Genomic DNA, 102333 nt, shown 5'->3' with positions numbered 1-102333 from the left:
GAGCTCAATAAAGTGGTATCTGTGTTTTATACAGCAGTGATTCCTATGTTGAACCCACTTATCTACAGCTTGAGAAACAAGGAGGTCAAAGATGCCATTAGCAGGACTGTCACCAAGAAGACGTTTTGCAAGGCCTAAATTCTTATCTAGGCGGAAACTAGGGAGAAAAATGTAAAAGGACAGAGTAATTGTGTGGCTCCCTAAGATTCCAAGACACTTGCGAGTGTTTGGGGGCTGTTTAGCATGCCTTTATCTATTCAACCATCCAATTATTCATTTATTTAGTCAATGCATGTGGATTTATTTAGCCCTATATGTAGTCTTTTTCCTATAACCTACTAATATTACAGTTCAAACCCATGGTTCATTTAATTTTACTTCTCTCAGACATCTTATCATCCAATTATTTTCAAAAAAGCTTTATTATTTATTTTTTGTTATTTTTAAATCACTCTGCTAATGTAATTTTTGATGACTCCTTGGCATTAGAATATAAAAATTCAGTGCTGTAAGTTTGGCACTCATGTCTAACTCCCATCAATAGGAATTTGAAAATAAAAAAAATGATGTGGGATTTTGGGGTTAGCCTCATGAGTGGAATGAAACTCTTGGCTGTAGTAATGAGTTAACAAATAAAGACCTTTATTTTTCTGTGCACAAATAAGAAAACCGTTAGAATTACTGTTTCGAGATCAAATGAAATGGGACATATCAAGGACTATGGAAAACAGTGTGGAATTCGTAAAGAACTAAAAGTGGATTTGCCATTTGATCCAGCAATCCTGCTACTAGGTATCCACCCAGAAGAAAATGCTTCATTATATGAAAAAGATATATGTTTGTAGCAGCACAATTTGCAATTGCAAAAACATGGACACAGTCCAAATACCCATTAATCAATGAGTGGATAAAGAAAATGTGGTGTCTATATAACATTAAATACTACTCAGACATGAAAAGGAACAAAATAATGGAATTTACGGCAACCTGGGTAGAATTGGAGACTATTATTCTGAGTGAAGTAACTCAGGAATGGAAAACCAAACGTTGTATGTTCTGACTCATAAGTGGGAGCTAAGCAACGAGGACACAAGGGCATAAGAATGATACAATGGACTTTGGGGACTCTGGGGAAAGAGTGGGAGGAGGTGAGGGATAAAAGACTACAAATTGGGTACAGTGTACACTGCTTGGGTGATAGATGCACCAAAATCTCAGAAGTCACCACTAAATAACTTATTCATGTAACCAAACACCACCTGTTCCCCCAAAAACCTATAAAAATAAAAAATAAATTTAAAAAATTGTTTAAGTTAATTTACTCAATAACTCTTCATTGGCATGTAACTCATATTTGTATCCTGCCCTTTATAACACATGCTGTCAGTTTGCAGAAAAATAAATGAGGTGTAGGACATGAAAACTCCTTACTCCATTGTATCTCGGATCAGAAGATGAAGATAAGAATACAGAATACTTAGTGAACAGCTGCATACTATTCCATGGTGTATATGTGCCACATTTTCTTTATCCAGTCTATCATTGATGGGGATTTGGGTTGGATCCAAGTGTTGGCTATTGTGAACAGTGCCACAATAAACATATGTGTGCATGTGTCTTTACAATAGAATGACTTAAAATCCTTTGGGTATATACCCAGTAATGGGATTGCTGGGTCAAATGGTATTTCTATTTCTAGATCCTTGAGGAATTACCACACTGTCTTCCACAATGGTTGAACTAATTTACACTCCCACCAACAGTGTAAAAGCATTCTGGAAACAATTGTCAGCAAACTGACACAAAACCAGAAAACCAAACACCGCATATTCTCACTCATAAGTGGGTGTTGAGCAATGAGAACACACGGACACAGGGAGGGGAATATCACACACTAGGGCCTGGGGTTTGGGGGGGTAGGAGAGGAATAGCAGGGGGTGGGGTATTGGGGAGGGATAACATTAGGAGAAATACCTGATGTAGATGACGGGCGATGGATGCAGCAAACCACTACCATGGCTCGTGTATACCTATGTAACAAACCTGCATAATCTGCACATGTATACTAGAAATTAAAGTATAATAAATAAATAAATAAATAAATACAATATCTCTTCTTGTATGTAAACTGAGGATACTATTTATCCTAGAATGTTGTTTTAAGAAGTTAATTTTTTTCTGGTGTTATGGGAAAGTGTTTAAAGGTAAGTTGCTTGATGAAAGATTCTTTTGAAGCAAAGAACATCATGCCACAATGAAAACACACTTGGGATGAGACTCTGTAAAATTTAACAAGGTAATGGGTCATTAAGCATGTTACACATCCTTTGGGATGTAATAAGCACTGAATACATGGGTCTATATTGCTATCATCATGGTCTCATGCTGAACTCACAGATTGCCATCCTAGACTACATTTGTATATATCATTTTCTTCTCTTTTGGTTCATGTTCATCATGAATGGTTTCCTGTGACTTTTTTACATACTCCAAATGGACTTTAGATGGAATGCAGTCAGCTAAATGAGGTGGTCAGTATTTACCTAACTGTTAAGGAGCCTGTGTCTACTAATACTAGAAACCAGCGAGCTGTGGGAAATATACTAACAAGTATGCAGGACTCCACTGCAGTCAGTGCTTTAGTTTGGGATTAGGTCCTCTTTAGTATATCTCAACCTTCCTTGTTCTTTGGCCGCTATGTGCCTGGGATGGAGGGAGAGAAAGATACCACAAAAACTGGAGGAGATTCCCAAAGTAGTCTGCCCTAGATAGTTCTTCCCCAATTATGTGAGTGACTGGTAGACAGAGAAAACAAATTCATAATAAAGCATTTTGGAGAAGACTGTGTCTTGTATGTTCTACCTTCCTTCCCCTTGGTGATTCAAAAAGAACTTTAGCATAAAAAGTGTTTCCAGAACTACAGCATTAAATAAACCTGTTTAAATGGATGGAGTCAGTGTTATTTGACAATGGAACCCTTTGTCTGAGTTATAGGCAGAAGTTCTGTCCCAGGATAACAATGTCATTTAGGGAAAAAAAGGACATGATAGGAATATGAATCTTTCTTGTCACTTGAAGTAAAATAAATTGAGCTTTGAGAAGTGATAGAGAGAAGTTTTGCCACTTAAAAAATGTGAACTGGCAACCAACAGAATGGGAAAAAAATTTTGCAATCTACCCATCTGACAAAGGGCTAATATCCAGAATTTATGAAGAACTAAAGCAGATTTATAAGAAAAAGACAAACAAACTCATTCAAAAGTGGGTGAAGGATATGAACAGATACTTTTCAAAAGAAAATATATATGAGGCCGACAAGTATATGAAAAAATACTCATCATTACATTACATACACATGTATGTTAATAGCAGCACTGTTTAAAATAGCAAAGACCTGGAACCAACCCAAATGCCCATCGATAATAGACTGGACAGGAAAAATGTGGCACATATACACCATGGAATACTATGCAGCCATAAAAAATGATGAGTTTCTGTCCTTTGTAGAGACATGGATGAACCTGGAAACCATCATTCTCAGCAAACTGACACAAGAGCAGAAAATCAAATACCGTGTGTTCTCACTCATAGGCGGGTGTTGAACAATGAGAACACATGGACACAGGAAGGGGAGCATCACACACTGGGGTCTGTCGGGGGGAAATAGGGGAGGAACAGCAGGGATAGGGGATGGGGAGTTGGGAAGAGATTGCATGGGGAGAAATGCCAGATATAGGTGATGGGGAGGAAGGCAGCAAATCACACTGCCACGTGTGTACCTATGCCACAATCTTGCCTGTTCTTCACATGTACCCCCAAACCTAAAATGCAATAAAAAAATGAAAAAAAAATTCAAATCACATATGTTTTACTTTATGCAAACTTGTATTCTTAGTTTTGTGAACAAAAATTTGAATGAAATACAATTTTTTAAAAATTCAAATCACATATGTTCTACTTCATGCAAACTTGAATTCTTAGTTTTGAGAACAAACATTTGAATGAAAAACAAAAATTTGAATGAAATGCAGTATAATGTACTTCCAGTGATATTATAAAATGTGGTTAGAATAATAGATTATTTTTTTCCATGAAAATCTCTGAGAAAGGACAAAATAAACACCTGAAAATATGTCAGAACATTCTTTTAAACTCCCCCACCAAGAAGAGAAGATACACAATTCACCTTCCTCCAAAGAGGAGGAAAAATTAGATGTAAAACAGGTGATGTGCAGTATGTTCTGTGCCTAATAGCTAATCTCTCATGGCAGCTTAGAACTGATTTCACAGCCATCTAAAAGGAATGATACCAACTTGAGCACAAACATTTCTCACAATAACTGACATGAATTAATGCCAATTTCAGCATAAACACATCTCACAATGAACCGACATGGACTGACACCAACTTCAGCATAAACATGTCTCACAATGAACTGATATCAACCACTTGAAGTTTTCAGTTTTCCAGAAAGGAAATGATGGGGGAATCATACAGTGAGTGCTATCTTAAGTCATGGCATCTGTATTAATATTTTCACAGAAGGGAATCACAGAAACCCAAAATCAATGGATGAGAGATATTTCACCAAAGTAAAGGTGTTTATCCTTTTAAAGTTCACAGCAGATTTGGGGTTACACCAAGTGCACTTTTTCATGTTTCTCACCATTTATGTCATAAAACTCTCAGACAACATCATTCTTATTTCTCTCATCTGTGCTGATTCTTGGCTCCACACACCCATGTATTTCTTCACTGGAAACCTATTGCTTCAGAATCTCTGCTATTTTTCTATGTCCCCCAATCCTGATGACCTGCATCTCTGATGACAAAATCATCTCCTTTGCTGGCTGCCTGGCTCAGTTCTTCTTTGCTGAGCTGGCCTATAGTGAGTGCTACCTGCTGGCTGCCACGGCTTATGACTACTGTGTGATAATCTCCAAGCCTCTGCATTATTCTCAGGCCATGTCCCAAACGTTATGTGCCAGTCTTGTCTTTTCATACCTTGGTAGCTTTGTAAACTCAACCGTCATCACCAGTGAGATATTCCTGAGCTTCTGTGGCAACAATATCATGTGATCTGCCCCTGCTTGTATAGTTGAAGTGTGATGTGAAGGAGAGATATCAGGCTTTGCTGCATTTTATACTTGCTTTTAATGTAATAACTTCTACTGTGCTTATTCTTGCATCCATCACTTCATCATTGCAGCCATCTCGAAGATTCCTTCCACTGAGGGCCGCCTCCAGGCCTTCTCCACTTGTGGGTCTCACCTCCCAGTTGTCACCTTGTATTATGGTACAATCTTCTTCATTTACTTCCGACCAAGCACTAGTTTTGACCTAGAAAGGGATAAAGTGGGATCAGTGTTCTATACTCTGGTGATTCCAATGCTAAACCCCTTGATCTATAACTTAAGAAATAAGGATGTCAAAGATGCCTCGAAGAAAATGTCAGTTAGTCTTAAGTTTCTTAAATAAAAATAGTTGGTAAATGATTTTTTAACGGAATATCTCCATGTCATTGTTTCTGGTTTATATTCTCAGAAATAAATGAAAGATAAAATCATTTTATAACTTGGAAACAGAAGTCTGCATTTGTGTTTTTAAGTTGGAACTAAGATATTTGAATGTATTTTTTAAATAAATGAGGCTGGGGCATTTGCAAAACCTACTATGCATGGTAGCGTGGAATGGACTCTATAAAATTGTTAGGAGTCTTAGAAGATTAAAAGAAAGGAGATTAAATATGTTTTTTAAAAAATTGACATTTCGTAAGTTGCCTATATCTATAGTATTTTAAACAATAAATGAGAATAATGTAGCTTGTTACATAATCATTATCAGGATTAAATAGATTAAATGATTTACCTGAAATCATAAAGTTCATTGGTGAGAAAACAGGATGTAAACTCAGAACTTAGAAAAAATAACAAGAAAAATAAAAAACAAAGGTATTTATCTCACTGTTAGATGAGAGAGTGAGTTAGGAAGTCACACACAAAAAGTATACGTTGTATGCCTTAGCTATTTTTCCTGATGTGCTCCCCTCTTGCCCTCACCCTACATGCCCCAGTGTGTTTTCTTCCTCTCCCTATGTCCATGTGTTTTCATTGTTCAGCTCCTACTTATAAGTGAGAACATGTGCTGTTTGGTTTTTTATTCCTGCATTAGTTTTCTGAGGATAATGACTTCCTGTTTCATCCATGTCCCTGCAAAGAATATGATCTTGTTCCTTTTCATGGCTGCATAGTATTCCATGATGTATTTGTATACCTAGGTGATGGGTTGATAGGTGCAGCAAACCATCATGGTACACATTTACCTATGTGACAAACCTGCAGTTCCTGCACATGTAGCCCGAACTTAAAATAAAATAAAATAAAATAAAAAGAGTACTGTAAAATTCCTCTAGAAACAAGTTTTTTTTTTCTTTCTGGTTTCCATTTTTTAGCTTGCCATTATAGAAGGATGACAGATTTCCTTAGCAATAAACAAAATAGACAACCAATATCAATACTTAGAATCACTGTGTACTTTCAATAAAAGAGTATTTTCCTCAACAGTGAAAGAATTAAGGGCAGAAGTGGAGCAGTCATATGAGATAGACAGAAAGGAAGATGTAGGTAGGGCACAGAAACAGATCGAGAAGTAGGGCCAGAGGGAGATTTCAGAAAACTTTACATGAAAGGGAAGATTTAGAGTGAAAATCTTTACCAGGAAAACTGACTGATAGCAGTCAAGGATATATTAATTTTTGTATGTTGTTTTTTAGTGTTATGTTATAAATTAATTAAAAATCAGAGATTAGATTTCCTAGTTTTAGTAGTCTTTTTACAAATAAAACATGAGGTTGTTCCAACATAAAAAGGCCCTCATTCTGAAAATTCAGTGCATTAGTTTGCAAGTGTTGCTATAACAAAATAGTGTAGCCTGGGTGGCTTACAAAACAGAAATTTATTCTCCCATAGTTCTGAGAGCTAAAAGTCCAAGTTGAAGGTGCTGGCAGGATTCTGAGATCTCTCTCCTTGGCTCTCAGGTGACACTCTTGCTGTGTTCACACGTGGTTTTCTTTCTGTGCACTTAAATCCCTGGTCTCTGTCTATGCTCAACTTTCCTTTTTTATAAAGACACCAGTTAGATTAGATTGAGCCTACTCTAACTTATTTTAACTCATTTTAACTTAATCACCTCTTTAAAGGGTCCATCTTCAAATACAGTCAGATTCTAAGGTACTGTAAGTTAGGGCTTCAACATATGAGTTTCCAGAAGACACAATTCAGACCATACCCCAGGGATAGGTAGTAGATTTGCAGTGGAGGAGATGAGGGTGGGTAGACTGGACAGAGAAAAGAGCATATGGCATGGAAAAAAATATAAGACCACATGATACTTTTTAGTACAATTTAGAAATTCAATTATAAGACACACTCAATATGACAGAATTATATTATGACTTAGATCCATTAAGAGAGTCAACTTTTAATGAAATATTTACTCATTTCATCATATCCTAATTTATTTAACATCCTTAAACTCCCAATGAACTCTAATTGAGTCTTTGGAGACAGAGGCACCTATTTCTGTGCTCCTGTGAGGGAGATGTCTCAAAGGTCTGTTGAGGAAATACATATATTGAGTGCAACAAAGGCACATCAAACACCACAGGAGAGGGAAAAGTGTCACTTCCAAGAGCTGGCCTTCCAAACCAACGGTAGGTACCTGGGATCAGGGGCAGCTAGGTAGTCTGGCCTCTCTGTGACCTCAGCTGCAAATCAGAAGGGGGATACAGAATCTGGCATGGCTCTCAAAGGATTACTGCTGTGCCACACATGCACACAGGTGTACAAACACGCAATGCAGACTCCCTAGTAAATCAAATTCCATTTAATGATACATCCTGCTCTCCCTTAGAATTTGAAACACAGTCTTGTATCTATGTTGAACCATTATATATTCACTTACAGAGTGAACAAATCAAGAGGATGAAAGAATGTGACTTGCTTTTTGACTCCAGTGACTGTACCACTCTAAACTGCTAATGTATGGCATTTTCACTTCTTGGTACTAATTTTCAGGTGCCAGAGGGGCACATTCCTTCCAAAGAATTTTTCTTGCCCCAGTGAAGGGAACGGAGACCTGGGCTGCAGCAGGGGAAGATGCGTCTTGATAAGCCACCCCACAGGAGATTCTTTAGCATGATCGACTTGGGCATTTTCTGTGCCTTTTCTTTTACATTCAGAGATATTTGGTAATTTGTTTCAAATTCAAGATGGACTTGAGGTCTTGGAAGTGAGTCTTCTCTTTTATTTACTCTTTCTTTTTATTATGATACAGCACACTGTGCTGGAAAAGTTTACTTGAGGATAAATCTTGATTTGAATATTTTGAAGCAGCTTAGAAATAGGCAGTACTTTGTTAAACTAGCTTCAAGCTATGAAGGCAATTAACCAATTATTCATTCTAGAAATATTTACTGAGTGCCCGTTTGTTACTAGGAACTGTTCTTTGTGCTGGGATACAGCAATGAACAGGACAGATAAATATTTTGCCCTGTTTTGGTGGGGAGAACCAGGCAGTCGATGCAGGCAATCGATTTAATAAGCAGGAGTTAGAGGATGACAATAGATGTGGGGATAACACAGCAGCATCGGAGTAGAGTAATAAGGATGACGATTGTTGGAGGGAAAGGGACATGGAATTTAAAAGATGTGGTTAGTCTGGACCTTTGTCAGAAAGTGACACTTGAAAGGAACTTAAAGAAGATGGATGGGTGAGCCAGGCAAACATCTGGAGAACAGTGTTTCAGGCAGAGGGAACAGATAGTCAGAAATCTTTGATGCTGGGACAGAGATGACACATTTGAGAAAAAGTAAGAAGGCCATCAAGGCAGAAGGAAGGAGGTGGTGAGTGTTGGGAGGTAAGGTTCTTTAGGCAAGAGAGGTACAGAAAATGGGTTTTAACTTTGAATAAACGGGGAGCCTTTACAGGGTTTTAAATACAGAAGCAATTTATTTATTTATTTATTTAACGGCCCATGATGGCTGTTGTACTGAAAATATACCATAGGGAACAAGGGTGTAGGTGAGTTAGAAGGCAATGGCAATATTCTTGGCAATAGATCGTGGAGGTTTGAACAAGGGTGGAAGCAGTGGAGGTGGGGAGAAGTGGTCAGGTTTGGGATACATTTTGAAGGTAGGAAAATCAAAATTTTCTGAAAGATTGAAAAGTAGATAGGAAAGAAAGAGAGTATTAATTCCAAATTTTTGACTTCAGACACCGAAAGAGTAGAATTTTATTAATTAATAATGAAAAATCAATTTTTGGAACTTAACATTTGGGGTTCAACTTTAAACATGGTTATTTTTAAATACCTATTACTTTTCTCTTATTACAGAATATTAGCACAGGATAGAAACTTAGTCATCTTCCAGTGGTAGAATTTTTTTTTTTTTTTTTTGAGACGGAGTTTCACTCTTGTTACCCAGGCTGGAGTGCAATGGCGCGATCTCGGCTCACCGCAACCTCCACCTCCTGGGTTCAGGCAATTCTCCTGCCTCAGCCTCCTGAGTAGCTGGGATTACAGGCACGCGCCACCATGCCCAGCTAATTTTTTGTATTTTTAGTAGAGACGGGGTTTCAGCATGTTGACCAGGATGGTCTCGATCTCTCGACCTTGTGATCCACCCGCCTCGGCCTCCCAAAGTGCTGGGATTACAGGCTTGAGCCACCGCACCCGGCCAGAATTTTTAAATATGAAATCATAACTTGCAAATTAATAGATTTTTGGGAGTTTGTGAACTCATTGAAATTTTGGTGTTTTTACATATGTACATATAAATATTTGAGAATTATCATTGCTAATTTTATCAAGTTCTCAAAGATTTTCATGAGTTCAGAAATGTAAGAGCCATTACTTATTTGCAGATAAAGAAATTAAGAAATGCAATGGTTAGAAAATGTGCAAATCATAGAATTAAATTTTAAGGAAACAAGAATGTGTATCCAAATCATGAGATGAAAAGAATGATGCAATTGTTTGCAGCAAATTTCATTTCTCACTCCAACCAAGACAGTGGTAAAGTCCTGTGTATCCAAAGATATACATGTGTATAATGACTGTGAATCTGCTCTGCTACATTGTATTGCAACAAGTGACACTATGTACTGTTTCATGAAAGTTTTCCTTTTTCTTTCTTTCTTTCTTTTTTTTTTTTTTTGAGACAGAGCATCTCTCTGTCACGCATGCTAGAGTGCAATGGTGTGATCTCAGCTCGCTGTAACCTCTGCCTCCTGGGTTCAAGCAATTCTTGTGCCTCAGTCTTCTGAGCAGCTGGGATTACAGGCATGTGCTACCCCGCCTGGCTAACTTTTAGTAGAGACAGGATTTTGCTATGCTGGCCAGGCTGGTCCTGAACTCCTGGCTTCAAGTGATCCACCTGCCTCAGCCTCCCAAAGTGCTGGGATTACAGGCATGGAGAATGCCTGGCCCATGACAATTTCTACGAGATATTTTAACAAATTGGAATCATAGAAATTTGGTGCTTGGAATAGTAGCAACCAAAATTTTCAGATGGGCGAATTGTGTTCCTGAGATGAGAAATTACTTTCCTAAGTCAGACAGGTGATTAGTGTCATGGATATGTACCAACTATTGGACCCCACGATCCTAAACCCTATAACGCCTTTGTGAAATTACACGGGAGTAGTTTACAAAAACATTAAATTCTAGGATCTTAGCAAGATACGGAATGATACCACCATTCTGGCTTAAATTGCTTATTTATAGAAACTCAGCCTTATTTATTTATTTATGTTTTACGAGCTCTGACTTTATAAATAAGTCACATAATTATCCTCTCAGAATAATGATAGTTACAACTGTATACATTGATTTTCTATCAAGAAAATGGGCTTTTTTCTTAACATGGATATTCTCTTACTGTTTTGGAGGTAAATACACGTATGTTGGGGATTGTTAAGATACTTTCCCAAGATTACAGAACTAAAAAGTGAGATCTGGTTTTAAACTCAGATTTCATATCACTTGGGAAATACTGCCTATGCCAAGCCTGTCTTTTCTCAGCTGGGCTTGCTCATACGTCTGTGGGTAACTCTTAGCTCCACTGTAGGCTGAATCATATAGAAGGGCCCCACCCACATGTTTGTGGGACTGCTTGCAGTCAGCTAGGGTGACAAAGAGAGCACAGCCAGATGTCTCATCCAGCAAACTAACCCAGGCTTTTTTACATGGTGATTATAGAATTCTAAAAGTGAGAAGAGAAGCATAAAAAGCCTCTTGAAATCCAGGCTTTGAATCCACATGGAGCTGCCTATCTGTCAGTCTATTGGCCAAAGCAAATCACCAAGCCATCCAAGTCTCAAGGGGTTAAGTATAAGAGTTAGAATAGTATCTGGTACATTGTTAGTAATGTATTTATATTTGTACTAATAGCAGCAGAGATAGTTCAGTATGCTGGCATTTGTATACCTACCACCAAAATACTTGACACATAAGAAGTTTTCAATAACTTATGGAAACACAGTGAAATTTTTTGAGTGCCCACTAATGCACCCAGTATTGGGTTTGGCTATTTTTAGGTATGTTTTCTTTATTCAACCAGACAGTCTGTCAAGAGGTTATTAGTTGCTGGGCACGGTGGCTCACCCCTGTAATCCCAGCACTTTGGGAGGCTGAGGCGGGTGGATCACCTGAGGTCAGGAGTTTGAAACTAGCCTGGCCAAGATGGTGAAACCCTGTCTCTATTAAAAATACAAAAATAAGCCAGGTGTGGTGGTGGGCAACTGTAATCCCCACTACTCAGGAGGCTGAGGCAGGAGAATTGCTTGAACCCAGGAGGCAGGTTGCAGTGAGTGGAGATCACACCATTGCACTCCAGCCTAGGTGGCAGAGCAAGGCTCCATCTAAAAAAAAAAAAAAAAAAAAAAAAGGAAGAAGTTATTAGTTATTAGTCGTCATTTTGAGCTTCATTTTTCTCAAGATTTGTGAGAATATGGGACTTGCCCTGTAATAAATAGTTAATATGTAACATTCCTAATTTTCAAATTATTTCTGACTTCAATTCCAGTAATTTTTCCAAGTCATGGACTGAAGTCCTATAATTCTAGATAGTAAGGAAGAAAAATCCACAAGCTTCTCAGTAATTGTTGATTTAATTGATACCCTTGTTAACTTATGCCAATAGAAAAATCACTAAATGATACTTCTCCCTTCTCATGAAAGTCAGGCTTTCACCTCTGTGGACATGGAAGTAGGAAATCGCACCGTCCTGACCGAATTCATCTTGATGGGTTTCTCAGCAGACCCCCAGCGGCAGCTGATTCTGTTTGGAGTGTTTCTGATGCTCTATTTGGTAACCTTGTCAGGAAACATGACCTTGGTTATCTTAATCCAAATCGATCCCCGTTTGCATACGCCTATGTACTTTTTCATTGGCAACCTGTCTTTTTTGGATTTCTGGTATACGTCTGTGTATATTCCCAAAATCCTGGCTAGTTGTGTCTCAAAAGATAAGCGCATTTCCTTGGCTGGATGTGGGGCTCAGCTGTTTTTTTCCTGCGTTGTAGCCTACACTGAATGCTATCTCCTGGCAGCCATGGCTTACGACCGCCATGCAGCAATTTGTAACCCATTGCTTTATTCAGGTACCATGTCCACTGCCCTCCGTACTGGGCTTGTTGCTGGCTCCTATGTAGGAGGATTTTTGAATGCCATAGCCCATACTGCCAATACCTTTCACCTGCATTTTTGTGGTAAAAATATCATTGACCACTTTTTCTGTGATGTAACACCATTGGTAAAAATGTCCTGTACAGACACGAGGACATATGAGAAAGTCCTCCTTGGTGTGGTGGGCTTCACAGTCCTCTCCAGCATTCTTGCTATCCTGATTTCCTATGTCAACATCCTCCTGGCTATCCTGAGAATCCACTCAGCTTCAGGAAGACGCAAGGCGTTCTCCACCTGTGCTTCCCACCTCATCTCTGTAACTCTCTTCTATGGATCTCTGTTGTTTATGTATTCAAGGCCTAGTTCCACCTACTCCCTAGAGAGGGACAAAGTTGCTGCCCTGTTCTACACTGTAATCAACCCACTGCTTAACCCACTCGTCTATAGCCTGAGAAACAAAGATGTCAAAGAGGCCTTCAGGAAAGCAATACAGACTACACGACCACAAACATGAAGGTTGTTCTTTTTGCAAATGCTGTTATTGAATTTTTCAGATTATTGGTTTATAAATGTGTTCATATGCATTTCTATAGTTCAATCAAATCCAATAAGTCACATTTAAAACATTAAAAAGATTGAGCAAATGACTCTTTAATTGTTATTAGTTTGTTGTGATGTAAACAAAACAAACTAATCTTTAAAACTTATAGTATTGGGTTGTTTGACATTCTGCAATATGGTATTTTGTCTCAGCAGTATTAGAGTTTTCATAGATTTCATTGTGTTTGCTATCTTTGGGAGATCTTGGGAACAAAACAAATTTTGTGGTTTAATGAATATATTTTGACTTTGAAGCTCAGTAAGCAATCTTTACTAGGTGAGAAGAATATCTGAAATGGTGACACTTCTCGAAATATGCTCAAGATTTTACAAATATTTAAAAAATAATTTCCTCAAAATTTTTTCAGAAAGCTCTAATTGAAAATATAGGACATATCTTTGTAAAAACCTCATGCTTTATATATAAAGAAAATATTAGGAAAATGTTTAAGAGTTGTTTAGATTACAAACAACAATGACAATAAAACTATTTCTAGATTTATGAATAAATATGTGTCTTTAGAATTGCATGCCATCTTAAAAGAGTGTTCTCTTACATGGAGTAAGTACTCCGCAGTACTCTCTCAGACCACACAGCGATGTAACAACACCAAAATGAAACATATGAACAACAACAGTTACCACTGTTCCCTAGTTCGCTTTCTTTTTCCTTTGTCTTGACCAATAAACATAAGTTGGATGTTTTTCCCTGCCCTCGACAAAGCCTGGGCCTTGAACATTCCTAAGAACTGATAAACTTGTTTAGGTTAATGTCTGAAAATCTGAAAATCAAACATGTTGCTAACCACATGGAAACTAGCTCTGGCTGTGAGCCCAATTCCTTAAACCCTTATGCAAACTCCATAACTGAACCCCCTCGTGATGGCAGGTTGGGTTGATGTTTCATTTAGTAGCCTTTAAAAGACTGCAAGTTAAGGACTATTGGTATCATTTTTCAAATCAGAAGCTTGCAGCTCAGAGGTTAGCACTTGCTTAATGAAAGGTTATAACGTTTGCTTTAATGAGCATATTTACAAAATTAATTAAAATTTAAAAATTTATGACAAATCGTTGTAGCTATTTCATCTGTCTTTGCTTTGACATTTCTCATCTTTCCGTTCAGCTGCATTTATTTTCTAACACGTCCTACCTCTTTGCATCAAAATAATCTTAACATTCCTTATGCCTCTATCACAAAGGAAGCTTTTTGAGTACTTGACTAGAAGGATTTGGGGTGTATTCCCCAAATATCAATGATCCATATTATGTTTTCTTTTAATCTCCATAAGACTCACTATGTAGGAAAAACATTAGGGGAAAAAACAAAGTAAAATATAATTTTACTTTAGGATGCCGGAAGTATTACTCTTTCATTTTGCATTAATCAAAGATACTGATTTTTAAAAACTGTATCAATATTGAATGGAATCTAAAATTCTGTAGTATATATTATAGTCTAATCTCAAAATCACAAAAGCAAAAAATGCAAAGAAAGAAAATTTTTCCTGTTGAATTTTGTTCAATGGTAAAAAAGATACAAAAATCCAGTTCTGCAACCTCTCTGAGTGGTTTGTCATCATCCAGCACTGATTTGAGAACTTTATGTCAATTCAGACTTTGGATTATGCTGACTTGTAGAATTTTTTCAGAGCTTCTTTCACATCTTTATTTCTCAGACTGTAGATCAAGGGGTTCAACATGGGGAACAGCACAGTATAAAAGGTAGAAACTATTTTGTCCCTCTCGAGGGAGTAGCTGGAACTTGGCCTAGAGTAGATGTAAAGAATGGAGCCATAGTATAAAGTAACAGAGATCAGGTGGGAGGAGCATGTGGAGAAGGCTTTGAGGCAGCCCTGGGTGGAGCGTATCCTCAGGATGGTGGCGATGATGGAGAGGTAAGAGGTCAGGATGAACCCTGTAGGGGAGATGACATTGGAGGCCAGCAGGAAGCACAGCACAGCCTGGTAGCTCTCTCCCACATTGCATGCCAGCTTCACCAGGGGTGGGACATCACAGAAAAAGTCATCAATAACATTGTCACCACAAAAATCCAATGTGAATGTATTGCTGGTTAATAGTATTGCATTGACAAAACCACCAGCATAGGAATATAAAACCAAACAGATGCACAATCTACTTGGCATGGCCTGAGCATAAAGCAGGGGCTTGGAGATGGCCACGTAGCGGTCATAAGCCATGGCGGCCAGCAGGTAGCACTCACTATAGGCAAACCCAGCAGAGAAGAAAAACTGACACAGGCAGCCAGCAAAGGAGATGCTTTTGTCTTCAGAGATGCAGGTCACTAGGATCTTTGGGGTGTAGACAGAGGAGTACCAGAGATCCAGAAACGACAGATTGCCAATGAAAAAATACATGGGTGTGTGGAGGCGGGAGTCATTACAGATCAACACCATGAGGGTGATATTTCCTACCACAGTCAGAGAGTACACGCCCAGGAACACCACAAACAGTCCCAGCTGCATCCCTGTGTCTGTGGTGAAGCCCAGCAGGATGAACTCAGTCACTGTGTGATTGCTCCTCTCCATGGCTTATGGATACTGCACCTACAAATAGAGTAGAAAAGAGTTTAATTGCCTCAACCAATACCAAATGACGGCATTTCCTATGCTAAGCACCTGACATGTAATCAACACTAAGGAAGAATTTTGGCTGCTTTGGGCAGGTGGTGGGAGTTTTCTGAGCTTCACTATATTTCTTGTGATAAAATGCATTTAATAACAGGAAAGCCTTAATGCTATTAATATGGTCATTAATTTTACTTGAAAAACAAAATTTTTATTGAGTCCCATGTGCTGTTCCAGACAGTGGGATATAGCAGTGAAGATGACAGGGCTGACTCCTATGCTACTGAGCTTTTATTCTAGAAGAGATAGATATGTAAAAACCAAATAAGTACAATGTCAATTAATGTTCAATGCTAGTAAGAAAATAAAACTAGATGATGGGATAAAAACAAACTAGGAAGAGTTCATCAAATTTAGACCTTGGGAGAAAAAAAAATCGTTTTCTTATTCCCAGCTGTGGATGGACAAATTGTTCAGTGCCTATGAGATCTGGGAAGGTCCCTGTGGTTTAGAAGATGGTAACAATGTATTTTTCCACAATCACAGAAAAAATTACCCTCTCAGTTACTCTGCAGGAGTCTTTGGAACATTTATCTTAAATCTCAGGGAAGGAATCAGATTGAGAATCAAGGTGAAGCTTGGGTAAAGATCAATGAATTTATTTGTTTCTGCCAAGTAAAAAATGTGTGATGTCTCTATGGTCTTTGGGGTACAAAATGCTGAGACTCAGCATATTTCTCGGTCTCTATAAGTAGTCATGACATAAAATGTGGCACATATACACCATGGAATACTATACAGCCATAAAAAATGATGAGTTTTTGTACTTTGTAGGGACATGGATGAACTTGGAAACCATAATTCTCAGCAAGCTGACACAAGAATAGAAAATCAAACACCGCATGTTCTCACTCATAAGTGGGTGTTGAACAATGAGAACACATAGACACAGGGAGGGGAGCATCACATGCTGAGGTCTGTGAGGGGCAACTAGGGGAGGGACAGTGGGGGCTGGGGAGTTGGGGAGGGATAACATGGGGAGAAATGCCAGATATAGGTGATGGGGAGGAAGGCAGTAAACCACATTGCCATGTATGTACCTATGCAGCAATCCTGCATGTTCTTCACATGTACCCCCAAACCTAAAATGCAATAAAAAAAGTTATTCCAAGTTGATATTATCTATAGAAATAGTTCTGAATGTTATTAAATTGGAAAAATCTTCTTGTAAGACAAATATTTAGAAATGCTTCCTTTAGAATCTTGAAATAATATGTATAGTTAATATAACCTAAGTATAAACATATGTATGTATGTATATGTAAACTATCCTAAGTCTAATGTAAAAGAGATATAAAAGAAAAATAATTCATAATACAATTATTACATGTAATAATTATAATATAGGATTCATTATAAAATAATTTGAATTTCCATATATAAATGCTGGATCACTTGGTGAGATACAGAGAGTAAAATCAACACATATAGAATCATCACAAATGTGTTGTTGACTCAAATATCAGGAGTCACATTTACATTGATGATATTTTTCTGACAAGTTGATCAAGTCTTGACAAAGTTCCAAACAAAATATATGACAATCTTTCTTTGGTTTTATTAAATTATTGTATAGAAGAACCTTGCAAAATATAAGTTTTCTTTATAGAGTGGATTTCAAACTCATGTGATTATAACAATCTTTCTAATGTACAAATATGAATTGGGAGTCTGGATGTAAGAAATGGAACATTTTTATAAAGGCAGGATGCATTCATACTTGTCTACTACATATCAAATATCCAGCAGTCCTCTGATCTTTGTGATCATAAAACATGCAACCACATACTTAAATGCCCATCAATGATAGACTGGATAAATAAAATGTGCCACATATGCACCATGGAATACTACACAGCCATAAAAAAGAATGAGTTCATGTCCTTTTCAGGGACATTGATGAAACTGGAAGCCATCATTCTCAGCAAACTAACACATGAACAGAAAACCAAACACCGCATGTTCTCACTCATAAGTGCGAGTTGAATAATGAGAACACATGGACACAGCGAGGGGAACATCACACACTGGGGCCTGTTGGGAGGTGGGGGGCCAAGAGGAAGGAGATCATTAGGACAAATGCATGTGGGTTTTAAACCTAGATGACGAGTTGATAAATGCAGCAAACCACCATGGCACATGTATACCTATAGACAAACCTGCACCTTCTGCACATGTATCCCAGAACTCAAACTAAAAGAACAATAAAAATAAAGAAAAGTAAAAAACCAGCAGCCATGAGCACACAAGATGCACAAGTTTTGGTAACTAAATACCATTTTTCCACTAAAAGGACCAAAAACTCCTTGAAGAAATGGCTAACCCAGGTTTGGATTAAGGAATGGAGAAGATGAGTCTGGGACATCTCGTGGCAGAAACTAATATTCAAAAATTATAGGGACATATTGAAAAGACCCTGAAGCTAGGTTGAAGAACCTTCCATTAGATGCATTTTAGACAATTTTATATCAAAAAGTATAATGACAATAATTGAATAAAACATTGAATACAAAATAAAAAAGAACACTCTTTAAAGGATATTATCATCTATGGAGACTCCATTCCAAAACTTTGCATTTTACTTTGTGAATCTTTATAGATTTTTCTAGGAATTATGTAAAGAAATACAAAATAACAAAAACATTCCAAAGTGGTCAAATTACCTGGGGCAACACAGCTGTCAACTTGCTTTTTTTCACTGGGTTACTGTGGTGAAGTAGAGATAGAAGCCCGCAGGATAAACTCTGTGAGAGCACAGATTTTTGTTTCCTTTGCATGTTACATATCATACCCCTACTGCCTAGAATAGTACCTGGCATATAATAGACATACAATAAATATTTATGAAATAAACAAATGGGTAACCCTGACTCAGAAGAGAAACAAGTCAAGAGAATTGATTTTCTGGTTGTCCTCTAATGATGTCATTACACCCTAAAACCATTAAATAATTGCTTGATATTCCACATGCATTTTGTGGCACAAGCAATCTCAGGTCATCTGTGTTTTTTGAAGACAGGTGCAGGGACAAAGAAATCAGTCCACAATATAGTCAGCCTAACCAAATATTTGCTTTCCCAAATGGTGTGTCTGTGAAGAAAGTGTTTTTCATCTGAGCAACAGATTGCATGTCATATGTCATGATGTTTAGGAAGCATGTCTAAGACATCAGAGCTAACTGCTCACACTAGAGACAGATGGGATATCCTAGAAAAAGCATTTGTCTTTCAATGATTGAGAAGAATTCAAGTTCTCCATCACTAGTCAACAATGTAAATTTCTTCACTTATAAGATAAGGATAATTTATCTCTTTTTAGGGTTGTTATAAAGGAGTTTACTCAAGTAAGGACTATGTACGATACCTAGCATGTGATAAACACTAAAGTAACAAGTGGTTCTCAAATTTTTTGCACCTCAGAATGCCCCAGTGTTTTTAACTCAGCAGGCTGCAGGTGAGCCCCGAGGAATCTGCTTTCATTAAAGCAATCCAAGTGCTTGTAATGATTGCCTGTAGATTATGTTGAGAAATGCTAAAATGAATATCAGTTGTATTTATAAAAGTTGTCAGAATCAAAATGAAGTCACTCATGTTGAAAAAAAAAGTGACAAATATGGCTGGGCATGGTGGCTCATTCCTTTAATCCCAGCACTTTGGGAGGCTGAGGTGGGAGGGTCTCTTGAGCCCAGGCGTTCATAAACAGTGTGGGCAACACAGTGTGACTATGTCTCTATAATACATACATACACAAAACATAATTTAAAAAGTGACAAAAAGAGCCAGAGAAGGAAATTAAGAAGGTTTCTCATGCTTGTATGTCTGATAAAACTATCATGAAAGACTGCAAAAACCACATCCTTGCACAAAGGTCATCACAACCTTACACAAAAAGAATTTCTGCAAGGACATCTGCCCAGAAACTGCCTGTCCAACTGGGTATCTACCAGGCCATGTACCCCATCTGCTACTGCTGGGTGCTGGAGAACCTGGTAAAAGCACATTGTGAAGCAGATGAGGATTCTGCATGTTAATGGGTTTAATGGAGAGGATGCTGAAGAGGACCTGCAAGCTGCAAGGAGCAACAGTGATGAAACATATTTTCTCTAGATGAGGGCTACAGTTTCTCATCTTCCTGGGTATGTCCTGTCTCAATTCACATGCTGGAATTGCTTGGTCTTAGGAACTTTTAATAAGAATACTATTCTGTTCCAGGTTTTTGCTATTGTAAACAGTGCTGCGATGAACGTTCGTGTGCATGTGTCCTTATTAGAACGATTTATAATCCTTTGGATATATACCCAGTAATGGGATTGCTGGGTCAAATGGAATTTCTATTTCTAGGTACTTGAGGAATTGCCACACTGTCTTCCACAATGGTTGAACTAATTTACACTCCCACCAACAGTGTAAAATTGTTCCCATTTCTTCACATCCTCTTCAGCATCTGTTGTCTCCAGATTTTTTAATGATCGCCATTCTAACAGGCATAAGATGGTATCTCAATGTAGTTTTGATTTGCATTTCTCTGATGACCATTGATGATGAGTATTTTTTCATGTTTGTTGGCCTCCTGTATGTCTTCTTTTGTAAAGTATCTGTTCATATCCTTTGCCCATTTTTGAATGGGCTTGTTTGTTTTTTTCTTGTGCCCATCAATGATAGACTGGACAGGGAAAATGTGGTACATATACACCAAGGAATATTATGCAGCCATCAAAAACGATGAGTTCCTTTCCTTTGTAGGGACATGGATGAACCTGGAAGCCATCATTCTCAGCAAACTGACACAAGAGCAGAAAATCAAACACCTCATGTTCTTACTCATAGGTGGGTGTTGAACAATGAGAACACATGGACACAGGGAGGGGAGCACTATACACTGGGGTCTGTTGAAGGGAAATAAGGGAGGTACAGTGGGGAGTGGGGAGTTGGGGAGGGATAACATGGGGAGAAATGCCAGATATAGGTGATGGGGAGGAAGGCAGCAAATCACACTGCCACGTGTGTATCCATGCAACAATCTTGCATGTTCTTCACATGTACCCCCAAAGCTAAAATGCAATAAAATAAAATAAAATTTAAAAAATTATCAATGTAAAATATTTTGGTTCACTGAGGAAAATACACTTTTTAAAATTTTTAATTGTTGGTACCTAGCAGCTATACATGTTTGTAGGGTATATGAGATATTTTGATACAAAAAAGCAATGTGTAATAATAACATCTGGATAAATGTGATAAAAACAGAGATATGATTAGAAAATGGAGCGAGAAAATGAGCAACGAAATATACCCAAAAGGATATCTGAGGGCGGTCATTGATATTTTTTGTGGGAATACTGTAATGTTTGTAATCTGAGAGGAACCATGCAGAAAAAAGGGAAAACGTGCTAAATCAAAAGAGGGAGGATAATCTGAAAAAATTGAGTTCTCCAAAAGATAAAAATGGAATGTTACCATTAACTTAAGTAGAGAAAAATGGCCTTTCTTAGAATGAGGTGTACTTTCTTCATTTTAAGAGAAGAAAAGGAAAATATTACGGAAAATTCAGGACAGCTCTCCAAGTGGCCTTGGGCCAGCCCAGCTCTTTGCCTTCTCTCACTTATGGTGCTCAAGAGTGACTGTAGAATGAGCTGGGAATGCAGCGTCCTGTGATAAGGCTCAGCCTCTGTTACTGTGTCTCAGAACAACACTTCCTTCAGTGCTTTAGCCCAGTGTACCATGCGATGCCCAGGTTATAAAACAGTGGGCAGGCTTCTTTCAGGGTTCCCTCAGCTGAGGTACAAATAGGGCACAAGAAAATAAGACTTCAGTGGGGACCGAAACACCAAAAGCATTGGCAACAAAAGCCAAAATAGACAAATGGGACCTAATCAAACTCCACAGCTTCTGCACAACAAAAGAAACAGTGATTAGAGTGAATCGGCAACCAACAGAATGGGAAAAAAAATTTGCAGTTTACCCATCTGATAAAGGGCTGATATCCAGAATTTACAAAGAACTAAAACAGATTTACAAGAAAAAAACAAAGAAGCCCATTCAAAAGTGGGCAAAGGATATGAACAGATACTTTACAAAAGAAGATATACAGGAGGCCAATAAACATATGAAAAAATGCTCATCATCATTAGATGAAACACAAATCAAAGCTACATTGAGATACAATCTCATGCCAGTTAGAATGGCAATCATTAAAAAATCTGGAGACAACAGATGCTGGAGAGAATGTGGAGAAATAGGAACACTTTTACACTGTTGGTGGGAGTGTAAATTAGTTCAACCATTGTGGAAGACACTGTGGTGATTACTCAAGGACCTAGCAATAGAAGTTCCACTTGACCCAGCAATCCCATTACTGGGTATATATCCAAAGGATTATAAATAGTTCTGCTATAAGGACACATGCACACAAATGTTCATTGCAGCACTGTTTACAATAGCAAAGACCTGGAACCAACCCAAATGCCCATCGATGATAGACTGGACAGGGAAAATGTGGCACATATACACCATGGAATATTATGCAGCCATCAAAAACGATGAGTTTGTGTGCTTTGTAGGGACATGGATGAACCTGGAAACCATCATTCTCAGCAAACTGACACAGGAGCAGAAAATCAAACACCACATGTTCTCACTCATAGCTGGGTGTTGAACAATGAGAACACATGGACACAGGGAGGGGAGCATCACACACTGGGGTCTGTTGGAGGGAAATAGGGGAAGGACAGTGGGGGGTGGGAATTTGGAGGGGGATGGCATGGAGAGAAATGCCAGATATTGGTGAGGGGGAGGAAGGTAGCAAACCACACTGCCAAGTGTGTACCTATGCAACAATCTTGCATGTTCTTCACATGTACCCCAAAACCTAAAATGCAATAAAAAAAAAGAAATAAGGCTTCACCCACCCTAGGAAAATTGAGTCTCGGGAGGCGGGCTCCTTATGAATCCCAGGTTTCCGTGTCTTTTGATGCCTGTCTGTAAGCAATAAACCTGCTTCGTGTAAAAAAAAAAAAAAAAAGGAATACTATTCTGTTGTCTGGCGGGGGAGGGGGCAGTGGGTATCTACTACCTGACCTTGAACTATGATTAAAAAAAAAAAAAAAAGAACTGAAATTTTTAATTGGTAAAAGTGTTTTATGACAACGTTCCAAAAAGACATCTGTATAAGAAATGGCTAATTGACAATCTACTGTACCAAAATTTGGCATTTTAGCAAAATATGACAAGTCCTTAGTGAGCAACCTACTGTGTACTAGATGTTGTGCTAAGCCCTTGAATCCTACTAATACCTTGCCTGCATAGATCTCTGTGACTCTGTTCTGCAAGTGAATATAAGTATTAACATTTGTGATAAATAAAAATTCTCTGCATGTTTTAGCAAAACAAATAAACAAAACAAAACAACAGTAAAAAAACCCAGCATCACCCTTGTCATCCATCTTTGTAGCCAAGGATTATTATTTCAAAATAATCACGTAATTTCCACTAAAAAAAATTAAACACTGTTTTTTTCCCATTACCTCCTGAATATGCTTGTAGTTTACTGTGGCATTTGTATTCCCATGGCAACACTCTATCCTCAAATAAATATACTTTTCTTTTAGATAGCCACTCTGTGTTTGTTATTTATTCTGAAACCATATATTTGACATATATGGTTGCAGAAATAGAACCTGAAAAAGATAATGATTGAACAAAATTGGTGATTCTTGAACAGATGTGCAGTGGTCACTCGATCCTTTTGCACTTTCCTTTACTTCCTTGGCACACTTTTCTGCCCTAATGAGTATTCTCTTAGGCTGAGGCTGCCTCTTTCAATAAAGGCTTTTTGATATCAGTCAGGATCTGTTTTTTATGTAGTTACCTTAATAAGGGACCATGCATCCCTCCTGGGGTGATAAAAGACCTTTTGTCTTTTGTGGTAAATGTTTTTTGTTAAAAATACGTGTCTTTCTGTATTGAGTATTCCGGTTCTACAGAATTTGCATTCTATCTCAGAGACATGTCTTTTCTGGTGAATTCACTTTTAGTCTCTGTGCCTAGTTTAATATTTTGTTTGATTTGTATGCTGAGTTGGAAATTTTTATGAACACTCTTATCTTGGTTTCTTTTGATTTGGTTTGATTCTTTTCCCTTGTCTTTTTCTAAAATTATTCTGAAAGCAAAAATGCATTCTAAATGGTAGGTGCAGAAAGGCCAATTAAAAGCCATGAGTGCAATTGTTACCATGTTAAACACTGGTCTAAACGTCTGACATTTCCTGATAGTAATAGTAGGAATTTCTTTGCTCTCAAGAGATGGGTAAGAAACAGAATGGGTTTTTTAAACATAAAGGCATGACAGGTTTTTGGGACTCCAGCTAGCCAAATTTTATGGCCCATACTTACGCATACTTTAAAATTGATAAGCAATGCTACATCAAAAAAAATTCAGAGCCCAAGTGTTCATTATTTAAACTGTTTTTAAAGACCTGCAACTGTCATGCTAATATTTAGAGCCTTCTAAGTTCTCTCTCTCTCTCTCTCTCTCTCTCTCTCTTTCTTACTACCTACTTTGAATTTGCTGACTTTTCTCCTGGCATTGACATAAAACTCACTGCTTATGGCATTCTAGTCAAGATTTTTTAAAAAGTCTTAAAGGGGTTTTAAATTAATAGATTCACAAATTGTAAGAGCTCCATGGTTACCAACAACCTAGGCATCATTAGAAAATGTAAATTTAGGTTTACCTGACTAAGATTTGTTTATGGTGAAGAAATAATTTACTGAAAAATTAGTAATCTATAAAAAGAACTATATATATGCACATATATATATGTGTGTGTGTGTGTGTATATATACATATATTAATGTTAGGCTCTCAGGTCTAACCAGGTCACTCAGAACAATACAAGGCATCTCTGCCTGGCATAGGCAGAAAATCACACTGCCATGTGTGTACCTATGTAACAATCTTGCATGTCCTTCACATGTACCCCAAAACCTAAAATGCAATAAAAAAATTAAAAAAAAGAAAAAAAAGAAAAAAAAATTAACCACAAACATAAAAAAAAAATTGCTTTTTCTGCCACACAAAGACCAATCCCCCAGTCCCTGCCAAAAACCTGACAAATCCTGCTAAAATTCTTTCTTGCCTGCTTTGCTAATTAGGCAAAACAGACATGCCAAAAAAAAAAAAAAAAAGAAAAAAAGAAAAAAAAAAGGATAGATTTGTTACTAGTTCAATACTGTTTGGAGATTTTGTTTTTCTAATACAATTCAACCAGTCCTGGCTAAAATTTAAACAATGGAAAATTTAACCCTAAACTCATTTGAGACTAAATAAAGTAGAAATGTTAAAGAGACTAAGAAAAACAAACAAATAAACAAGAAAAAAGCCAAAACTACTATAAAAATTGCATTACCCAAAATTTTGGTTTGCAGCCTTCATTAGATTACCTATTGATTAAAGCTATCACATCTTCATTCATGTGTTCAAATATGTGTTTAGGTGTATTTATGTGTATAAACACATATTATGTTGCATGTTGTTTCTACATGGTAATATCTGGCATACTTGGCAAAAAATTTCTTAAATTCTATTCACATTAGCTTACATAAATTAACATTTACATACAGTGTATAATAATCCACTTTTTAGTTCACATGACTTAAGTAAATCTATAATAAATAAGCTGGTTTGAAAAGTATCAATAAAATGAAACTGTAAATATCTTCAAAATTGTCCACATATGGTTTTGTACTGGTCAAAGTTTTATATTTGTCTTTGCTAGATGTTTTAGGGTATTGGGGTTGACACAAAGATTATAAAACTATAAACCCAGACAAAAATAGAATAATCTTTGTGCATCTCTTTGTAATTAAGACTAGTTTAATAATGTTTGTTTGGCAAAAATAGCTGTATCTTCTAAGTTATAAGTTAAATATTCATATTTTTATGTTTAAGATTTCTACTTAGGTGAATAGCTGATATTCATAAGCTTTAAAAATAGGAAAATAACTAGAAATTATGATTAGCTTTATTTCATATCTCATTCATTACGAATCTCTGTAAACTGTAAAAAATTGAATAAATTAGATAATAGAAATGAAGTAAATGTAAGTACAGTTTTCATGTAATTTGAAATCTTAAAGTTATGTTATATTGAATGAAAAGATAGACATTCATTAAATGTGTAGCCATTTCCAAATAAGAACATAAGATTAAACAAAATTCTGACCATAATGTAAGTTTCTTTTCCTGGATTTTTAAATGATATTAAAAGGCTAAATAGACTTGATTCTACTAATATACATACAATTATGTTGCGGAAAAATATCTTTCTAAAATTATAAAAGTTTTTCTGTATAAAATACTGATATGACAGATAATTGAAGATTTCTGGCTTCCTAGGTTTTCACTAAAATTTAAGGTTATTAAATTAAAAATACTAATTAATATGTATGAACTATAATATAAAATCTCTCAAAAAAGTAAGATGTGTTTTAGTGAAAAATTGTAAGAAAGTCATAAAAGTATATTCTTTATCAAGAAAAAAGAATAATTTGTCCAATTTAGGGGTTATTTAAAGGTTGTTTTGCAAAATATAAATTTAAGAAGTATAAAAGGATAGGACAGAATGCAATGGAAAAGAACCAGTAATAGGAGAGAGACAAGGCTAGAAAAAAAGTTATGAGTATGAAAATATATTTTTGCCAAAAAAAGTTAAAAAGATATATGTATATATATACATCTCCTGACAAATAGAGCTGGGGAAAGCATGAAGAGAAGGCTGAGCTCAGGAGTTCAAGACCAGACTGGGCAACATGATGAAACCTTGTTTCTACAAAAAATAATAATAATAAATTGGCAGATGTGGTGGGGTGTGCCTATAGTCCATGTTACTCCAGAGGCTGAGGTGGGAAGATTGCTTGAGCTTGGGAGACTGAGGCTGCAGTGAGGCATGATAGCACCACCATTGCACTCCAGCCTGGGCAACAGAGTGAGATCCTGTCTCAAGGAAAAAAATAGCTTTCATTAGCACTTTTTCTTTCTTTCTTTTTTTTTTTTTTTTTGAGACGGAGTTTCACTCTTGTTACCCAGGCTGGAGTGTAATGGCGCGATCTCGGCTCACCGCAACCTCCGCCTCCTGGGTTCAGGCAACTCTCCTGCCTCAGCCTCCTGAGTAGAGCTGGGATTACAGGCACATGCCACCATGCCCAGCTAATTTTTTGTATTTTTAGTAGAGACGGGGTTTCACCATGTTGACCAGGATCGTCTCGATCTCTTGTCCTCGTGATCCACCCGCCTCGGCCTCCCAAAGTGCTGGGATTACAGGCTTGAGCCACCGCGCCCGGCTTAGCACTTATTACATATTACTATGTAAATGGTTATTGGACTGGTTGTGAGGAAGTAGCACAATTTTCCATCTATATTTAACATTTGAATTAAGCAACTTACCTAAAATTCTCAACAACACCATCATCTCAACAGAATTTAAGTTTGTCTTTCCCAGAATCTTTTATGTCAGAATATGAATTCCCAGGGTTACAGATTCCTGAAACCTCTCAGGATTTCACAGTTTGGACAATAGCTAACAAGGCAATTAAGCAAAATTGTGTGTTGACAAATCAGGGTTTATTACTAAGAAAGGAGGAAAAATTCTGGAGACTATGATTCCCTGGTGAAAAATGTAATTCATTGTAATTTTTATTCTCATTCTCCCTTGAGTTGATAAAAGCTTAACTATAATATGTATACACATATATTATGTGTGTTGTAAATATTCATATGTATATATCACCTATTAAAGCACATATGGACTTTCTTACTAATATTTCTACTGTATGTTGGATATTATCTCATTTGTCCCACCAAATCCATTCTCCATCCTTCTAAACTCCTTTTTTTGCTCCAAGATCTTCACCTGTATTAATTGCATCAGTGGGATCTTTGCTTTCTATTTAATAGGTTTACCCAATGGTTATCAATGGCCGGGAGGAGAGTGAAGGCAGAGGGCTTCCCCCAGGCTCCTTATCTCCAGAGATGGCACAGCTGGTGTATCCATGGCCTCAGACCATAGCTCCTAACAGGTGACCCTTGTTCAAAACTCTTTCTTCAGTGCCCACAACCTCTCTCTCTTCTTGTACCATTAAGTATAGAGGTGGCAACAGCTCTCAGAAGTTATTAGTTCTAGGGTATATTAGTAAGGGTTCTCCAGAGAGACAGAACCAATAGGCAATAGACAGATAGATAAATAGACAGACAGACATAGAGTTTGACAAGAGGAGGTTTATTAGTGTCAGCAGATTACACATGTGGCATCAGTTATACTATATCTATCTTCATGTACTTTCAGACATCATCTTCAATAGTTCAAGTTGATTAAACATTTTTACTGTAAACTCTTTTGGTTTAATATTCAGTTAAACAGCTGAGAAAATTATTGCCATTATTCCAGGAACTCAAGCTATCACATTAAATCTCAAATCCTTATTGAATATGCCCAAGTCAATAAACTTGGCTATATGAAACTTAATATTTTTTTCTCTTTGGTCCCATAAGAATCCATTTCTACACCTGTTCCCCAGATACTTGCCAATAGAATTTGATAAGGCCCTGTAAATATTACCAGATCAGATTTTTTTTTTTGAGATGGGGTCTCACTCTGTTGCCCACACTGGAGTGTAGTGGCACAGTCTCAGTTCACTGCAACCTCTGCCTCCTGAGTTCAAGCAATTCTCCTGCCTCAGTCTCCTGAGTAGCTGGGATTAGGTGCCTCCCACCTAATATATAATCTCAATTATATAGCTCCATCATATAGTTCCATTATAATCTTATGGGGCCTCCATTGTATATGCAGTTCATCATTGACTGGAATGTCATTCAGAAGGGCATGACTGTACTTACATCTTTTTCCAAGCATTTTTGTGAATAATTTTCAGGCATTTACCAGAGTAATCCTACATTCTGCAAAACACATCCCAGACTTTTTGGCTTTGATATAGGCTTTGAACTGACACTAATGTCTAGAGGTGGAAAAATAGCAGTGAGGTACATTCTCACCAGTGTGGTGAGAAAGATTGTTTTGGCCTGGGTGCATCTCTAGGTGGGTTCAATGGCACCAAGCATATAGTTCATACCCAAAATTATACTGGGTATAGATACACAGAAAGTAGCAGAATCTTCATTTTAGTTTTCTTTCTCTGACACTTGAAATGAAAATTATCATTGTTGAAAGGTTCACATGCAAATAAAGTTCTTGAAATTGCTCCCTGTAAGACACTCTCTGCTATAATAGTAAACAAAATTCAACACATTCTTGAGAGAAGTGCTTTTTGATGGAATCCCCAAGGATTCATGTCTGAGTTCTGGAAATAAAGGGATGAGAAAACACTGTGTCAAGCAAAATACTGTATCTTTGAATGTTTGAAAACCTGCAAGTCACCTCTTTATTGTGCCATGGGAATAGTGTATCACCATTGCAAGTGGATTTGAAGAAAAATTCCTCCACCCAACTCACCCAGTGTTGATTCATGCAAGCCCACTCTTGAAGTTCAGAATGGAGAAAGGACTGATGGAAGACAAGGGACAGAGATCATCACAAAGCACCCTAGATTTGTGAGGGACCACACATGCAGTGTAGCAGACAGAGCTGCTCAGGGAAAGCTTATCCTGGGGCAGGGGCCAGAAATCATTTTGGGGAAAGATAGAAAGACCAATGATTGCATATATCTAACATATGGGCGACTCTTCTGTGATTAAGGAGATCTCCTTAAACAGACTGGAAAGATGAGATCTGGGTAGTTTCTACCTCTGTAGGTAGAAATTGAATCAGAGGCTACATGGTTCTGATGTATTTCCTGCTGGCCTCCAACATCATCTCCCTGCCCTGCTCATCCTGGCCTCTTACCTCTTTATCATCGCCACTGTCTTGAGGATCTCCTCCTCCCAGGGTCGTCTCAAAGCCTTCTCCACATGCTCTTCTCACCTGACCTCTGTCACTTTATACTATGGCTCCATTCTCTACATCTATGCTTTCCCCCGGGGATCTAGATATTCTTTAGATACGGACAAAATAGTTTCTACATTTTACACTGTGGTATTCCCCATGTTGAATCCCATGATCTATAGCCTAAGGAATAAGGATGTGAAAGAGGCTCTGAATAAACTCCTCCCATAAATCAAGATTCTCTCCACCAGAGGAGAAACAAAGATGATTTGAGATTGAGTCATTTGCTTTTTTTGTTTTTGTTTTTGTATTTCAAGCAGAGTTACCATTGTGCTCCATCATGACCAGTCCCACCCATGATACGTGACAGTTACAGACATGCAATATAAGAAAATTAGGAAAATTTAGAAGAAAAATTCTGAATATATAAGAATTTGAGGTGAATGTCTTGTCTTTCTAAATTAAAAGCAAACATAAAAATCTCCTGGTTATCCAGGGTGATGGAGGCAATATTGATAGATGAAGTCACACAAAAGTTTCTTCCCTTCCTGCCTGCTGCATTGCTCTGCCCGCAGATACCATAATGTACTGCAGATACTGAAATTGATAGACTTCATATAGGAGGTTGTGCGCCAGCTGTGGTGGTAGCAGTGGGATTTGTGATTGACTTATGTTACCCAGAGGAGGTACTCTGGTGTTTCAAGCAATGAACATGGCCATAGAGCTCTCAAAAGTCTCTGTTCTTTGTGTTCAGCTAAGAGGTTGGTTAGGGGGTAAAGCTAGATGAGGGCTGGGTCAGGCAAGTCTGCACTCTGGCTGCCCATATGTGGGCACATGCAGCTACCCCAATGAGGATTGGATGGCAGTTCCATGGCCACTAGGTTGACGTTTCAGTGAGGAGTATAGCTGCCTCTGCTGAACAGAAGAGTCCACAGTGGAGCGAGGAGTAGCAGGCCACAGTAAGCCCCACCCAGCTGCCACACATGTGGCAAGACAGGTCTCACACCTGCAGTATTACACCTTGATTGTCAGGCAGCCTGCACTCAGAACTCAAATAGACCCCAGGCCACTGACCTTCCTAAGGGAGACACACCACGGCTTTCAGAAGATGGCTCTCCCATTCATCCCATGAAGCAATGACACCCAACTTCCACGCGTATAAGGCTTTAGCAAACTTTCTACCTGTGCCTCAGTTCTGGACAATGGGTTTCATCCCCATTCAGGATTATATCACAGATCTCAGTTGGGAGCTTCTCTTACTGCCCCACCTATGTTAGCTGGCTGACTTCTGCAAAGTCCTCTGTGAGGTAGGATTAGGAATGGCTTCCCTCTGTCCCCACTGATGACTGGGAGTGCAAACAAAGCATGTCCTAATGCTGCTCCTTCTCATTTACTCCCCACTGCTCAGTAGCTCAACTCCAGTGCTGGGTAGCATTAAGGCCTTCCTCCGTGGCCTGGATTGCCAGGTTCCCCAGTGAGTGTGTATACCCTGATGTAGTTCCTTCCTATCTCATGCTCTGGAAACTCACAGTTTTCCACCTGGCATGGTGAGGGCTGCAGCCACAACTTCTTTCAAAGGGTCTGTGGTTTCTTTCAGTTTTCCTGTTAAGTTCCTGTGTTGCTTCTTGGAAAAATCCCCACAGCACGTCTTTGCACTATTTAGTCTGTCCAAGTGTGAGATACACACTAACCAAACCTCCAATCTACCATCTTGAAAAACTACTAACAAGTCAATCTTAAATAAGCAAACCAATCAGTTAATGGCCAAAATAGAAAAAAGAAGAAAAAGAATAGACGTCCCTAAGCAAGAGGGACTTCTCGGGCACTCACTCTGCTGTTGGACTTAACCTGCACCATTGACTCTCCTGAGTCTCTAAGCTGCCAGCTGGAAGTGCACCCACAGCTCTCCTTGGTCTCAAGTCTCCTATGCCACACTGCTCAAAATTAACATGTGTATATTGTAAATACAATATGCAAATTGAATACACACACACATATGCACACATTCTATTGGTTCTGCTTTTCTGAAGAATCCAGACTAATACAACCACTAGGAGTTGTGCATTTATCAAAGGACATTAAGTTTAAGAAAATTTTTATGAGGAACAGACCACTCATATGCTTTTGAACTTCAAAAAATGTTTTATTTATGAAAACATATATAAGAAAAATCTTACAAACCACTTTATCTCAAGAATTTAAACTTTGTGACCTCAGTAATCAAATTCCCTTAGGAATTTATATTTTAATTTCAAATTAATATAAAATATTTTTCTGAATACTTTGAATCCATAATTTTCAGATGAAACATTTCCAAAAGTGAGTGAAAAACTTACTGCTAATTTTATACTTAAACAGATTTCTAAACTATTTGATAAAACATCTGGCCACATGCTTCATTATATTTTATGTTCTTCTTTATTTTTATATCTTCCTAACATTATTATTAGCTGTACTTTACCTTTTCACTAAGATATCTGTAATATTACTTAGACATGATTCCAGAGCTAACTTCCAAGCATAAAACAATATAAATATGTACATAGACCAGCCATATTTACAATATATGGGCATATTCTTATTTGAAGAATAAATTTTGGTAGCCTCTCCTAAAAATATTAGAAAAGAAGCCCTCAAGTAGTTTGAGGACTCTCCTCTGTAGTTACCTGTCAGGGTTTATGACACCATGGTGTTTTAAGAATAGTTATGTCACATCAGTTTTATTTTCTGTAATTGATGCTTCCCTCTGAAATGATGTATTTTCTAGTTACAGTCAAGCAACATAAAGTAATTGATTTACTGCCACTGTAATATACTAATTGAGTCTGTTAACATTAAGAAATATATTTTATAGGAATTTTAATATCATTAGTGGGAAATAGAACAAGTATTTTAGACAACCAAAGACTGGGTTGGCGTAAATAGTGTTCCTTTTTAGAACATTGCCTAAATTGAGCGTCTTAGAATTACACTGTTGGACTCTGTTTCAGCTGTGTTACTGAGTGTTACAACTTGTATTGATTTTATTTCTTGCACCCACTTACCGTGTTAATGTCCATGATTGCCAATGTGGATTTACTCTTTCGCTCTGTGTGACTCTCTTACATTTTCTGGATTTACCTGCCTGATTCAGTTTCTAGTATTTTCTTTCTGTACTGCTTATGCCACTTCAAACAAGGAAGTATGTATGTTTATAAACAAATTACATTAGTTCTGTCTTACACTGAAGAACTAATCAAAATTAAATGCCACTTATCATATTCATCTTTTTGTTTTTAAATTTTTTTATTGATAAATCATAATTTTATACATTTGTGGGGATAAAATACAATGCTTCAGCATATGTATACATTGTGGATTGAACATCTCAGACTAATTGTGATGTCCATCACCTCATATACTTATCATTGCTTTGTGGTGAGAACATTTAAGATCCACTGTTTAAATGATACACAATACATTACTATTAACTGTAGTCACCTTGCCCGGCAATAGTTCACCAGAACTGATTCCTCACATTTACCTGAAACTTTGTTCCCTTTGATCAACAATTCTCTTTTCTCCACTCACCCTGCCCCAGTCACTGGCAACTACTGTTCTGTGTAGTAGTTGTACCAGTCAACCAAATCTTAGGCTAATGAGGTAGGCTGTTCATTACTTTACAAATATATAGGAGAGGCTTTGGGCCTAAGTTTTATGTTTGCTTTTAATTTAGAAAGACAAGACATTCACCTCAAATTCTCATATATTCAGAATTTTTCTTCTAAATTTTCCTAATTTTCTTATATTACATGTCTGTAACTGTCACATATCATGCGTGGGATTGGTCATGATGGAGCACAATGGTAACTCTGCTTGAAATAAAAAACAAACAAAACTCAATCTCAAATCATCTTTGTTTCTCCTCTGGTGGAGAGAATCTTGATTTACGGGAGGAGTTTATTCAGAGCCTCTTTCACATCCTTATTCCTTAGGCTGTAGATCATGGGATTCAACATGGGGAATACCACAGTGTAAAATGTAGAAACTATTTTGTCCGTATCTAAAGAATAGCTAGATCCCCGGGGGAAAGCATAGATGTAGAGAATGGAGCCATAGTATAAAGTGACAGAGGTCAGGTGAGAAGAGCATGTGGAGAAGGCTTTGAGACGACCCTGGGAGGAGGAGATCCTCAAGACAGTGGCGATGATAAAGAGGTAAGAGGCCAGGATGAGCAGGGCGGGGGAGATGACGTTGGAGGCCAGCAGGAAATACATTAGAACCATGTAGCCACCCTTCTCACCACAGGCCAGCTTTACCAAGGGAAGCAAATCACAGAAAAAGTCATCAACGATGTTTTCATGGCAGAAATTAAAGGAGAACGTCTTTTTGGTGATGATCGAAGAGTTAATAAAGCCCCCCAAATATGAGACTGCTACCAGAGAGGCACATAGCTTTATGGACATGGTCCGGGCATAAAGCAGGGGCTTAGAGATGGCCACGTAGCGGTCATAAGCCATGGCAGCCAGCAGGTAGCACTCACTATAGGCAAGCCCAGCAGAGAAGAAAAACTGACACAGGCAGCCAGCAAAGGAGATGCTTTTGTCTTCAGAGATGCAGGTCACTAGGATCTTTGGGGTGTAGACAGAGGAGTACCAGAGATCCAGAAACGATAGATTTCCAATGAAAAAATACATGGGTGTGTGGAGGCGGGAGTCATTACAGATCAACACCATGAGGGTGATATTTCCTACCACAGTCAGAGAGTACACGCCCAGGAACACCACAAACAGTCCCAGCTGCATCCCTGTGTCTGTGGTGAAGCCCAGCAGGATGAACTCAGTCACTGTGTGATTGCTCCTCTCCATGGCTGTAAGGAATCTCACATATGAGCAAGGAACATTAGCTCGGTTTGAATCACTGTGATGAATATGTAGAATTACGCTACACAAGATCACATCTGCAGTAATCCTTGATGTTTAGAACCAACAATCTATTTGTTTGTTTTAGGAAGTTTTCATTTTGCAATAGACACTGCAATTATGTATTCAATTTTAAATTTCTTAAGTTGCTTAATAATATTTTTCCTTTAAGAATGACTGTTCAAATAAAGAAAATATGTGCTCATAATTCCTGTTTTTCTTATACTTTGATCATCTTCCTCTTGTCAATTTTCTTTTTTGCTAAATGTGTAAATTTCTACCATTAAGTGTCACTTGTTTGTATTTAAAATACTGATCTTCCCTCTTAAATAAATTTTTAAAAAATTATTTTTTATTCAAGTGCTTCTATATATTGAAACATGAAGGCATTATAAATTCATATCTCATAATATTATATACATATAGGCCTAAGAAAATACTAAGAAATTGAAAAAAAGGAAAAAGAGAATAGATAGAAAGTTTTGGGGAAAATGTATACAGTACAATGATACACAATGATGAAATTACAAAATACAGAGAGTTTACTGTGTATTTCATACATTCTATAATAAATACAATAACAAAAATAATTTTAAACACCAATAAAATATAATTTATATATACTACAGTATTGCTTATGATTACCTGGTAATCCACTCACTCTCCTAGGATTCTCTGTATATAGAATTACAAATGTTCTATTGAAATGGATAGACAGAAGTATACCTAGCAAATGTACATCTGTCTTATGCTTTAAGCCCAATTCTTGCCATGCTAATTTCTCATTAGCCTAAGTTATTTTGTAGGTAAGGAAATAAAAATTCAAGTGTACATGATTTTTATTTGTATGCTCATCCTCTTGGAACCTAGGAAAAACATTCTGTTCACACTCAACTCTCAATATGAGCATTAATAAACATCAATGATAATAAACAGTGTTATTTCTGAGTAAATAGAGAACAATATAAAATTGTTCCTTTTGAGCTTTTGCTACCTCTACTTCATTTAAGTTTCAATAACTTTACCAGGCTAAACCCAATGTGAAGTCCTTTTCTGATTAGATCTATCTCCAGCATTTCTCATTGTTTATTGCTCCTTCTTTCTAAAAAAATCTTCACTTGGGTTTCAGGTTGCCATACTTGTGTGGTTTTCTTCCATTTCTCTTGCCCCCTGAATCAATGCTTGAACCTCTTGTCTTCCCCATCTGCCATCGGTTTCTGGTCATCTCATCCAATCTGATGGCTTTAAATGCTTCAACATGCCCATGACTCTAATGTTACCTCTCCTGACTATGCCTCCTCCCTGAAGTGTGACTCAGGGATTCAAATGCCTAATTAATATTTCTTCTGTAACATCTCCTGGGCATCTCCAGAAAATTGAGTTCACAGGGAATACTGTTCTATCATTGTATTCTATGAGCTATATTATTTGCTTAAGTGTTATCATTAAAAAGAAATTTTTACTAATAATTCTTCCTAAACCTGATCCTCATTCAGTCTTCTCCACTGCAGTAAATGGCATTATTCCATGTTAGGGACAGTCATTTTATGTTTTCTCGACCACTCTCTTGCTTTCACACTTTCACTTACTAATTGGCAACGTCTCCTGGATTCTGCCTTTGAAATATATTTAGAACCTGACTAATTTTTTTCCAGCTCTAATGTTTTCACTCTCTTTCAGGGGCATAATTAGCCTCTAATTGGTCTTTCTGCTTCTCTTCTTATCTCACTTGAGTCTTACCACATGGCAGCCAAAATGATCCTGTTTAAATGTCAGTTAGATCATGCTAGTTTTCTGTTCTAAGAACTCCAATGACTTTTCACTCAATACGAATACAAGCCAAATTCCTTACAAAGATGTGCAGGATCTCTGTGCTCTTGCCCTCTTTATCTGTTTGTTCACATCTCCTACTCTTTTCATCTCTGTTCAATCCATTCCAGCCATGCTATCTTCCTTTTGGTTTCTAGAATAAGGTACTATGATGATCGATGTCTTGCCTTCAGTCTACCTTATTGTTGTAATGCCCTACCCCTTAGGAATCTTTATACCTAGTTCCCTCACATTTCTCAGTTCTTTATGGTTTCTAGTGTTACCTGCTAGAGGTGTTCTCTGATCACCATATTGCATTCTACTTCCCTGTGATTCTTGTGCCCCTTTCCTACTTTACTGTTCTCTTGTAGTTCTGCTCATTATCTAGTATTACATCTCATTAGTTTAACTTCTTTCGTTTTCCCTTCACTAGAGAATGCTCTTCCCCATCTACATGATTACTTCATACAAAATAGGAATAATTTTTTTTTGGATGAGGCAGAATCTTTGAAAACATGAATCCAGGGGAACTGCAAGAGGTTTCCTGCAGAAAAAAGTTGAAAACTGCTGGTCTCAACATCCTCTGATTCTAATATTCTCTCACTCTAATGACGATTCAGGAATTTGATCATTTATAAAAGTAATAAGTAACAATTAAGAACACTTTACTCTAAATCTAGTACTGTGTTTAGTGTTGTATTTATTTATTCCTCACAACATCCATCATGGGTATGTTTCAAGATGAACAGCAATAATTTCACAATAGACCAAACTAAGGTTTAATAAGTTGCTAATTGGCTGGGCGTGGTGGCTCACGCCTGTAATCCCGGCACTTTGGGAGGCCAAGGCGGGTGGATCATGAGGTCAAGAGATCGAGACCATCCTGGTCAACATGGTGAAACCCCATCTCTACTAAAAATACAAAAAGTTAGCTGGGCATGGTGGTGCTTGCCTATAATCCCAGCTACTCAGGAGGCTGAGGCAGGAGAATTGCCTGAACCCAGGAGGCAGAGGTTGCGGTGAGCTGAGATAGTGCCATTGCACTCCAGCCTGGGTAACAAGAGTGAAACTCCATCTCAAAAAAAAAAAAAGTTGCTAATTATTATGTAGTTAGTAAATGATGTTGTCTTTCTCAGAGGATGTAATACTTAACAGTAAACCATCTTCTTTCATACTTCATGTTAGGCTAGCAGTTGCTATTGGGCTTCATGGGTCCCCCTCTTTTTGGTTACAAATCCTAACCAATAGGACAAAGTTGAGATATTCGAATTTTGTCACTAGTGAGTATGTCATATATGCTGGATCAATAAATGTTTCCAAGCACTGGCTCAATTGTTGGCTATGTCTCATATTTATAGCCAACCCTGAACATGAGTAAAGAAATACTGTATCCACTCAGTACCAGAACACTTACCTGCAATTGTCACAGTCACAAACAACAGAAGATTACATGGCGGATGCTGTGATTTATACCTGTTCAGGGTCCTCAGTGTATTTGATTCCCTAAGCACCTCCGGCACTGATAGTTTTGAAAATCTCTAAAAAGGAAATTAATTTTTAAAAAATGTGGCTTACCTTATTCTATTACTGAGTGCAAATGAAGGAAATGACTTAAACATGATAATATCTATTACATATTAGAAATGTGTTCTCTGCAAAATGCCTTCCTGGGAATTTTATTTATTAAATAATTCCTTGAACAAGCATTACGGTTCATATTCTAGACAGGAAAATATATCCAGACTAGCACTAATTTGCCCAAATTAAATTTAGAAATAAGTGCAATTAGGATTTGATCCAAGGCAATCTGATTATAAAATCTTGGTTTTTCACCTACATCAACGATACTTTAGAGAAGCATAATCTTTGATTATCAATTCACTTATGACTATATGCTTTTACAAGTGGACTTTACTTATTCTGAGTGTCTAGAGAGGTATTTCTTTTGCAACAAACATATCCATTCTCAATTATTGGCTCATTATTTAATTTTGAAGTGAGAAGAAAATTATCATATTAGCAAATGTGACAACTTTAGTTAATGTATCAATTTTAACCAAGGTATCATACTGCCTAAGAGCAACTTGTCAGCTTTCCCCATGGTAATATTTTTTGAGCATGTATTATGTGCCAGGTACCCTGCTAAGTGATTGTCATCTCATTTAGAGTTCAACATCATCTTGTAAAGTAAGTGTAATTGTCCTTCTTATTTTACAGATGAGTTACCTGATACATAAAAATGGTTGCACATATGTTGTTCAAGGACATAAAATTAAAAGGTGCTAGAGCCTTGATTCAAAACCAGTCTTTCTAAGGCTCATCACTTGTCCCAAGAACTGCATATTTTTCTAGAATTATTATGTTCTAGATACTCTGAGAGGCATTGGGGACAAGAGATAGGACTAAAGCATGTGTTTTAGTTCTAAGAATGAGGTTGTTTATTGGGAAAAATGATTTTTTTTTAAACAACTACTGCAATACATCTAAGAAAATTATCATACCAGATGGTAAGAAGCAGGCCAGAGTGGAGCCTCTGTAGGGAGAGGTGAGAGCAGGTCTTATGTGCTATGAGAGGCTTCACACAGGAGGAGAAAACATGCCTCTTTGCTTGAAAAATGAGTGGGCAGTTAGCCATTTTTTCTGTTAAAACAAAGGATCCCTGACTCTCATAACTTTCATTGGCTTACCAAAAGTAATTCTTATCAGACTAATCTCACTGCTTTGAGAGGATTATTTGACTGGTGAAGCATGAAAATAAATGTTTGTAGACTTCAGGAAAGCAATAATTCTGTGTGTCAAGGTTATCCCTTTTATAGAAAAGATCTGCCCCATGTGGTAGGAATGCATTCTGGCAAAAGAAACCACAACTTTCAAGGCACAGAAGCAGTCAGTGGAGTGTAGGGTGGAGGAATGGTTGGAGATGTGTCAGAGCTCTCTGGTGTACAGAGCATATTTGAGGAAACAATGGGAATGAGGTTAGATGAGATCAGGAAAGATTTTTTAGGCTGTACTCAGAATATTGTTGGAGGTGGTATTAATCATGTTATTTTTTTAAGTTTTCTGTATTTTATGATACTTTAACATCTTGGGGGCCTTGCTAATCCTTAAGCAAGATTGCTCATCCCAGAGCCAATTCCTAGATATAAGAATCAGCATGTCCGAGTGACTGTTTTTCATATGCAAACCAGTCAGTTTAAAGCCCATGTCCCCAACCACTTCCTTTATTTTACTCCCACATACACCAAGCCAATTTTTCTTCTGCCTTAAATCACTCCAGGGCCAGGTACCTGGCATCTAGAAACCACATCTGTAGCCCAGAGCCAGGGAAAAGCATTCAAGTTATCCATCTGAAAACTTGCTCAAGCTTACCTACCCTGCTTTGCCCATTCCTTCACACAGAAGCCTCAACAAGGGCTCTGAGCTCTTTTGGGAGATCCGCTGCTCCCTTCAGAGCTAGTAGCAGGAAGATTTAAGTGTGCTGAATCTGTGCCCGCAGCCGCCCCTTCCTCTAGGTGCTCTGTCCCAGGGAGATGGGAATTTCAGCTCTAAGTCCCTGACTGGGGCTGCTGCCTTTGCTGTCTTTGTTTCAGAGATGCCCTGGCCAGAGAGGAGGAATCCATAGAGGCAGTCTGGCTACAGCAGGTTTGTGGACTGAGGTAGGCTCCACCCAGTTTGAACTTCCCAGAGGCTTTGTTCACACTGTGAGGGGAAAACCACCCACTCAAGCCTCAGTCATGATAGGGCCCCCCTTCCCCACCAAGCTGGAGTCTCCCATGTTGACTTCAGACTGCTCTGCTGGCAGTGAGAATTTCAAGCCAGTTGCTGGGCTCTGTGGGGATAGGATCCACTGAGTTAGACCACTTGGCTCCCTGGCTTCAGCCCCCTTTCCAGGAGAGTGAATGGTTCTGTTTCACTGGCCTTCCAGGCGCCACTGGGGAATGAAAAACAAACAAACAAACAAACAAAAAACAGCTTCTGCAGCTAGTTCGGTGTCTGCCCAAATGGCTGCCCAATTTCGTGCTTGGAACCCAGGGCCCTGGTGGTGTAGGCACCCAAGCGAATCTCCTGGTCTGCAGGTTGCAAAGACCACGGGGAAGTGTAGCATCTGGGCTGAAATGCGTTGTCCCTCCTGGCTTCCCTTGGCTAGGAGAGGGAGTTCCCTAACTCCTTGTGCTTCCCAGGTGAGGTGATGCCCCACTGTGCGTTAGCTTGCTCTCTGTGGGATGCACCCACTGTCTAACCAGTCCTAATGTGATGAGCCAGGTACCTCAGCTGGAAACGCAGAAATCACCTGCCTTCTGTGTTGATCTCACTGGGCGCGGCAGACCAGAGTTGTTCCTATTCAGCCATCTTGCTAGCCTGCACTGATCTGTGTCTTTCAAACCATTCTTACATCCCTGAGAGGAATCCCACTTTGCCATGCTAAACGACTTTAAAAAAAAAATTTACTTATTTTACTTTAGGTGCATACTATATCTGGCATTTTTTTACATCACTGTTCTTCAATGATATTGACCTGAAGTTTTCTTTTATTGATGTGTGTTTGTTTTTATTTTTGCTTTTGCAGGGTGCTTAGGTTTTTCCAAGTATAAGATCTGATCAGCAAAAACAAAAAGAATTTTACTTTTTCCATTCCAATTTGTCTTACCATGTCTTTGTCAGGGTCATACTACCATCATAAATGAGTTTGGAAGTAATCCCTTCTCTATTTTTTAGAATAATTTGAGTAGAATTGGTATTCATTGTTCTTTAAATGTTTGTAAAAATTCAGCAGTGAAGCCATTCGGTCCTGGGCTTTTCTTTGCTGGGAGACTTTTAATTATTGCTTTATTATCTCATTACTTGTTATTGGTCTATTCAGGTTTTGGATTTCTTCATGGTTCAATCTTGGTAGGTTGTATGTGTCTATAAATTTACTGATTTCTTCTAGGTTTTCCAATTTATTGGCATGTAGTTGTTCATATCAGTCTCTAAGGATATTTTGAATTTCTGTGGTATCGGTTTTAATGTCTCCTTTTCATCTCTGATTTCATTTATCTGGGTATTCTCTTTTTTTTTTTCCTTAGTCTGACTAAAAGTTTGTTGATTTTGCTTACTTTTTTTAAAAAAGAACAACTTTTTATTGCATTGATTTTTGCATTTTTTGTTTCCATTTACTGTCAATGTCAATATATCTGTGTATTAGCTACAGGTAGTTCTTTCTGCAAAATGAGTTATGATGTGACTTATTTAAAACTAGAACAATCACAACTAGTGTATAGATAAACCCCAGTAAATCCTAGTGTTTTTGTCTTAAAAACTTTTTGGTACCTTTCATGATGAATATGGCTGCTCTATACTTTAAGGCAGCCAGTGTGTTTCCCAGACTTTCAACTATGTTGTACTGGAGGAAAGGTTCAAATAGAAAGATGATTTATTATAAGTATTCAAAACTGTCAGTGTGACAGAATTTCATCATATCTGGAAAATGTTAGCACTCTAGTTTTCAATTTAATATTTTGTAGCCTTTAGAACATGTGAATAAAAATTATGTAGTTTTTTTCTTGTCAGTCATGGATACATCAGGGTTAATGAGATTGTTCTGTGATAAGGGCCTGGGCATGCTGGTGGATGGCATGGAGACCCATGCTCCCCAAGGGAAAGCTAGGGTATAATTAAGATAGAAGACAGGACTAATTTTAGCTGGGAGCAGGTAAGTTAATCATGTGGATTTTACAATCTTACTAAAATCAGCCTCAGAGATTGAGCCCTAATTTATATTTCTTAGAGTCCCAGAGTTCTTGCATTTCCTCTGAAGGCCAAGAAGATGTCAATATGTAAAGATGATGAGACTTTGAGGTCTACTCTTTTTAACATGAGGCAGAGAAGGTTAAAAAATCCCGAGGTTATTAGTCGAACCCAACCACTTGACCCACTAAAGGAAAAGCTGAGGAAGAAGAAAAAAAAAAAAAAAAAGACAATTTTATTACCTAATTATAGCTAGTTACCAGCAGAACTTAAATCTCTGGCTCTTATCTTTGGACATTGCATAGTTAATGATTTGATTACTGGTGGCAGCAGATTCAGAGACAATACAGGCACTGAAAGCACAACAAACTCCTTGTGGGCAAAAACGTCTTATGTTTATGCCTTCTAGAACCTGGCACACACATAGCACTTAAAATATTTTGGTAAATATATGAAAGTAAAGATCTCAGACTGAGTTAAATTGTCCCTCACAATAGCCCCATTCTACCTGTTTTTAACTACCTTTTCTCTGAATTCATTTGAGAGTAAAAGAAATTTCAACATTTGGACCGGGCATTTCTCATGACCCTAGGAAAAAAAAAATGCTTCAGAGTGATTGGGTATTTCTTTCTTCTGTCGAGTTCTGCCCCAATTTCTTTTTTCTTTTCTTTTCTTTTTGTTTTTTGAGACGGAGTTTCGCTCTTGTTACCCAGGCTGGAGTGCAATGGCACGATCTCGGCTCACCGCAACCTCCGCCTCCTGGGTTCAGGCAATTCTCCTGTCTCGGCCTCCTGAGTAGCTGGGATTACAGGCACGTGGCACCATGCCCAGCTAATGTTTTGTATTTTTAGTAGAGACGGGGTTTCACCATGTTGACCAGGATGGTCTCGATCTCTTGACCTCGTGATCCACCCGGCTCGGCCTCCCAAAGTGCTGGGATTACAGGCTTGAGCCACCGCGCCCGGCCCCAATTTCTAATTAATGTGTGAACCAACTTCAAATAAGAAACAAATGCATCTTTCAGCATGTCTTTCAAAAATACTAATTTAATTTATATGTCTTTCAGATTGTAGAGTTAAGGATTAGAGACCACCTTTCAGAATGTAATATTCACTTAGCAAGAAGATGTTAACTTTGGTAGCGTTTATCAAAAACTTATTTGCATTTCCTATCTTTTTCCACTACTATCATTTACCTAGGACAAAAACAGATTTTCATTTTGTGTTATTATGACATTTTTTTTCAATTAGTTTTTTGAAAGCAGCTTTCACATCCTTGTTCCGCAAACTGTAGATCAAGGGATTCAACATGGGGATGATAATTGTGTAGAACACAGAGGCCCACTTGTCTTGGTCCAGGGAGTAGCTGGATGTTGGCCTCAGGTACATAAACATGACTGTGCCGTAGAAGAGGGTGACACCAGTAAGGTGAGATCCGCAGGTGGAGAAAGCCTTAAGGCGGCCTTCAGCTGTACGCATTCTGATAATTGCAATGAGGATAAAGATATAGGAGATGAAGATGATGAGGATGGTGCTGAATTCAATGAAGCCACACAGACTGAAGAGCAAGATCTCACTGATGTAGGTGTCTGAGCAAGAAAGAGCCAAGAGTGGTGGGATTTCGCAGAAGAAATGGTTGATGATATTGGAACCGCAGTAACTCAGGCTGAAGGTGAGGGTAGTGTGGGCTACTAAACTCACTAGACCAGCCAGGTAAGAGCCCAGCATGAGAGCCAAGCAGACCCGCTTGGACATGAGAGAGTTATAGTGGAGGGGTTGACAGATGGCCACAAAACGATCATAGGCCATGGCTGCCAGGACATAGCACTCAGCATCTACAAAACCTACAAAGAAAGCAAACTGGGTGGCGCAGCTGGAAAAGGAGATAACCTTGTGCTTTGTTAGGAAGTCAGTCAGCATCCTGGGGGCAATGGCTGAGGAGTAGCCCAGGTCAACAAAAGACAGGTTGCATAGGAAAAAATACATGGGTGTATGAAGTTGAGTGTCTGTTATAATCAGGATAATCATACCAACGTTCCCCACTACATTGACCAGGTAAACTATGAGGAAGACCACGAAGAAGATGATCTGCAGCTGAGGGTCCTGGGTGATGCCCATGAAGATAAACTCAGTCACCATTGAGTGGTTTTCTTTATCCATTGCATCAAGCGCATGTGTGCCTAGATTTAGTTTATTGATGGATGTAGTAATTTCACAGTCGCTGAAAATATTCAAACTAAAGACAAGCAATTATATGCCAGAGATATTGCAAAATAGCTATATATCTATTTATCTATTGTGTGTGTATACGTATATTTCTACAATAAATGAAGGCTTTGTTTAGGATGATTTATAAAAATCTTTCCAGTAATTCGATTCTAGAACTGACAGAATAACTCAAATGGCTTTTTAAAATTTGATGATGTGTCCTCTTCATGTGCCCATTCACAACAGAAGGAAGTGTTAACTTCTTGGGAATGGCACGTTCTGCTTTTCCAATGACCTTGGTGTTCTGGGGTCATTCATCACGTGATACGAGATGTTTGACTCAGTCTGCACAATTGTGTGTGTTATTAATGAGTAAAGAAGAACAGTGTTGAGTATTTCTTCTTTCTAAAACAAAGCAAATATAAATGCAGATAAAGAATAAACTTTAATTTTCATTACAGGTGGACATAGAAAGGAAAGTAAGTGACACAAGGATCTCAAAGTGTAACAAGTCACACGTACACAGAAAGTAAAATATTTGGAGCTGAAGGTCAGAAATATTAAAAAAAAGTAAAATATAATTTTCAAAAGCCAGAGTTACTGAGTTGTCCAGGAAAAATAAAAAAGCATATTTCTGATTTTAAAAACTTGTATCCATAATATGCAAAGAGATTTTAATACCTAATAATAAAAATCAAACAATCCTATAAAAATAGGCCAAAAATTTCAATAGATACTTACTTACCAAAGGAGATAGCTGAATAGCAAATAAATGCATAAAACTCAAATATTCATTAGGAGAATACAAGTTAAAAACACAATAAAATAATGTTACACACTAATGATTAAACTTTTAAAAGACTGAATATACCAGGTGTTGACAAGGAAATAGAGTAACTGAAAATTTCATCATTATTGGTAGAAATGTAAAGTAGTACAACCACTTTGGAAAACACCTTGGTAGTTTCTTATAATCTCATTTATTAACCCTGAAAACATCCTAACTGTACATAGGTGACAGAGTAAATAAATTGAGGTATGTCAATAAAATGAAATTCTACTTAATGATCAAAAGAATCAGATTATTGATACAAACAACGTGTTGAATGAATCTCAAAATAATTAGACTGAGAGAAAACAGCCAAATAGAGTATACCTTGTGTGATTCCATTTATAAAAACCTAGAAAGTGTAAGATAATTAATATTGACAAGATGCAGATCAATGATCTCCTTGATAGAGGTGTGTGGCAGGTGGAGTGGAGGGGAGGGAGTATCAAGAGGCATGAGGAAACTTTGGGGGTAATGGATTTATCTACTATCTTCATGGTGATAATGGTTTTGTGAGTGTATACATATATTAAGACATATCAAACTTTATACTTTAAACATATTCAATTTGTTGTACATCAGTTATACCTGAATAAAGTTGCTACAAAAAAGAAGAGAATACTTGTCCCTACTCTAGCTCAGCTATTTCTCACTACATGTGAATGCAGAGATCTTTTCATAGGCTAGATTGATGAGGAAATAAAAAGTTAGGTTGAGGGGATGGCAAAGCCACTTGCTGATTCTGTGAGTTGCAGAATCAGAATTTGGTACTACCAATTCTTGAATTTGGGACTACCAATTCCCTATGTAGTGCTGTGTTCATTTTTTCCCTTTACTTCCTCATGCAGGAATTTTAAAATAACCCACAAGAAAAAAACAAAAACAAAGAATTATCTAACATTTGTCAGCGTGTTCTTCAACTTTAGCAAGAGAAAAAATAATCTTATTGTTGAAAATGGATCTAACAAAAGTTATCCTTATACTTTTTTTTTTTTTTTTTGCTGTAAATGACTTTATACTTTTTTTTTTTAAGACGGAGTTTCAGTGTGTCTCCCAGAGTGGGGGCAGAAGTGTGATCTAGGCTCACTGCAGCAACCTCCATCTCCTAGGTTCAAGTAATTCTCCTGCCTCAGCCTCTCAAGTAGCTGGGACTACAGGCACTCACCATCATACCCGGCTAAGTTTTGTATTTTTAGAAGAGACAGGGTTTCACCATGTTGGCCAGGCTGGTCTTGAACTCCTAACCTAAGGTGACCCAACTGCCTCTACCTTCCAAAGTGCTAGGATTACAGGCGTGAGCCAAAATGTCCAGCCTATACTTATACTTTTATAGATGAGGAAACAGACTCAGACACTAATTAAAATGCAGATACTAAATTGCAGTATTTAAAGGGGTAAGAAATAACCTTGTAAGAAGAACTATAAGTCAGGTCTCTAATCCACAGCTGGATATGTGCCAGTCAATCCATTTAATTGGATTGGAAAATGTAATTGAAAATAATTCCTTTCTCCCTTATAGATTCAAGGCTCTGATTAAGTAGTGTATGCGAAGGTGCTTCACCAGCAGTAAAGTATCCTGCCTGTTCTCATTTATAGTGAACAGACAATTTCAGGTTTTACCATCTGGTACTCCTTAGTTCGACATAAGACTCAGCTTCTTGGAGTCATAATTTTTCATTTGCTCATTGAAGCTAATAATGGCTCCCTCAATAAATTTCTGTAAAAATTTATTAGAATATAGATGAAGTGCTGAATTTAGTGGCATCATGTATTAGGTGCTTAGCGCAATTGGTCACTGTGTGCAAGTATTGATGTTTTAATTCATTAGATGAGTGTGCACTCATAATTCCTAGAAAAAATGTCTCTTGCCTATTCCATAGAAATGAGGTATCATGGACTGCCTGAACTTTCAAGGAGACATAGGTTTAATTCTGTAGCAATTCCATTAAATAATATTTAGAGACAAGGCTGTAATATTCAAAATTGAGCTTGACTAAGACAAAAGGAAAGAAAACTTTTCTTTTTGGTCCCATGTCACCAATCTTCAGCCCAGTAGACTCTAAAAGAAATGATAGAATATTCAGCAGATAAACATAAACATATTCCATTGCTAATAATAAATTCAAATATTTAACACAAGACCAGCACAAGTATTCTGTTATGGAAGTAAAGAAAGGAAAAAAATGTATTTAAGATTTCTGTGTATCACTTGCTTTTTCAAGTTCATGTGAAAAGAATAGTGGAGCAAGAGTCTGGAGATCCTGTTTATAGTCCTATGTTTTTTAAAGAATCAATTGTTTGATCTCAGTAAATTGCTACATTAGATGCACCTTCCTTATCTGTGATACAGATGGGGTGGTGAATACAAATTCTGTAGAATCTTCCATTCCTATCATTTTCTGAATTTAGTCTTGTAAGGAGACATCCTAAAAGCTCAACCCATGGTCTTTGTCTTTTTTGGAAATATTAAAATAGCAGGGACATTGGGACAACCAGAACCCCATGCTCAAAGGGACACTGGGCAGCATAGCACTCCACCCCAAGAGGTCACATCTCTTTCTACACTCAGACCTATGACCTGACCTGCTTTCTACCTGCTGAGTGTTCCTCTTCTTTGATGGATTATACCATATGTACTTTCCATGAAGAATCCAAACACGGTGAATTAATCTGGTTGCTCTCTGAGCTACTTGCTCATCCCAGCCTCGCTCCTGTGTGCAGGAGGTATTTAAGTGTTACAATTCCCAGAAGAAATATGATGAAATACTTTCTGCACTCACAGGAAACACAAAGATTTGATGAACTGTGATTCTCCAAGGAATTTCACTCTCTTCCCCTTCAACTTTAATGATAAAAGAATGAAACACAGGGGAATTTTAAAAAGACATTCTAGTGATGATTGAGTTGGTAAGAAGCACTGCATGGGCTGTTTTGTGTAAACTAAAGATGCCTACATAAGGAGAATTAGGGAGTAGTTGAGAAAAGTCTTTTTGCTGATACCTTAATGTCTGTTGAAAGAGGATCAAATAGCAAAAGGATCAAATAGAAATCAAACAGTAACTAAAGGTAAGACAAAGGTATAAAGGGTTCTGTCCATTTAACTTACCGTCCTGATAAAAAATTTACAATCCTGTTAATTTACTCAATCACTTCTCAACACAAAGTTACCAGAGCATTGAGTGGCTAAAAAAGAATGTTAAATAAATACTGTATGTGTCATTTTATTACAAAATGTATAAACCATTAGGAAAAGTATAAGCAGCAATAAATGAGATTATTTTAAAGCCTTTTTAAATAAAAGAAATGTCCATGAAACTTTAGTATTATTTTTAGAAACTCTTAGGAATTGAGAACCCAAATCTTTGACTAAAGAATCTCTGGGCTAAATAGTTAACTGAAAAATCTCAGCAGGGCTGGGGAAATACTGCATAGAAGAGGAAAAATGTTTGTCAGAATAGACAGGGAGACAGAAGCATGTTATTTACACCATAAGATGTAAAACAAACAATATTTTGCTATCTTGCTGATTAATACATGTGAGTTCTAAGAAAGACAATTTTCATCAACTGTAATTATATTTTTTCTTTAAGAGATATGACATTTTAATTTTTTATTTAATTAGTAAATCTCTGAGAATTACATTATCCAGTGCTTTGTGTATCAGTACTCATGTATATTATTGACAGGGCCATTCTAAACAACTTCAAATTTGAGAGAATGGAAGTTACATTGTCTGAGCATACATCTAGACTTTACTAGGCTAACTTTGGGAGCCCAGAGAGACTTCAGGCAAGTTAAACTTTTATACTTTACATTCCCCATCTGCAAAAAGGGGATGATAAATGCCTATTATGTAAAATTAAAATAAAGTATACTGGCAAAATATGTAATAAAGTGCTTGCAGAGTGTAAGAAATCCTCAACAGATTTTCATGCTTTTCAATACTTATATTTTACTCAGCATTACTTACTTTGTATGTTTAGCACATCTAAGACATTGTATTCTGTGCACTATTTCTGTTAATACTTTCAGAGAAACTTTCTGTTTGACAATGAGATAAGAAAGATCCATTCATTTTTTTTTTGCCTTTCTTCTAGAGATGCTGTTATTTGAAGTTCAAACAGCAAGTTTACTTCAAGGAAGAAGACCTAGGCTGTGTATCTATGCCAGTGAAATACAGACGGAGGCATCGTGGTGCTGAAGGACAGCAAAAGATTTAGCATCCAGAAACCTACACTGTAGCTCAGGATTCACCACTGATTGGCTGAGAAACCCCCGCACTTTGCTGGTCTCATCTAACGAAAGACAGTATCACGTATACTCTTGGGATATTACCTGATCATTCCTTTCACTGATTTGTGGTAAGGCTTATATAAGATAATGAGTGCAATGATACTTTTTGAAATTGTTATGGAATTCTATTAAAATGTCAGCTTTAATTATTGATCAGGATATTGAACCCCTATCTCCATGATGATTAGGTAGAGCCCAGCATAAATAGGTGCTCTGTCTATGGCACTGTCTGTTATAATAGAACCAGTTCCTGCCCATTCTTTCCCTTACTGTTTTCAGAAACTTATTTATCTTCAATGTTAGCAAGGGTACTGGGTCACTTTGACCCCCATGTTTTAATTTAGGCAGTATCAAATAACTTCCTTCAGTGAGTAGTAAAGAATTTATCTCTGTTTTACCTTCTGAGCTATACTTTGACAGTCAGCCTTGTAAAGTTTAAACTTTTGGTCAATAATCTGAGATCTTGGAAGGGGTGGGGGATTTGAGTTAAAGTGGAGAAGAATTCCACTGGTGGTGTTTAAACTCTGATTTGGAAGATCTAGTCTGGGTATCTATTCTGAATTTTCTTTTATTTCTTTTACTCTTCTTGTCTTTCTTATATTTGTCTTCATTACACCTTGCAAAGGGTGACTCTTATTTCCATTTTGATTACGTGGTATTAAATTATTTCCCTGGTTCTGTAGAGTGACGGAAAAGTTGAATGTGCTTCTCTGATGTTTTCTGGGTCTCTTGACAACTTGTGAATCTGAGTATTAGAGATTTTCACTGCCTTGGCCACTTCTGCCATTTTTTATCAGGTGTGCCAACTCCTTCTTACAATCTGATGCTCTAAATACTGGACTGAATTATGGAAAATTATCATTTAACTGAACCTCTTCTGTTCTCCATAGATGTTTATCCTGGGAAATCAGAATGGGTTTCAAAGTGTACTGTCTGTGTGGGAATATTCTCTATGCTTTCTTCCTTGACCAGACATTTTTTAAGTTCTTCCTCTACCCCAAGAGATTCCGCTGTTTACCTTTTTATTTTCTTCTTTCCTTCCTTCCTTGTTCCTTCCTTCTTCCTTCCTTCCTTCCTTCTTTCTTCCTTCCTTCCTCCTTCCTCCTCCTCCTCCTCCTCTTCCCCTCCTCCTCCTCCTCCTTCTTCTTCTTCTTCTTCTTCTTCTTCTTTCTTTCTCTCTCTCTCTCTTTCTTTCTTGCGTTTCTCTTTCTTTTCTCTTTCCCTCCCTCACTGCCTTCTTCCTTTTTTCCTTCTTTCCTACTTTCCTTCCTTCCTTCTTTCTTTTTGAGACAAGATCTTTATTGCAGGCTGTAGTGGTACAGTGACACGATTCCTGCTCACTGCAGCCTTGAACTCCCCAACTCAAGCAATCCTCCCACTTCAGACTCCTGAGTAGCTGAGACCACAGGCACAAGTCACCAAGCACAGCTATTTTTTTAAAAAAAGAAAATTTGTAGAAATGAGATTTTGTCACATTGCCCAGGCTGGTCTGGAATTCTTGAGCTCAATTGATCGGCCTTGTCTTGGACTCTCAAAGTGCTAGGATTACATTTGTGAGCCACCATGCCCTGCAAACTATTTTTCTTGTCCAGTGCTATTGATTAATTTTGTTAACTTTCAATATTTTTATTCATTCTATTAGTACTGCAGAAGAATTGTCAGTGGCCTGAATTCATTCTATTATCCTTCTCCAGATGTTGTGTCTGGAGGGTATGTCGATATATAAATTAATTTATTTATCACAAGTCATTATGGCTCTCACATCTTAAGAATCAGTTATTTTAATTATTCAATAAATAGTTAACTCTAGGAATAACCACAGTTAATAGATACTAAATCACTTGCTTTAGTCATTAGTTAGTAGGCAGCACACCTAGTGCTAAGATACAAGTCTTGTGATTTTACATCAAATCCAACATACCTTTCACATGCTTTTCACTTTTTGCTCTTCTGTTAGAATTTATGTTTTACTAAAAATACATTATAGCTCCATCACGTATTCATCTGACTAATTCCACTTTGCATCTTCTGACTTATTGCAGCTCAAAGGATGAGACATATGATAGATATTCGAGGCAGAAATCAAACAGAAGTGACTGAGTTTCTCCTCTTAGGACTTTCCGACAATCCAGATCTACAAGGGGTCCTCTTTGCATTGTTTCTGTTAATCTATGTGACAACCATGATGGGCAATTTGGGGATGATTGTATTGATTAAGACTGATCTCCGTCTCCACACCCCCATGTACTTCTTTCTCAGTAGCCTCTCTTTTGTGGATACCTGCTACTCTTCTTCCGTCACTCCCAAGATGCTGGTGAACCTCATGGCTGAGAATAGGCCATTTCTTTTCATGGATGTGCTGCCCAGTTCTACTTCTTTGGCAGCTTCCTGGCGACTGAATGCTTTCTGTTGGCCATGATGGCATACGACCACTATGCAGCCATTTGGAACCCCCTGCTCTACCCAGTTCTCAAGTCTGGGAGAATTTGCTTCTTACTGATAGCTACCTCATTCCTAGCAGGCCTTGGAAATGCCGCCATACACACCGGGATGACTTTCAGATTGTCCTTTGTGTCTCTGATAGGATCAACCATTTCTACTGTGACAGCCCACCACTGCTCAAACTCTCTTGCTCTGATACCCAAGTCAATGGCATTGTGATCATGGCTTTCTCCAGCTTTAATGTCATCAGCTGTGTTACGATTGTCCTCATTTCTTACCTGTGTATCTTCATTGCCATCTTGAAGATGCCTTCACTAGATGGCAGGCACAAAGCCTTCTCCACCTGTGCCTCCCACCTTATGGCTGTCACCATATTCTTTGGGACAATTCTCTTCATGTACTTGCGCCCTACATCTAGCTAGTCAATGGGGCAAGACAATGTTGCTCCATTGAGATTCGAGGTAATAATCCCTATGCTAAGTCCCCTCATCTATAGTTTAAAAAATAAAGATGTAAAACAGGCTCTAAAGAACATCTTACAGAAACACATCTTGTAAAGACATGTTACCCATCATTTGCTATGAAGAAGAAAATACATTTTCATGTTAATTATATTCTGTGATTATTTAACCTATTTCTCTGTGTTAAATAATTTAAAATGAAGTATACTTTTTAATATCCTAGTATCATATAGGATACACACACACACACACACACACACACACAGGTTCGTGGTTCCCTCTGATGCAGTAATATGCTAGATGAAGGTTGGGCCTGAAAAAAGGATCAAAACACTTGGAATTGGCTAATCTGGGCTTATGTTTTAGTTTAATTATTAAGCTTATCTCAGTCTGAGTTGTATTATACATGCATTGGTGTCTTTGGGTTCTTCAAAAACAGACTGAGGCAGACAGACATTTTAATGCAGAAAGTTAATCAGAGAGTATTTTCACAAACAGTACCTATACAGTGAGGGAAGCAGGATTGGACAGAAGGAGCTCAATTGTGCTGAAGACTCAGCCACTCTTACATGGCTTTCTGGAGCAGATATGTCCTTCAGAGATGCCCCAAATTAAGAAAAATAGGAACAAGTTTTTATATATCCACAACAGTCAGTTTTTGGATATGGATCATCCACTGAGAAGGTGTATTATCTTGGACAAGGTAATTCCCTTCAGCAGGGGAAATTCCTGCAGTGTAGATCAGCTATCAGCTGACAGTTTCCTAAATGCCTGGAAGCTAGGAAAATGAAAACTTCAACCTGACAGGCAAATCTGCGTAGTGTGACACAGCATTCACAATAAATAATAATACCACTCTACTTACAAATATGTCAAGAAATAACAAATAAGATACATGGGGAGGCTGGGCGTGGTGGCTCATGCTGGTAATCCCACCACTTTGGGAACCTGAGGCTCGAGGATCAGAAGACCTGGAGACTAACACCATCCTGTTTAACACGGTGAAACCTTGTTTCTACTAAAAATACAAAAAATTAGCTGGGTGTGGTGGCGTGCTCCAGTAGACCCAGCTACTTGGGAAGCTGAGCCAGGAGATTTGCTTGAACCAGGGAGGCAGAGGTTACAATGAGTTGAGATCGCGCCACTGCACTCTAGCCTGGGAGACAGAGCGTGACTTCATCTCAATAAAAAAAAAATATGAAAAACTCTTATAAGGTATTATGATACTGTGAAAATCACAGCAATAATGGGGGAATATTTTACTGAGTTCTGACTTAATCTCTATATTTTTTTGATAATGATCAAGGTACTTTAATGTTTTATTTCTGCTCCTAGTAAGAGTTTACAGTTATCAAAGAAAATTCTGTCTGTATTGCTTATCATAGTGACGAGGAAACTCTCAGTGTTGGAGCAGTGAGACAAAAGCCTTCTGTGATGAGATGACCTGTTGAAGGAAGTCTGAGTAATGATTTGGAATTAGGTCAAAGTCTGCTTCTAATTTCTTTCCATACCACCATCCAGTATAGACCATGACAGAGACATCAGTGTTTCGAGTGTTGCGGTTGAGACCACCTCATTCTTGAAAAATTCGTTAGAGATCAAAAAGGAAAAACTATTTCATCCTGACCACTTGGAAGAGTCCTCTCAGGTCATATCCCCATAGCTTCCACTTTCAAATGTTAACTAAGCTTTCTCTCAAACACATCCAGAACTGTATCAGAGCTTGCATTCTCTTTCATATTTCCTTTTATTCTGGTTCATCTGCTATCATAATAATTCCTTATCTTTTTTGAAAAATCACTTTCCGAGGACAGTTGTACTTTATCATTACTCATCACTGTTTTATGTTGGCATTTCACTCATTGCCCAGTTGAGATTCCGTGATTTGTCACATATTGACACACTATTGATTATGCTCAATTTCATGGTTCCACCTTCCCTCCATTCTGCTCAACTGTCTAATACCCACTTAGTTAGACTGAATTGTTTCTTCTACGTGTCCTCCATTTATCCTGATTAGTACAATTAGAGAGAACCCATCATTGCTTTACTCTGTGTTACTGATATGATGATCCCCATTAGAGGTGGTAACCTCTAAATCTTTATAAATACACTTTCTCTCCTCATGTCATAATGGATAATGTGTCTCTGCTTTTACCTAAGACCAGCTCTTTCATATCTTTGGAGCTTTCCAGAGACTTTACTTCTGAAATCATATCTCTACTCTCTCCAAGCATTCGTATCTTAAACTCTATCACAATATTCTCATTTGTATACAAACATTTTCTAGTGTCACCCTTCTTCACAGTGTCCATGACAGTAAGTCCCATCAAGTCACCAACTTATTAATTGATCCCTACTCCCCTCTGCTATTAATCTTTCCAAAAGAACTACATCTCCTCATTGCTCCTACTTCCTCATGTCTTATTAACTCTATAACACGTTCCAGTTGTCTATCTGTACCATCTGTCCATTGAGCCTAATCTTGTCGAGGACACATGACACTTCAACACTACTTTATCCAAAGATCATTTCTCTGTCTCATTTTACTTGATAGCTCAGGAGGATTTGTCACAATTAATTCCTCCACTTGCCTTGATATACCCCTACATATGTTTCTATATCACCTCACGCTTCCGTTTTTCCTTCCTTCATTCCTATTTCTTCCCAGTTAGCATTTATTGTTTATCCCCAACCTCATGCTACTCTTTAAATCTTGGAGCAAAAGTCATAGTTTTGATATTTGGTTCTCTGCCTGCACTCAGTTCTTGAGTGACCATGAATCTGTGCCATGATTCCAAAATCTATCTCTCTAGTCTTGACCTCTTACCTGAGTTCCAGATTCATATATTTAATTAACAACCTGGCATATAGAAACTTTTGATGCATAAAAGGATTAACAAATTAGTTTTCTCTTCTTAGTTGTGATACTCAGACATATGTAAAATATTCACACCTTTTGTACTACTAGAAAAGACTATACCTCAAAATCATACTTAGGTCTTTGGACTTAGAATTATCAAAATGTTAAGTCACAGATAATGTTTTCTATTAGGTTAATGCAAAAATAATTGCAGTTTTTTTGCAATACCTAATAGCAAAAACTATAATATTTTTGTACTAATCATTATATTTCTTTAGTTTGTGCTAGGGCAAGAAAATTGGCAACTTTTGTATCTTTACTCATAATCCATTAAAAATATTTGTTGAATAACTTGCATGTAACTTATACTGGTGATATAACAGGTAAGAAAACCAAGTTTCTTATCTCAATAAACTTATACTTTAAGTGAGGGAGATTGTATTGCCTCTGTCAAATGTATTATATATGTGTGAATGTGTGTGTGCATTTCACATAAACATAAATGATGTTTCAAATAAAAATGAAACAGGCAATAAAATAAGGAGTAGTGAAGTTAGAAAAGAGCTCTCTGTTGAAAATGTCTGAGCAATGCCTGGATAGAGATGATACCATATAAGTGTTTCTGGAAGAGCTTTCTGTGCACACATGCAGTAAACACAAAGTCTCCAAGGCAAGGTCCTCTTTGGTTTGTTAAAAAATTGCAAGGAAACAAATATATGTGAACAAGAGAGAGAAAATTTAAGGGAGGAAAGAATAGTAATCAGGAAGATTCTGAGAGAGACTGGCAGATCACATAAAGCCTAGTAGCTAATAATAGGTTTTGTGCTTTACTTTTCCAAATAACTTTGTAATAGTTGTCTTCCATCAATGCCAGATGGTAAGATGCAATAGAGAATGGAGAAGATTAATTTTGTTGGCTATTTTACCAGTACCAAGAACGGTGTCTGCTTCACGAAACACACTTATTAATATTTATTGAGTGAATAAAGAAATTAATGAAATGAAAGCCATATTCTAGTAGAAATGAATAAGGATTGTATTTTAAGTGGCATTCTGAGGGTTGGAGGCAGGATCTGATCAATCACATAGATTTAACTCAATGCTTTGTTCAGTCCAGCCTCTGGATCATGAGATATTTTGTTCTTCTAAGAGTATTCCTAAGATACTTTCTGAGATATAAGTGATGCACTGGGGAAAATGTAGTTCAATTACCTCAGTGAAAAATAAATTCACTTTTTAGTTAAGGATTGGCATATTTCAGACTCCAGGCTTTTTTGTATTTGGCAGAGATTAAATGTCCAGAGAATGAGCACAGCTTTAATAAGACCAATCTTGGGCCTTGGGGCCAAAAGGAGTGGATTTTATCCTTTCCTGAACTAAAGGATAAAATGTGCTGCTGAATTCTGCCATAGTTGATGCTTTCATGTCACTTGTGCAGTTTTCAAAGCTATAATCTGGCTGCTGGAAACAGAAGACTTGTGTTTTTACAAAACAAAAGTAAACTGATAAGAGCCATACTTTCAGCGAATATTACTTAAGGACCGAAGGTAAGATCCTTTAATTTATTGCAACTTGTTTTGATGTAGAAAGTTTCAAGAGGACTTAAAAATCTAAGGAATTTGGATTAAGTATTTTATATTATATAGGTCTGAATACTGAATTTAATGTCAACTAAACTGTAAACATACATTGTTTTAGAATCACTAGAAACAAACAAATAATTTAATAGAATATTCAACATATATATACACATACATACAGGAATGTATGTAAACATGTATGTATGCACAAATATGCATGTTGCAAAAAAATACATAAATATAATTAATTTTGTATATGAAGAGAGCCAAAACACAAATACATATTTAATTCTCTATGAAGAACTTTAAGTTGAATAATTTTATGCCATTAGATGCATAAATTGAGAAACTGATCATGATATTCAGCCTTTTTCCTGTATTTTAGTTTTGCTTGCTCTATGACATTAAGTTAATATTCCTTAGGTCAGATGTATGTTTAATACAAGGATAATTCTAACTTGATTAAGTTTGTTGCAAATCCATATATATATGAGAGATGTATTCATGAGAGATGATGTACCCAATGCTCTTTTACAATAAAAGAAATGTAATCCACCCCACTTATATTTTTCTAAATATAAATCTAAATTATGTACACATGGTGGGAAGACAGAGTTACAAAAGCTAAACAAGTTACTTCCCTCATATAGGTATGTGTATATAGACATGTATATATATATAATGTATATTTACATAACATAACCATGCACTCATAGGATCATATATATCAGAGAAAATATGATAGCTTTATGTTAGTTTATACACTTATTACGTATATAATGTGATTATCCATGTGTGTACATATATATTTACGTAAAAATAAGAGTCTAAAGAATGGTTACAATTTTTTTAAGTGAATATAAAACGGAATTTTAGCTATTTTAGAGATACGAGAATTAACTTAAAAGACTGTTGCAGTAATGTAAGTAAAAGACGACTTGGGACTTAGTGGCAGGGAAAGTGGCAGAGGTAGCTGGCTTAGGACCTAGATCTTATAAAGGAAAATCCGATGGAATAATGCAATGGATTGGCTATACAGCAAGTGAGAAAGAGAAAATATCATTTATCCAACATTTTTGTCTATGTAATTTCATCTGTGCCAATGAAAGCATGGAGCTGGGATTGACTTGAGATGGGGAATGCTATGTTTGGGGCAAATGAGAGGAGGGCATGAGGAATTCAGTTTTGGTCATGCTGAGTTTCTACTTGATATCCATATGGAGATGTAAGCAGTTAACTTATAAGCTTGGAATTTGGAAAGGAGGACAGGACTAGAGATATGACTCAGAAGGTACAAGCACATAGACAATATTTAAAACCATCAGACAATGAGAGCACCTGCGTAGAGTGGAAATAGGAAAGGAGGAGGCTCTGAGACACTCCAGCACAAAGAGGGAGAAGAGGAGGAACAAGGAATGGAGACAGAAGGAGCAACCCATGAAGCAGGAAGAAAAACCAGAGAGTTTGATGTTCTGGAAGAACAGAGAAAGAAGCCTTTTAAAGAGTGGTAATTAATTATGTCTAATGTTACTGATGGATCAAGAAAAATGAGGCCTGAGAATTCACCATTGGATTTAGCAACAAAGTCCAGTGATGTCTTGAATAAAAGCAATTTCCATGGAGTGATGGAGGGAAAAGCCTGATTAGAATGGGCTAACAGGAAACAAGAATTCAGTACATAAAAGATATGTAACTGTGTCCATATGTTTATCTGCTAAGGGGATAGTAGAGGAATGGGATGAGAGGTGACGGAAGCAGTAGGATCAGAAGAGGAAGAGAAAAATGTTGAAGAATAGAGTAGGGTATCATCAAATTTTTTCTCTCTCTCACTCTCTCTCTCTCTCTCAACACACACACAAATACACACATATACACACACATAACACATGTATTATTTTAAATAAAATAGATAATTAAGTTTAAGGGATCTTTTCTTCTTTACCTCCACATAAAATAAAGAGTAGCTATGCACACATTTTCAGAACATCTTAGAAGTACTCTTAATTACAGCAAAGAATAAACTATTTAGTATCATAGGTTTTGTGGCTACAATTAATTTCATTTGTTTTTTTCTTAAATAAATTTTATCGTGTATATTTGAGGTTTAACACATTATGCTATGGGGTTCCTATAGATGTATGCTTACATATAGATGCATACAGCTAATATAGTCATTACTTTTGTGAGGCAGATTAGCATGTCTATCATGGTTTCTTTCTCATCCCAGCACATGAGTCTTCTATTCTGAGACTAAAATATGAGAAACTTTACAACCGTATCTGAATTTATTCTCCTGGGATTCAAGGATCACCCAGAACTACAGCGCCTTCTTTTTGTGTTGTTTCTGCTCATCTACACGATCACTGTTGTTGGAAATCTTGGCATGATTCTATTAATCAAGATTGACTCACATCTCCATACTCCGATGGACTTCTTTCTCAGTAACTTGTCCCTGGTTGACTTCTGTTATTCTTCTGTCATTGCCCCTAATATGCTAATAAATTTCTGGGTGAAGAACCCAGTCATTTCATTTAATGAATGTGCCACTCAGTTCTTCTTGTTTGGCTCCTTTGCTGGCATTGAGGGTTTTCTGTTGGTGGTCATGGCATATGACCGTTACCTGGCCATCTGCAAGCCTCTGCTTTATACAGTCCTGATGTCCCCCCACCTCAGTGCCCTCCTGGTGTCGGCCACATATCTTGCAGGCTTTGTAAATGCTGCCATTCACACTGTCTTCACCTTCCAGCTGTCTTTCTGCCGCTCCAGTGTCATTAACCATTTTTTCTGTGATACTCTGCCCCTCCTGAAAGGCTCTTGTTCTGATACACACATCAATGAGGTTGTCATTTTTGCCTTTGCCAGTTTTAATGAATTGAGCTGTCTCTTACTTATTCTTGTTTCCTATCTCTACATCCTTGCTGCCATCTTGAGGATTCACTCTGCAGAAGGCAGGCACAAGGCCTTCTCCACCTGTGCTTCCCACTTGACGGTGGTCACCATCTTCTTTGGGACAATCCTGTTTATGTATCTGCGTCCCAGCTCCAGCTACTCCATGGATCAAGACAAAGTGGTGTCTGTATTTTACACAGCAGTCATCCCCATGTTGAATCCTCTCATCTATAGTTTGAGAAACAAGGAAGTCAAAGCTTCTTTAAGTAAAATTTTTAAAACAGTCTCATGTCTCTGCTTAGAATCATCAAACCATAGGATGCCAGGACTCCAGGAAATCTTACAGATGACCAAATCCGCTTCCATTCACCCTGATTTCGTTTCATTCTGCCATGAGGCTTTTTTCTGGTAGTGGAATTGTACTAACTGTTCCAAGTTTTCTGGAGAATATGGCCACTTTGTGTAAATCCCTTATTCTACATAACCTAAATCTCAAAAATAACCAATGATCACAGCTCAACACCATGTTCATAGCTATAAAGCACAGTATAAAAGCTTCTGAGACAGAGAAAGACTGAGTGGCAAAAGGAGAAATTCTACCTTCTTCCATGTGTGATGGCTCTTCAATTGGATGATGTTTGAATGGCTAAAGAAGCTATGAGGAATAAGCTGAGCCAGTAAATGTCCACACAGCAAAACAGGGCTTAGAAACTATGCTGCGCCCTTAATGAACCAGAGCGAAATACCAGCAGTAACTGGTGGGAGAGGGGCTGAAGTACAGTATTCGTAACCTAGAGAAAGGATATGTAGCAAGAATAATGAGAATCAACTCCACGAAAAGTATAAGGATAAAACACCAGATAAGAATGCCAAACGTTAATACGAAGTGGAAGTTTCCGGGGTGAGGAAGGAGGTCTTCTGCACAGTTCCTGTCTGTAAACTGTCAGGTTGCTTTATCTATCTATCTATCTATCTATCTATCTATCTATCTATCTATCTATCTGTGTTATACTTTAAGTTCTGGGGTACATGTGCAGAACGTGCAAGTTTGTTACATATGTATAGAGGTGTCATGGTGGTTTGCTGCATACATCTCCCCATCATCTACATTAGGTATTTCTCCTAATGTTAGCTCTTCCCAATCCCCCCACCCACTGCTATCCCTCCCCGAGCCCCCCAACTTTCCTGACAGGACCCGGGTTGTTTGATCTTTATATGTGGAAGTGGTTTAACCTTCAAGAACTAGGGCAAGATGCACATTCTTTCTCTAATGCCTTAGCAAATAACCATACATGTCTATTTTACTACCAGATGCGATTTTATTTCAATAATTTCAAAGTTTTCAGCTGATAGGATTGGTAGTTTTAATTGAGATATCTCCTAAGCAGGACTATGTTTTCTTTGCAGATTGGGATCATGGGCATGTGAACAATAAATGCTTCCAAATGTTGGGGATTGGATAAAATATAGTTTTTATAATCATAGTAGATGATTTCATTCAAAGACTAGTTGTCATCTAATGGAAAGTGGTCATTTAAAAGTGTCTAAGAAATAATTGGAATAGAAGGTATTATAAGATTATAAAACTGGTGTCTCTTTAAAACTGGTGTCTCTCATTTCTCCTCCCTTAATGTAGAGGTACCTTGTTTTGCATAAAAATAGTTGAAGATTTGGCTCATTTTTAAGCTGAATGTTTTCACTTTAAAGAAAATATGCCCCAATGTACATGTGTATGCATGTACGTATTTTCTTTTATATGTTGGTATACAATGGCTACCTAACAAAACATAAGATATACAAAGTACATTTTCTGACAAAAATAAAACTGGCTCTATGATAACTAAATGATTAGATGAAAAGCAATAAATGAGCTATTTTCTTTCAGAAAGAGTAAAGTATTTATAATTTTAAGTATGGAATCACAGGACCAGATGTCCACACAAAAGAAGGAATGTTAATTCGTTTATACAGCAACGAATAGAAAATACAGAAATTAGCTATGAGTACAATACTTATTCCAAGAACAGTTTTACACATACATATATAATTATTCATTAAAAAACCTTCAAAAAGCTCTGTTTATATTATTCAAAGACATTAATTCCTTAGTTCATGTCACTTTTTTCCAGCAATGACTAACATGTGTCTACTAGAGGGACAGCAGATGGATTTAGCTACACAAATGATACTGTGGTCAGATAGTTGAATATATCCTACTGGCCCTTGAGATTCTTACTTGTTTGTGATTGTTCAATTTACTATTTTTATTTAAAAGTTGTAGCATGCTATAATTATCAAAATCCTAGCTTAGAAGTGTTCTAACTACATTACTGATGTTATATTATTATTTGTGTAAATAATGCTATAACCATTATAATTCTACCCATTTACCCATTTTGAAGTCAAATGCTCTTAATTATGTTTAATATTTAACTGATACTATGTAAAATGCATCAAACTCTCTACACTCAGTTAGGCAGCATAATAAGAAAAATTACATGTCACAAGGTTTTGGTGTGCAAGTTATTTCATCATCCAATTGATAAGCATAGTGCCTTATGCTTATCAAAAATTGAAACAGGTAGTGTTTCAATTTTTAACCTCCTCACACCCTCCACCCTCAAACAGAGCCTGGTGTCTGTTGTTCCTTTTTTTGTGTCCCTCTGTATTCAATGTTTAACTTCCACATGTAAATAAGAACATGCAGTAGTTGGTTTTCTGTTTCTGCATTGGTTTGCTCTGGATATTGTCCTCCAGCTTCATCCATGTTGCTATAAAGGACATGATCTCATTCTTTTTTTTTTATGTCTGCATAGCTTTCCATAATGTATATGTACCACATTTTATTTTGTATTTGACCTACTGTTGAAGGGCATTTAACTTAAATTCCATGTCTTCACCATTGTGAATACTGTTGTGATCAACATAAACATGCATATGTCTTTATGAGCAGAATGATTTATACTCCTTTGTGTATATACTCAGTAAATGGATTGCTAGGTCAAATGGTAGTTCTAAGTATGTGCCATTATTCCCAAATTCACACAATCCTACTACAGAGCCACCTATCCCTGAATCACAAATGTGTCTAAATGCAGCTTCATTGACTGCTTTATCCAATTTCACTTTTTCATTGCACTGGTGATCACAGATTACTATATGCTCACAGTGATGGCTTATGACTGCTACATGGCCGTCTGCAATTCCTTGCTATATGGAAACAAAATGTCCAGGTGTTGCAAAACCTTGTGTTTATGAGTCAGGACACAATTACATGTTACATGGACTTGTGATCTATGGCTTTCTTTTATAGAGTAGCTTTGATCTTAAAATGGTCACTGATTGAAATAACTCTTTTGGTTTGTCTTCCTCTTTAGATAAATATGCAGTCATTAGAATTTTAACCCCTTTTCCCTTCTATGACTTTGAGACCTCTATGGGTAAGGAAGGGAGGCCTATAAATGCATCTGGTGCTGCTCTCCGATCTTTCTTGACCTCTAATCTGCCTGGTGACAGTTTGCTCTGCTGTCATCCACCATGAAAAATATACCTCAGAGTCATTTCTGTCTTTTGGTTGGATAGAGTCATAACCTTCTTATCTTCCGTGGTGACCCAGTTGCATCTCAGTTTTTACAGGAATTACAGACCTCCCTTAGGTCTGCCCCTTATATCAATTCAGAAATGGCCTGGTCAGTCTGCTGTGTAGGACTCAGCTTCACTGGTGCAACACGTCCAGGTCATCAAATCTTACCCATTTGTCTGCACCCCTATTCGGGACATGCTGGAAGTTTGGAAATTTAAGTACTGTCCATGCCACCTGGTAACCGAAGAAACTGTGAAAACAGCTGTGATCATAGCTGCTCAAATAAGCTAATACCAAAGTTGACTTGGTTTTAGTTACTCAACAAGTTGATTCAGGGTCAAAGCCTCAGCCAGGCGGATTGGGATAGCCGATCTCAGAGAGATCTTCTAAGGTTTTTTTATTGTTTTTCCTCTCCACTCATTAGTGTGCCCAGGCTGAAGAACCAGGCCTTGGGTTTTGATTTTCTCTCTGTTATAATCTACATTTTTTAATATCAATAATTAATGGTGAATAGCATTCAGGAGGGGAAGATTGTTTTAGCCCTAATGAAAGATATCATACTATTCTATTATTTTATTTTAAGTTACAATAATATTATTATGAATCTGATGCAGAAGTCTTAGGACTTTATTTTGATTTCAAATATTAATATACTTGGGGCCCAATGATTAAACATTATATGAATTAACATATCTCTGAAATCATAAATTACACATATCTTTGTATAAGTGGCCCATGGCAGTAAGTGTACTTGAACTAACTTTGTTTAAACTAATTACCACTGTTCAGTCATTTATTCAATTATTCTTTACTAAATATTAACTGTACACCCAAAATGTTGTGCAGACCTCCATAGGGAATATCAAGGTGAAATTGATGTTAGCTTTATTCTCAGAGCATTTACAAACCAGTAGGAGTAACAGCAAAGTTATAAAAGAAAGCAAATATTGCAAGAAAGGCAGAGAAAACCACCAGGGGTTTTCAGAAAAGGAAAAAACTATTTTAGCTGAGGATATAATGTGCAGAGTCACAGCAAAGGTCTTTTGATTACAAAGAATGGAACACCTTTCTATCTGCTCTAGAATTAATCCCAATATCAAAATCTGTACCGAGTGTGCTTGCATTTACTAAAAGACACTATGTACATCTAAATTAGGATTCTACACATTATGATGTCACTTTTGTAAACACCTCCAGAGGGAGCCCTAACGATATCCTGTGTGGTTTCTTAACTAATCTTCAGGAAAGAGTCTCCCAAGATTAGTGATTCAGGTATAAATCCTTCCACATTGGGGACTTTTGAGTAGAATAAGAAATTACTATCCCTCCACAGGTAAGTCTGACAATTCTGAAAATCAAGAACTTATAGGAAATTTGTGTGATTTCTTATTTCCTCTTTTGAACATAAAATGAAGTTGGTAGTGGCCATAAGAATTGCTATGGTAAGTCAAAACCATAGACAGATGGGCCTCAGACTCCCTGATGAAGACAACAGGTGACTGGTGATGTTCGAGGAGGTCAGGCAGGCTCTGAAAACACCCTGGCCTTAATTACAGATCCATTATTCATGATGCAGCTGAGACTCAGAGTAGGCTTACAAGCTGAGCTTTAGTCAAATCTTGGAATTCCAAAACATTCCTTTCTCAATTAACTTGTTTATCTTCTCTTGGGCCTTAGAATTTGGCACAAGAAAATATATTCTTCTGTGTCTTTAATTACTTGGTCCAATTTTTACTAAGAGAAGAGTGTCAAGAGAATTGGATAAAAATGAGGGTAAGTTTAACGGTGAGAAGGAAAAAAAAAGTGAACCCTTTTTACCGTCATTTCTAGGGGATTTTCTTAGGTTTCTTCAATTTAGTTTTGCACTGGGATATGATGGCCATGCTGTGTCCACGTTGGCCAGGTGCAGCGGCACACGCCTGTAACATCGACACTTTGGGAGAATGAAGTGGGTGGATCACCTGCGGTCAGAGTTTGACACCAGCCTGGCCAACATAGTGAAACCCTGTCTCTCCTAAAAATACAAAGAATTGGCAGGTTGTGGTAGCAGGTGCCTGTAATCACCGCTACTTAGAAGGCTGAGGCTGGAGAATCACTTGAACCCGGGAGGTGGAGGTTGCAGTGAGCCAAGATGGTGCCACTGCATTTCAGCCTGGGCAAGAAGAGAGAAACTGTGTCAAAAACAACAACAACAACAACAAAAAACCCAAAAAACAAAAAACAAAAACAAAACAACAAAACAGGTTTGCATTGTTTTGCACAAAGGGAATACATTTTCTCTATTGTGTTTCTGTTCTTTGCCAAGACTGTTATAGATTTATGGAGCTCAGCTGAAGTGCCCCACTTGGCAGAATTTCTCAGAAAATACTCTGCATGGCCCGAAGCTATGTTTTTTCTTCCTATATTGTACACAGAGATTTGACTCTTCCCTGCTCTAAGGATAGTTTGGTTTCTTTCTGATAGTTCTATTATTTAAAGTAAAATTATTTTATATATTTAATGGTTATTCTCCTTATTCTTCCCATTTTCTTATTCATCTTGCTGCTGATGTGAAAGAACACCACTGAATGAAAAGTGAAAACTGTTGACACTTTCAACAATATGAGTTGTATCCCTCTGGTGTTGGCCCATGTTATTGTGGGTTATGGTATGTGATGCGTGACTGAAAAATTCTTAGACATCATTCACCACAAACCATCTGCAATGGCATTTTAAAAAGTCTGAACATGTTAGTGGGAATTATAACATAGTCCTTTATTTCCACTCCCCACGTTAGCTCATAACCTGGAACATAACTCTACCAAGCTCTACTTTCACAACTGGTGATATAGAGGATACGCTTTTCCCCCTATGTGTCCCATAAATCAAACCCTGGGCTCTATGTAATAAATAATTGGATGGCATAACCCTCGATAATTTCATCTTTTGCCTTCTGTTTCTTGGGTGTGAGAAGACTTGAGATAGGATCATGAAGGCTTTCAGAAAGATTTTCTTTTTTAAGCTTTGTAGAACCAACAGAATACTATAAGGGCTAACATCAGAGGCTGGAACACTTTATTCCAAACCAATGGAGGAAAGTTTTATGTGCATTGATGATAGCAAGTTCTATATTTGGGGCCTGGAAAAAGACTTTGTGTGAGAATATCTCAGAATCTACTGTAAGGGGAAAGTGTAAGCTATCAGGGGTAAAACCATGTTAAAAAAATCTTGTTTAATACAAACAGGTCATTTTGATTGCCTAGTTCAGTGCTTTCAATGTTGTCTATGCATTAAAATAGCATAAAAGCTTGTTAAAAATACCATATCAATTAGGTGCAGCAAACCACCATGGCACATGTTTATCTATGTAACAAACTTGCACATTCTGCACATTTATCCCGGAACTTAAAATAATTTCGTGTGTGTGTGTGTGTGTGTGTGTGTGTGTGTGTGTGTGCACCCCACCTGAGTTGGCCTAGAACCTAGGTATCAGTGTTTTTAAAAACTCCAACTTGATTCTCATATGAAACCAGGGCTGATCACCACTGAACTCAATGTTAGATTTGTGAATATGTGATACATAAATGAAGAAATATAGTTTTTCTTCAAAAGGTATAAATATTCTATATTCTCTCATACTTGCAATATTTTCTATCATAATTAAAGACAACTCATTTTTGCAGCCCTGACTCAACTCCCACCTAATTTCCAACAGTGCAAACTGAAAGTTTTAACTTAATATGCTAAGTCTTAGCTCAGGCACCATTATCACTAACTTTGTTACTAAAATCAACCCCTAATGATCTCTCTACCTCTAATTGCACTCCCTTCCATACGTTCTTCACATGGTAGCTGGAATTTTTTGTAGTAACTTGGGCTCTACCGATCACATCTAAAAGGTAAGAGATCTGCACACCATGAAATGTCAGCTGATGTGAGTCGGCAAAGTAACCTCATTAATTCATCCACCAATGGTTACTGTGTATCTATTATGATTCAGGCATTTGTCCAGGTTCTGAGGATATGGCAGAAATGATGTTCCTGTCCTCATGTAGCCAACATTTTGGAGGGAACAGAGAATGCATATTTAAGTAAACAATTTCAGAAGTGATAATTAATATGAGGAAAAATAAATCATGATTCATGATTAAAAAGGTATTTGGAATAGAATGAAATGATGAAATGAATCACTCAAAATCTGGGAAGGAATATTCTAGGCAGAGGGAGCTGAAGTGGCTGTGTGCTCAGCATGATCAAGGAACAGCTACAAAGGTCAAGGTAGAAGGAGAAGAAGGTCTGAAGGGAAAGTGGAAAGAGAAGAATTTGGAGACACAGTGGGAAGACATCACACAGGTCCTGGTGTGTCCTGGTGAGAAGTTTAGATTTTAGCTCACATGTGATGAAAAATCTTGAACTGTTTTACCAAGTTAGTAAAAGGCTGTGATTTATGTTTATAAAATACAGCTGTCTGGTGTTAGAGAACAATTAATTTCAAAAATGGAAGAAAGAACTATTGTCATAGATTAAGCAAGAGATAATTTTATCTGAGACTGACTGTTAGCAGAGGATATCCTGAAAACTGGTTTTAAAATTTATTATGTATTATTTGGAAGGTAGACCTGAGAAGACTTCCTGATGGGTCAGATACAAGATGGTAAGTCAATGGTGTAGGACAAGTTGAAATATAAATATAAACTAAATTGGGATATTACAAGATAAAATGTGATTTATGAAATGAAAGTGGATATCAAGTGGAGAAACAATCCAAATTATCTATTAGTTGTTGCTTTGAACAAAAAAAGTTAGGATGGACAGAACACCAAGGGACCAGGGGATGCCCATTGTTAATGGAGAGTGAGAAATGAGGAAGAAACTGAATCTGAATGTATATACAATAGACTCAGGAAATATGAAGTATACATTTTAGAGTTTACATAATCTAAGTTTTCATCCACATTCTTTGGCTTGTTAGTATCTAAACTTGCCAATACCACATGTTCTTACTCATAAGTGGGAGCTAAACAGCAAGAACACATTGACACATATAGGGGAACAACAGATATCATGGCCTACTTCAGAATGGAGGGTGGGAGGAGGGAGAGGAGGAAAAAAATACCTATCAGGTGCTATGCTTATTAGCTAGGTGATGAAATAATCTGTACCCCAAGCCTCAGTGGCACCCACTTTGTCTATATAACAAACCTGCATATGTACCCCTAAACCTAAAATTAAAAAAGGAAAAAATTAACATCACAATTTTTTTTTTGTTTTTGAGATGAAATCTTGCTCTGTCACCCAGGCTGTAGTGCAGTAGCATGATCTTGGCTCACTACAACCTCTGCCTCTTGGATTCAAGTGATCCCACCTCAGCCTGTCAAGTAGTTAGGATTACAGGAACCCACCATTATGCCCGGCTAATTTTTGTATTTTTATAGAGATGGGGTTTTACCATGTTAGTCAGGTTGATCTTGAACTCCTGACCTCAGGTGATCCACCTGCCTCAGCCTCCCAAAGTGCTGTAATGGCAAGAGCCACCAAACCCGGCACATCATATTTATTTTACATAGGAATAATTTTATCCTTCAATGTAAGGATAATATTAATCACAACCCTAAAGAAGTGGTAAGATAATACCAGTAAACTGTTTAGAGGTAAAACTGCACAAATAATGAGAACTTTTGTGTGTCTCACATACAACAGGCATTGGGGAGAGAGTTATCCCTATATTATTCTAAAATCATCTCAACAAAAATGTAAGATAATAGTTCTGTATTCTACAGATGAGTACTTTGAGACTCAGAAGTACATTGCTTGTTCAAGGTGACATAGTAAAAATGGCATAGCAAAGGTATAATTCCAGACCTATCTGACTTCAGTAATGACTTCTACTTACAGTCATTCTGCTAATGATTTATACTCTGAGTATCTGACATCTAAACACAATCATGAGATGCATGGGACATGCATTGGTATGATCATCTATCCTGACAGATGGTGCTTTTTAGAACAGTTGTTCAACCAGAAAGAAAGAGAATCACTGAAATTTTATATAGTGTAAACCAATATTTTTCTAAAATGCATGATTGTCAATGTGTAAATAAAAGAGGACAGAACCAATGTGAAAGTGAGAGATAAGATTATATTATGATCAAGAATTTTGGTCTATTTTATTTAAAAAAATTTCCTCTCATCCCTGCTCCTTAACTGCTTCTACATCTGAGCTGTGTATAGAATTTTACTTATTATTCCTTTCATAATTACCTGGAGAGTCCTTTAGGGACATGATCCCAGTGTTCCTATGTTTAAGAGACTATTATAAATAGTGAGAAGTTATCATTTGCTACTCTCTATGCTGAAGGTAGGTCTGAAAGTTCTTCACTTTTTTCAATAGAGATTGATGCAGTCAAATCTTTTAATTTCACTCTCTGTCTTAAAGAGGAACCTAATACATTATTCACAGTCTTATTATCAGAGTATTTTCTTCTATGAAATTATATTACTGTGAACTTTTTATACTTCTATCCCTGGTTTATTCAAAACTTTGTAAGAATGAGCTTATTATAATGCAGATTTGCAAAGCTCTTTATTTCATATTTTGTCTTCTCATTCTCCTTTACAAATAAAAACTATTAACTTTCATAATATTGTTTAAATATATATGTGAACTGAGTTAGGGATACAGGGTCAGAGGACATGATTGGTCCAATAATTTATATCTCCACTGTTTTTCTTGAGGGATAATTCCTAAAATATTAATAGAAATGAAATTTGGTTTTCTATTTATAAATTACAATTTCAATCTTCTTGATTTTTTTGATAGATGATACACATTTAGGTATTAAATTTATTTTCTCCCAGAAATCATTGTCATCTGATCCAGGGATGATGAAATCACCTAAACTTGGAGAAGTAGAGAGTTGCAATGATCTACTATCTTAGTGGTCCAGGCTGCTCTGAATAACCAAAACTCTTAAAAGTCTATTAAATGTGAACTATTAAAGAGATAACTTCCTCCCATTATGGAGGATGAGCAAACTGAATTTTAAATGAAACGTAATGGTAGAAGAGGCTATCAAAGAGGCAGCAATAGAATATTATTAAACATACAACACTGAAGTAATTTTTTTTTTTGCATCCCATTCCTGCTAATTAGTAGAATTCTAACCCAGAAAGACTTTCTTAATGTCTCAGTGTTTAGCTTCCTCATTTGTAAAACAGGCATACAAATAAAACCTGTTTTGTAGAATGTTTGCATGCCAGAGTTTTCTTGGACATTCAATAGCAGTTAGCTATTCTTAAACATATTACAAGGCTGGAACTGTTGCCTCCAGAAAAATATTTTTTAGAGAGTTTAAATAATTCTGGATTATTGTATTATGTGAAGTGAATCTAGATATCAGGGCATGCAGAAATCATACGGAGAAGTATTTCTGAATTTCTGTTAAATGTAACTACTAAGCAAGACAGTCTCAAGAGTTTCAAGGTAAACAAAACACACTATTAGGTTGGTGCAAAAGTAATTGTGTTTTTGCCATTGAGAGTAATGGCAAAACCCACAATAACTTTTGCACCAATCTAAATATTAAAGCGCAAATGATTTTATGTAAAATAAGAAAAATACTTCACACAGTGACTGAAACAAAATGAAGTAGTGTTAGTTTACGTCTCTTAGACGCCATGATGCTTTATTTCATATATTTTATGCTTAACACAGTAATAACACTAACGTAAGTCAAATTCTACTAATGAGAGGAAATCAGTGGAGATCAGAAATTTTTACATAGGAAAATCTCTGACTGCAGCATCTGCAGCTCTTTACCTATTTTGACATTTATGGTGAGCCAAAAAGGTGAAACCACAATCATGGACATCTAAGGAAAAAAGGGAACTTAGATCAGAACTAAAACTACAATGTCTGTTGTGTTATGTATTCAGTTCTTTTTACATATAGTGTATTTAAACCCTGTATTATACATTTTTCAAAGTATACATTGTTTTTAAATTACTTGAATTAAAATAAGGGTAAATGCAACTCAAAGTTTCCAGAATAAAACAAATCCATTTACCTTCTTTTAAAAAAAAATATTCTCCATAGGCGACACAGACTTGGTCTATACTAAGGCAATGCCTAATTTCACAGATGTGACAGAATTTATTCTCCTGGGGCTGACCTGTCGTCAAGAGCTACAGGTTCTCTTCTTCGTGGTGTTCTTAGCAGTTTACATGCTCAGTCTTTTGGGAAATATTGGTATGATCATTTTGATAAGCATCAGTCCTCAGCTTCAGAGCCCCATGTACTTTTTCCTGAGTCATCTGTCTTTTGTGGACGTGTGCTTCTCCTCCAATGTTACCCCTAAAATGCTGGAAAACTTACTATCAGAGACAAAAACCATTTCGTATGTGGGGTGCTTGGTGCAGTGCTACTTTTTCATTGCCCTTGTCCACGTGGAGGTCTATATCCTGGCTGTGATGGCCTTTGACAGGTACATGGCCATCTGCAACCCTCTACTTTATGGCAGTAAAATGTCCAGGACTGTGTGTGTTCGACTCATCTCTGTGCCTTATGTCTATGGATTCTCTGTCAGCCTAATATGCACACTATGGACTTATGGGTTGTACTTCTGCGGAATCTTTGAAATCAATCACTTCTATTGTGCAGATCCCCCTCTCATCAAGATTGCCTGTGGCGGAGTGCACATCAAAGAAATGACAATGATTGTTATAGCTGGAATTAACTTCACGTATTCCCTCTCAGTGGTCCTCATCTCCTACACTCTCATTGTAGTAGCTGTGCTACGCATGCGATCTGCCGATGGCAGGAGGAAGGCGTTCTCCACCTGTGGGTCCCACCTGATGGCTGTTTCTCTGTTTTACGGGACTCTCATCTTCATGTATCTCAGGAGACCCACTGAGGAATCTGTAGAGCAGGGGAAAATGGTGGCTGTGTTTTACACCACAGTAATTCCCATGTTGAATCCCATGATCTACAGTCTGAGAAACAAGGACGTGAAAGAAGCAGTCAGCAGAGCAATCACCAAGACATTCGTGGGGCAATAAAACTGCCATGGGTATTGTTGTCCCTATTATAAATAGGACCCTATTATAAATGGTCACATGTAAAAGTCATAGCTCAGACAGCGCTATGTAAAGGTAACTCTTTCATACACTAAGAGGTTCAACGTAACAGTGATGCTTTACCTTATGTATGGACTCCAAAGGCTAAGCATATTTTCTCCTACATGTGCGCCCATATTATAAAAGATTACATGGTGTTCATTCACGATATACTTAAAATGGGGCTGAGTGTAGTCACTGGAGGAACTGACAAGTAAGTGTAGATATATACATGTTAAGTTGGAAGTACACTTGTTAGTGTTGGATGTTATTTCCCAGATTATTTTATACATCTACATGCTTCTCAAACTAGATTTCATGTGAAATATATAAACTCCTAGAAAAAAGTAAACACTTCATTTATTTTTCATGACCATAGAATACTGATGAACAGTTTACCTAAAAAGTGTTTAAAATTTTGAAAATGCAATTATACTTAGAATTTTAAACTAGTAACTTAATATAATCCTGTTTGTCATCATTTTGCAAAATTTGATAGTTAATCATGTTTTGTTTCAATGACTTGTATTCTTACCCTAACTTTGCTTCTTCATGGTTACTCATTCACACATTTTCTGACGTTTATCGGGTGAACTCTCTCTGACAAAAGATTTTCCTGCCCTTACCAGAATGAAAAGATGACCCAATATCAATTTTCTGACACAAACTGAGCTTTGGCAATACTATGTTATCTCATTAAATCATTGGTTGCTAATATGATTCGAAACTTTTCTTTGCTTCCAGCTCCTTTTCACTAACATTTAATTCTTTGACTCTGTATATAGCAACTTAAATCGAGCTTTTAGTGTCTAGAGTTGATGAAACAGACAAGAAGCACCATTCAAATAAATGCTGCTGAACTGGGCATGTATTCAGATGTGACCAACAGAGTTCTAAATTGTGTCCCATTTGGGCCTGGTTAAAAATCTTCAAAGCCTCACTGTCTAGATTGGTGCTTCCATAGCTTACTTGTTCTACATTATATTCTTGCTACAGATAACAGTGGAAATTTGTTTACCCAGGTGACTTTTGCTAAGCTAATTTCATAAAGGTAAGTAAATGTAAGATAAAGGTGGTTGCTGATGAGTTAGTCTATTTAAGATGTGATAATCCAACTATAAGGGTGCACAATTCAACTAATATGTACAAGTTGACTCTGAGAAACAAAATACAGTTGCAGTAATGCTTCTAGGAAGATGGACTAGTTCAAACACAAAAAGCATTGTTGTTCATGCAAATTTACCATGGTTCACTTCCCTAGTAACTAAGAATAGAACGGAGTAAAGGTAGCTGGGATACATACTCTCAGAAATTTACATTCTGACAGCAAAGTATGAAAATTTGTTTCTAAACCACCCAAAATTGCTTCTAAAAAGTCAGGATAAGGTACAAAATGTAGGGCTACTCAAGCAACAACTGTTTTTACAGAAATAGGCTTCACAATCTGACATTCTAAGACCATGTTTTTTTGTGATCCTTATGGCAGAGTTATTCCTTATTCTCCACTATTTCATTTTTCTTTTAGATATAAAAATCTGGCTATCCGACTGTATGTCAGAGTTGTAATCTCTCCTTATCCTGATATACATTTTTGGGGACTTTTTTTTTAACAACTTAAACAGCATAAATTTATTATTTTGGAGTTACCATCGGTTATAAGTTCAGGTGAAGATTAAATGGGCCTGCTGCTCAGGGTCTCCCCAGACAGAAATCAATTTCTTGGTAAGGTCTGTTGTTCCATCTGAGACTCTGGATCCTCTTTCCAGTTAATAACTGTGTTTCTGAATTTAGTTTCTTGCAGTTATAGGACTGATGTTTTCTTTTTTAAAAAATTTCAATTTTTATTATATTTATTATATTATATTATATTATATTATATTATATTATATTATATTATATGATGCTGAAGTTTGAGATACAAATGATCTCATCACCCAGGTAGTGAGCATAGTACACAACAGTTAGTATTCCAGTCCTTGCCCCACTCTTTTCACACCACTATAATAGTCTCCAGTGTCTATTGTTGCCATTTTTATGTCCACCAGTACCCAATGTTTAGCTCCCACTCGTAAGTAAGAATATGCGGTATTTGGTTTTCTGTTCCAGCATCCATTTACCTAGGATTATGTCCTCCAGCTGCATTCATGTTACTGAAAAGGACATGATTTCATTCTTTTTTAAGGCTGTGTAGTATTCCACGGTGCATATGTACCACATTTTCTTGGTGATAGTGTATATTTACCACATCCAGAAAAACGATTTGACCACTGACCTTAACTAATCATTCTTTATGTAACACTAAACTAACTCTCCTAAAGAATAAATAGAGGCTGAGCATGGTGGCTCACACCTGTAAGCCCAGAACTTTGGGAGGCCAAGGCAGGAGGATCATGAGGTCAGGAGTTTAAGACCAGCCTGACCAACATGGCAAAACCCCATCTCTACCAAACATACAAAAAAAAAAAATAGCTGGGCATAGTGGCACATGCCTGTAATCCCAGCTATTTGGAAGGCTAAGGCAGGAGAACTGCTGATCCCAGGAGGCAGAGGTTGCAGTGAGCTGAGATCAGGCCACTGCACTCCAGCATGGGCAACAGACCAAGGCTCTGTCTAACAAGCAAAAATAAAAAGGAGAATAAATAGAAAATGCATTCACCTTTGGAAAAAAAGAGGTAACAAAAATGGTTCAAATTTACCTGCTAACTTACCACAAGTGATAAAATATCAAATGCTTTCAAAACATATTTTGAAATGTATTAATAAGGAACTAATTTGGCATATCAAGAGTTTCCCCCAAATGGCAAATAAATGTTTGTATTGCCAAAAAATATAACTTTTAACTTTGAAGTAATCCCAAAACAGCCTTGTGTACCTTAGATATGAAAAGTCTATAGAAGTTTAACAATTATCAACCAAAGACACAGTAACACTATAATTGAATCTAAATTAGCAATTTGTTTATGTATGCAAAAGGTTTTAAAATGTTGCCCATGATTTATGTGTGTGTATGCAAAAATGAGTTCATTGCATTTGTGGTTTCTTTTGAGGTAAATAAAATTTAAAAATGGACACATAAAAATCCTTTTTTACCCTTCTACCAACAGAGCACAAATGTTTCTTTTTCTTCACAATCTTGCCAGAATCTGGTGTTTTTTGCATTTTTGATAATAACCATTCTTACAGGTGTGAGATGGTATCACATTGGGCTTTTGATTCACATTTTTTAAATTATCAGTGATATTGAGCTTTTTCATATGATTCTTAACCATTGTGGAAGACAGTGTGATGATTCCTCAAAGACCTCAAAACAGAAATATCCAGCAATGGAATACAAATTGTTCTACTATAAAGACACATGCACATGTACATTCATTGCAGCACTACTCACAATGGCAAACACATGTAGTTAACCTAAAAGCCCACCAGTGATAGGCTGCATAAAGAAAATCTACATATACACCATGGATTACTATGCATCCATAAGAAAAAAATGAGATCTTGTCTTTTTCAAGAACATAGATGGAGTGGGAGACCATTGCCTTTAGCAAATTAATGCAGGAACAGAAAACCAAATACTTTATGCTCTCACTTGCACGTATGAGCTAAATGATGAGAGCACATAGACGTTCTCATCATACAGGTGTACCAAATATTCCACATGTAATTTATTCTGTGGAATTTTGAGAGCCATGCTTTTACACGACACTATCTTCCACTAATTTTCCTACTCTTCAGAGTGAAGACACTGGCTGGGGCAAACCACAGTCTGGTGACTGGCAGTCTTAGAATTGAAACACAGCAGTTACTGTGATCTGTGAAAGAGAGACCCTTACCATGCTGTGTTTCTTAAGAAACACCAAAAAGTTAAAAAGCATGAAATACACAAGTATTGCTATGTTCCAAGCAGCAGTCTCTGAATAGACGCAACACCATGGAGTAAAAAAGCATTAAACAATAAAAAATCTCATAAGCATTAGTGAGACCGCTATTTTATATCATTGTATTGGAAAACGAAATTAAATATTTTGAGTTTTTGTTCTGCCCCAAATTTGTTTTTAAATGGGCAAATAAATACGACCTAAATTCATGCAACTGCACTTTTGAATCAGAAAATGTCTTTTCATTTCAAATTTGAGCACTTCCATTAGTACACATATGAAATTTGGAACACATCACCATTTCAATTAATTAACTTATTCATATTTAATTAATCTCCATACATCAACAGAAATGATTCATTCTACCTTATATTTTCTCAATTTGCGTCACATTTATTTTTCTTTTCAACCTACAGAGTATCTTTTCTTAATGTTCTTAGGTACTAGAAATTAACCTTTCTCCAAACAAATAATAGAAGTCAAAATTAATTCAAATTTGATTTTATTTTGTCTGACATGATCTGCTGATCACTTTTGTCATGGCCTCTTTCACATCCTTGTTCCTCAGACAGTGTACTGTAGATCATGGGATTCAACATGGGGATCACTGTGGTATAGAACACAGCCACCATCTTCCCCTGCTTCACAGACTCCTCCGTGAGACGTCTGAGATACATGAAGATCAGAGTACCATAAAATATGATGACAGCTGTCAGATGGGACCCACATGTGGAAAAGGCCTTCCTCCTTCCTTCTGCTGAGTGCATTTGCAGAATGGCAATGAGAATGAATAAATAAGAGATCATAACTACAGTCAGAGAATATGTGACGTTAATGCCGCCAATTATGAGCATTGTATATTCTTTCACAAAGTTCCCAGCACAGGCCATTTTGATGAGAGGTGGATCTGCACAGTAGAAGTGGTTGATCTCAATTTTTCCACAAAAGTACAAGCCATAAGTCCATAATGTTGCTGCCAGACTCTTCAGAAAACCATATATGTAAGGGAAAGAAATCAGTCGAATACAGACAACCCTTGACATTTTGCTGCAATAAAGCAGAGGATTCCCAATTGCCATGTATCTATCAAAGGCCATCGCGGCAAGAATAAAAATTTCCACATGGACAAGAGCAATGAAGAAGAAACACTGTACTAAACAGCCGGCATAAGAAATCTTTTTTTTTTTCTTAATCTGATAACAGGTTTTCCAACATTTTAGGGGTGACATTGGAAGAAAACCACACATCCACAAATGACAAATGACTGAGAAAAAAGTACACTGGGCTGTTAAGCTGAGGACTGACCTTGATTAACATGATCATGCCAATATTGCCCACCATGGTGATAATGTAGACCACAAGAAAAACGACGAAGAAGAGAACTTGCCATTCCCAATGGCTGGTTAGCCCCAAAAGAATGAACTCTGTCACGTAGGTGAAATTGAGCATTTTCCAATTCTAAGTCAATAGGAGTTACGAATCTTTGTGATAACTAAAATAAAATAAAAGAAAAATTAGCAATTTTTTAATTTATTATTTTATATCTTTATTTATGCTTCCTTTATACAATATCTGTGATTATGCTTTGCATTATTTTCACAAACCTTTTCTCAGCTCCTGTTACATAATAGGCTTTATGGTGAAAAATGTAGACAATCCCTATTATATAAAAATTATACAAAATTTAGTGACTGAAATATGCTGGTATTAAGTATTGCAAGCAGTCACATTTGTAAGATTACTTCTTAAATATCCCTCATTTCCAATGATGGCATATTTTGAGTTTCATATTTTTAAGATAATAATAGGGAGTGATAGTTCTTTTTGTAATAGAAGTAAAAAAGTGTGCTTTTAAAACCTAATCTCTTTTGCATTATAAGACTATTTTCAATAATTAGAGAAGAAAATCATATGATTAATCAGCCTAAAATATTATAAAATATTTTTATTCTAATCTCATGTTTGCATTCTTTTCAAGCGAAGAACAGAAAACTGATTACACTAGCCATCAAAGTCAAGTTAAAGAGTGAATTACTTGTTCACATTCATGCTACTAGATACCATATACTGCTATGTTCTAGAGATTAAAAGATAAATAAAATGTACACACTAATGTCAGTATTTATGAAAGTACTAATGTAAATAAATGCTTTCTAAAACTTGGACGTATTCTTACAGAGTTTTAATGGGAACAGAAATTTAGAAAGTCATTTATTTTCTTTGGGAATTCAGTGGAATTCTAGGAAGGTTTCTTGGATAGTTTGCAAATTTATTTTCAAAGACAGAATGTATAACATGAAAATTTTTCTCAAAATTGTTGCTCAAATTATATTTTAAGTATATTAGAAACAGAATTAGTACTTTGCATGATGTTAATAAATACAGGTTGACATGATGTTAGCAGATATAATGGAGAATAATTCACAAGTGTTCCTCCAACAAATGGGACATCTTTGTGCCTTGCCAAATTTCCTAGTAATTCAGAATCTACCTAATAAATTATTTACTACACACATCATTCATTTAACTTAAAAATTTACATGCACACACACACTTACATGTCTGCATATATATATATACATATGTATATATGCACACACCTGTATGTATATACACATACATATAGCTTATATATATTTAATATAGATATGAGAGAAATTCCATTAATTAGGCATTTTGTCAATGAACATTCATATTCTGTAGAACAAAAAGTGCAAGTCAATCTAATAAGAATCTTGAGATAGCCTTTCAGCAGGACAGTATATTTGTTGGAGATTGAATTGTTTCATACCTTCTCATGGCTATATATTATGTCTAGAGCAAATGATTATTCCCAAGACCTTTCTTGTAATCTACAGTATTAAGCTATGTTCAACCACAATTTTTGGAAAATAAATCTCATTGCATAGTGAAAATAAGTGCACACTTATTCAACAGTGGAAATCCAAAACTTTTCAAACACCAAACTTGGAAAAAACATTTTTCTATGCATAGAGGAGGAAATTACTAACTGAAATAGATTACATTCTACATGGCTTCAGAGGTTTGGTTTAATTAATAAAAATTTGAGGCATTAATTAGTGGTAAATTTTAAAAAATGAATAATAAATTTCTAAAAACTATAAACTGCCTTAGAATATATTTATGTATGGCTGAAAAAATTTTCTTACAGTGTTGTTAAATTAATATCTGAGATCCTTATATTCATATGTAAACAGAGATTACAGACACGTCAACAGATAATTCCAGATTTCTGATTCAACATTTTATGCCTGCAGCTGCCTAAAATACTTCTCTGTATGTAATTTTCAAAGACTGACAATAGAGGGATTCTTATTTGGAAAGTCTTATCTCATTCTGTAGCACCAGGGATGATTCAGTATAAACACGAATGTAGATGTAGCTTTGTCAGTACTTCCCACAAATTAAATATAGAGCCTTGAGTGATGATTATCCAGATGATAAATAGCAATAATAAAATTACCAGAAACTAGGGGTTAGATATGATCCTACGGGGTGCAAAGTCTATGAAGAAATAAAGAAATGGGGAACTCAAGAATATTTAGAGGATTTCCTCACCATGTAAATTCAAGAATACACAAGTAAACTTTGCTTATTGAATCACTATTTCAAATTAAATTACCAATAAATATGGATTCTTTTTTAGACCCAGTATGAAGCAATATTAAGTATCCTAGTAAGGCCGGGCATGGTAACTCATGCCTCTAATCATAGCATTTTGGGAGGCCAAGGCAGGTATTTGGCCTGAGGTTCAGAGTTATAGTCCAGCCTGGCCAAGATGGAAACACTGTCTCTACTAAAAATACAAAAATTAGCTAAGTGTGGTTGTGTGCCTGTGATCCCAGCTACTTGGGAGGCTAAGACAGGAGAATTACTTGAACCCAGGAGTTGGAGGTTGCAGTGAGCCCAGATTGCTCCACTATACTTCAGCCTGGGCAACAGAGCAAGACTCCATCTCGAAAAGAATAAGAACAAAAATGTATCCCAGTTAAAGAGTTCTGTTTCTATTGTCAGACCTTGGTTGGATCCTGTGTCTATGACTTATTTTATAAAATTGGACATGTTTTACTCTTAATTTTTGCTTTATTTTTACTTTTTCTGTTCCCCAAAGTGACTTAAAATAATAATAATATCCATTTCATTGAGCATTTGTGACTATGAAAAGAGATACTACATATTAACACATAAAAATATAAAAAATTATCAGATGTACTCCATTAAGCATTTGTAATTAATTATATAATCTTATTAAAAAATGTCTCTTTCATATGTGTCTCTCTCATACATCTACACACATAATAGATAAAATCATGAATGCATTCCTATAAATCATAAAGAAATAAAGTCTACAATGCAAGCTCCATCTGACAGTTCCTGATGGATGCATTTTTCACCAACCTGAGAATGAAGAGAAATATCTACAATAAGGATGCAGTGTTGAAAAGTGCATGCTGTATATGGGAACGGTAAACACCTTCAACCTGACAAAAGAGAAACTGGGATAAATGCAAAGGAGAAGCCTCCCTTACATGCTTGCCTTAGAAAGCAAGAAGCAATTAAGAATTTTTCCTTAGAAATGACCCTGTGGGAAGTATGTCTCTAGGGAAAAAGCCATCCGTTGAGTGTGTGGGCTTTTTTTGCTAGAGTTTTCTAAAATTTTATATTCCCCCAAACTCCAGTTATTTTGAATGGGTACTAGAATCAAATAAAATTTGGGAGGGGATTTGTATCATATTAAACTTGTTTATGGGGTTACCCAAACTGCATATATAAATTTCATGCTCTGTCCTTCACATTCTCTGCCATTTGGGTTTTCCTGGGAAGATGGGTCAAACATTATTTCCTATAATTAAGATCATAGCATATCAAAGCAGAAAAAACTATTTTCTTCAATTCTCTCATTTTATAAATAAGGAAACAAGTAGTAGTAATGATAATAATAGCAATAATAATGAATTTTTAAAGTAACATATACCAGATACTAATTTAATTATTGTAACTCAACTCTGTGGCAATTATTATCACTCATTTTATAGACAAGAAACTGAGTCTTTCAGAGGTTCAGTGACTTGATCAATGTCATACTTCGGATGAATCAGGAACTAGATTCCTGATTCCAGAATTTGTATCATTAACGATCTCATCCTTTGGTTCAACAAGTAACCATTACGAGGAATGAGACCGAATTTATTATTTCCTAATCCTAAAAGACTCTCATGTTCATTACCACACACATGATGCATTGTGTCATGGTCTTTATGGCCTTAAGGAAACATAAATATATTTTTTGTATAGCCAAAACATTGTGGATTGTTTCAGTGCTATATACAGTTGATCACTTTACTTGGGTGTCTGACAATTTTATCCCATAGCTCAAAGGTGTTCCCTCTTCTGCCTTCCCACTGAGCTACATTAACACCAGCCATGTTTACCTTCCTACAATGTCAATTATCATTTATTAAGTAGTGGAGAAAATGGCTGGTTTCTCCTCACATCCATTTTTCCTTCTCCATGGTAATACAGTTTTTATTAAAGGGCCATTGACTGTATTGCCCCAGCCCTGCCCCAGTATTTATAATGGTATTTAGCCCATGGTACGTGTTCACCAAATATTTGTTAACTAAAGAAAATGGTTAAAGTGGTTGAGTTTTCAATCAATGAGTACGTAGATAGAAGAGGTACACATCTAAGTACACTTAAGTACTTCTCAGGATAATGTTGGATATTTCAGACATAAAATGAAGTTGTAGGGTAACATGGAAGAACCTTGGTTAAGACTGTGCAAATTAGAGTGCTGAGTGCATCTAGAGAGAACGATTGTGCTACCTATTGCCAGGAGTTTACGATCCACACAAGTCACGGGCCTCAAATAACAAAGGGTAACCTGCAGATCTCTGAACACAGACTGCTTTTCAGTTGCAAATTAACTACTTTTTGCCTATACTAATATTGTGTTAGGTTTAATTTTTAAGGTCAGTCTCTACAAGACACTAAATAGCCTCATGTGATTTTTCTGGGTTTTATGTCGTAAATGAGCTTATCGGTTATTGTGAAATGCTGTGAGAGCCACTTATTTAGCACAGAGAAATCCAAATAAGACTCATTCCACATGCAAAGAAAGTAAGTTTTTCTTCTTCTAGTCCGAATTAAAGTCCTCTCCAGAACAGAAAGAAGGTAACTTAACTCAAGAAATGCTTACTTGAATCATGCAAGTGTTGTCTTCTCTTAAACACATCCTGGAGGCTCCCATGTAAAATTAATAATCTTTACTCCTGTATTTTGACAGCCACTAGCCCATATTGCTCATATAGTAGCTATCACATTTTATTGCAGTTCATTTTAAGTGCATTTTAAATTACACATTTCCCTAAATATTTCCCTAAATTGTATAAAACCTAAATTGTATCTGCATCCTGACCACCTCGGGCACATGTTCTCAGGTCCTTCTGAGGGCTGTGTCATGGGCCACAGTCATTCATATTTGACTCAGAATAAATTGCTTCAATTATTTTACAAACTGACTCTTTTTGCCTTCCTGACAGAATTACTTCTTAATTGTCATGCCTCTTAATACCATCACAATGGAAATTAAATTTCAACATGAAATTTGGAGTCAACATTCAAATCATGGCACATAGCCCAGTGAATATGGAGGCAGAGATTGTTATTACGCTGCCACAAACCAAGAAACACCTGGAGTTATCAGAAGCCAAAAGAAGAAACAAAGGATTCTCCTCTTGAGATCAGAAAGGAGGATAGCCTCTTAGAAATCTTTATTAGGGGTTTCTAGCCTCTAGATCTGCACAAGAACACATTGTTGTTGTCTTAAGCCATTCAGTGTATGGTACTTTGCTGTGGCAGCTAAAGAAAATTAATACTTTACTCTTCAGTTTGAAATTGTCATTTATATGAGACTTTGTTAGTCTCTTTGTCTAAAGCCTAGGAAGGTGGGCTGTTTTTCCTTCTCCTCTAGGACTTCTTCAAATGGATCCAACTCTTGGATTGTGGTTTTTCTATATCTCAACTGGATTTAGAATGCTACCTAGTAATGATGGGGACAGGGGACAGAGAAATTCTAGACAGATAGGGCAGGTCGCTAGTGAATTCCCACCCTCAGACTGAAAAGCCTAACACTATGCCCAAAGTGAGAACTTACATCCATGTTTTTCTGTTCAAGTGTTGCCTTTTCTTAAATCATTCATGGCCCTGCCCTTTCCCATTGTGTGCCTGTAAAGACCCCAGACTCAGCAGGCAGAGAGGAGAAGCAGCTGCATGTTGAGGACTACAGCTGGATGTCAGAGAGAAGTGGCTTGTCTTCAGAGGGACAGCTTGATGATGTAACTTTGGAGAAGAATCCAGCTGGAGTAGGCTGGACTTCAGGGGAAGATGACTTACCCTCCCCATTCTCTTCTCAGCTTGCCTTCCCACTGAGAGACACTTTCACTGGTAATAAAATCTTCTGCATTTACCGTTCTTTAATTCACTTGTGTGACCTCATATTTCCTAGACACTGGGCAAGAACTCAAGAACCAGCTATTTTTGTTATTTTTGTTGTTGTTGTTTTAGTAGAGATGTGGTTGGTTTGTTTCTTTATTGCATATGGCTTCTTGCATCCTAGTCTCTATTTTTTCCTATTGCCTCCCACTGTCACAAAAATTCTTAGGCTAGAGTTTGAAAGCAAATTAATGGAGGTAAAAGGACTCTCTTTGTTTCCTGATTTTCATTAAGATGTCATCAAATGTCTTTTTCTCCATTAAATGTGATAGTGGCTACTACTAATTTGTGACAGATTGTCTTCATTATTATGCTGTTTTTCTTATTTCTGTTTTCCTTGGAGCTTTATTTATGATAAAAGATTAATTTTTATCAAACACTTTCTAAAAAAATGTATGGGGAAAACAATGAAATTCTTTCCTTTGTCTTATTAATTTTTTGAATCACACCACTAAATTCAAACAATGAAAATGCATCTTCAATTAGAATAATCTTTACCTTTATAAATACCAGGCAAATAAATATAATGTCTTAAAAACAAACTTTTTAAAATACTTAATTCTATCAGATAGTGATAGAAGCAGGAGGCAGACTACTGCTAAGCAGATAGGGGAGGGTTCTCAGTGAAACTGTACCTCTAAGCCAAACACAATTCAAAGCCTGAAAGCCAAGCTACAAGTCAAATCCATGAACCAAATTGAGAACCTTTCTTCCTGTTTGACATGCTTTTCTCTTATTCATCTTCATTCATCATCTATTTTACATATACCTACACTTCCCTAATTGTTATCTTACACTGTCATGCCCACCTTTGAGTTGTGCCTCTGTTTTGACTTTTTTTTGCATACTTACAAACCAATCAGCATACTCTTCCCTATTCTGAGTACATAAAAGCCCGGGACCCAGCCACACTGAGAAAAACCAGTCAACCCATGGGTGGGAGACATCCCTCACACCCATATCCCCTCTCTGCTGAGAGCCATTCTGCAGCTCAATAAAATTTTTCTTCACTCATCCTCACCCTTCAATTGTCAGCATATCCTGATTTTTCATAGACACAGGATAAGAGCTCAGGAACAACCGAACATGGGTACAAGCTATAACACAGGCAGGCTGAGTTGGTGGTGTGCCTCCAGCAGCAGGCCCAGGGCTGAACAAAGCCTGAGTGTGGAGGCATTGTGGGCTGTGGAAGTCCCTGGATGGTAAAGTAGTCTAGAAAAATCCTGAGTCAACAGTATTATTAATATCTATCTTTTCCCTCTAATAATATCTTTTCTGCTGCTAATATATGAGCATTATTGAAAATATAATCATGTTTGCTAGCATGGACCATTGCTAATACATAGGCAGTGTGCTTGGCTAAAATACTGGTATTGTTCTAATAACTTTTCACGAATTCTATCGACTGACCATTTATAATAACCCCTGATTTCAAATTTTAATATTAATAATATATACATTTTCTGCTCTTTATTTATATGTGAATAAATTAAGGTAGAAGCAAGACTAGGTGCTCAATGTCACACAAGTTGTTTAAGTTTGAAACAGGGAACATAATTTTTTCCCCCACATCAATCACATCAAGCTTTTAACCATTTGTGGTAGAGATTTCTATGTTAATTTTTTATTTTATTTCTAATTTGCAACTCAGCTTACATCAGCCTTGTTTCTTTTCTCAATTTTTGGAATATAATTTCAAATGCACCTCGTTAGACTCTTTCTTATTTAATTACAAAGTGGTATAGTGCTGTGCATGAGTAATGCTCTGCATGTGCCTTAATTTGTAAGCAAATACACACAGAGACAATTATGGCCCTGATGTTTTAAACAAAAATCAATATTTTCTTTTAAGAAAGTTTATTTTAGCAGCTTTTACGAGAGTGATTTCTTTTGATATGTTTTGATACAATATTTGTTTTGCAATATTTGTCACCTGTTAATTTCTAGAAAATAATTTGACCATAGTCATAAGTATTTTGTCTGATTTCAGCTCATAATTTATATTCTCCAAATATGCAGTGACCAATGATCTGCCCAACTGTTGAAGTTCATAAATCATCAACTCCATCCAAACTATGCAGATGTGGTATATGCTTTGTTATATTATTAACGTGTGTTGTGTGTTTCTCCACATTTGATATTTATAACCTATCTACTTGTGAGTAGGGCTTTAACTGGTTGTCTGTCTTGCATTTCTTTGTTCAGGAATTACTTTCCTTTAACGCATTCTAATAGGGAATTCTTTCCATAGAACATGTCAAAATTTTTTATTGTGATAAAAAATTGTAATTTGCCATTGAATATGAAAAATATTAATTGGTGATTATATTCCCAAATAATTTCATACAGATTAATATGTACTAGCTCACCAAAGAATTTAAGAGCTCCAATACGAAAGGAGTTAGTTTAGCAATTATATTTCTAGCCAGGCTTAAAAAATTCAGAGTATCTGGAAAAATTAAGAAAAATGCCGTTTTATGTAACTACCATTCTTCCTCTGTTGCTTTTAATTAAATAATTGCTGATCATTAGGTAAAGAAAAATGAAATCAGAGTTTGCTTCAGCATCGATGATGAAACTGTCTCTCTGGGTCTCATTACAAACTTAGTCATTGCAAACACAATTCCTTACCGTAATTGCTATAAAAAGTTGATTTATTACTAATCAGTTTCCAAGGGCCTTATTAAAATGATTGGTTTCTCAGCTTTTTCATGGGAACATATTAACTGAAAGCAATCCCAATAAACACAAAGTTTCAACTTTTTCATTAAGATTAATGAATATGCAGTTTAGTTTGAAAGTGTCAAGATAATTATCTGCTTCCTCAGGGGTGGACATTTCCTCTACCTTGAAGCACCTTCCTTTGGGGGACAAGGTATTTTAGTGGGAAGAGAAGAAGATTTGGAGCCAGACCTAGGTTTGGAAATAGGCTCTTCTATTTACCCATGCACTTTTGGGAACATTACAAACTCAGAGCCTCAATTAAGAAATGAAAATACTACTTACAGCAGAGGCATATTTTAAAACTTAGAGTGAATATAAAATTACTTTGCAAACTAGAAATTAATAATATATGGATTATGAGTAAAATGATAATACTAATGATAATGACAATGATAGTGTTAACATTTACTCACTGCTTATTCTATTCAACACAAAGTGCTAAATATTTATATGTATTATGTCATTAATCTTCATAAAAAACAACAAGATATAGCTAAAATGAGCCCACATTTTGGATAAGAGGCTCAGATCAGATAATTTAAATACCTTGCCTCAAGCTACAGCTGATAAATGTGTTAGCTAGAACCCAGATGTGAATATCGAATGGATATTTTTAACAACTATGTGCTTATTCTCTCCCTTTCTATTTTTTCAGAATGTATTTTAAGATACTCAAGCATGCATTATGATTGTGTCTCAGTAAACTGTAACAAATTTGGCATTCTCATGTTATTTGAAAAGATAGGATAAACATTGTACTCAAAATATAGATGAGAGACAGATAGCTATATACAAACATACCTACGTCCTACATACACATGACAGAAATTCTTTGCTTGGCCAAACTTCTGTGTGGCTCCTGAGCCTTCTCCTAAGCCCATCTATGCACTCGTTTGTAAAATTCAATTTTAGCAAATAACCCTGCTAAGTCAGTTTAGCAAGAATCCTCTTACCCATGATATCTGATCACTTTCAATACCTGATCAGGTTCTTTATCTTCCACCATCTCCTATATGATATCTGATCATGCTGGCCTGTTTTCTGCAAGAATCCTGGTTGGTCTAGCCAGAAGCTCCTTTACCAATTATGTTTCTCCTAGTCATTTTCCATTCACTGACCCCCACTCTACCCCCCGGCTCTACATTTCTACTTGCCCATGTTCTACTGAGAGCTAAGCTCAGACTCTCTCCCCTGCTGCAAGACTCCACTGCAGTCATCGCTGTATCTATGCCAGTGGTCCTGAATAATTTCTTCCTTGCTGTGCTTTAACAAGTATCATTAGATATGTTTTTTTCTTTAATACATGCACACACTTATGCATATATTATTAAATTCCTCAGATAAGACTATCAGTCTTCTAACTGTGAATCTGAGTAACACAATCCAGGGAACAGTAAACTAAATGCAGAAATATCCAAATGTTAACATTTAAAAAAAATTTCATAAACACAGACTATAATGTGTGTGATTTTTAATATTTTGAATCTTACTCTGTTTTTATTAATTTTCCCACATATCAGCCTCTTTCAAAGTTGCCACATGGTATTTCATTGTGTTAAGCCCCTATGTCATTGAAGGACCCTTTGAAAATGCTGCTTCTAATTATATTAATCTTATATATCTGGCTGGTGTAAAAGTAATTGCAGTTTTGGACGACGAATTTTAAATCATTGTAACTAGGGTCAAGCACATTTTTACTAATTAAAATAGGAACAATTACAATCAACACATTTTTGCCAATGAGATGTAAAATTGCTTATTCTTGTAGCATAAAAATTTGTGCTTTGGGATTCGACAAATTCTTGGAAAGCATTTTCTGCATCCTGTTGGTTGTGGAAGCGTTTCCCCTGCAAAAAGTTATCAAGATTCTTGAACTGGTAGTGAATTGGTGAGAGGTCAGGTGAATATGGCAGATGAGGCAAAACTTCATAGTCCAATTCGTTCAACTTTTGACGTGTTTGTTGTGTGATGTGCGGTTGAGCATTGTCGTGGAGAAAAATTGGAGACTTTCTGTTGAGGAATGCTGGCTGCAGGTGTTGCAGTTTTTGGTACATCTCATTGATTTGCTGCACATACTTCTCAGTTGTAATGATTTTGCTGGGATTCAGAAAGCTGAGGTGGATCAGGCTGGAAGTAGACCACCAAACAGTGACCATGACATTTTTCTGGTGCAAGTTTGGCTTTGGAAAGTGCTTTGGAGCTTCCTCTCAGTCCTTCCTTTTTCACTTTCCAGTTTGCTTCAAATGCTGAAGGACGATGGAATGTTCCATGCTGAGTTCTTCTGCAACTTCTCATGAGGTTGTAAGAGAATCAGCATTTATGATTGCTCTCAGTTGGTCATTGTCAGGTTTTGATGGCTGGCCACTATGCTTTTGAGCCGTGCAACTTAAACTCAGTACTAGGTATTTAGATAAGATAGAGAAATAAATATGAGAATCATTGATAATTGAAGTTGTGGGTGTAGAAAAACAGCCTACGAAAACAAAGAAATGGAAAAACTAACAGCTAGACAGAGGAGGCCAAATCTGCAATTTGTAAGGTAAGAGAAAAACAAAGAAAATGTGATGGCATTACACAAGACAAGGAGTGAGACATTGTACAACATTTTCAAATTTCAGAAGAAATTCAGCTAAGAAGGGACAATTTTCCATTGTACATACCAATAGTGAGGCAATCGGTTAACCTAGAATGGATTGGCCTCAGTGATAAGTGGAAAGCTGGATTTGAAAGGGCAAAAGATTATGAAAAATTGGAAGCAATAAACAGCAAGTTTTGAGAATTCTGAGTAGTGCTACAGATTGTGTTTTACATATACATATCTAATACATATATAATAGTCTTTCAGTTTGTAATTTGAGAAGAAACTGAATTTTACCACTAATAATAAAGTATTTTTCAATATTAATTAAAAAAACGTGAAATGAGTCAATAAGAGTTCTTTTTTCAGGTATACTTTTTTTTTTCTTTCAATGTTTAGGTTTATGTGTACATGTGCAGGCCTGTTATACAGGTAAAACTTATGTCACAGGGATTTGTTGTACTGATTATTTTGTCTCCCAGGTACTAAGCCTAGTATCCAGTGGATAATTTTTCTGATCCTCCCCCTCTTCCCACCTTCCATTTTCAAAGAGGTCCCAGTGTCTGTTGTTTTCCTCCCTGTGTCCCTGTTTTCTTATCATTTAGCTCCCACTTATAAGCAAGAACATGTCATATTTTGTTTTCTATCCCCATGTTAGTCTGCCAAGGATAACGGCCTCCAGCTCCATCTATCTTTTTTTATGGCTGACTAGTATTATGCGGTATATATGTATCACATTTCCTTTATCCAGTCTACCATTGACGGACATTTGGGTTGATTCCATGTCTTGCGACTGTGAATAGTGCTGCAATGAACATATGTGTGCGTGTGTCTTTATGGTAGAAAGAAATTCTTAATGTACTACAAAATCAATGTCTTGATTGATGATATAAAATAAAAAATAAAGGTATAATCCTTTCTATTGAAAGATACTTTCAGAAGTTGTAGAGCATCAAATCAATCAGAAAAGATAGATTCTGTGGCAAAAATGAATGAACAGTGAGAAAACATGAGATGAGATGTAGACCTTAGGAAGATGAGTAATATTTGTCTGTATCTGTATATATACATATACAGTGGTAGGAGAGAGACAGATACGTGAGTAAATGAATTCTGAGGAACACATAAAATTATTTTCATTAAAGACAGCATAATGTACACCAGAAAGATTTAATAAAATTTCCAGATTCACCTAGATAGAGGTTGAAACTGATAGAAACGGTTCTGGTTTTCTCGTCAGCTTTTGGAGCATCTTAGTTTTATTTGTGGTTCTGATTCCATATTACTAATTTTAAAAGTTATCTTCAAACATTTACTGCTTACTCAACAGTTTACTGAACTCTTCACATACATTAACTCATTCAATAATCTCCAAGACGTGATAGAGAAGGTATATTTTTACTTCATTTTAAAATTGAGGAGGTTGAGGCTCAAAAAGTCATAGACCTTTTCCCAAGATCTCATTAGTAAATTACTCAGGATTTATGTGCTCATTTCATTATTTCACAAAACTCGATTATTAATACAAATGAACTGTTACAGTTTATTATATCATTTCCAGTAGTAGATCACACATTTGCCCTCATGGATTATGTGATTAGTATGTTTGAAGTATGGTTGTCTCAGGAATACAGATAGTTTGAAGGATTAAAAAAAATCTCCAGTGTAATTTGTCCAGCTCCTCTCACATTGAGAGAAAGATAGGAGGAAACGTCAAGCTTTCAGATACCTCTAGAGGTTCAAGTTTGGATCCAGTGGGACCTAGGAACTAATAAATCATCTGAATAACTTCCAAGTGAGCTCATTAGGAGTCAAGATCACTGCTAGGCAGGTAAGTGAGTCTGAATATGGAGCCAACAGGCATCCCTCCACTCATGCTCCAGATCCTCATCAGAAGCCTCTCTCTTTGTTGAGTGTAGGGTGTTAAATGGATTCAGACTGCATCCTAACTGTGTTTCCTACTTTTACACTGTCTGCTTTTCCAGAAGTGATTAAAGGATATCTGTTTGTATTTAAAATACTTCATTATTTGTATTCAAAATAATACTTCATTGGCCAGGCACGGTGGCTCACGCCTGTAATCCCAGCACTTTGGGAGGATGAGGCAGGTGGGTCACGAGGACAGGAGATCAAGATCATCCTAGCCAACATGGTGAAACCCCGTCTCTACTAAAAATAATAATTAAAAAATTAGCTGGGTATGGTGGCAAGTGTCTGTAATCCCACCTACTCTGGAGGTTGAGGCAGGAGAATTGCTTGAACCAGGGGGGCAGAGGTTGCAGTGAGCAGAGATCACACCACTGCACTCCAGCCTGGGCGACAGAGTGAGACTCCGTCTCAATAATAATAATAATAATAATAATAATAATAATAATACTTCATTAATCCTCAGTTCTGTTTCTCTCTCTCTCTCTCCCCCTTAGGTACACACACACACACACACACGCGCACGTGCATGCGTGCATGCGCGCGCACACACACAGTCTCTCTCTCTCTTTTAAAATGATGACATGCTAAGCTGACCAGAAAACCTCTTAGGAGTTACCATGCCTTCTGCAGTAGTTCCCACAAATAAGGAGTTGTTACTTTATGAACTATGGAGGAGAGATAGGTGCAGATGTGATTTACTGACTAAAATTCTTTCAAAGTTCATTTACCAAGAATCTTCCTCCATTTAAGTTCTGGCAATGAGCTTTTCAATAATCCATCCTTAACCTTGGCAGACACTGAACATAAAGTAAAATTTTCACTCCTAAATAAAAATGAATACTCACTATACATTTTCAAATGCTGTAATAAAGTAGAAAGCTATTGGCATATTATTTACCTAATATTGCTTCTCAGGTCTAAGTATCTGGCCTTATCTAGGGCTCCAAGTTAATCCAAATCAAACCAGTGCTTCCCAACCTTTTTCCATGCCATATCATGGCAGTTTTACGTGTTGAGTTACATCGATGGCTGAAGAAGTCCCCAGTTCTGAACACCTATAGCACACTGCTGGTGCACAGGGTGCCCTGCAGCCTGTTGCTAAAAGCTGGTGAAGAAACCAAGCTGGTCACAGCCCTAGAATGAAGAATGCTTCACTTGAAAAAGCCCTGAACACCCTGATAAAGCATAAGGTAGGACCTGAATAGCACTAGGCAGTGAATAAATTGGAAAATGTCTTGATTGATAAGGCAGTGGGTAGGTGAGAGGAGATCTCCATTAAGCTTTTGCTTTTCCCTTATTGAATATTTTTTTCTGTGCAAAGCATTGCCATTGTAATAGGTGCCAAAGTGCTTCAAACATCATAAATATGTTCCTAATTCTTTAAAAATTTTTTTTTTATTATTATGCATTAAGTTCTGAGATACATGTGCAGAACATGCAGGTTTGTTGCATAGGCATACACGTGCCAAGGTGGTTTGCTGCCCCTATCAACTGTCATCTACATTAGGTGTTTCTCCTAATGCTATGCCTCCCTCTTGCTGCTCACCCTCTGCCAGGCCCCAGTGTGTGATGGTCCCCTCCCTGTGTCCATGTGTTCTCATTGTTCAACACTCACTTACGAGTGAGAACATGTGGTTTTTGGTTTTCTGTTCTTGTATTAGTTTGCTGAGAATGATAGTTTCCAGCTTCATCCATGTCCCTGCAAAGGACATGAAAAAAAAGGATGTCCCTAATTCTTAAGAAGCAAGGCAAACCCTTCAAGCATTAGTGTTTCAGAGAGAGATTTAATTTATTTTGCAACTAAGTTTTGAGAATCTAGGTGGGCAAATATGATCTGCAGAGACTTGAAGAGAACACAATAAATAAAACTGCCTAATTTTAAAGAATTAGCTAACTATCAGAAAAGCCAAAAAAAAAAAAAAAAAACCATCAATTACTAGTTGATCAGGCACGGTGGCTCATGCCTGCAATCCCAGCACTTTGGGAGGCCAAGGAGGGTGGATCATGAGGTCAAGAGATAGAGACCATTCTGGCCAACATGGTGAAATCCCACCTCTACTAAAAAAAAAAAAAAATACAAAAATTGGCTGGGCGTGGTGGTGCGTGCCTGTAGTCCCAGCTACTTGGGAGGCTGAGACAGGAGAATTACTCAAACTTAGGAGGCCAAGACTGCAGTGAGCCGAGATTGCACCACTGCACTACAGCCTGGCGCCAGGCCATAGAGCAAGACTCTGTCTCAAAAAAATAAAAAATAAAAATAAAATAAACAAACAAAAACCAAAAACAAACAAACAAACAAAAAACAATTACTAATTAATTTTGGCACTCACCAAAATAATTAGAAAAACAAATATTTTCTTCAACATGCATAGTTAAGTGAATATCTAAAATTTTCGACCCATAGTTTAACTGGGTACTAAGTTGTAGTTTTTCAATGCTATAAATATTGGCATTTAAAATTAAATATAGATTTAAACAAATGCCTAAAGTTTAATGTATATTAATATAAAATAATTAACATAACCTATATTATTCTAATTTTGATGAGTGATTATTAAATATGAATTTAACTTATAGTGGAAAGTTGTCTTATTAATGAGATGGGGGTCATATTAATGGTGTCTTGATTAAAAGAATTATCCAAATGCTGAAGTCTTTAAGAATCCAGGATATTTTTTACACCTGGGGGCAAGAGATCATAATAAGATTCCAGGTGGATGACAAGTATGCCTTTTGTTTGTAACGTGGAAAAGGAATGATTTTGAAAACAGAAGAGAAAAAAGAACCAAGAGCACAGGTACTTTCTCAGTCAAGTCATTTTAAGAAAAAGGGAAATATAGAAATAGAGAAATTGAAATTGACTTTTTTAAGACTATTTTTGTTCACATAATCTTTGATGAATCTTTTCATATAAACAGAAATAGGTGTACTTCAGTTGGGATTTCACTGGCACAGTGGAGTGTTGTACTCAAACTAATTCATAGGTAGGCCAACAAATCCTAAAAAGAAATTTTGAAAATATTTTCAATAATATTTTTGAAAATTTTAAAAATAATTTTGAAAATATATCTGAACTCAGGTTGCCATTCCAAAAAGCAAATTTGTTCTTTAGATTGCTGGTTTTCAAACATGGTTGTACATTAGAACCACTTGAGCCTCGGTGCCCCATGATGTTCTGACTAACTGGTATTGGGTGCCTTAGAATTTGTATGCTAAGAGCTCTAATTGATTCCAATGTGCAGTAAGGTTTGAGGCCAAACTTGCTGTAGGAAAGATGAAGTGAAGGAAAAAACATTAGCGCTTATGAAAGAACACTTTGGTTGAAATGTGGCAATGATTTTAGATTTCCACTACAAATTGATAAAGATACAAAAATGACTAAATGGATGATGACACTTTGGGAAGACGATTATTTCAGAAGAACCCAGAGAAACTAATTGGAGGCTATGAAGAAAAACTGCTTTTAAAAACTTAGAGGAACTAATAAAAGAATGTAGAGAGTTGTAAGGTAGATGCAAAATCATAAATGCTGTATTTTATGAGCACTGTAACAGATTTTTTTAAGTAATTTTATTTCTATGTAATTTTTAAGTTTATTGAATTTGGAATTCAAACTCCAGCTTAATATGCAACTTCGCTGTGGACTTTGTTCTTTCTACCATAATGTGGTGTTTAAATATTCCATGTTACTTAATAGCATATGTCCACCATAGTTAATGTTCTTACTGGTACATCTGTTTTCTCACCTGGCTCTCTCTCATTTGGTAGGACATGTAACTTAGAACCACCACAGATCTTGAAGTTATATAAAAGCAATAAAACAAGAAGTGCTAACATATAGATGGACTTTGTTACTTAAAAAATAAAATGAAATAAATGATAGATAAACCTCTTTCCCTGACACTATTTTGCAGTGTAAGTGATCTACTTACTTTTACATTCTGGGATAGCCATATAATTATCCTCAATTAGGGTTCAAATTATAACTTCACAGCTAGAATCGACATAAAAGCCTTTGAGAAAAAAATTGAGCATGTTCAAATTCCATATATAAGTCCGATAATCTTCACTTCTGAATATTCATGAGTGAAACAATTATTTACTGAGAATAGTAATATATAAAAATAATTTTTATTACATATATGAGTTTTATGTATACATAAGTTATATATATAAAGATATATATAAATATATAAATAAACAGAAATAGACATACTTCAGTTGGGATTCCACTGGCACAGTGGAATGTTGTACTCAAACTAATTCATAGGTTAGGCCAAAAAATCCTAAAAAGAAATTTTGAAAATATTTTTGATAATATTTTCTGTATATTTATGTATATATACAAAAAATACATACATACATACATACATACAATATATATACATACACAATACATATATAAAATATATGTACATAAAATACATATGATAGATTTATGTATATACACATAAAAGTCTTATATATCTACATAAGTTTTAGGAAACTTCTATTTTACTTTGACCTAGAATATGAAAAACTTAGCAATTTTTGGAAAACTACAGTTTCATGTTTGCCTTCTCTCAGCTTTAAACATTTAGTTTGACACTTTAGCCTTGTTCTTCCATCCCGTTGATTAAAGCTTGAGGAACAAACTCCTACATTTGGGCAGCATAAGGATGATTAGAAATAAGGGCTTTGCTGTCAGTTCTATATAGTCACACTAATAGTCTGTGACCATCATCAGAAATTGGGATTTTTCCAATGTTTATAAGGAATGATGGATGAGAGCCTTCCTCATAGGGTAAGCAAGAGACGATCTTAATTCATGTAATGCACTCGGAATATCTGATAAGGATGTCACTCAGTTGCAATAGATAAAATAATAATAGTACTAATCAATGGAATGTGAAAGACAAAGTGGTTAGGTACAATGATCTCTCAAGGTATTTTCTAGTTACTATTTCATGATTCTACTTTGTGAAAAAGCCAGGACCAAAACTAAAGTTTAAATAGGCTAATATTGGGCTTAACAAGATGAATCCTCTTTTTCAGGGCTGGTAGAAATATAAATAAGTATAAATATTCTAAAAGATGCATCAAAAACTTCACTCACCGGTAAATGTGTCCATAAAACTTTTTACAACTGAGTATTTTCCTAGAATATGTTTCTAAAAGTATAACCAACTACAGTAAGTGCTTTGGATTTTTTAAGTCCTGGAAATATATTGACATATTTGTGGAGGAAATTATTTTTCTACGTGGGATTTAACTATGATAAACTACTTGATTGTGGAAACTCTTTGAGCAATACACTTTCAAATACGCTAAATTTTGAATTGGAAAAATGTTCTTTTAATTCATATGTAAATATAATTGTATGTTTTCTCATATTTCTGATCAAATTTCTTTTAGCTTCTATATCACAAATTACTTATTCTATATAAATGTGGGAAGGGATATAGCAAAGTGAATAGTTGATGGCAGCGAAATGTATCATTTTGATATATTTTTAATATATTTTATGGAAGCGTGCACAAAACAAAAAGAAAATATAAATGTGGTCACTTCTATAAATTCAGTATTTTTGGGCTGCTGTAATTATATATGCGTGGAAAATATGTAAGATTTTTAATGGTAGCAAAAACACTGAACTATTTGTGTCAGTTGTCTCAAGTGGTTTCATTCTATATAATTTTAACCAACATTCTGTCTTATTTTCTAAAATTACAAAGCAAAATAATTCTTAAGAAGACTATTCTGCAAGTAAAAGACTCCCCTCCCTCAGGCAAGATTGGTTTCTGTCATTAGAAAGTTAAGATGTATGTTTTTGTCCACATGATAATATGATTCGAGGCAAGAAGATAACAACGATCACCTTTGCCCAACACTGACAGGGAGCATGAAAAGTATCATTTTCATTCTTTAACTGCAACAAAATCTGCAAAACTTGTTAGGATAAATGGCTGAAGTTAATATCTCTCATGTCACTGAATTCATTCTGAAAGGAATTACCGACCGGCCAGAGCTTCAGGTCCTGTGCTTTGGAGTATTTTTAGTTATCTATCTGGTCACAGTGCTGGGCAATCTTGGGTTGATTACCTTAATCAGGATTGATGCTCAACTCCACACTCCTATGTACTATTTTCTCAGCCACCTGGCCTTTGTTGACTGTTGTTACTCCTCTGCTATTACACCGAAGATGATGGTGAATTTTGTCGTGGAACGAAACATCATTCTTTTCCATGCTTGTGCAACCCAACTGGGTTGTTTTCTCACCTTTATGATCACGGAGTGTTTCCTTTTGGCCTCCATGGCCTATGATCGCTATGTTGCCATCTGTAGTCCCCTGTATTATTCAACACTGATGTCAAGAAGAGTCTGCATTCACTTGGTGGCAGTTCCATATATGTACAGCTTCCTGGTTGCCCTCTTCCACACCATTATCACTTTCCGTTTGACTTACTGTGGTCCCAATGTAATTAATCATTTCTATTGCGATGACCTCCCCCTCTTAGCTCTGTCCTGCTCAGACACACACGTGAAAGAAATTCTGATTTTTGCTTTTGCTGGCTTTGATATGATCTGTTCCTCTTCCATTGTCCTCACCTCCTACATCTTTATTATTGCCGCCATTCTAAGGATCCGCTCTACTCAGGGGCGACACAAGGCCATTTCCACCTGCAGCTCGCATATGGTGACTGTTACTATCTTCTACAGCACGTTGATCTTTATGTACCTACAGCCCAAATCTAACCACTCTCTGGACACAGACAAGATGGCTTCTGTATTTTACACAGTAGTGATCCCCATGTTAAACCCCCTAATCTATAGTCTAAGGAACAAAGAAGTGAAAGATGCCTCAAAGAAAGCCTTCATAAAGGTTGTGAAAACTTACAGATCTTAAAATTAAGAAAATAATAATAAAACTTTATTAAACAGAAGCAGGAAATCAAACTTTTTCTTGTAACTATTTCCCAGTGAACTGAAAATGTAGCTGTTACTTTAGAAGACCTTGACATTTTCTACAAGGGTCCAGGCAGATCATAAAAAATAAGTATGAATTAAAGCATCCAATTCAGGCTGTCACAGTTTTGGCAGATCACTGAAATCATGCTCAAATACAAACACAGACACATTCATATATGCAAACACTTGTAGGTGTATTCCAAGCAAAGACAGTAGCATGTTGTTAAGACTTTGGGATTCTGAAATAAGAATGAGTTTGAACACAATTTCCTTCATATTAGCTCTGCAACCTTGGAAAATTGAGCTAAATTATGCGTAACTTTCTTTCCAAGCCTAGGAAATAATAGGACCTAACTAATTGCTCTTTTTTATTAAGGATTGTTCAGGTCAATATTTCTGAAATGCTTAGAAAAATATCCAGTGATAATAAGTGTTTTGGAAGGCTTAGGTGTATAAATGTTTGTTATATAAAGTTAGAAGTGAATTTATTTGGCCTGGCACAGTGATTCACACCTGTGGTGCCAGCACTTTGGGAGTCCAGGGTGGGAGGATTGCTTGAGCCTAGGAGTTTGAGACCAGCCTGGGCAACATAGAGAGACCTTGTCTGTCTCTTAAAAACAAACAAAAATAAAAACAACAAAAATAAAATTTTTAAGGTCTCCAAGGCTTATTAGTCATTAAGTAGGAGAAACAAACCCTGGTTGGGTTTTCTACTGCCTTCTAGACACTTAATCAAGTAGTCCTACTTCTACAATCAAATAAACATAAGATATGTGTGAAGTTTCATCTCTAAATTGAAAGTCATATAACTAGCAATATAAAAATTCAAAATGCAAATTTAGATCTATCTGAATTTTGTTAACACTGTGGGTGTTAAGAATGAAGGCTTTTATAATACAGGTTAATTTGATTTAAATGTGTCATTATCAGGTTTTTAAAAATATAATTGGAAGAACATATTTTCAAGGTAAGTGTGGCAAATATACACCATGGAATACTATGCAGCCATAAAAAACAATGAGTTTGTGTCCTTTGTAGGGACAAGGATGAATCTGGAAACCATCATTCTCAGCAAATTGACACAAAAACAGAAAATTACACACCACGTGTTTTCACTTATAGTCAGTGTCGAACAATGAGAACACATGGACACAAGGAGGGTAGCATCACATACTGGAGTCTGTTGAGGGGGACTAGGGGAAGGGCAGTGGGGGTTTGGGAAGTTGGGGAGGGATAACATTCGGAGAAATGCCAGATATAGGTGATGGGGGATAGAGGCAAACCATATTGCTATGTATGTACCTATGCAACAATTCTGCATGATCTGCACTTGTACCTTGGAATCTAAAGCACAATAAAAAGATGTATATTAAAAAAAAGGAATTATTTTTAAAAATAAACACCTTTATTTTATTTGCATATCTGTTCAATTAGAAATTACCTTAGGTTATTATGTAATTTATCCATGCCTGCTATTTATTCACTCACCCTTGTAGGTGATGGAATATGATTAAAAAATAGATACAATATATTTTTATTATTTTGACATTTCAGAAAATGTAGTAGTTTAAAATTATCCTGTATTTTTTCCATTTTACAAAGAGATTATGATACTTGGAGCCATTATATAAAATGCAATGTGAGGTTTGCAATATACTGTGATTATTTCTTCTTCTGTACTTTCTTTGTAAATGACTCAGATATGCTACCGTAAGGTGCTTTTAGAACCTTGTAAGTGGAGTGAATTATCTGATTTTTAAAACAGGTTTAACAGAGAAACCTGAATTTTCTACTTTCCACACTTGGTCTGGTGAGTGTGTATTTATAGATGGACACACACAATATTCTCACATATTGGAGACATGACAAATAGGAATGTCATAGATGGTCTCTCTTTTTACAGGTAGTGGGATTCAGGTCTATAAATCCTGAAAATTCACGTGGAGAACAATGATCTTCTGTGGTTTCACTGTACCTGCCTACTTTATAGAATTATTTACAGTAGCAATGTTTAAACATTAATTGAATTTTTCACATCTTTACAGAGTTATAACTCCCTACTATTAACAATCACATATTGAGATATGCCTAGATGTTCTAAAGGAAATGTGCTAAGAAATTTAAGTATGCTCAATAGATATATATTTCTGTTTATTTTTGAGCAGTTACAGGCAGTTCTGGGTAACCTCTAAAACTATCAACTGAAAATTGCTCTGGGTCACTGGGTTTATCTCCTAAAACACCAGTCCTTCAGCCAAAACATTGAAATAAACACTATTCTATCTCCAGGTATATTTAAATAAATATTTGTATTTGTAACCCTTCTGTTTGTGATCTCTATGGTGTTTATGTATCTGAGTAAAGAATACAGAGACTGACAAAAATTATAGGTCTTTAGCAGTGTCAAAGATCAGTGAAGAACATGCTTGATTCCAGAAAGATTTAGCCCTAGATTTGAGTTTTGATACTCCTAATATATTATATGTAAAACTCAAATTACTTGTAAAATAATAAATGCAAATTTCACAAGCTGTAGTCTGAGTATGTAGCAGAAACATGTATGGAGATATTGGCATGATAGCTGGCACTTAAAAGAACCTTAGTAAATAGCAGCTTTATTATTATTGGTGAAATCATTTAGATTTCTGGCTTCTCTCTCTGTGTGCAAACAGTTGAATGAATGGTAAAAATCACTGTTTATCTCTTCTGTAAAATTTTGATTAATGCAAAAGAGAATTCTGAGGCTAGTCTTAAACTGATACATTCGTGCTATGAATTTGTTTTCTGTGTTGAGGGGTACCTCAGGATAAAACATGGGCTTAGGACCCCAAAGACCCCATCTTAAAATGATGTATTTGTGCTATGAACTTGTTTTTCTGTGTCGAGGGGTACCTCAGTATAAAACATGGGCTTAGGACTCTATAAGCTTGCTGCTCAAGATAGCCCAGCAAGGTGGTCAGTATCAAACTTTCCTGCAGGTCTGAAACAAGCAAACAAAAAAATTGGATGTAGTCTCCATCTCCATCTTGTTTTATGTCCTTGGGATCTTGACTTTGCAACCACATGGCAGTACTTTCTCTTAGTCTCTGCCTTTCAGAGAACAGGAATTTTAGGTTTATGTTAATAGCTCTAAAAATTGCCTTGACTACTAAAAGCCTCTGAAAGCTCGAAATTAACTAGTCTAGACTCCTCTTGGGAAAAGAAATGGAAATTTCCCTGTGCTATAGCTCAGTAGCTAAGGTTTTGGCCTTTCACACTGGTGGTCTGGGTTCATTTCTATGCTTATGAAGTAAGCCTTTTCTGTTTTAATATATGCATTAACTTGTCTAGAGTCTTATCCTCCATGGACTATTTTAAATTTTCCTTTCTCTGAACACCTGGGGGGTTACCTTTGGTAACATTTAAAGGCCAGAATAATTGGCCATTTGGCCTGGCTAAAATTGGGTAATAAAGAAACTTAAAAGGACTTTATTAAAGAGAACTATGGTTAAAAGTCAGCTTAATTAAAAGTGGATATTCAACCTTTAACAACCTATACTCCTTGGGAAAAACAAGAGACACCAGAGAAGACCCCTTTTCTACCCTATTCTTCTGAAAACTCCACCCTAAAGTCAATCACCAATGAATAAATTTAAAAATTGGCAAATGAAAACTCTTAAGAACTACTGTAGTACTCTTCCTCTGTCTGTCTGTGTAATTACATATGTGTTGTATGTAATGTTTCTATAGAAGAGTTCTAATTAATTGACATAAAAATACATACTTAAATCAAATATTTTGAAAGCAAAATAAAAACTGTAATGCCTTTTAGTATATGCAACTTTAGTAATCTTTGGGAAATGAAAACAGTTTGAAAGATTATTGATAAAATAAAGACATTTTGACTAAATTAGGCAAGTCAGATATTAGGTTTGCTAAATGCTTTAAGATCATAAACTGCTTTGACTTTTGAAAATTATTCAATTTATTTTGAAGACATTAAATTCTAAATAAGGCCTGGGGATATATGGAATTAGCTGTGACCCCCAGCTATGCAAAGAAGGTTATAGAGAAAATAGATTTTATATAAGAAATGAGGTTGCATGGTAAATTCTTGTCCTGAAGTAAAATGACTGGTTGTATAAAAAGAGGAATATTTAGGATAAGTGAGAAAGTCTAAACATGTTAATACATGGTCTATGTAAGTTGTGAAAGAATTTATTAAAACAAATACATGCC

The 102333-nt window shown here is 36.6% G+C and overlaps 9 protein-coding genes and 2 pseudogenes across 10 annotated transcripts in view; 7 read left to right on the top strand and 4 right to left on the bottom strand.

Annotated features, from left to right (window-relative positions):
- Positions 1-138, top strand: part of LOC101043148 (olfactory receptor 5G9) — a 942-nt gene extending 804 nt beyond the window's left edge. Inside the window, exon 1 of the mRNA XM_003920102.2 lies at positions 1-138. This exon is cut by the window's left edge and continues 804 nt beyond it. Within this exon, the coding sequence (XP_003920151.2) occupies positions 1-138 (138 nt within the window).
- Positions 139-4569: 4431 nt separating this feature from the next.
- LOC141584958 (olfactory receptor 9G19-like) lies at positions 4570-5479 on the top strand (annotated as a pseudogene).
- Positions 5480-7670: 2191 nt separating this feature from the next.
- Positions 7671-14783, top strand: LOC101042819 (olfactory receptor 9G4). 2 transcript variants are annotated; one of them, XM_039471284.2, is made up of 2 exons: positions 7671-7712; positions 12247-14783. In XM_039471284.2, the coding sequence occupies exon 2, from the start codon at positions 12265-12267 to the stop codon at positions 13201-13203; it is 939 nt and encodes a 312-aa protein (XP_039327218.1). In that variant the 5' UTR covers positions 7671-7712; positions 12247-12264; the 3' UTR covers positions 13204-14783. The 2 variants fall into 2 exon arrangements, with proteins under 2 accessions (XP_039327218.1, XP_039327217.1); XM_039471283.2 differs by having other exon boundaries at positions 12243-14783.
- Positions 14784-14911: 128 nt separating this feature from the next.
- LOC104650680 (olfactory receptor 9G19-like) lies at positions 14912-15835 on the bottom strand. The gene has a single exon (XM_010334602.3). The coding sequence runs from the start codon at positions 15833-15835 to the stop codon at positions 14912-14914; it is 924 nt and encodes a 307-aa protein (XP_010332904.2).
- A 17957-nt stretch (positions 15836-33792) lies between these two features.
- LOC101042513 (olfactory receptor 9G1) lies at positions 33793-34713 on the bottom strand. Its single transcript, XM_003920100.2, has one exon. It carries the CDS (start codon positions 34711-34713, stop codon positions 33793-33795), a length of 921 nt encoding a protein of 306 aa, XP_003920149.2.
- An 8804-nt stretch (positions 34714-43517) lies between these two features.
- Positions 43518-44462, bottom strand: LOC101042203 (olfactory receptor 5AR1). The gene has a single exon (XM_003920099.4). The coding sequence runs from the start codon at positions 44460-44462 to the stop codon at positions 43518-43520; it is 945 nt and encodes a 314-aa protein (XP_003920148.1).
- Positions 44463-51682: 7220 nt separating this feature from the next.
- Positions 51683-52631, top strand: LOC101041891 (olfactory receptor 5AP2-like; annotated as a pseudogene).
- Positions 52632-59235: 6604 nt separating this feature from the next.
- Positions 59236-60279, top strand: LOC101045289 (olfactory receptor 5AP2-like). The gene has a single exon (XM_039470345.2). It carries the CDS (start codon positions 59236-59238, stop codon positions 60277-60279), a length of 1044 nt encoding a protein of 347 aa, XP_039326279.2.
- Positions 60280-71553: 11274 nt separating this feature from the next.
- LOC101041567 (olfactory receptor 5M9) lies at positions 71554-72486 on the top strand. The gene has a single exon (XM_003920098.3). The coding sequence runs from the start codon at positions 71554-71556 to the stop codon at positions 72484-72486; it is 933 nt and encodes a 310-aa protein (XP_003920147.3).
- Positions 72487-76923: 4437 nt separating this feature from the next.
- On the bottom strand, positions 76924-77870 carry LOC101041265 (olfactory receptor 5M3-like). Its single transcript, XM_010334578.3, is given in 3 exon segments — positions 76924-76995; positions 76997-77611; positions 77613-77870. Coding segments are annotated over 3 exon segments (945 nt in total).
- A 19238-nt stretch (positions 77871-97108) lies between these two features.
- OR8U3 (olfactory receptor family 8 subfamily U member 3) lies at positions 97109-98078 on the top strand. Its single transcript, XM_010334570.3, has one exon. It carries the CDS (start codon positions 97109-97111, stop codon positions 98051-98053), a length of 945 nt encoding a protein of 314 aa, XP_010332872.3. The 3' UTR covers positions 98054-98078.
- Positions 98079-102333: the final 4255 nt, after the last annotated feature.

Source organism: Saimiri boliviensis, chromosome 6, assembly GCF_048565385.1.
Source record: "Saimiri boliviensis isolate mSaiBol1 chromosome 6, mSaiBol1.pri, whole genome shotgun sequence".
Taxonomy (NCBI): Eukaryota; Metazoa; Chordata; class Mammalia; order Primates; family Cebidae; genus Saimiri; species Saimiri boliviensis.
The sequence above is the reverse complement of the archived record's forward strand: the minus strand, read 5'-3'. Positions and strand labels throughout refer to the sequence as shown.

Coding starts and splice junctions, on each gene's coding strand:
- LOC101042819 (XM_039471284.2), top strand. CDS start 12,265: ATGGAAGTAGGAAATCGCACCGTCCTGACCGAATTCATCTTGATGGGT.
- LOC101041567 (XM_003920098.3), top strand. CDS start 71,554: ATGCCTAATTTCACAGATGTGACAGAATTTATTCTCCTGGGGCTGACC.
- LOC101042513 (XM_003920100.2), bottom strand. CDS start 34,713: ATGGAGAGGAGCAATCACACAGTGACTGAGTTCATCCTGCTGGGCTTC.
- LOC104650680 (XM_010334602.3), bottom strand. CDS start 15,835: ATGGAGAGGAGCAATCACACAGTGACTGAGTTCATCCTGCTGGGCTTC.
- LOC101042203 (XM_003920099.4), bottom strand. CDS start 44,462: ATGGATAAAGAAAACCACTCAATGGTGACTGAGTTTATCTTCATGGGC.
- LOC101045289 (XM_039470345.2), top strand. CDS start 59,236: ATGAGAAACTTTACAACCGTATCTGAATTTATTCTCCTGGGATTCAAG.
- OR8U3 (XM_010334570.3), top strand. CDS start 97,109: ATGGCTGAAGTTAATATCTCTCATGTCACTGAATTCATTCTGAAAGGA.